Below are 119,247 nucleotides of genomic sequence, written 5' to 3' on the forward strand. Positions count from 1 at the left end.
ATATAAAGTACAGGGCTAGTTTTGTTTTGTTACTAAAATATTTCGCTTTAATGTAGTTGGCCTTGAAAGCGACAAGTCAGGATCGGCAGGTTCCTCAAACTCAGATAATTCAATACTTTGTTGAGGATAACCGCGACTAACTTTCTTTGTGTTATTACATTGATTGAATATTTGTATACAACAAGGAGGTTTAGGACAGATAAATTTCCTAGCTTTGTAAAGTAAATATAAGCAGAATATAGTGAAAAACATATAACTCAGTGACATATAATGAACTCCGTACTTTTGAAAGTGATTAGGATTTTCGATCTTATTTAATTCTTGTTCGAAGGAGTCCAGGTGCGTACTAGCTTGTAGCAAAGAATCTAAGTTATTAATGTTATTTAATTTTAAATATGGAAGATGCGAAAATGAACTGTTGACCCTATTCTTTTCACAGCAGTCGTCTTTAACAAGATTAAAGTTAGAGACAATTCGTGTGCTTACATTTAAGAAAACATTTGAAGACGGCACAAACTGTAACATCTTATAAAAAGCTTTGCAGGTTTTTGTCAAGGATAATATTCCCGTACCGAATATCGTTTCGTCAAAACTTCTACCATCGTTTTCACAAGATACATGACATTTACCTGGTTCAGATAGAACGTATATCCATCTATTATTATTGATCTTATGGAATAATTCGATAGACCCTTTTAACAGTTTAATTTCACAAGAACTAGGGATCTTATGAACTATTTCGGTGATCAGGATTGATTCGCATATTGGATTCGCGACACTCGAGTATACACTATCTAACTTACAAATATAAAACTTATCACTTATCACTTTGCACTTGTTTATGTCTTGCAGCGGCGAGTAAAACATATGATCAACAGTTATTGCAAGGTAAGGCCGACTAGGAGAGATAAGGGCAAAGGTATTAGGTTGCGTAATATCATAGGGAATAGGCATTGGTATGACATGGTATAAGTTATAGGTCTGAGGTAGTACGAGCGGGATTTTAATGATAACGATTATCTTGTAATTATGGATATAAGATGCCAGTTGCGAAACATCGATAAGGTCGTGAATATTTTGTAAAGATAAGGGAGACACAGGGAGTTCATAATACCTTGGCATATTATTCACATTCTGTTCAAGTTCGCTATAGAGCTGATAAGGACTAAGTACAGTGGGATGCAAAATATTCATTTTACTAAATAAAATCGCGTTATTAATATCCTCGATATCAAATGACAATGAGATGATGATACCTTCGACAGCATTAAGATAAACATTTATGTTAGATTTAATTTCTAGTTTGTCATTTGAGTTTGATAATATTTGGAAAGCATGGTCAATTAATTCGATGTTTTTATTGAGTCGACTTTCGTTTTCGTTTAACTTAGACATAGAGCTATTAAACGTCGTTATAGTCGATTTGATAACGTGGATATTATCTCTCATTAAATGAACTAATTGGTTTTCGTCCGATTGTACTTGGTCTATAGCTTCTGAGAATTTGATAGCGTCGTCCGAGTCTAAGATGCCGAAAAGGGTTTTCAAAATAGATCCGCCGGCATTGATTAAGCCTCGTTTAGACCGCTTATTATTTACCATCTGATTACTAAGGATATATGAAACCGACGAATATTTTTTTATGTTGTTTTCATGCTGGCTTCGCAGCGCTGATAGCGCGTTTAAACAATCTATTTGAACCTTAGATGAACTATTATTCTCACAATAAGAACTAATCCTAACGAATAGAGATTCGACTATATCTAAATGCGATTGTATTTTCTTAATGTCTAAGTACGTGACTATGTTCCAGTCATCGTTGGTAAATTTAACGTCGATCATTTTATCAAAGTATAAACCGGAACCACTTATTATTGGCGTGACGACTTGATGACATGTGCACGCCGCAACAAGGTGCCTGAAATAGGATTAAGTTATTGTATCGTCTAGAGCTAACTTTATTTCGTCGTAATGATGACGTACATGCTTACGATTTATGAGAAGAGTCACGGTATGATTCCCGTTGATTTTAATGATTTTATATGGACCCTTCCAAATTGGGGACAAGGCTTTATTTTGTTTGTGGTGACATTTGAGATACACTAAGTCCCCGACATTGTATGTGATAGGCTTAGCGTGCGAATCATAATGACGTTTAGACCTCTCTTTAGAGTCTTGTATATTTTGTAGCGCTTTTTGTCTACTGTAATACAACCTATGATTTAATACTCTAACATAATCTGTGTAGGTATTATTTTCTAAGGTGTCTATGGATTTAGGAATATACGGCTTAAAACCCAGAAGTAATTCAAACGGTGAGTAGTTAGTGGTAGAGTGGACATTCGAATTGTAAGAGAACATGGCCGTGTTTAAGTACAGGTCCCATGTATGTGCATTTTCGTTGACAAAAGGCCTCAGATATTCTTTAAGTGTCGAATGGCTCCGCTCTAGTGCACCATTTGATTGCGGGTGATAAGGCGCAATAAGAATGTGTTTGATACCGAATAATTTACTGAGCTGCTTTATTACCTCGGAACTAAAATTTGTACCTTGATCGGTGACGATCATTCTAGGGATTCCGAGGTGCGAAATGAAATGAACTAATTTCTTAGCAGTCTCGTCAGCTGAGCACGTTTGTAACGGATAGGCTTGCGAATATTTCGTCAAGTCATCCTGAATGGTGAGAATGAATTTATATTTGAATTCGTAAGTTTCCGGCAGAGGGCCGACAATGTCTAAAAATAATTTCTCGAGTGGCTTCGTTGCTGTAGAAGTTATAATCATTGGGGCACGATTAGTTTGGCGTAGCGGTTTATTTATCTGACAAGACTTGCAATTTTTGACGTAATCTTCAATGTCCTGGCGCATGTTTTTCCACCAATACATAGATTTAATTCTTTCTAACATTCGTGCGATGCCGGGATGACCGGCAGACGGTAAATCATGATTGTCGCGAAGTATTTGTTTAACCTCATCAGGTGTAGGAAACAAAATAGAATTTTTATAAATATTAACTTTAATGCCGCTATTGTGAAAAACGTAAGCTATAATATTATAGATCTTTGTATATGAAAGTTTTGTATATGGGTCGGAGAAATCTGATATAGCGAATTCCTTCTCCTCTCTATACCAAAATTGTATCATATCCCGATATTCAACTAATAATTTAAATATATCTTTGTATGACATTTCATCATAGTGATGCAACCGCACGAATAAATGTGTAAACAAATGACTATCGTTTGATGTGCTATACAGGGTATAGAGTTCGCGTTCTATGTCACGAATATTAGGTTGACTTGTAGATAAGTCTATGATTTCTTTGCAATACGGTACCGAATCGTCTAGGTCGATTGCCGTAGGATAAGTTATTAATTTACATTTGGCCTTGAGTAAAGACTCCTTGTGCTCTTGAATTACAGTATCAAAAGGAAACGTTGACTGTCTTATGGCTTTTAGATACTTCTCGTAAGTGTCCGATGTAGACGGCGAAGGACAATTGTAGGGCGACATATTGTCGTCGATAGCGCATACGGGGCGATTTATTATATTGTTATCGTTTATTAATGGGAAGCGTGACAAAGCATCAGCGTTACAATTTAATTTACCCTGTTTGTGAACTATCTCGTAGTCATATTCCTCTAATTTTAGACGCCAACGAATCAATCTAGATCCGGGGTCTTTGACGTTAAATAACCAAACCAAAGGTTTGTGATCGGTAACGATTTTAAATCGGTAACCGAATAGATAGGGCCTGAAGGTTTTTACACCGAAGAGAATAGCCAAAAGTTCCTTTTCGGTAGTGGAGTAATTACCTTCGGCTTTGTTAAGCGTTCGAGACGCGTATGCAATAGGCTTGTCTTTGCCTATCTCACCTTGTGATAATATGGCGCCTACCGCGTAATTAGACGCGTCAGTTGTCAAAATAAAAGGTTGACTAAAATTGGGATACTGTAGGAGTGGAGCTGTCGTTAGTTTTTGTTTCAAGATATTAAATGCGTTCTCCTGATCGCCCGACCAATTAAACACGGCGTCCTTTTTTAAAAGGGAGGTTAAAGGTTTAGTTATCTTTGAAAAGTTTTCAATGAAACGCCTATAATATCCTACTAAACCTAAGAACGATTTAATGTCCTTTGGACATTTAGGAGTCGGGAACTGAGTTACGGCCTTGGTTTTGTCTGGGTTAGGATAGACACCTTGATCCGTAATCATGTGACCGAGATATGCAACTTCCCGTCTTAAAAATTCGCATTTCGCAGGTTGCAATTTAAGATTAAACTGACGAAATCTGTCAAAGACTAAATTAAGCTTTTCTATATGGGATTGAAGGTTTTCGCTGTATATAATGCAGTCATCTAAATATATGTAACAGTGAAGACCTTGAAGACCCGATAAGACGGTGTTCATGAGTTTTTGAAATGTCGCAGGAGCATTTTTTAGACCGAATGGCATTCTGGTAAATTCATAGTGGCCGGAGATTTCGTTTCCTACCACTGTGAAACCAGTTTTGGATGCGTCTTTTGGGTCAAGCTTTATTTGATGAAAGCCACTTATAAGGTCGAGTGTGCTAAAGTATTTTGAGTGGCCTAATTGGTCAAGAATATCGGTAATTAAAGGTATGGGATATATTTCGGTGACAGTCACATCGTTCAGTTTCCTGTAATCGATGACTATCCTCCATTTCTGTTTTCCCGATGAGTCTATTTTTTTGGGCACTACCCAGATAGGGGCACTCCACGGTGATTTTGAAGGACGAATAATATTTTGGTCGAGCATTTTCTTTATTTGGCTCTCGACCTCCCCTTTGTGGCATTCGGGAAAACGGTATGATTTTGCATGTATAGGGGCAGCATCTCCAGTATTAATAGAATGTTCAATAGCGTTAGTGCAAGTTAGAGGCTCGCCCTCAAGATAAAAGATATCTGTATAGTTTGAACAACACTCTAAGAGCCGTTTTGTTTCCTCAGGGTTTAAATGTTCTGTTCGAATAAGATCGAGCACGCGTTGTGATCTATCTGAGGGCATATCATCTATATGATGAGTGATTTGGACATTGTCACCATTAACCGACTGGGAAGGTGTTGTCACGCTCTCGAAAGGAATTAAATGGATATGATAATTTTTAAATATTATTTGAGATTCAGTAGTATTGAGTATCGAAACGTTTACACGATTGTTTGGTTTTACCGACACAATACAATTTGCTACATAAACTCCTTCGGCATACATATGATCGAGAACTAGAGCTTCCTTCATTGTGTTTAACTCGATTAAAGAATTTGAGACAGGACATTCAACTATGGCCTCAGAACGAGGCGGGATTACATAGATAGGATTACTAAAATTTAATGGTATAAGATGACCTTGTATGAGCAATGAATTTTGGGAGTACTTAATATCGCATTCAAGTTTTTGTAAAAAATCATTACCTAAAATACCGTCGTAATTAAGCCTCACTTTATCACTAAGAGCGTGGAAAACATAGCTAAAGGAAAGCTTAGATTGCGACGAAAATATGTATTCAAGATCCATCGTAAATGACCCTAAGGTCTCACAGTGTGAGTCATCTTCACTGAGACCTTTAAGTTTGATTTTATCATTAGATAAGATAGGCATAGAAGTGAATTGTCGAAGTTTAACAATACTAACGCTAGCTCCCGTGTCAATAAGGAAACATAGAGGTTTCTGTGAATATTTAGTGTTAAGGAGTATATGAGGCAGAGAGATTTTAGACGTTTTTATTTCGTAAATTGGAGTAATGGACTCCCGGAGTACCGGATTTTGAAGCTTATTAGAATTTAATGGGACAGAGGTTTTAGTCGAAACATGTCCGGATTTATGTGAGATACAATAGCCTTCATTTCGGGACTGTTTGCCCTGTTGTATGGCTGACGAAAATTTGGAAAGGCTGTCAGTTCGGGGCTGCTTACCCTGTCGATTAGCCAAGTACGACTGACCTTCGGTTTGGGGCTGATTACCCTGTCGCATGGCCAGAGAGATATTAGATAGACCTTCAGTTTGGGGCTGGTTACCCGGTCGCATGATCAAATTATTTTGATGTTGACCTTCAGTTTGGGACTGGTTACCCTGTCGCATGGCCAAATAAATTTTAGGTTGACCTTCAGTTTGGGGCTGGTTACCCGGTCGCCTGGTCAAATGATTTTGAAGCCGACCTTCAGTTTGGGACTGGTTACCCTGTCGCATGGTCAAATAAATTTTAGATTGACCTTCAGTTTGGGGCTGGTTACCCGGTCGCATGGTCAAATGATTTTGAAGTTGACCTTCAGTTTGGGACTGGTTACCCTGTCGCATGGTCAAATAAATTTTAGATTGACCTTCAGTTTGGGGCTGGTTACCCGGTCGCATGGTCAAATTATTTTTGGATTCGTGTTTGAAGAAATTGGAATGACGTCGTGAGTTTGAAATGTGAGGAACGTGAGATTTTGTTGTGCCTGAAATATGGTCGGGCGCAATGTGGCACGCAAACGACACCCGACTCTTTAGTTTAAATCGTCATGTTGTTCAATTTCTTCCCACGAATCAACTTGATCAGGCGACGACGTTATGATATTGTGCTGAACCGGAGGATTGTTCTTCCTAGAATTGTTATATTGGCGCTTGTAACACTGGGAAATATGATGTCCGGTCTTATTACAATATGCGCAAACTACATCTTTCGCCTGACTTGGTTTACTTTGAGTTCGAGAATCTGAAAAGGTTTGGGTTTTGGCAGTAAACGAAGTTGAAGGCTGAGACAAAGAGCGTTTCTTTTTTATGCATTGACTTTCCAAGTGCCCTGTCCTATTACAGAATGTACAATTTTTTATAGTTTTTGGGGAGACCTTGAGAGTGAAGTTGTAAATTTTCTCTTCCTCAATAGCAATATTAATTGCATCATTTAATGTTTTAGGATTTCTGCTTCTCACCATATTGCGTAAACTAGAATGTAAACCAAAGGTGAAAGTATGTAGAGCTAGGTCTTCCGTCATTGCAATTCTACCTGATAAGTCTTTTTTAAGAGTCTCAGAGTTGTGTATCTCGGACTGCATGTCGGTGAGGCAGGTTTCTAGGCGCAGAGCAAATTGTGATACCGATTCGTTCTCTTGTTGCCTACATGATTGCAACTCGAAAAACAAATGGTTGTAATGTTTCCTTTCGCCGAAATTTTGGCGAAGAAACGACTGTAAAGATTCAAAGTCCTCGAAGACCTTGTTTGAGCAAGCTATCTGAGCCTTGCCTCTCAATTTGGAAAGGATATATTTGAGAATGAGCTTTTTCTGACTCTCGGACGCTAGACCTAATGCATTTTGGCAGTTCGTTAAAAATGCAGGCAAGGTTTCACGATCTCCCTTATATGTGTCAATAAAATCGCATAGAATTTTGATAGGATATTGTTCGCTAAGGGAAATTTCGGATTTACTCATTTTATAGCAAATTTGAATCCTCTAAAAATTTATAATAGGTTCTCAGTTAGACCTAGGACAGGAATATGGACAGGAACTTGCAATAAAGTGATAAAATATTCGACTCACAGCAGCACCGCGAGAAGGAGTGTGGACATCGCCGACTTCTGGCGGAGAGGAGGTAGGTCGCACTTGCAGGCAGCAGGCAGCAAGCAGCAACAGCAAGACGACCCACACCGGGAAGCTTGTACGGCAGCGATCCGGAACACCAGCAGGTAAGTTCTTCAGGTGAGTGTTTGAATAGGCAGGATGGCAGCAGCAAGGCGCGACTACACCGTCAGGTAAGTAATACGAGCTGGCTCCGCCACGTTGTGCAGACACGCGCAGAGAACACGTGGCACCACGTGTTTGGCAGCAGGCGGTGTCGGTAGACGACGATATTGGACGGACTATAACCTCGTCGTCGGTTTAACGTTGGATTTCAAAGTTATTAATGCACACACACACTGATAAGAGCTGGTATGAATTCGTAATAGTTCTTAAGAGTTTGTAAGAGCTTGTAAGAGTTTGTAAGAGTTTGTAAGAGTTTGTAAGAGTTTGTAAGAGTTTGTAAGGGTTTGTAATATTAACACGCACTCCGTAGTTTTAATAGGATACTAGCCAACGCTTGTTAGTATCCCACTTCTGACACCACTGTTACGGGGTGGGTTCAGGATGACTTTTTTAAAAAAAAGGAGATAGAAATTACTCTGAAATACTTTTAATTAATTAAAGAGTTTACAATTATAAAATATGTTCCGCGACGGCGTTCAAATCCACACTCCTTAATCTTTATGGAAAAATTACGAGCGGCGAGTAAATGCTGACATCGACTTATTGAAACTATACACGATGACACGTGTAAACCCGCGGTGTCATCGGTTTAATTTTATATTCTTGCGCGTGTAATTTAGGATATAACAGTACGATCGGTGATACCCGGTGTTTATTCAACTAGTTGTTTACTGCATTGGAATCGATTTAAATGTCTCCTTGTAAGCACAAGAAAACAAGTTGTTTAGATATCTAATATACAGGCTGTTACAGAAGCGCTCTTTACTGAAAAGGTGTAGAACCGAAAAAATTAAACATTGTTTTTGACTTGGAAATACTTCTTTGTCGCAATTTTTGCCAAAAAAATATACCACAGATTTGTCTTAAATTGTATTTTCATCAGCAAAAAAATAACTCTGTTTTTAATAACCCATAAATAACATTTCAGGGAAATCATTCCCCTCACCACATTGCTAACGTAATCATAGATTCTGAAAGTGAAGATTTTTGTCTCATTTATTAATTGCAATTGTATTGTACTAGCTCGAATAAATAAAGCATCTATATAATTATGAGGTAAGAGTAATTATTTCCTTAAATTACTTTTTCCCAAGAGGCAGTTTTCAAACTTACAAAAAAAAATATTTAGAACACCCTCTATATCCTCAGAATATTTAACTAGCCAAACTTATACACCAATAAATTCGAGGAAATAAAATAACAAAGAATAAAGTTTAAAAAATCATATTCGAACAATAAACGAGCGTTGGAAAATTGTAAATAAAACTCTTGAAATAACAAAGAAAACATCAGAAAAGCATTGTAATCGTCGCGTGAGTAGGTCAATAGGTCAAGCGAACAGATTCGGTCCAAAATCGAACATTGATTTAAATAAAGTTAATATTTCACGCGAAGCTTAACATACACGTATCGTAAGTATGTGTTAACAGTATGTCTACAACAAATAAAAGTGCAATTCGTGCCAAGTTGTAAGATATTTGTGATAAAACGAGGCCATCGCTGTCAGGAGACTGTTTTATTTATTACCTGTTTATGCCTTTCCTAAATACAATATAAGTTGTAGTAATACAATGTTGTATAGAAGTCTATAAACGTTCAGTCTATGCTTGGTCAATACTTTTTTAATTTTGGATATACGAACAATGATGTGAAAATTATGTTTCGTGCTGAATAGTTGGAAAACAGCAAAAAGTGTCTTTAAACTAGTCAGATATAAAAATAATAAAATGTCAAAACTTTTTTTAAAAACGTTTTTAAGTTGAAATCGCTCAATTCGTGAGGGAGCTATGATGCCACAGAAAAACGGACAGGCAAATCAAACTTACAACACTCCTCTTTTGACGTCTGGGATTAAAAATAATCAAGCAACAATTGCTCAGTGATCTATTGAAAATAGCACTAACTAACCGCGTCGGTACAGAGCATTACCTGCAGTCATTCGCGTATGCGTGGGTAGGCAGACGTCTGCACCCTGTCGCCTACCGCACAGACGAGTCAACAAACTGCTCTCGATTCTATACATCAATTATATGTTATTATATCTAGACAAGTATTTTGAAAATTGATACCAAGAATATTCGAACATAAACAGATTAAGCACTTAGTTACAAATGAGCGAAAGTAGTAAGTCCCTATGGTTCCGTCTCATGAAATATATTAATTTAATAATAATTACTTAATGAATTTAGGTTTTGCCAATGTTTTAATTAGTAAATATTCGATGAAAATATATTTTTCAGCATTTTAAAGGATCTTATGTAATCCCGTTTCTTGATTGTTAGTTTTTGTTTTCGAAACTATTCCTATTAAGCATATTTCTATACAAAATATTTGGAAATTCATTGTATTGGCCGTGAGTGTTCCGCCCCGTGCTGAATTTCAAATTATTGTATTGGAAAAATCCTTAGAATAATTCGAATAGTACCATTTAATCCAATTTCCATTCATTCATCGGCCATTGTAAATAGCAGAATTGGGGCCCAGTACTTACAGTGCTGTCGTCCAAACAGTTGGCCGAAATATAAAAAGAGGCATAATATATTTTGACGAAGTATCGAGGTATCGTTCCTGTACGCAACCCTGACAACAAGTAAGTACTTATTCACTCGAATTTCAACCACTCACAACACTCTTAAGAATAAAAAGACTCAATTTCAGGCACAAGTAGTTAAATCAAGAGAAGAGCGATTTCTTTGGAATCCTTCAATTAGGCTTGAAACACAATTGATTGTCTAAATAATTGGATTCTTAAGAAAAATTGTTTTTCTCAAGGCGATGTTGATTAGAGGTATATTTTATCATTTAAATTATCTTTTGTTTTTTGTTTCTTTACCTTTTAAAGTAACTCACGCATGGAAACAACATTGATATTAAATTACAATAATCATGTCTTTAATTTGGCTTTCTCTTTGATTTATCTTCCACGTTAATAATTAAGAAATTAATTAAATTAAAAATAAACTTCATTAGAGTTGTAATTGTTTTCAGGGCTATAAAGGATCATAAAGACTGGACCCTTATTTTTAGGAACTTTGGAAGACATTACTTTAATATGAAAATAGGTTTTGCATTTGTTTTGTTCAATGAGCATAATAATAATCTGAGTAAAATAGTAGATCACATGGTAGCTATGCGCAGGCGCACCTGCTAGCGTCACGCACCGCGACGATGGGACCGGCCATTTAAATTGTGCGCGCACGCACTCACTACTTGAGTAAACATGGTGTTTTGAAATTATAATAATACCAGACTTCAACTGTCATACTGTTTGCAAGTCTTATTGAGCATTGATCACCAAGCTTTGATCACTCAGGGTTGGCAGTTCCAAATTTTTATTTGGTTTCCACGTTTCCGTAAGATGTTAAAACTTATCGTTTGTCAGTATTGATAATAAATAGCTTTATTTAATTTATATTCGTTAAGGCATTAGGAATACAATTTAGATTCTTTTTTCATACAGAAGTAGTGCTTAAGAATAGATGACCTCTTTGTGACTTCCACACGCCTCTAACTATATCTTTTACTCAACATTTAATAATATAGCATACTGCCTTACCCGAATGGACTGAAAATATTTGATATGTATGAGAAATCATACAATTAAGTTTATATATAAAGCGAGCTTAGGAAGTAGATTTAAATTACAACTTAAAACAAAAGAAACCTTGAAAAATTTATATTAATTCTTGATTCCTAGAAAATAAACAAATAAAAACGTAATAAAATAATTATAAGAACACCAAATTTAAAACGATCGCCTCAGAAAATACTTAAGCTAACATCTACTAGTTCGAAATGCATTAAAAGGTTTCGTAAGATGAAAAAAAAACACGTTTGATTCTCAGTTGCGCCTGAGTGTGGCGAATCGATCGATGGCCCTTCCCGAGTTCAACGCTTATAGGACGTAGAGTACTCTACACTTTACTATGGTCATTCCCTACAATACGTACCTACTGTTTTTCTCTCATTTATGTTTTATCGAATTCAAAGTTTTGAAATCGATTTCTTGGGAGAGCAAAATGTAGAGTCATGTAGAGACAGTTTTTAGTTGTTATTTTTAGGATAGGGCTTCTAGGATATTAGCTTTGTATTAACTTATTTTTGATAATTATAATATTAATATTCGTATGATAGATAGAGTTAGATACTTTTCGTTACTTTACCCTTTTCGGATAATGTCAGAATAATTAAATTAAGCGCGAAGTTGGGAATTCCATTAGCAACTTATTTTTAAGTACGAGTACCTACATCTATGACCCAATAGCTTAGTATAAATGAAACCACTTCTTTGACAATAACCACGTCTAACTGGTCGTTAGGGCCCCTCCCATTATTGTAGGATAATTCTTTTTAAGGCTTATCTCGGTAACTGTTTCTCGAACACAATGGAAACAACCAGGATTATATCCAAGTGCGCCGCTACTGACAATTGTGTTTACAAGTAAAACTATTTCACCCTTTTTTGTAACAACTTCAAATTAACTCAAGTACATGTACTAATGTATTCAAACATTTTAGCTTTTTACAAGCATTGCTTTCATCATTGTGTAGTCGGCATGTTAAGGAATGCTTTTATACAAACTAACTTGTAATAAATGTGTAAGGTAGCATTCAAAACGAGTAGACACTAAGTGTGGAGATAAAAAGTAGAAAGGTCTCAAAGGTAGGTATCATGAGCTCGAGGCACGGCGTGACGTCAGCGACATAGAATTATAGAACCGGTTCCAGAACCTTTCCACTGGAGATGTGTGTGGGAAATACCTGTTGTAGAGAGTTGATGCAATTATACACTGCCCAGAAAATTGTTACCGATGAACACGGACACCTATTGATAGGCTGCCACGAGAGGAAACCACCGACGCCCTGATTGAGTGTTTTCAACCATACACCGCATCACCGCGGAAGTAAACTTTCATATTATGTTGAAACGGCGAGCACTCGTTCGACAACTCTACATAACAGCATCTCTCGGGCTGATTGATAACTTTAGAGGCGTTTAACAGTTGCATTGCATCATGACTTTACGTGGCGGAGCGCGACGGCCGGCGGCGGAGGCGCACGCCGGACCTGCGGCCCTGCCGGTGCCGACAACATTCGGTGGCAACGGCCAACGCTCACACAAGAATTCATTTCGCTCGAGAAGTGTTCGGTTTCAGTCTGGCACGACGAGCGCTCATATTGCATTTAGTATTTATTTATGTATCGGTGGAGCGCAGGTTCTATCGGTGGCGGCGCCGCGGGCGGTGCGGCCCGGCGCGGGGCCGGGGCCGGGCAGGGGGAGGGCATACTTACTACGTGATTAATCCGCACCCCCCGCGCCGCCGGGCGCTCCGTACTCGCGCCGGGTTTCCTCGTCCCCGCGCCTCACGGCCACTCACTACGCACGGGGCTCCGCGTAGTGCCGCCGCCAGTCGCAGCGCGACCCGCGCCGACGTCGCACTCTATTCCGTTGCTTCGTCGTCACATCGACCCATGATATCATTCATGCTAATCTCCGCCCGTTGATTTTCCTGCCGAGTGACCGCAGTGAAACCGGCGCGCTATACCGCGAGTGCCGAATGTTCGTGGACGTTACGCCCGTGTACTTTTCCATCGGAATCCGAGCGTACGAAACCAGTTCGGAGTGTCGGACGGCGGCGCCTTCCCTCGGATGAGATCTCCGACCGGCAAGCGTTGCTGTGACCCGCGGCCTGCGATGCTGCGCCCGTGACCGTCTTGCGACAGTGCCACGAAACGTAAGGATCTGTTAGTTGATTTGGCGACTCGCGTGCACGGGCCGCCTTCCTATTTGCATGGCGCATACGAGTGGATTTTATTTTCGTCTGGCGAGCAGTGTGTGCGTTAGGCGCGCGCGTGTGTGCGGCGGCGCGGGTGTGTGCGCCGCGCGTGTGTGCGTGTTCCGCGTCCGTCAGGCGCTGCTCCCTGCTGGCCGCTTTATTTAGGTTGTTTCCGAGCGTGTCGGCAGCCCACCTCTCGCCAGCTTGCTCTGGTGCCTGCTGCCTGCTGCTCACTGCCCTTACATGCGTTATGCTCAATATTTCGTGGCTGAAGCGTCCATTTCCCCCATATTTACATTCAGTTCAGTTCTACCTTTATTACCCTGCCAAGTTAACCTTGAAAACACTTGAATAGTTGAGTGTAACACGCAGCTCGTAGGTATATCGGTGGTAACAACGTTAGAACATTAGGCTCTCTACCTAAATGACACGCGTTAACTTTCAACATGATCATTATTTTATCATAAGACACCGGTAGCATTTTAGACGTAACGTGTCTTCGTATCTGGCACGTCGTGGCGTGAAAATAACTAAACCGGTCTTATATTATGTCAATATGTTGGAAACATTATAATTTTAAGCATTCGTTACATGTCAATGATCTTACGTTGCACGTACAAAGTGTGTGTATGTTGGTACCTACAGTTTTATTCTGACACGGCGATTTTACCTGCAGTTATGTGTGTGACGAGGCAGTGTTTCTTATTAATTTCCACGTGATAGTCCGTCGTTAAGTGTCAGCTAATTAGCATATGACTGAGTGTCAGTTTTATGTGTCTACATGCTCTACTATCTCCACATGACCTCAGAGTAGTGTCTCTCGCGTGATTTAGGTCATTCGGCGTTTAATGGCCCTACACACGTAGCTATAGGCCGCTAAGTTATTTACAAGTATCTTTGCAAAACATTCTAACATTTATCTTGTTTAAAGTTACATAAGTGTGAATTGAAAAATAAGAATACATATTTATATGCTATTTGGATACATATTTTAAGTACAATTCGCGTAATAAGTATAAAATGCGTTTTTCAGCTACTTGACAATGCCTATATGTTAATTGGTACCTCTAAAATCACTGTTTATTTATCGCAATACATACACTATGAAACTAGTTCACTTCTGGGTAAAATTAAAAAATAATTGCATAGCAAGATCTCAACCATTTACTTATCGTCATTTACCTGTAGAAGATAAAAAAATATCTTTAAGATTCAATAATAAACCTTCGCAGATGACATTTAAACGAAGAAAAATAATCTTGATTGAACAATCCCAAGAATCTCAGCGTATTAAATTCCAAGAAAAAGTATTTATTCTCTCATGTGACTCTACTATAACAACCTTATTTATCAGACATACTAGAGTGCGAACGAACAATAACAGTACAAATTACTAATTAAACATTACAATTATTGATACAAATAAATGCCTTGTAAATCCTGAGGTTTAATCGTTAAATAATTACAGTGACAATATGATAATTCGTTATCAATAATACAATACAGTTTCAATAATTGATGAGTTAAAATTAGATCGAGTAGGAAAATTACGTATAGTGGGAGTTAGGTCGAGAGATAAACTTTGAACTCACAAGTGAGTGTACACGCAATGCTACGTACTACCGCTTATTTAAATATCTTTGTTGATGATAAATGAAACAAATATAATGGAACCAAATGAGCACACGCCTAGCTTAATATTAAAAAGTGACAGACATATTTTTAGCAATAACCTTAAAGTACTTGCTTAAAAATGTAATTGGTTTAAATTTAAAGGCAAAAAAAATGTTTTTACAGATCTTAAAAAAAGTTTCATTTAAAATATATAGTTCTAGAAAATACAAAATGGAATTTTGAAGCCTAACAAATAGGTTAATTTTGTGTAACCTAAATAAGCAGTGGTAGAGTCAGTACTTAGAACTCTACTCAATATCTAAGTAGGTAATATTTTAAATCTACTCAATCTGTACTCATAGCAATGGTTTCTAACGAAACTATTTACTAAAAATAAAAGTAAATTAAATAAAAACGTTTGATTTGTAGATAAAATAAGTAACACTTCGCATACAGCGAGTTAGACCGACGGTTTAGAGTAAAAAAAAATGCTTTTCTCGTCCTTTTTTAATTGTTTAAGCAATCAGACAACTATTCTATTAAACTCCTTCAATTCCAATAAGTAACACGAATGAAATGTATAAAATAACAGCAATTGTAACACAATAATCGGTTTCATAGAACTCTACAATTATCATGCAAACATCGTTCGAAGAACAATCTTTATCATTACATCCATACGTCAAAACAGAACCAAACATATCTATTCGAGAGATAAAGGCTTACAATACATGTAACAAGCTCAGATACTTCCAAAGTGACGTAGAACATGCTTAAGAAGGATGTGAAGGAAAACCCAGAGATTAAAATGATCTTGTAATGGTTAGACATCGTGACTTGTGTCAACTACTGAATCGATATCAGTACCCTTCGTTTTTAAACCAGAAATTACGGATTATGTTGTGATACAAAAAACTGGTATTTTTTTTAATGTTTTATTAGAGAGTTTCAAAGGAATTCTCATAAAATTGAATAAATATTGGCTTCTTCAACCAAAAAAAGTTTTCTTTGGATGGGTACTTAGTTTTTCAATTACAGAATGAAAACTATTTGCTTACGAAACTGTCATAGCGAAACATTTTATCTAAAGACTGAATTACAATAATTTTTAATATAAGTTACAGTATCACATGTATTCATGATACTGTACTCAAAATAAGACTTGCAGTACTGAAAGAGAGCCGGTCTACATCTCTACAGTATAACTCTTATTTAAAAAGGTTTAAAAAGGAGGCCATAATGTAAACAAAGAGGTTAGAAGTTTCAAGTGGCTTTTATCCTTTTGCAGGTAACAAAATATCGTCAAGAGACAATATTGTATGTTATTTTTATTTATGCGAAACAAAGTTAAGTAGGTGTCTTTATATATACAATTTCCTTTAAGTTTTCTCGGAATTGATGACTTAGTCTGTATGTTTAAGTTACCTAAGACAATTTAATAAAATGCCTGAGTACAAGCTGGATGCATTATGATTCAATTAATATTTATTCTGATTCGTAAAACGATATAACCTCCAATGGCAATACCAATCAGGCAAAATGAATTAAAATTAAAAAAACAGGTAACATTAAAGTTTTCACAGCTCTTCTATTGAAAAAAATATTGCATGGTTTAAGAATAGCGCTCCAGTCAGTATTTACAGTTTTAATTGTAATAACATAACCGTGGGATTGCACTCAGGATGTTGATAAATAAAATACAAAAGAATTTACACACATCAGCAAATTTATCTTTTCCGAGCTAAAAACCATGTTCTAATGCGGAATTCACTCTTTTTACTTTGAAAAAATAATTATAATATTTTAAATGAATGATTTTAATATCAAGCTTACGCAGGTAATCAACTATCAGTGAAAATGACTTATCTACAACCTTATATAATTGCAGATATTAATCTCGAACAAGTTCACGATGAAATTTAATTGAATACATTTTGTATAAAATATAAATTCGCTTGTAACATGTTATTACCGTCAGCGTATTAACAAACTAACCGTAATTGTACTCCGCTAAGGGTGCATGATACCTATTAAATAAACGAGGACCATTTGTCGGATAACAAGCGGCGGTTGCAAAGAAAACAAAGAGGTATCATAGCTTGTGTCACAGATAATGTTACACACTCACACACGCGGCGGTTCGCATGTGTACGTAGGGGCTGTTCGTGCATGTGTGTGTGTTATCAGGCTGCAGCTACCGCGCCCGCCTACGTACCGATATCTGACGCTATCAGCTGTATTAGCCACGATAATACCTCGCATACCTGTATTCGTATGCATACACGTTTTATTTTAGTACATAGACGCATGTATGTATATAAATAGTTAACAGACTTGAATGAACGTTACGTTTCAATTGTACATAAAACATGTACGGCAAATAACGAGCGGGTCGAACAAACAGTGCTCTAATACTATCTGATTACTTTGCTAATCTGTTGCTGTTCTTGAAGTCGGAGCTGGAATGTTATCATTGTATCGAGGAGCGTAGTTGAAAGGTTATGCAATGGAAATTTAAATGTTTATTGCTATCAATTCTGTTGATAGATTTACATGAACCTTCACAGCAGTATACAGTTGGTTTGAAGAGTAAATCGCCGTTTACAACCCGACAGTCAGTTTAAAATCGTTCTTTTTTTAATGTTGTATTCAGATATTCAGGCAAAAAGTTTTGTAATATTCCCTGACAACTGACTGACGGTCTATTGGTACCTAAGTTGAATTATGATAATGGAAATTGATAAAATAAATTACTTAATTCGTACATTTTATAGATTAAAGCACGTACATCTACCCCACCTTCTGACGTTAATTAAAACATAATTTTGACAAAAATGAAACTTTTCGTGCAATATTTACAATGTTACAAACAATGTTACAACCTACAATATTATGTATCATACTTATGAATAAATTAAAATTAACACTATTTATTAAGTAATACAAGGAAGGATATAATAATATATTAACGAAAAAAAATAACACGAGTATTTATTGAATGTATTATTGAGTTGGAAATCCGAATGCCGTTTATAAATAATTAATGGTTTATGTATACCTAAACATGTTTGATGGAATATTTTAGACTTAACTGTATCTAGCATGGTAAAAATACTTGTAATTAAATACCACTGATGTAAAATGAAGTGTCAGTGACGAAGAAAGTCTTGTAGAAAGACAGGTAGAGTCGCGTAATCGTGGCAGTTTGATAAGCGTTCTTCTGGTTCCTAATACATATTCGAGAGTTATAGTGATCTATAACGCTCAGTTTCTTTTTCAAATTTTAAGTACTTATGTAATGGACAACCCGTGTAATATTCAACATAGCATTGCTATAATATAAAAAGCAAATTCTCTTGAATTAATCTAATAGCTACATTCATAAATGAATCCTAACATATTTTCTTAATAGAACAACATTTTTACAAGAAATATTCTCGTCTCTATGCAAGCCTGAGCACCGCTAAGTCTACATAAGCATGATATGTTATACAGCTCATAATTAGTGTGTAATACGCTGTTATACGGTGAACTCACAATACCGATCGTGTTAACGGAACGTTCTCACAAGTGTAAGAAGGCGGTATCTTATTGCGATATATAAACAATCAAAGTGCTTCAGTGTTTCATATTACGCGGTCCTGAGTCGCGACTCTTTGTTATCAAATCCACTCACGAGGCCACACAGACACACAGACAGCTTCAACTCGATACTTTTTCACACCTTTCTAGATGGACACACGTGTAAAGGATCACCAAGGATGTCCAAGGCGGTTCAATGTGCACAATGAGCTGAACAAAAAATATATAAAATATCCTCAAAATGAGCGTCAAAAAGTTAAATGCTTATAAAACTTTAAAGTATGCGACAAACACCAAAAGTGTTTGAATAAAAAAAAAATGACTCGTTTGAGTCATATATTGATCGTCTTAAGGCTAAAAAACTATTTTTAACAAGACCCAAATGGAACCTTCGTAATAACTGTCAAAATTAATTACCACATAAATAAGTTTTGGATTGTAATTACCGGGAATTGTTCCTACAATAATGTATACCAAATAATACCTACGTCTTTTGTAATAATTGATCAATGGACTCATTTATCAAGCAATGAATTGGAATAACGATCAGTTTTAATATGATAATACATTTCCTATATTTGTGTAAATTGTCGTTGGACACATGCACATATTTCATAGATGTCACGAGGCAAATCTGAATGGAGACGCTCGCGTATTTGTTTAACAAAAAGTTGACCGACGAGTTTTAATCACGAGTTATTTCTGGTTCGACTGAAACAATGAAAATCGTGAAACAATTTGCATTTAAATAATATTCATTACAAACACACATTGTTGCAAGGTAAACAATGATTATATTAAAGGGTGTTGTTTGTCAACACGGCCCTTGGTTGCTTGTTTGTACTGTTACCTTCGTCTCAGCGAATGTATACATCTGCTGCAAACAATGAAGGGTATTTTACTTTCTTTAATTGACGGACATTAAAGGTCTATCACCTTTTATTTAGCACGCGTCACTCTGTTTATTTACTGTTAATTGTCATGTATTTAACGTGACAATTATCTACACCATTGACGTAATTGTCCATATCTTTTTAGACAGTTCCGTAGCCATACAAAGCCATTTTAAAAACATTAATTACTAATTACTCTGTGATTATCGAACCGGTATTTGTAGAGATAAATGAAAATTTTAACTAACTGCGTAAATACTCGTGTATGTTGGTACATGACGTTTATTTTTAATTATTACGGCATTTCGTAACTGCCATCTTATCCTATGGCATTTGTTAGAACGGAACTATTTGTATATCTGTTAAATTATAACCAGATTAACTTCTTATATTACTCCCGTGGCACAAGTTTTACCAATAACCTTACCTTACACTATACCATTTTACTCGGATTCTTACCGTTTGCTTACTACTTACTAAACTTATAACCTTTGCAAGGCATTATCAATAACAATAAAACACAAACTCTACCTTTTTTATATTGTAAGACATATTTTATTACACGTGATTATTATTAGAGTATACCAAAGTTATAATACAGAGAATCTATAAATATATTCTTCATATAGTTGGTAAGGACGGTTTTCAGTCCGAAGCCAACGTAATTCAATATTCCTCTTCGAGATTGCAAATTCCATGAAAATATCTCGTATTTGTTTCGCTTTTTAACCGTTTCTTGATTTGATCAATACTTGACGGTTATAGGAAAGGACAAATAGATTCATTATATAATGGATACTCTTATTGCCTACATATTGACATCTTTCAACTTAGCATGCACTATCTAGGTATCGTACTCTCCCTCTCATTAAGTCTTAGTCTGTGTGTATGTGTGTGTAACAAACTATTTTGTCTAAGAATCGAATGTTTCCCTTCGAAATATAGTTTTTGCTTTATTGTTTTTTTTTTCTTTACATTAAATTAACAAGCAGTCTAGTATTACCTTCTAGGTATATGCAAAGTTAATTTAACTATATAGATGTTTTATGTATGGGGAATTCCCTTTGAAGAATAGCCGGAAACCAGAAAACAAAAGGATAAATGATATTTTTATAACCATGAGGTTAATTCTCTATTGTAAATAAATATATAGTATTAAAATTCCTGCGACTTCTGCCAGCTCCAAATCAAAGACTCTTATTTTTATATTCAGTAGCCTTCTTCCTCACCAATCCAATTAAAGTCTTAATTCTAAAACAACAAAACCTCTTTTCGCTTATTAAAAGTATCAAAGTTCTTTACATCCATAAGATTCCGCAGTAAGCTTGCAAATTTATTCAGAATTTAAATTGTCCATTAGTATTTCGTGTGCACTTTGCGTTACTCTCGTAATTTATTCAAAACGCACTTGATCAATGTTGTTGACCCGCCATCGAGATCTCCTGACAGTAGTCCGATCTAAAAATACGACTAACCTCCTTATTCTGAATATTTTAACATCCACCTCTCGTTTCGCTGTTATTTAGCGTGTTGCCAGCGGCGATATTTCTAAATACACGTTTCAAAAGGTCTGTTTTGGGGTATTTTATCGAATTTTGTAATATATTCGGCGCAAACTCGCTTCGAGCCCTGAAGTATTTTTGTAATAGAGATCTACAAGCTTAATATAAAGATGTAACTTTCAAAAAGACACACTTTTATAATACATAATACGTAACACTCGCTTGAGATTTGTGTACAAACAATACAGAACTACTGTGCCTCAGAAATGAATAAAAGCTCGTAATAATTGAATAAAATGATTAGGATTAAGTAACTGGTTACATTCACAGCTCCGTCAGTCTAATCAATGGGTTCGCAGCGCCGGCGCAGCGATTACGTCACAGCTTTCGACCACACTGTAGTAAGATGTTGCGAAATACGCCACTTATGCAAGAAGTACGCGATACGCAAATACGCCAAGTGAGCGAATGTTGCATGCCCGGTGTTAATATGTTGCTGTAATGCATTGCTGTCGTGTTGGCCTACTGGTGCAATGACCGGGTTTGCTTGATTCGGACCAAAGCTTGGAAAACAGCGATTACTGATAATTGTTCCTTCAGTTTTTTTTAAATAAGCCTATAACGATAATAGTTACGTGAGTCAGTGTAAGCATATGCTTTGGCTTATTGCAAAGATCTGATAAAAATGCTACAAAGACACAAATAAACATTTAAAAAGAAATCCGCAATGAGCGAGCATCGTAATAAGCACTCTTTTTCCTGTTGTAGTCGTGCATTCAGTTCTATCAACCGAGTACAGTGATAGTGATTTGTTTAATTACGGGTTCAATTGTTATTATAACACTGCTCTATATTCTTTCGGATCATTGAATCCTTCTTGAATTTGTAGACATTTGAATATCTAGCATGGAGGTTGTGTGTTTATAGTACTTTATAGAGACACACTGAATGCTCTACATTTTCCTTAGAAAACACATTTAAGAAGATATTCTGTCCTCTTCTATCAGCTATCAAGTCGCTTGACAGGAAAGAGACACAATGCCATATTGATGGCTCAAGGTCAGATTAAGGATCGTTTTGTTCAAATCGCGCCCACATTATTCATAATCTCCTTGATAGTAGATAAGAAATATTCAATGTAGGTATCTGTCACAAAATACTTAAAAAATATAAGTACATTTCATACGTAAACACTAATCTCTTTAAGTAATGATTAATGCGGATTATAAAAACATCAATTAAACGTTTTTTTAGTATCTATTTCGAACGTAATTCTATATCTTGTATTTGCTGACAACATTCAATTGTTTTGCTTTATTTAATAATATGAAAAATGTACAAAGTGCGCTTTCAATGGCTGATAAAAACATTCAATTACAATTTATCAATAGTTATCAGAATATTCGATATCAATACAATTATCTAGCACGAGTTGAGTGTGGTATTTTTGTGACTTACGTATTTTTCAGATATGATATAGGAATCTGCTATATCTTGACTTTTATTCAGGTTTTTATACCACGAAATTGTGCCTTCAATTGGACACGATCAATATATCAATGCTTCTACTTTACATCAGATGATAAAGGTATTTATCGAAACGTAGATATGATCTAACAAACATATTTTTTTCCTGAAATCTGTTTCATAGACATATTGTGCGTATTTTTTTTCCAATTCTACATTCAAAAGTTTTCAGTCACGTATTTATCTTTATCTTTATGCTTTTAATCTGTGGCTTACGCTTACAATACGACAAGGATTTAATATGGTATTGAAAAACGATGTCATATCAGAAACTAGATAATTTAGGAAATATAATTGATTTTCCTCAAATTGTATGGCTTCTTCTTCTAAAATTCCTATCAACGCTTATCGTACAATAACGTAAAAATAATAAGGAAAAAAAATTAGTTTTGTTGTTGGATTTAAAGTATGAACACAGAGCTGTTTGATTTGAATCTCGAAAAGGAAAATTGTTGGCACATTTGCACAATAATTGTTACCAAATAGCTACATCACTGCTTAGACTCTACTCTACTCTAATCCAGTGTCATCTATACAAATTCTATCAGAAAATATTAAGCAAAGTGATGTTAGATTTAAACGTACAGACAGCACGTGCCCAACCCTTCGGTTCGTATTAATGGAAAGCTAGTTACTGCAGCGAACAGTAAGGATAAGACATGACACATGCAATCATGTGTATTATGCAAGGTAAATGAGTTTCTAACGATATATTACGACACCTCAGTAATAGGTTCAACTGCGACCTTAGAAAGGCTTTTTATAACATTATGTTAACCTTGCTCATGTTTATTAAGAAAGTAGTCACATGAACTCAGCTTAATAATATAATGTTTAAAATTCAAAAATATAGACTCTTAGTGAATTTCTAAGAGAATCTAACTAAAATGAAAAATAACGATGACAACAATTTGGTATTTGACTAAACGTTGATAATAATAAATATGTAATAAATATGTTTAGTCCGGTAGACAGATTTCCTCACTCAAGAGTTAGGAAGATTTAAAGCACTAAAGATGATGAAATTTATATGTTTATGTTAAAATCATACTGTTAGGTAAGTGACGTCTCAAAGATTTTATTCCACTGCATCCCTTCATTTTTTGTTTACAAAATAAAGAGAAAAACTTATCCCTATATATTTTGGAAATCTGTCTGACGGACTAAAAAGTTTTTTTGTCAAATGTCACGTGACGTAGTCTTGTCTCCTCCTTTCTTTGACTTTTTATGCGATTTTTTTGCAGAAGTGTCACTTGTCACTAAGGTTGCATAGCCTAGTGTTACTATGAGAACTTCATTATATTTTGCAATCAATCATTTGTTATTGATCACTCTATTTCATGCAAGCAGATTATCTGTATTAATAATTACGTTAATTAAATTTTATCCAAGATATTTTGATAGCATGTTATCTTGTAAAAACAGTGTTTATGAGTATAAACAAAAGACTTACATTTTGTTTACAACTGACAGAGAGAGAGATAGAGCGATATGTAAGTAGCTATTTATAATCAAAGTAAGTGTTGTAAAGTTGTTCTTGAATATCAAGTCCGTTTAAAACAGTTTTCCACTGTTGAATATCGTTTTTCAACTTTATTTAGCATCGTTTAAAATGTGAAACACCGTTATCGGGTGTGACTAACAAACTTGATATAAATACATAGTCGAGAACATTAACTTGCATTTATTTATCGCTCGTATCAATGATGGATCCGATAACCTTAGTGTAAATTTTCTTTATCAATATTTTATCGATTTTCGGTGATATAGATACGGTTTTCGTACGTAACATGTGTCGATGGCTAAATTTACACCCTGTTATCTGAAAGACAGCCTACAGCCGGATGTAGAGCAATTTAAAATGGTAGAAATAATTTTGACAGAAAAAATACTGAAATAAGTTGCACATTTATTGTATTTAAACTATATATTTATTTACCTAAGTATATGACACAGTTTCTAATTATGTTTTGCTCTTTATTCACAGATAGGTAAAATGAATAAACAATTGACAAGTATTCAATTTAACATTAATTAAGGAAATAATTGATATTATTGTATAGATCTGTCATTACGAAATATAAATGCCATTTGCCTCATCCTAGTTTAATATTACTTAATGAGGAATCATTGTCATCAATTGTATGAAATCATTGTTAGTCAGGTAAAGTTCGTATTAATTATTATTTGGTGCTTATAAGTCGTTATAAGTACCTAAATGAAATGGATAAATAATGAAAAGTAAAACAATTATTTTCCTGGCGGTTAGTTATAGCCTGTTGCAATGAATCACTGTATTAAAAGTATATTCATTTAAGACTACCGTTACAGTTATAATGATGGCTCTACATTACAAAAGAGTGTAACGTTGTCGCCTTTAAAGTGTGGTTATTTTACTTTCTTGTTTGTCTAAAGACTTTATATTTGATATTGGAACGTTACAGAATCTGATAAAAGATTTCAAGCAAGACTTCTGACAGTTTGAAAGTAGGATGTATGTAGAGTGTATATCTGTGGTGTATATGTCGTTGTCTGTGCATGTGAGGCTGTGTTCACGGTTAGTTAGGCGCGCACGGCGGTGGCCGGCGCGATAGCCGGCAGCGGCCTTGCGGCGGCCGCGCCAGCCTCGCACGTGTAGTGTGAGCTGCCGTGACGTCAGCCGCACGCACCGCAACACACGTTCAAGTTCAATGTTGCCTATTAATTTTACCGTGCCTTACCACCAACTAGCACTAGCAATAATCGTCCACTGTAAGCCAGCCCGCGCAAGGTCGTCTGCGAACATATTATACTGTTGGAACCTTGCTCTACAATATAGCGTTTAGAAAGGTGAAAACTGAACTCGGCACGCATGCTTCGTGCGTCGTGAATCGTTTGTTTCCGGAGCTTGTTGTCGCTGTGTTGACACAACATATTTACGTTCTCTCGAATCGCAGTATTGCTGATTCTGGGTATCGTTTTGAAAACAGTTTGCGGCATCTTCCTCGCTCCATTGAAGAGGGCTCTTCCTCGAAGAACGCGTGCGCGTGTATCAACAAGCGCATAGCGGCGGCCGGCGCAGGCGCGCGGCGTGTGCCTCCATTGTGACGTCACCACACATCCGCGTGCGTCGCTCTCACTTCCAAATATTTATTATTTATGCTTCCAATTGACAACGCACCTTGTTTCTATGTCGACCTCGACCAATAGGCGTTTCTGTTGATAGTATCCATTTAAAATGTCTTGGTTAATTGTTTCTGTTTACAACGCCGGTAAAAAGTAGAATTTCTTGTTAACTAGGTGATTCTTCATCCGTGTAACTGTCAATGTTATCTTAAATTAAACGTTTAACAAGTACCTACCGTTGGTAGTGCGCTATTTCTTTTTATGAGCATTGTATTACAAGCAATTTATCAGAGAAAAACGAAGAAGGATGTAAAAGTTTTTAGGTCAATTACCTATTACATATCAATAACTACATTGGTCGTTCTACCAAACTTTTTTAAGCCTTACCTTTGGCCTTTGAAGGCCTTGCATTATAAAAGAAAATATAATTATGCCCGAGAACAAGTAAACTATGAAATCCGTCTTATATGTAATGTAAATCTTTCTTTTTTAGCAAAATGAGTTGCTTTAGGGTTTTGGAGAAAATTATTCCACAGATAATCAACATTAACAGACATACTAGTCTGCAAATTAGTGTATTAGTGTAGAGTAATAGTGATTTCAGTACTTGAATGAACTAAACGTATCATCAATCATTTAGGTGATTACAATAATGTAGAGCTTCGATACATAAATCACAACTTTGTTTTTGATAGATTATTTTCGTTCAGTCTGCATGTAGTTGTTTTTATTCGATACTTTAGTAGGTAAATAAGTTAGCGAGTGTGTACGTGACCAGCGATATCAAGCGGCAGAAGTTTATCGGTGAAATATTTAATTACAAAATATCTGTAAACCGCACTCAGTCAAGCGAAAATATGGAGCAACGAGTCTGTTTACAAATTAGTCTCTCAATTATATGTCAGTCAACAGAGTTTGTCGAGGAACTGAAATAAAAGAAAAAACTCATCCATCTTCATCCAGGCGGACTGGCAGGCGGTTCCGAAAAAACAAAACCGACACAGCTGGTCTGTGACGTATAAGTAATTCAAGCAATAACAAATAGGTTAATAATAAAAAGCTAGCCTCCACAAACCGAGCAGAGTTCAAAGTTCGCAACACTGCAATAGCTCAAACATCGATATAAGAACGAAGTCGAGAAAAACAAATGAATAAAAAAACAGTCGGCAAAGAACTGAAGTCACATGATCAGCTAACAAGGTCCAGTTGATAATATTCACTTGGCAACCAGCTGTTATAAGAGTTATCTTATCTGACCCGATGCTGGTTACGAAAACAACCAAGTGATATTAAGCGATGGCCGAATTCTGTCGAATTAACCCGGGAAGTGCACATACATACGTCCGATAACAAATATATATTGGATATCACGCATTGTTTGTTATTCAATTAGCTTTAGGTACCTATAAATTTAAAGACAGATACATCAAATCTGGAATTATTATCATCAGTTAGGATTTTTCGCGAATCGACTCTATCTGCTTAACGAAAAGGTGTAGAGTTATATATCACGTTTTGAAACTGTTTGTGTTTATGAATAGGTCTTCATCTTCTGAACACGTGTCCCGTTGAAATCTATTTTAATAAAAACCGAATTCATAAACATTGATAACACTATTTGTTTTCAGTATACAGATAAATTGGCATCGGGTAAATTTATGAAAACAGAATGGTCCCTTACATCACTATAAGATTGTGTGTAAGTTTTATTTAAAAATAAACTCATTTTCAAACGCGGAATCAATCTGTAACTTTCACTTGATCTTGAGCTGGCTTTGGACTGTGTAACATTGAGTTGTTTTTTATTACGTATGTGTTTTGGTTACTTCGTTGATTTTGCCTGTACTTGGAATGGTGTTATACTGCTGATCCCTTTAATAAGCTCACATAAAACTCACTTGAAACGTGTAATTAAACATGAACTTTCAGGTTTGCTTGAAAATATCTGCCTCTAATAATGCCTACTGACCTTTTGTAATGTGTATAACGTTAAAAAAATATGAACTTTTGTGGATATATAGTTTGTTGAAAAATCCCTGGGTTGAGCTAGCGAATTTTCAATATATTAAACCAATATAATATTACAATTAGAAAGGATCATCTTTTAACGAAATATAGTTGTGAATAATGCTCTCAACAAGTTTATAACCTACGTATAGATAATTTCAGGGGTGGGTGTTAACAAGACGAATGCGGTTGTTTAGAATAAAACTCTACATTTCAACAGTGGCTTGTCGCTAGGTATTGCGTTAATTTCAAAATGTAGGGTCGAAAGTCCATTTAAGACTGATTGAAAATAGAGCTTACTTTCCGTTAATGTCAACAATAATTACAGCGTCAACCTCATTCAACATTTCACTTACTTAACTTACTGACAATTTATATTAATCAATGTGCGAATTCAATCGAGCCACAATATTAAGCATAATGGCACACAAATACACTATTACGTAATGGTCCGATGACTATTCATCACATACAACAATGTCCGGTTCCTGTACATATACGAAATGTTGCTTTTGGTATTTTGTAGTGTTCAACTGTTGTCTCTACAAAAGCTAAATAAAGTTAAATTACAAGCCACAAGCCTACACTTCGCATTAGCAACTAAATACTCTTTAAATACGTTAACAGATCCATTCTCACAATTGGTATTCTGAGAATAAACACTCGGAACTAGACACTCACAAGTTCCGTTCGTTCGTCGCAATTGGCAACCATCTTATTGGTATACCAATACTTTTATGGCGACAAGGCCATTGTAATTGAATTTGGCATTTGCTAATCACGTCGGTCCCTGTCGCCGTTGTCGGGCGATCAATGGCTGCGGTGCGATGGCGTGGCTGCAGTCACCGCTGCTTAGCATACAATCGATGGTAATACCTTCTGGCAGGTTAGTCACGCGGCAACTAAGATCTGCTCTTTATATTCAAGGGAGGACAGCGCTAGCCTACGCGTGTAACAATCACGAATGGAATCTAAATAGAGAAGCAATAACTGTTTACACGAGGTCACCGCTGATATGTTTGCAAATACTTATAGGTGTTGCAAAATAGGACACTCGAACACTTGCAAAGTAGACACATTTATCAAATTACTTTCTACTGAGTTTAAACCGTGCATGATAGCGACTTGTTTGTTTCGTGGCTCGATTTTGATTAATCATATTGGACACATAATAAGATTTTAATTAGCAACAACAATCGTTGTTGTTCCAACGAGGTGTGACCTTTCGCGAATTAATAATAGTAGGTATTATAGCGACACGTCTGAATGCACGACTAATTTATCTATAGAATTTGTAGAGTGCAGATGTACGTTAATTGTTTATTTGTGTGTGAGGAATGAGCGAAGGTGTGTTTGTAAGTTTGTATGGTCCGCGCCGCGCCGCCGCGTGGTTGGCAAGCTCGCGAGCCAAGGGAAAGCACTTGGCACATTGGCAAAAACACCGTCTATTGAGCATTGACGCGACGGTTTGATTGATCGTCCACTATTCTTGGATAAGCGCGCTTATTATCCCTAACTCTTTGGCAACAGTCACGATACTTTTAACAAAATACATTGTTTGTGAAACATTGTGATTCCGAATTTTAGTTCACGATTTTACATTGAATATTTCTTGTTAATGAGTTATATAATCATTCATAATAGTAAATTGACTGGAAGACTTATTTCTAGATAAGTGATTTGAGTAGAAAATAGAGGGAATCACCTAACTCTTTAAAACACCAAGATAATCTTTCATACCTTTAAACAAAAACATGGACATGATAATACTAATAAAAACAGGAAAATATGTCATTTACGTAAATATATTATAACAAAGTCAACATATAAATATAGAACGTACGATCGAACATAGTTAATACTTAGATAAATTAATCGATTTTATAAAAAAGAGGTTTTAATGGATTAGATACGTAATAATAAAACTCTTTATCTCTTCAGGGAATTTATTTACGTAATTTAACAATAGCTTAACGAAAACAAGGATAATATCGGTTATTTATAAAATCGTGTAACGGGTAACTATCTTATTTTGACGATATATTAAATTATATTCAGTAAACCTTTACTCAATACTCATACATATTTTAACATTTTACCTGCTGATTAGAAACAAACATAAATACGCAATAATTCCAGAGAATATCGTATCATAAATGACGTACATTCTAAACGTTATCAATAATCTGATAAAACGAAATAAAGTTTAGTTTTATACATAATATGTAGGTATCTACATTTATCCAAATCGAATTCGGCCATTCAGTATGATAATAGCCCAAATAATTAATCGAAGAACAGATATATTAATCGCGAATGATAGCAGTATCTATTCTTGAATTAGGAATGCTAAAAACTGATTCGATAAATCATCAATTGACATTCATAAGTAGGATATTATACAGTCGTATTAAATGAAGAAATATGAATAATGATACATACGGCAACTGGAGTCAAATGAAAACAGAATGTTATAAGGTCACGGAAATTGAAAAAATAAAACTTGTAGCAGTGAAGCTCTTAATGTCATAGTTTCCAGGGGTACATCACCTTTACACGTGCCGTTATGTTTACTTATCATGTATGTAAGTGGTTCTGCGGCGCTACTGTGCCGTACGCTGTGCTGCAAACGTCACGCGCTCGAGGAGACGGGACCGCGCCGATTACGTCACTCACATCCCAATGATTGATCACCCCTGATTTTAACGCCGAATAACTCGTGAAATGAATCAACTTTATTTTAAACGAACCGCATTTCGTGGCCTTCACATTGTCCTCTAACAAGTCTTTTCCAAATTAATTTCGCAGACCACGGTTCAAAATATCGTACGAATATGGATGTCGGACGACCTTTACATTTTTATTGGTTGAAATCGTCGAATGCCAGATAAGATAGTGTTTGTACATTAAAAACGTGACAGTAGATGTTATATAATTAGATACACATTTCACTATTTACGAAATTTATCATCCATAACCAAGTTACGGCAATTTCTTAATTACTGTGTACCGTGAATTGGGTGGGGAAACATTTTCTCAATAAATCGATAACACGCTTTGTAAATAGCTCATTACTCAAATGTTTAACTAGACAGTAAGACTACTTGAATACTTGTCTCGGTTTCAGAAATATTATTCCATTTATCAAGATTGTTTTGCGGACAGTGTGAAAATAGCTTACCAGTGTTCGTGAGAAAACTCACGAAGCTTGACAGAAAACTGTTTCTTTTTTTTATTTAACACGTCAATGTCCGCGGCTAAAGTGCTTACAAGTATTTTTACTTGTGTCGTAACATGTTAATGTTATTTTAAGTACAAGGGCCAAGGGATACGGAGATTCATGCTTCATTATATTTTCAGCTTTAGGATCAATGAAAATTATGTGAGCACACCTTTTTATAGTGAATAGGTCCTCACAGTTAACGCACCGATTCTCTTCCAAAAATAATAATGACATAAGATTATACTAGATACCTGTACCTACTATACAGATGTTTGTAGAATGATAACTTGCTTACACTAAACAAACTAATATACCTATGAATCTCATAGTTCTTGCAAGTCATGTCAACTATAAGTCAAAAATATTCCATTTACTCAAATTATTTCACTTCTAAATAACCACAATGCAGAGGCAGGTCCGCTAAAGATTTTATATAAACGGCATAGGAAATAAGAATTAAAATAGACGTGACCTAGATTTGAAAAGGCTGTTCTGTTCGGCTTTCGTGTATCCATCCAATGCAGCCTAAAATAAAGTCCATTTAGCGAGGGCTCGTGTAGGCGGACGCTGACACGCCTGACACTCATCTACCATCCACACATTTTAAACTAATGTTTTGTTTACTCTGAAATTCCACGAATATACATTTTAGAGATACCTTTTTTTTTTCTAAACAGGAATGTTTTTATTATAACACTCGTACTTTTACTGCAATGCGATGAAATTCCAAGTATTCAAAGGTTGCTTTTGCTAGACATTGTTTTTTTCTAATTATGTATGTACTCGTAATGTAACGTTTCTGAACTTTAATAAAATATGAAATAGAATTTTCTACTTTATAATGATGTAACGGTAAAAGGTCAGAGAGTTTGATCTAGTAAAAGGCAAATTAAACATTTGCTTTACATTTAAACCTTGACATTCAAGTTTTGTTTGAGCCAAGTTAATTTGTACTCCTTTGAATCCCTGCGGGCTTTAGCATGACCTTATAATTAGCAGGATTTGGAATTTTTCAACAGTCGTTTATTCATTGCTCGTTCTGTGATATTATATTGAAATGTTTTTTTTATATTGTAACGTACAAGACAAATCTCGAAACATGTGAAAACAGTTTTGTATAAATCACATATTATAGTATACCGGTTGACGTAGAAGAGTGGGCGACCTAGCCAACCAATTATACGCCAAGCCATACTTTATGAGCCAGTATGATACCCACAATATAACTTACAAACTCATTTAATTATAGCCAGCAAACATTTATTCCCAACACGTTTAAAAAAACGTACAATGTCGAGTGAACTCACGCTCGTTCAATGGAACAAGTGTGTATTGACCACATCATTATTTAAATAAAGAATTTACACATCACATGATACATTCAAATATTGGCCCACATTTTTACGTTCACAAGTGGAATATTGATTACAGTGCTGTTCGAATCACATAATAATTAATTAAATCAATTAACGCCGCGTCAATGATAACACAATTAAGCTAGATTTGTAAGAAAATTCTAATATTCAAAAGTCGGTCGTTGAACTCACTAATTGTTGCTAATGCTGCACCAATTCGATATTTTTACGCCAAGTAGATATTTAAATTTTAAATCAGCCACGAAAAATCGTTTGCCCTAAAAAGTATTTCAAGAGCGACTGAAGTAACTGTTAACATCGAGAGCCCACACTCAGCCGGATTTATCCAGTCTTAGACATTCTAAGAATTCATTCTAGAAAAAAAAATATGATTGAGCTGGCAACAACATGACCTTACGTACTTAATACGTCTCGAGTAGGGATTGTACTAGATAATTGAAACCGCCTTAGGAAATACAAATTAATCAATGCTCAGTTTTTCATACAATTCGCTTGCCATATTGATGGCGCCTGTGCACACAGGTGGGGACACATTAACACAACATTGTCGGTGTGTCGCCGCGTGGGCGACGGTGGCCGCAACTTAACAATAATGGACACTTACAGGGTTGTCACAACTTAAATTACTTTCCTAAACTTTTGTCTCTAAGGTATTCGTTGAGGAAAATGGAAAAGAAAATCGCCGTTCAATATTGTTTTTCAAAGCGTATTCGAACGCGGCGGTTATGTAACTCTGGCATAAACTAAAACTGATTTAGTACTGAAATTATATTTTTACATTTTACGTTCACCGCATAATACACGTTATTTACGTTTTTACACACGATTTATCTGACAACCCTGACTTGTATGTAAATAGAAGTCGGTGTAACGTCGCGAGTCGCTGGTGTAGGCGGGGTTGTTTGCCTCGGCTCTGCTATTGCGTGATACACTCAATAAAACTGTTGTTGGACTCCAAATTGATCGTTTAAACGAATAAACCGCCTCCTTGTAACTTCGACGTGGCCATCAGAACAGCAATTACGCAGGATAATTTGGTTCGCCACCTTGTTAAACGTATCTTTAAACTAGTGATTGACTAGAGATCTCTCCCATAAAAGGCGATTTTATCATTTACTCTTAAAAACTCTTTCATATTTCGAGGTTAAGGTAAAAATACAGACCAGAATTCGAATAGAAGTCTATTCCAGTTGCTAAATTATTAAAAGGGCGTCCTGCGACAGCCTTTGCCTGAATCTGTTACACAGGTTACACTGTATAGGTACCTACGTGCGAAACAGCAAACGAAACTCGAAATAACTGTCCTTAACAGACCGGAGCCGGTTTCTCGATACGATACAAAATGCAAGTTAATATTATAATTAGCAATACTGCAATGCAATTAACACGTCAGTTGCCTTTTTACCGCAAACAAGTAATATTGTGGAAACTCGGGTTTACGTAACTGGCGTCGCGTGACTAGCCCACGGTTCATTCAGCGTCGCAACGGAGCCCAACATCACGTACACATTTATAAATTGTCCGTCTTTATTACAGGCACTACTTATTATTTAATATTAAACTCTTCAATTTGTACGAAAGTCCGTGAAATGTGAGTTTACCTTTTAAATTTAAACGAAAGGTCGTATTTTTGAAGACATGTGTTCTTTTATTTTGTATCACAGGAGTTAGCCAGTAATAAATAAATGTTATTGTTATCAAATTATTATTTTGTAACAAAACAGCAAACACTTAAGATTGGCGTACCTAAATAGCACCATTTAACAATTCAATTTTATTCGTACAATCAAATGCCATTGCAACTTAAAGACCATAGTGCCAAAAAAAAAAACTCTATAATACAGGCACTTTATTTAATGGATAACATAGACACGGTTTTATACTTTTATGCGTGAAATCGTTAGAAACATCATACGAAATAAGAATCAGACTCGACTAGCAACCGGTCTGACTTAATTTAGGTATGTTTCATTTACAATAGCTACATTGACGTCAATCACATATGTAGTGTGTTTAGCTAAACTAATGGATGCTAATACTGTACATAATTCTCAATGTATTACGTAAAGTGGCTGACGAATTGTGATAAAGATGATACACCACTTCAGTAAAAGTACATTCTAATCAAATGTTACATTCCTTTTGATTCTACTGAATAGATAATTAATTTGTCAAGGACCTGTCAAGGATTCATTAACGACGGGTATTTATGGAAGCTTAAATCTGAAGAAATGTTAATTAAGATAATCTGAGCCCGTATAAACGTCCTCAAAAACCATACTTAAAGATCAAAACTACAGGAGTCGCGCTACAAATTTGCAAGTTATCATAAAATCGTTCAATTGAAACTCTTTAGAACGGACTCGGTACAGTTACAGGCATAATAAATCAATGTCACAATACATAGTCTGTTGGGATGCGACTCTGGTCGGTGCACAAGGTAACAAGCAGGGACATTGACTAAAAATATCCTTACAGCCGTGACCGCAGGCGAGCTCAATCAGCCTTGCGGGGTACCAAGGCGATTGGGGCTCCGAGATTGGATCTGTTATGCATCGAGTCTACAGAACTACGTCTATTTAGGTACTGGATTGAATCTGGGCACTTAATCCCCTAATACTGTAACCATAAGACATTCTTAAATGGCCATTTCGCTTGTCAAGAGACAGGGAGGCTAAATGGAGATTGAAATCGGTTTGACGTTTTACTTACAGTCGTATGTCTCTCGATTTTATACGAGTTCTAAATCGATTTGATGAACACAATTCGATATTCGTTCGCAACAATACGTAGAGTCGATATAATTAACTGTTTATTCTTGAGTTCACACTACGCCAAGTTATGCTTATCGTACATATGTACGTAATTACCGATTACATGTAATGTTTGCATGTTGACTGCCTAGATTGGTTAGGGTTGGGTACTTTTCTATTCAAGGGTAATAGGGTTATCACTAAATTGAGGAGTAAACTGTTATATTTTTGTAGTTTTAAGAAGACTGTTATTTTATACTTTAGGGATTCTAGACATAACACTGAGAGAAAGACTTTTAATGTTTCACTGAAATTACTTACAATCTAAATATCGGATTATTAAGTCCAAGATCCAGCAAATAATTATCTGAAGCGCTTTGAATACCTTTAGTTCAATTCCTTAATTCTTCTTAGATTTGGCGTAGCATCAAAAATACATGACATTATGTTCGACCTACATCAAATATGTATCCAAAACCAATCTAATCTGTATCTAATCACATGAAAACCCAAAATGATCGCGCCTATCGGTTCCACGAAGGGTTATTTATGAATGTCTTCGATTATTTAGGGCATGCAACATTACGCAAACAAGATATACGTCTGGCAACCCTACACGTCTGCGACAGCTGGGCGGGACAGGTGGGATCATATTATAGCATTCCCGGTTGGACGCTCACGACAATTAATTTAATAAGTAATGAAAATAGAAATGTTTGCAATCGCGCACAAGATTTGATTGCTCAGTCAAGCTAATTATACAGATAGCTCTGTTTGTATTGTCTTCGTTATTATTTCTACAATTTGTGTAGGAACGTGAGATACTAATTATCTTTAAGTTTTTATTAATTTATTCATCGGTTTATTGTCTGAAACAACACTGACCAGCTTGCTGAAAATCAAAGCAAAACTGTTTATTTTTCCAAACAACGCTTCAGTATTTCCTAAACTTTTAATAAAACTAACTTGGTGTAAACAGATGTTTGATAAACATCCCAGTCAGTCGAATCAAGCGTAAAGTCAAAATAATCCGAGTACCCGAGCATTTGTAAGGTTGAGCGGCGCGGTGTGCGTGTGGGGGTGGGTGGTTGTAGGAGAAGTGGGGTAACCGGGGGAAGTGGGGTGGTTGTGATGGCGGCCGCTGTAAGACGCGGCGTGAATGGCGGCGGCAAGGTCAGGGGCGTCGGAAGTGGGTTACGGGCGGCGCCCTATCGACCGCCGCCGCCCGCCACCAGCGCCCGCCACGCCGCCTAATAACACCATACTGTTATTATCCTACTACTTTTTAAATACTCGTAACTTTTTCGCGTATTGCGTTGTTTGTAAATTTAACATACTTTTTCTCGCTTTGAGGAATTAACATTGAAACATATTAAAGCCGTTGGTTGTTTAAACTGCATATAAACTATCTACTTATGTCTAATGGTACAATATGCTTGAATAGAGATTTTTTAGAAATATTCTATCAATCATAATCGCAACAGACCAGTGACGTCATATTGAATACTTCTCGATGCTATAAGAGAATGCGGTCTAGTGGTCGTTATTGAAATAAAAAAGGAAAAAGGTTGACAAATGTTTTAACAAATAATAATTAGCTGAGCGTTACGGCGGCCATGTTGAAGGCGTGATGTAAGCGCTTCCGCCGAGAATCGTTCGCGAATTTGGCTCGCCATTCATACGCGGTTTTTTAGTTCGCGGCCGGCGAACTCGCGGCCTTGCTGCCTGCGCCTACGTCCATACGACCAAACCGACAGACAGCGTTCCACAAAATCTAAATTAGAACGCACTTAATTTATTTATACTTACATATTTTTATTATATCCCGATGATCAAACGGTATTTACGTATTCGGCCTCTGGAACTATTTAAAGGTCACACATACCGACAAGAAACAGTGTGATAAATATCCTCATTCAGTCGGCCGTTGAAATAAACGGCAAAAAACATGAATCAAGTTTTTTGCAACGTGATTATGATTTCTGTCATGTCTAGAACTTGATTTAAACTATATTTTTAGCATTGTAATAAAAAAAATATATTTGTCTATCATTGTTGTAAGAACTAGCTTTGATATTTATTGTTAAATACGTTTGAAAATAGTCGGCTGTCAGCAATATGGCGTTCGTTGCGCATCGTTCCGACGCCTAACCGTGGCTAAGAGCTAATTGACTTGAATTTTTAAAGCCTTAGTCACGTCTCTTCATCTCTCATTGTTTTCGTGAGTCACAGTGGCAATGCGATCTCGTTTCCTCGTTCACGAAATTTAACTTCACACCGCACACGTACGTTATTTATATGTGTAAAGTAAAAACTTCACGCTTTTAAGTATTACGTAACAAAATTAAGTATGTGTGTAATTTTGCACACATTACATGCGTTATGTGTTGACTGTGTTGAGAATGCGATACGAAGCGAAGGCGTAATGTATTCATACTCTATATTGTTTCTCGATTTTCCATGAAACCAGATAAGGAAAATAAGTTGCCTTTGTACACTAACTACTTTATCTGATGTTTTCTTAACTTGTCATTGTTATAAAATGAGCAAGAATTTTTCTAAAATGGAATGACTTAGGTCTTTTTCGGAGTGCCTAAAACCGTTTCACTCGGCAAGGCCGCGATAGATTCGTGACTAAGCTTAGAAAGCCTACTTGTGTAATATTTCGATTCCTATCGAGTTTCACATCTTTGGATGGCTTTTATCAGTAAATAATTGAGTAACTTTTCCAAGAATATCCAAACAGTAGCAAATTAACATTCACGGAATCTGTCAAGAATACTTAAATAATAAATTATTATTCTCGTATTCTATGTCAATTTAAGCTTCTGTGTTGTGGAATCGAATTTTCTTTTATTAAAATTACTGACAATGATGGTCCAACAGCTGTTTTTCCTTTTTGTTCTTTTACGGCGTGCGTGACAGTACGTAAGTGCGTAGTATACTCGCTAACAAGATTTTGTATATGTATAGAGCAGTCATCCCCTGCAGTGAGAGAGGTATGCTAACTCGAAAAGAGCTTATTGTTTGCGCAGGTGCGTCGGCGCATTCTTTGTTCTTTAAATTATCGCCTGCAGCACTAACGCAATGGAATGTTGACGACCCCTCAAGTTATACGCATTTCCTTCCGAGTAATTCGTCTTAATATTTATTTAACGATTTCTCGATTTTCAATACACATGGGCTTTTTAAAAAATATATGCGTACAAAATTAAAGATGGCTGACATGACATCGTTCTTTTTCGACAATACAATAACTACACCAATAATTCTTTTGTTACAATGTTAGTCCATTAAAAGATTAACGGTACTTGGACAGATAACACTTGAAACGTATATTTAACATTAAGAAACTAATAGGCATAGTGTACAAATTTCAAACAAAGTGGAAAAATATTTACTTTCGTGTGTACACGTGTTTCATGTAATCGTGATAAGTATCCAAACAATTGAGAAACAGTTGTATCGGTATTGAGATAACCTTGTGTTAAACTTACGTCTGCTTGAAATTAGAAGTTATTTATCTCCAATATTGTTGCTGCGCTTACTGCCTAACTGTTTCACTTTGCGTAGTAGTTTATTAGGTACATAGCAACGAAGAATTAAAAGCTTCGAGTGTTTTACTTAGGAGTTATAGTAATAAGCGTTCATTACTTTAAATGCTGTGGAATTAAACCAATCGAATCGCTCAAATCAATGGCTTTTTGATGAGCTGAATTCTGAATTGGTTTTATCTTGGTTCATTAAAGTACTTATAATTGAAGAGGAGAGACAAAACATGAATGTACTAAGCTGGGGAGCAACAACTTACATATTATCATTATTAACGTTTATTTTCCACCAGTCCAGTTGGTACTGCTCGGGTAGTGCGTACTGGCAACGATAAAGCAACAAAGATCGTTTTATGTGATGGTAGACCGTACCCTAAAAATAGAACTAAAGCGGTGTTTATACGACAGACTAGTACACGTCATGTGGCGTGCACACTGAATTACTAACTTTTATGTACGTGAATAAAATCTATTTATAATGTTGACGTCGGCCGCTCCACATTCTTATCTTGTCGCGATACTAAAGACTCGAGCAATCTAACGCAGATGCTGGACGTTTACTTACTCACAGCCCATGGACGCGAAGACTTCTGAACAATCTCAATATTAATCAGAGTGCTAATGTTTCCACGCTCAACGAGTTTAACGAGGCAATATATTATTATCTTATTACAATGCAGATGTTGACATGTGAACAACCTAAATTAAATGTAGATACAATGTTTGATATCTTAATATCATTTCTGGCTACGTTAGCGCAATGTGGGGTACGCGTGCCTGTTTCTTACGCGCCATCTTTTTTGAATGTCTGCCAATGTTTTCCTGCTTAATTCATTGATGAAAATATCGACAAGATAATTAACAAAGACGTTGTTTGATTCCAGCCCGTCCGATGATCTCAGCGAGTCTCCCCGGCGAGGCGCTGGCCCAGCTGGGGCAGCTCGGGCAGCTGAACCTGTACCCGCCGCCGCAGGCCGGCATGACGCCCGAGTTCCTCGCGCCGCCGCCGCGGCCGTACGCCCGGTACGCGCCGCGGCGGCCGCGGGACGCCATGCCCGCGCCGCCCGCGCCCTCCGCGCCCCCGTTCCCCTCCGTGCCCGGTGCATACGCACCGTTCCTGCCGCACCCGGCGTCGTACGCGTCCTACCTGTACCGCACGCGAGCGCCGCAGCAACCGCCGCCGGCCAACTACCCATTACGGCCGCGAGCCACCTCCGGCTTCGTGCCTCCTGCGCCTGCGCCGCACTCACCGCCTATGTCAGCACCAGCGCCTGCTCCGCCTCCAAGAGAGGTAACTATCCACATTTTTATGAAATTTACAATATTCTTTTGTTTAAAACGAAGAGGTAAAACGCATGAAATTAAATCTAAAAATCAATATGCCCTGAAACTTAACGATTTCTTTGCTGATTCCAGGAACCCCCAACGTCCCCCGAGCGAGGAGCGCCTGCGCCGTACTTCTGCCGCGGCGCGTTGATCCGGCTCGAGGACGGCTCGCTGCGGCGCGTGGAGGAGATGCGGACGGAGGACTTCGTGATGAGCGCTGACCGCAGCGGCGACCTCGCCCTCACGCAGTGCACGCTGCTGCGGCTCGACGAGCGCGGCGACCGCCTCGCGCTCACGCTCACCTATGATAGGAACCGCTCGCAGGTAATTAGCATCTTTTTTATCATCACGCTTAGTCCACTGAGCTTAAGAGAAATAATATATATCTGATTGCATTAGCTCAGAGTTGGCTCTGAGCTAATGCAATCAGATATATATTATACCCACTCTTTCTTACGTCCAATTCGACACCTCGCACACTTTAAGTTTTGTTACGCCTGTAGATCTGTAACTAATATCTAGCTTGTCAGATCCCCTTGAATTTGGAAAACCAAAATATGAGTTTTATTAATGCTTTTTTTATTTGAATTCCAGGTGGAGCTGGAATCAACGGTAGAGCACCCGTTCTTCGTGTACGGGCGCGGCTGGGCGTCGTGCAAGCCGGAGCGCACGCTGGCGCAGTACGGGCTGCGCGTGCAGCGGCTGCAGGTGGGCGACGTGTGCGTGTCGCTGGTGGCGCGGCGGCACGCGCCCGCGCCCCCGCCCGCGCCCCCCGCGCCCCCTCAGACGCACCCCGAGAACCTCAGCGTCAAGGAGGACGCGCGCAAGCGACGCTGGTCCGCCTCCGACGTCGGCGAGGACAACCCTCCGGCCCTCAAGAAACGCTGAGACGTAGCCACGTGCAAAACCTTCGTATTCGTATTTGGAGGAGAACTGTCTTGATCGTGTTGTGATCGTTGCAACTCGCTACTCGTTACTGACTCAGTTACGTTTTAGTGCCGAACCTGCTGAATTCTAAGTGGAATGGACAGTGGAAAGTGTTATGAAGGTTGACTTCCTCGTAGGAAGGGTGTGTAGATAGATAAACAAACGGCCCCAGTGAGTTCAGTTGCATGTCGCGGCATGCACTACTGTTTTATGTTTATTTGCGCGGTTTCTGCAGCGATCGACAGTCCATAATGGTACGCTTATGAAATTCTATTTGGAAACTCTAGGTGCTTTTTACTGTCGGGTGCTTCTGTACGCGTTCGTGTACGATGTTGTAAATAATGTATGTAACTTAGATTGAAGTTGAACGTTACGCTCCATGACTAACTCAATGTGTCACAAAAGGGAAGGGATAGCGGTGTCCCCCGACACCGCACGTTCACAAAGTTCTGATTCCTCTATGGTACACGAATGATATACTATGATATACGGCATACAAAGTAAAACGCTTTAGACATACTTACACGACAAACTTTAAACCATATTATATTTTATAATCCACCAACATGGAGTTAAAACATTTTCTAAATAATAAGCACAAAAATAACCATGTGTAAGTTTGTACCAGATCTTAAAGTAGGTTAGATATTGTGATAACCAATGAGATTTTATCGCCAGTCTGAACGGACACGTGGCAATGCATATATAAACAAAACAAAAGGTACAATGAATGTTAGATGTAGGTAGTAGTAATGGGCTGACGTGTGCTTAAATCTCGACTGATTCCTTTCTATACGAGTATTCTGAATTATGTTTGTTCAGGACGCAGTCAGGTCAGAGTTCCATTCTCCTCCGATGGTTGTGACTGCAGACATATCCATGACGATGTAATTGTCGAACGTGTCTCCGCGTGGCATCGCGTAGCTCAACTGTGCTGGCAAACTCTTCTGACAAATAATTTGATCTAATATAAATGTTGATAATTGATAGTTATATATTGTAAAATAAAAATTGAAATATGTATAATGATCATGGTTATATAGATGTCATCTCTATTGCTTTTGACGTCCATGTGTGATACACATAACTTTTCTATGAGAAGATGTATACATAATAAACACACAGTCTGTGATATTTTGTAGTTATTGGTCAGAGTAGGTATGGAGTATTGCTTGAATAAAAGAAATATATGTTTTAGACTAATAAGTGCGTTATTGGTAAGAAAATGTATAGATGTTGTATACTCAAAAATGAAACGCTGGAAAACTAAAAGTTCAACAAATACAAACATAACATGTAGCGTCTGTGATTGATATACATATATCGTTATGTAAATAACGACCAATGCATGGCCATATCAAAATCAAATTAATTTTATATAAATACTAAGTCAAAAACATAATTTTCATATTTGCTTGAAATTGAAATCGATGTATTGTTGGCATAAAAGTTTATTTCGAACAATTACGTTGTCAGATGTAAATGAGTCATGGATGTTCTACAAATCTATCGCACTCGGTGATAAGACAGATAAGAAGAGTGTACTGTGTGTGCGACTGTACGACTGCACGCAGAGTACGCGTACACTCGGTCACACTCGAATGCGGAAGTAAAGGGTACGGACAGTTAGGTTCGCGAAGGGTAGTTTCATTGTACCGCAAATGCTACGTGCTATTAATCATTATTGTGTTAAACGATAACCGACGACCATAGAATACGGACACCTCATCGACGGCGGAAGGTGTTGTACAAAAGTTAATAATTTGTTGTATAATGTATGTAATTCTAGTTTTATCGTCTTTATATTAATATTTGTAATTGTAATGAAAGATCTCATTTTATTAATCGGTATTTTCTAACAAGGCGCTTTCATTAGATCATGACTAAGCCTACCTCACAAACTATATGACTAGTGTCTCGCGGCGCGGCGACGTCACGCGCGAGCCGGTCGCTATCAAGTCTAAACAAGATCTCAATTTGATGAAAATAAACTTTTGAAAAGACTGGGACGCTTTACTGAATGTTGTGGGATTGTAGTTTCTTTGAAGATATTACTTAAATTATGAGATAGGAGCATTTATTTGTGGGCGCGAGTCGTTCCCTCGTCACTGAAGCTCCGCATCAACGCTGGACAATCATTTAGTACAAAATTCGTTACAAAAAGTATTATTTCCCAAAATCCAAATTCAGAAAGTATTAATTTAATTTCAAAAAGGTGCTATATTATTTTTATGGACGTAAATCAGGCACAATCATGATTGATATTATAGAGAAAATTTTGTTAAGGAGTACTATGTTGTAATAAGCCAATCCATTGTATAATATTGGCACAATCGATGTTCTTCCGCGCCTCCTAGTAGATTTAGTGAGTCAATTATACGTTAAAGTATCGTTATGTGTAGGTACATATTCAGTCAGCACTTGTTACTTGATTATATGCTACACTATTAAGGTGTATAATATTTACCATCAAATTTATTATGTGAGTCGATGTTTGTTGTAAATTGTATTAATTAGACAATATGCAAATGTTGTTTGCAATACGTTTGATTCCGTCATATAGATTCGTTATACGTAAACTAGAGGCTGACATTAATAACAGTGACGATTGTTTGCAAGAAATTAACAGCGAATATATCTATTCCATTAAAATCCTTCCAGTGAGAGTTTATTATAAAAGTCGTATTATGACTTAAAACAATGGCGGTCGTTTTATAGATTTTTATGAATGTAATCCGAGATTACTATAGCCGACGATCCACCAACAGATTTAATCCTAAGACTGACATCAGCTACAAGTTACTTGCGTTGCAAACAATCCTAACTCTTATGATGGCAATTTCTTCCGTTTACAGACTTTTATAAATATCTACATTTCACATTCTGTTTCTTCCAAGACTATTTACTATGAGTGTTGTTTGTGGGAGACACGTCTCTAATTGTGATTGAACGATATTTAGGTGTTACAGATATAGTGACAATAGTTTATAATGTATGAAGAGAGATTCATAATGTTATAGTTGTTGCCAAGTTCAGGCATGGCCAGTAATGGTCCGTAGACCGCGAGGCGGGGGTGTGACCCTCGCCGAGCAACAGTGACACAAAGTGATTGTGCCATCCTTAACAGATTTTCAATATTTTAGTAATCCACTGCTATTGTGTTGGAGTTGTTGTAAAACATTTCAATGATAGCCATAAACTTAGAGGACATTTTACCGTGGAAAGTCTTACAATCAGGGACATAGCTATATCCGTGGAAATTCCAGAACCAAAATTGTACCAGGTTTGTACACTTTCCAATGTAATAGCGTACAGTAGAGAACAGGAAATGTTGTGTCATTTAAATTAATAGATAAATAACTATAAAAATTGTTATTATATGACAGATATCGCAAAAAAATATATATGTATATTTTATTGTATAGCGGAATGACTACTATTCAGATTTATTGTAAATGGAAAAATGTTATAGATCGAAATATGTTAAATAAGTTAACTGTTTGTAAAAAGAAGAGAAAATATGTATAATTGAATATTTGCTATTTTATTGTTTTATTTTACATCCTAATCCGATAACTGGTATTTCAAAACCTTTGACTTAGAGGCACAAAATTGAGTTGCAATAACTCTTGAAATCTTCAGTCTATCCTTGCTAAACTGATAACAGGAAATCGTAGGCAAAATACGACAGCCTTTCTACGTTAAGGTCTAACCAGCTATAAGGACAGAATCTAAAATAAGTTTACGATACGGAAATTAGTTGACCACAACCTAGTTTCTGAACAATAACAATATATATATCGGTATATATGGGTCACTACAAATAAACTTCCTGCCTATACCGCCGTACAAATGTAGAGGCTACGAACAATACCATTTCAACGAGAGCTAACGCTCAGGACTCAATATAAGTTGAGCTACCAACGGTGCAGTATTATCCATAAGGCACTTTAGGCCAGTGCCTAGGGCCCACCACTAAAGTAGGCATCTAAAAAAAAGCTCGATATTTTTTCACTGATGAAAATAACTTGAACCAAGGGGGCCACCACTCCTTTGTTGCCTCGAGGCCCCTGGACCCCTAGATCCGGCCCTGGTTACCAATGTGTCACACGTCGAAAACACGACGGACGTCATCAAGGTACTCTAATTTATTTAAACCTTTTTTACCCAGGGAAATCCTCATTAACTTTCTCCACCCCGGAGGGAGATTATGCCTCTTATCGGTTAAAGACACCAAAGTACATTCTCTTGTATCTGAGATTACAGATTACCTAACATAAATAGTTGATAATTTTACATAACACCTAGGTTCTGGTGTCTCACGTTTGGGCATAGAGCCTCGAGCGAAATGCTACCATACCTCCTATCTTAATTTAATAATAATAATCTCGATACGTAGATGTAAGGTAACTTCTATTTTTTTTTATCTAAATTGTTTATATTTGTTTGCAATTCTTTTTAAATTTTATTCAGTTTCGCATTTGGCGCAAATGTTTTAATTTAGTGTGGAAACTGTTCTGGATTGAGTACTGTTTATTTTGTATGTATTTTATTAACTATATTACATCTGTTTGTTTCCCAAATAAAATAAAAATAAAAATAAAAATAACTACATTATTATTGTTAACACTTGGAAAAGGAGTATGTTAATACAATGTAAGTTGCGCAGAAAATATCAAAGTTAGTGCATTAAATAGTATCTACTAACAAACTTTTGGAAACTAACAATTTGGAAAGAAAAATGAACACTAGCCTGGTAGGTAATACATATTGACATATGTATATACAATAAAAAAAACTAGCATCACTACACTATTTGAATAATTACCAAACTACTTTTCAGCGTATGATTACAAACTAAATTTAATCTATTAATGTCTACGTATTTTAGTGTATTCAACGTCAACCAAGGGCAGTTGATTAAAACTTTAGGAAACCATATTTGTCCTCTTAGTAATATAGACAACCATTTCTGCAAAAAAGAGGTTGAATAGAAAATCTGGTCATCAAACCAGTGAGAAGCATCAAAAAGTGATGTTCACTATAAAAAACAACTGGCGGTTGTTAGTTAACTTGACAGCAAATTAAGTTGCCAGTCAAAACAGGGGCCGGGTGCCAAATAAAAATAATTTTACAAATAGCACTTATTAATTTATTGAAAGCATAGAATCAAAACTGTTATACATACTAATACTTAGTACTGGGTCTAAAGTGAGATTGTTCATGTAGTTTATATATCGGAGTTGAGATCGAGCTTCACCTTTTCACCCGGCTTGAAGGCGGGCATGCCCAGGTAAGGGCACGTCGCGCAGCGGAATGCGTCACCAAGGTAACACTGGAAAGAGTACAATTTATTATTAAAATATAACCGTATAGATAATAAATTCACAATAACATAAAAGAAATAGGTGTTGTACAAATTGTTTTGTTAACGATTTTCTTGCTCTACTGTAATGTGAAATTTTATAAGTACTTTATGGGAATATAGATTGCATAACTAGGTTTAATCGATCCAGATAAGCAGAAAACCATGTACCTTTATTTATTTATATGTTACAACATAATATATAAGAAAATAAAGACCACTGTCTAAGCTTAATTTTGTTAGTAGTTGGGCAGGTACATAAAGGAAAGTCATTTAAATATAAACATTATCGTCAGCACTATGAATGAATTAACGCCGGCATTATACTGGTCTGGCATTTGGCAATCAACAACATCAATAAACACGTATAGTGATAGATCAATCTCAATAACAGATTCCGTAAAGTTGCCAAAAGATGATTGCATTTTTTTTTAATATATAACGTTGTTGGACAATATTCACACAACGCCATCTAGTCTTAAATTAAGCAGAGCTTGTGTTATGAGTACTAGACAACTGATAAACATACTTATATAGTTCTAAATTCATACATATTATAGATAAATTACACCCAGACACAGAACAAATGATCGTGCTCATCACACAAACATTTGTCCTGGGTGGGAATCGAACCCACGACCTCCGGTATAGCAGTCAGGGTCACTAACCACTAGACCAACAGGCCAGTCAATGCAATCATTTTTACCATCATCATCCTAGCCTTTTTCCAACTATGTTGGGATCAGCTTAAGGTCTAACCGGATGCAGCTACACTTCTCCTCAACCCTAGTACCTGAGCAGCACGGTACCTTAGAAAACTTCAAAATTCATTGTCATGCCCAAATGGCAAAACTACTGAATCTATTTCGATGAACGATAGTTTAGCGTCAGTCATGCCTATGATCAATATGAACACAGTTCCCTTTTCCGCGACATCTAACTTTAAAGCCTACATAGTCGCGGTCAAAATCTATCAATACCAACGTCTACCTGGTAAATGGTAGATTTGTGTTTTACGGAAACAGTGATTCATCATTTAAGGTGATCTTGTCTATTATGTATAAAGCACGCAAGCGTATTTAGATTAACCTTGTGTGCGTGATCATGAACTACTTTATTTCTTGTTTCGTTCAGTAGACTTTTTTGTAATTCATTTATTAGCAGGTATTTTAGATTGGCCCCGGGCAGACTAATGGTATTGTTTGCGTCCATTCAATATTGTAAATCCTTTACTATTTAGAATAATTATTGGCGATAAATTTATTTACGAACAGTGCGCAATATAATGAGTTGCATTATAACTTTAAGTATAATTTCTTAAGTGTTTTTAAAAGGTCTTATGGGATTGTTACTGGACAAAGCTAATGTGTATTGCGCTGTCTCGCTTTAATATTACTTTAAGAGATGACTTTAGGCCCGCTGAACTGATTAGCTTTTGCTATATTCGTAATTCATTATAGTCATTTGTCGTGAATCAAATTGTTTCTTTTTTACTAATGTTCACGAGTGCGCCACCTGACTCTAAGCTGCTACAAGTATTTTGTAGATACTCACACTTCCACAAGAGGATTTCGGAGTCTCCTTGACCTCACCCCGCAGTTCCTCAGCCAGGCCACAGGAACAATCCGCACACGCTTTTCTCTTGCCAGTAGTCGCACACACTGAAAATGAACATCACACTAATATTATGGAGGCAAAAGTTTTAGTATTCATGTTAGTGTGTTTGTTATCCATTCACGCTCAAACGGCTAAACCACTTTACAACACAAATGGTACTTTTTAATTGTTGGTAACCTCGCGGGGCGCAGTATATGCAGTTGATAAAATGGAACAATATGACAATAACGACAAGCGGATATTAAAGATAAGATTGATGCATCTTCAAAAGGCAGATGCATTAAGACTATCTAACTTGCAAGAACATCGTGACAGCGAACATATTTTGATACCAGAGATAAAATATGATTCGCACGTATACGTTGCGCTCTTGCATAGTCATGACGTATTATATATTTTCATTCGTGAATTTAAGCTATAACCGCATAATGAATCGATCACAGGTTAAGCCACGAAGTTCAACGAGTTCCTCCGTGTTTCGGAAGGCACGTTAAATTGTGGGCCCCGGCTGTTATTCCTACATCTTTGACAGTCGTTAAAGGTAGTCAGAAGCTGAAAAGTCTGACAACCAGTCTAACCAAGGGGTATTTTGTTGCCCAGGTAACTAGGTTGAGGAGATCAAATATGCAGCCGCTCCTTGTAAAACATTGGTACTTAGCTGAGTCCGGTTAGACTGGAAGCCGACCCCAACATAGTTGGAAGAAGGCTGACACTACAGGGCAGACATCTTTATTTACATACGGACTGTTGGCGTATTAACTTATAATGCAGGAAACCGATACCAACATTGCTATGGGAAATGACACAGAAGTAGTCTATATTATTGAAAACAAGTCGTGAGACGTGAGATATTCTATCATTTTCAGTACAGAATACAGTTTTAACAATAATTGTATGTTACATGTATAATGAGCATAGTTCACAGCATACTCTATGAGATGCTTATGTGTTGATCTAGTATAAAGAATGGACACATTTAATATGACGTATGGTGTATACTATTCAGTCATGAAAACATAGTCGACTTATGAGACGACCATTCATAAACATACTGAGCATTTAAAGTCACAACTTCACAAATCAAAAGTACTAATGATTATCATTCAGACTTATTTGTAAAAATGACATTTCAAATGACAGGTAACATGAGTTTCCTTTTATAAAAACAAACTCGTTTGTCAAGTTCTAACTACAGTGCCATTGACCTTACATGAATGGGCTGCGTCATTAGAACTCGGAACACAAAACCTCAACCTAATCATTGTGAGCCAACACGGCTCGGAACACAACACCTCCACCTGTGTGATGTTGTTTTGTTATCAAGATAAGACGTGCGCGGACAACAACTGATAAGCAATTATCAAGTATTTATATTATGTGCTACAGAGTAATTTATATTTTAAGTTTTATAGTTAAACAAAATAATATTAAGATGGGCTTTTCAACTAATACAGTGTTAATTGATTTTTTTAACATATATAACTCTACATTTCGAAAAACACCTGACCTTTGTTAGCAATTAGAAATATGATGTTGTCTTGCTCAAAAATATGTTACAAATATTTTTCTGGGTGCATAACACTTTTACAATAATCTACTTTTTCTCTGTAGTAAGAAGTCAAATACTAACAGTGTTGTAATATTCTGACCCAGTTTCATAAACAATGTTCATTACATTGCATAATGAGTTTGTTATCATTTGGTATTAACAAAGGTCGTTCAGTATACTAGCTTTGTGCAGGCTTCGAATTGAAGTGTTTTTAAGTGCAAAGGGGATAAATAATACTGCTGGGCTTGAACATGTTGTAACTTTTTTTTATGTTTATCGGAGCAAGACAGAGAATAAAACATAATCTAGCGCTATGGACTACCACATTTTAAGCACTAAAGTGCTTTTGCAATCAGTACTCAGCACTCTTTCTTAATGTTAATGTTCAAATTGTGATGTATTTAGTAACCAAAACTGCATTTTGGTTACTAAATATACGGGGGAGGCCTATGTTCAGCAGTGGACGGCGATAGGCTGAGATGATGATGATGAAAACTGCATACCTCTCAGTGAGCTTTGGTCTGGTTTCTTCAGATCATTTTCATCCAGGAGTTGGTTATCATCAATGATGTCATCATCATTAGCACCAGTCCATGCTTCTTCGACCGTATCCTCAATTTTCCATACTGCAGGCTGGCCATTTAGTTTTAATGATGCTTTGGAACCAATCTAGAAAAATAAATAAATGTTAAATACAATTTCAATGATAGTATTAAACCTATTTAACAAGTGTTTCATTGCAACCAATGTCACTCTACTAACCAATCATAACTTTATGTATGGCATATGTCTATAAACTATGATTATAAAGACTGGGTACGATCAAAAACAAGAACTAAATAATTGTAATACAAATTAACATAACTATTCATTTTTTCTTAATAAAATATTTTATATGAAAGTAAGCACCGGTTTTAATTGTAACCCTACTATGGACAGGTTGATTAGTATGTGTACTGAGAGTTACAGAGCTAAGATTTTTTAAAGGATTCTCTTTCAATTAATAAACTTTTGACAACAGAAGTAATATAAACCTACAATTGCTCTGAGGATTTATTGAACTAAACAAATAACAAAATTTAGTTCTATTTTTATTCAAATGTAATGTTTTAATACTTGCTGAACAATCCTAAAATAATATTTGAACAAATAATGAAACTTAAAATCATGGGCATTCAAATATTTGGACATCTGTGTGTATTAAACAACAGTCTTGTTATGGATGGTATTATTTATTTTCACTGTATAATTAATCAATGTCAAAGAAATAGTTCAAAAGGTCAATGCATTAAATCTACAAAATATGAGGTTTGTGAAAAAAATATAGTTTGATCTGTACATAAATTAATTCATGAAAATTCATACCCAATTTCAAAGACTGTCTGTCATATACAAAAATTGGTAATTATTTCTTTAAATTCATGATATTGCTGCAACTGATCTCCTTACATTTACAGACTCATTTACTATTCTATACTATCATGGACTTCAGAAATCAGGCGATACGAAATTAAACTAAATTTGTGGATATTGTATGACTCACCTCAAATTTAGGTTTTTCAGCTAAATATAAATTGTCCGAAGACTTTGTGACATTAACAAATCCATTTAACTTGAGTGATGTGGTTAAATCTGTTTCATCTTTGAGAATGAGTTTGCCGCTGGGTTTCAGGAGTTTGACAATAATTGCCAGAATGTTGTCAGTGTGTTTCACTGTGTGGGGTGGCAGCCAGTTTGATAATACAGCTTCAAATGATGAATGAGGTCGGGATGCTGGAATAATCACAAATTATATCATTTAGTAAAACAAGATTGAATGAAAAATGGAAAACATTTGGCACAACTGATAATAAAAGTTGATAGTTACTCTTTGTTCTTACTCAAATTCAACAACAATAATATGATTATCAAAAAAATATTAAGGTTTAATGCGCACCTAGTATAAAAACACTTACATTCCGTTATCATTTCAGAGTTTTCCAGAACGACTGACCCATTTTTTATGACGGCTTTTATTTCTTCCACTAAATTGCTAATGCTGCTTTGGTTATCACTGTTCCAAATTACTAAAACGTTGTCCCCGGCCTTTACGTTATCCATTTTTGTCTATTATTCAATAAAACGTGTATAAATTACAGCAGCGATAAAGATCTTAACGATAAAATTAAGCTCAATACGGTCAACTATATCAGATTCGGCAAGGTAAAGACAATTAAAAACACACAACCAACAACACTTGTAGAAAAGTTAACGATCTATGATCAATATTAAAAATAAAATTCACTGTTATTCCGTGTATTCAACAATAAAACTTGTGCTGCAATGAGCAATATTGAGCGTTGAGCAGTATGAGTACAATGACATGAATGAATCCAATTTTTTGAATTGGCAGACTGACGTGATTTTAATGGGTATCCACAGATTGTGAAAACAGACTCAGTTCCAATCTACGCAGTTATGACTTGCTTCTGAAAACCGCCATTCAAAAAATAGTTTATGGATTAAGATTTTGTCATAACTTTAATTTGAAAAAGTATATAGACAAGAAACAAATTACGAATTAAAAAAGACGAAAAGCTTACCTATAATAAAATATTTATCCCCGCAACTTTTCAGTGCAACGAAACGTAGTCAACACTGTCAACACAAAAAATAAAATTATAACCTAGAATGATACACTCGTCTGTTTATATGTAAATAATAATGTTTTACGAAGCATTTCTGGCCGGTATATGGGCATCCGTTGGAAGTACCCTTGGAAAATTATCTGGTACCCCAAGCGTCGTAGTAAGTTATTTTGCATTTACCTAAATAACTAGCATCCTATTATCTTTTGTTTTAAAACCACAGACTTACAAGACTTATATTAAAATTTATTAAATCATTATTTTGGTTTTGTAAGTTTATTTGCGCAATGCATATTTATACTATAAACAATACTGGTACTGTCGAATGATTCATAATTGACGACCTAAATGTCGCACTAGATGAGATGTTAGCTTTGTAATACGAGTTCGATTCCCGCACTAATGAAAACTTAATACATTAAACAATCCCAGAGCTTTAGCAAACAGATCGATATTTTCACTTTTCAGGCATATTTTACCTAGTATTTATTCTATCTTTAGTAGTAATAACTTTGATTTGATCTTCGACGGCTGCCTATCATAATATAATAATCTATTTACGACGCCAGACTAGAGAATTCATTAATTCTGGTTTGCACTTAAGTAAACAAAAGATTATACATAATATACATTATTTTTTTCATAAATCATCAAACCTATAATCGTTATTACGTAAGGCACTTGAAAGCAGTGATAGTAAGTAGTATTTACTTACTACTGGTATGAACAAGCCACTATTGGGTGATTAGCGGGATTGTCCAAAAGGGTTACTGTGGCCACAGCACATAATAAACAAAGGAAGGATCACGGGTTTAAGTCAGTTAAAGTCTGACACTCTTCCGCACAAACCAAAGCCAAAAAAATGGCAAATATTTAATGTTTGTAAACTCTCCTTGGTTGCAACCAAGAGAACCAACGACCGAATGCCGAACACCACGCTGCGTTCCAAAACTGGGATTATAGACGTCGGCAAAAAGGCTGCCAGGCTAAAATGGGTTTGGGCAGGTCACGTCAGCCGCATGGACAGCGATCGTTGGGCCAAAGTCACCACTCTATGGGAGGCAGCGGATAGATGGTGTCGCCTTGGGCTACTGAAAGCGGTGGCGAGACGACCTTAACACTTACCGCGCGGGCTGGCCCAGAATAGTGAATCTTGGAAGGATTTTAGGGAGGCCTTTGCCCAGCAGCACACAGTGGGCTAGAGAAAAAACATCTCCATAACCCAAAAATTAAAATCCTTAGTACAGGCACGGTAATATGTAGTTTCGAATGTTATGATAACATTACCGTGGTACAGTGGTCGTTAAAAAATATACGTATCTAAAACGTGGGATTAAATCGTCACTTCTAATATTAGTATATCGACAGACGACAGTATCCACGATTTAGGAGGTGATAGACTAGTTTTGTCATCAAACAAACCGGACCCTTTGATCTTTTCATGACGAAATAGCTACTGACGCGTAATGAGCTCACAATTAAGGAATTCGTTTGATCCCAAACTGGTCGGGTACCTCCAAATGCCTCCTATATTTTATCTTGAATAAAGTTGGGTAGGTATTCAGCTTGCCATAACAATTAAAATGATTTTCATTCAATTTCAACTAAATATTTGTGTTAACAGGGCGACAGTTACCTCATATGGATATGTTTGCTCGCGTCAATGGTGTTAGTGAATACGTGGGGCGTCAGACACTACTTGCGATCTCTTGACGCGGCCTCCAACTCTGCAGCACCCACTGTCATTTCGGCAGCCTCCAGTTATGTCATTTCTGTAAGTAATTGTAAGGACGCCTAAGAGCCAGATGTTTCGTCATATACTCTGTCTGCGCAGTGTATCTCTTTGACGTCATATGACGTTACAAATACGTGAAGTGTGATTTTCGTGAATTTCTTCCATGCGTTATCAATGGAAACTAAACAACAATAATATAGCAGAAAACTATATTAGATCCTATGAAATTGATTATCGTCACCAAAGATTTTGATAAAATAAAATCTTATAAGATGGCCAGATCCTCCATAGTAACGTAATTAAACACTTACAAATTATAGACTATAAACTATAGTTGATGCGCCGTATGATGATATGCATCACAGTTCCCATATTGCTACGCAAATTTCTTTCAAACCTGTCAATCCGATTCCATTTCCTTTACGGACTTATTCGATATTTTTAATCAATCGATAATTTTTGTTAATCAACTTCACTACGATTGTCAATTATTATTATCTATACACGCATAACATCATACGGCGCGTCAACTATAGTATTGCAATTTTATTATGGAATAATATACTTCAAGTGACCCACAGTACAAGTACCTACAAGACTTGGAATGGATTCTATTGCATTTAGCAGTTCGGTTTTTCGCAGATGTAAATTTTTACGTTTAAGCTTGAGTAGACCTTAAAATTTATGTAATGTAAATATATTTTCTTAACTTTTGAACCCATGAAGTGGCCAGTAACCGCAATAAAAACATAGATAAAAATAGAACCACTTCAAAATGACGTTTCGTTGCATTGAAAGTAAATTTTAGGATTATGTCGAACGTTGCATTTTACAAATCAGGTATTGCAATGGTCATTATTTCTTCGACTGACGTAACTTTCCCAACAATGGCGATGATGTCAACTGGATTTAGTTGAAGGCGATCGAACAGGCAGCGATGAAATTCGCGCAGCGAGGATTTAACGAATTAACGTACCTTAATAATTATATGCATGTAGATGCGTTTTCTGTTCTGTGCGAGTATACCGATCCAATATTTTTTCCCAGCTAAAATATAAAGTAGATACAACGGGGCACACCTTCGGCGCACCTTCCATATTTGTATGATATATGAGTCAAACCAAATCGTGCCTTCTGTGCCAGCCAAGTTGCTCCAATTTTCACGTATATGATACACACGTTGTATCACTACAAAACCGTTGCGATAGGTATTTTGTCTGAATATTTTATAGACGGTGAAATAGAAATAAGATTCCGGAAGAAATATTTTCCTGCTATCGAGACCCCATATCCCATAGCGTTTTTCAAACGCGAAGTTTATTCTCGCACCCATCAATCTCGTTTTATTGATACAAAAAAGTCTTAAAAAGGAAGCCCAAGCTAAGTGCTTTTTCTGTGAATGACGCGCGTTCTGAAAACGCTATGCACTCGGTTTCCACGTGTGATCTATCCCATAATGAGTCTACGTATTAGAATATTCACTCCAAATAAAATGCCATAAAAGACTTAATACAAAATCAGATACAATGCGGATTTTAGATGCACCGTCAAAAGAATTGTGAATTTAATATAATTTTCGTCAAATTAATAATCCTCGTCTAAATAATAACATTTCTGTTGAGAGAAGCATCTGGCACAAATTATTATTAATAGTAGGTATCACAATAAATTAAAAGATTTTACAAAATAAATTAACAGTTTACTTTAAACACCAAATCTGTCAAAACAAATTTAGCGAGATTATTTATTGAGGACGACGAAGATAAATTTAAAAAGATTTTGCAAGTGTTGAGTTTGTTTCTTAATTAAGGACTAGGTTTATCAATCTTTGTAATTCACGAGAAAAATGGTGCGGATAACCGATAAAGCCTACATGTATACTGAGACGAACAATTTATTAAAATTAAATAAGTTAAGCTCGTTAAAAGCTAGGCACACCATTTTAAATAGTATTTGCCTAGAGTAAATGTGCAAGCTACTTTTCCCCGGCGTATTTCAAATAGAAGAAAAGCTTAAATCTTGTAAAGATCAAGTGGGGAAACGTGTGCAACTGACGATTCCAATTCCAAGAAAACGATTTAGACTCTAAAAGTAGTTCTCGTCTGATTTATAATGTACCTACGTGACTTTCGACTTTAAAATCTTGGAAGTTCATTTAATGTTCTTGTCTGAAACATGTCTAATCATAAAGTGATTTAAATTTAGTTTTTGCCATGAATTGACATTGCCAGTCCACTTTTGCAGAGCTGGGAAAAAAATAAACAAATAAGTTTTTTTTTAATTGCACCATGCTTTGTCGACTAATTTTTCTCCCCTGAGAAAAAATCCTAGGTCCACAACGTAGGCGTCTTAACCATTATACTAACCCTTAATTAATCTTAATTAACTGCAAAACTAAAATTATCCCTGTGGATCTCAAACTACCCAATTTATCGATATATGATATGTTATCGCGTGATATCCATAACATTCCTCACAAAATACGTTATTACTTTATTAGAGTTATTATCTGCCAGCGGCGACGTGAACCCATTATCCGATTCCCAATTACAAACCTCTAAATAATACGCTGAATAATCCAACTGTAAGTTTTTGCCGTAAATGGAATTCCAGAAACTTACACTGCCATTCGAAGTCATTAAACAACTAATTAATGTTATCGCTTAGCTTTCGGGCTATTCGACAAATATTCTTGGAATCCGAGCGGTTTTTGTTCTACTTTTTGTAGTTTCGAAATTTTAGGTCATTGAAAACTCTAACAATACGCTGACGAGGCTTTCTGAGGTGTGTGTGGTAGCTGCTACAAATCTTTCGGAAAACTATTCTATCAAAATGTGAGAGAATGCATTCCGAATGGTTTTATTTTATAAAATAAAAATCACTTTGTATATACTATTTTATATGAGAAATTCTTTGCTTCGTCGTCGCATGTCAATGTCTAAACTCTTCTTTCTTTAACTTTACCCGCAAATATTATGGCCTGAATATCTGTATTAAAAGTAGAAAAAAAACAATACAATTATTCATACTAATATCTTTTTTCCAGGGTGTTATAGGTATTGTGCTGTTCAAGGAAAGCTCGACAGTGCGGTGGTGGGCAGGTGCCATGCTGATTATTTTAGGACTAGCCTTAGTAGCACAACCGAGAACCAAGCTAAAAGCGACCTAAGTAGTAAAATGTAAAGTAGATATTTATGAATTTCCTGACATTATTTAATATAGCGAACTGATAAAGTTGAAGATGCTAAAAAAAAATGATTTTGAAAAGTAAGGACGGTAGGTACTGAACTTGACTTTTTCAGTGCCTCCCTTTCTCGTAAAAACAATAAAGATTCCAATAAAAACGATAAATAAATAGTAATAAATTAAGTCCAGAGTATTAACAAGATTTTGATGTAACATCAAAGAACTAAGTTTATTTTAAGGTTTTTGTTAAAAAGTATTTATTCTACAGAATTTCCTTTTGTGAAGTTTTTAAGAATTTCCTTAATCTTCGTAAATGTATTGAAAATCATTTTGTGATGAAACATTATGATGTTTTTTTTACTAACATATTGTGCTGTGTGTGTTGGTTTCCAAGAATCCATTTTGTGAATAGGTTTATTATGTTAAGAACATGTAAGGAAATGTGATAATATAATTCTGTTATTTATTTTGAGTGATTAAAAAGAATTTTAATCAATTGAGAAAAATATAAGATAATTGTACAAAATATACATATTTAACATAAAACACCTAAGTATTTGTTTTATTGCTTATAACTTACCAGACTACTGATAAAATTACATACTAGGTACTTTAGAGGAAAATATAATATGAGAAAATGTTTTACTTTGACATTAAGATATAATCCGCCTTCACCGAAATAAGATTTCTCCTCCAGTTTTTTGTAGAAATGTTAAAATTATGTTCTAGCTGCCTATAGTTAGCTGTCTATTAATCTAGTGGAATCCTTATGTAAAGTGTGGTACAAGTAATGTAATAGTTTATATATCATAAGGTCGTCATTTCGTTAAACAAAATATTCCTTGGCAATACGCAATATTAAAAAAAAAAACAAAATGTGGGTACAACCGACTTTGAGTAAAAACTAATGTGCCGAACTTGACGAAATTTTTATGATACCAAAAAACGGCTATTCCACGTTAAATGAAAATCATTCATCCAGTCGGTAGTTCTGAGGTAAGAAACTTAAAAAAGCAGACGAATTGAGAAACTCCTCCTAGGCTTAAAGTCGGTTGAAAACATTAAAATGGAATAGAATCGCCTTCGATGAAGCGTATCCTGTAGAGGTTTCTAAAGCACCATATGAATAGTGTTAACTTAAAAAAAACCAACCTACCGCCTTGTAAATATAAATTCCTTTGCAATCTCGCTTAATTCTTAGTTCGATTAAAGCAGTTAACGGATCGTCAAGACATTCGCTTGTCTCTGCGTATTTCTCCGTCCATCTGCACCGACCGCTATGGGTTGTGCTGCGATAATATCGATAATGTCTACCTTATATATTTTAATAGGTACCTATTTTCATGGAACTTGGAGAAGTACAAATTGTTTGAAACGGAGGTTTTTTGTTTGCCTTAATTCAATTTTTTTTTGTCTTTCACTCGACAATTAATATAGATGGAGAAATAGACTGCCATGACTTTAGTCCACTATTACAAAAGTAGTTCAGAGTTATAGGTTTCCTACAATAATCAAGGATGAATCGCACATAACAAGGCATCGACATTGAATAGATCGACAAGGTGCCTTCCCTCCAGGCTTTAACAGACGCAGTGTCGCCGGGCCGCGGCAGTGGCGCGCCGCGAGCCGAGCACGCCGCACGCGTCCTCCCGCGCCCTACAAACCACGTCGCGAACGCACTCGCTTCAAACAAAACACGATCGATAACACAAAGCACAGCTCAAAACTCAAACCCATCATCACAGTTGAAGCCCAACCAACCAGTGCTCAAGAACCCAACGAACATGTTACATTTTTTTATGTAACCGATTTTAGATGGCAACATCGATAACGCGTGGCGCACCGGCGTCAACAATGTAGTCATAGTGACGCGATCGTGTTAGCGTTTTGACAGTTAAACATGACTCTAAAATACCGTTGATTTTTAAATAAACATGTTTATAAAACGTTGTGTGTTGATTGTTGAATATTGTTAAGATGACGACAATAATATTGTTGGTTTGAATAGTTTGTAAAATAAACGAAAATGGGAAATGGAATGAACAAGGTAATGTTTCATTATTATTTATTTAGTTGCAAAATTACTAGATAATGCGTGATAGAAAATAAGCTTTTTACGATATGGAAGCAATGTGCAAGCGGTAATAGTTACGTAACGATATCGTAGCGGCTCGTAGCTCGTAGCGTCCGTATAGCGATCGTAGCGGGATGCAAGTTATGTCTACGATTGAGAGAGAGCTTATAAAACGATAGAATTTATGAACTTGACTTTTGATCAGCCTAAGGGGGTTGAATGAAGCTTTATTCTGTACAACTACCTGCATATTTTGCATTTTGTTTGTTAATCATTATCGTTTTAAAATAAGGCATTGCGCGTTATCATCAGGTTGCTCGTAGTTCTGCTTATCCATATTCAGGACATGTTGCACACCATTATTATGTCGCAGGCCATATAATAATATAATGCGCGCTTCATTAACGGTCGAGTTTTGGCTAAGAACTATTTTGTTAGTAAGTTATTGCCTAGAACTTGTACGAAGCCCTAGTTGTCTTTGTAAAGCTCAAAAGCTCTGACATTTAATTCATTTCTTTTAAACTATCAACTTTATTTCTATTGCTGTGAATTTAAAACTTAACTTAATAAACTTATGTTTTATTCTTCGCAACCAATATACGAAACTTTGAAATAATAATAATAAGGCCAGAACGATAATGATATTACTGAGCCTGAGTTGTCTGTCCATCTGCGGTCTTTCATGACCCGTGATGACTATTGTTGGTAGATAGATACTTTAATAGATGATGTATTCTGCTGGCGCTATAAAAATAAATACTATAGATAAAGATCTCGGTTAAAGGTTGTTATGTTCATAAATTAGTAGGCAGATGCCAAAAATATTTAGGAGGGCAAGGAGAAAATTCGTTCGTAAGAAACTTGTAGTAATAAGAAACGACCAGATCAGAACAGACAAATACTGAAATATCTTTTAAGTCATCCAAAATCAAATTAACCACCTAAAGGTATATGTTTTCCTTTTTCTCAAATTTCCCAGACTTACTTTTATTAAGAATATTTTCGAGAATTATATTAGACATCAAATTACCCACAGTCAGAATTTACTAGATAACTGACCCAGTAGAATGGTTCTGGCGCGGCTAATATACAGGGTAGTGAACCAGGGCACATACATATTCATTAGCATAAATTATAACTAGCTGTCGCCCGCGACTTCGCCTGCGTGATTAGAAGGGTAGGTTACAGAAAAAAAAATGCGACTATAAATTGAGATGTGAGCTATCCTATCTTTAAAATTGGATGAAGCTGCATGCAATTTGGTTGAAATCTGAAGAGTGGTTTATAAGTCTATGGCGGACAAACAACGTGACACGTAATTTATATATGCTAAGATAAGATAAACATGGCTGGAATTGCTAAGGATGGAGCGGTTTGGAAGAGAAAGCGGGAGGCCTTTGCCCAGCAGCATAAACTTGTATTAATATCACTGTTCTTCAACGAGAAAATGCCTTTTCTGACTCAAAGGAGGATGTAACAATATTTAATTATGTAATAGAGGTATAATATTCCCTTGTATCTAGACATTGTATGATTCTTAGGTAGGTACTTGTATATATAAATGTATTTACATGTAGAAAGAACGAGCATACGATCGTAAATGGATTAAAAAATCCGAGGTGTTAAGGTATATTTTGGGGTTCAGTAGCCAAAAGTTTAACACGGAAACCTATTTATTACTGAGACATCGCCTTTTGCCCGTCTGTCAGCGGCTTTGTCTGATGAACCGTAATAGCAAATATTCACAAATGACACATTTTTACTTTTTATGGGTGAAAAAATAGCAGTCGGTGGCCACCCTTAAATTTACTTATCCCCCAACCGATTCGTTTTTCTTTAGCCCTATTTGTAAGGAACCATCAGTTTGCCTATCTGTCTCGCACTTGACGTTATTAGTTTAACAGGCATATCAAATGACGTGGAGCGAGGCAAAGGGGAAAAGATTGTGAGCCTACCACCGCCTTCAGTAATAAAACTATTGCAGTTGAAGAAGAGAGATATCGCCCTATTCTGAATATAACGCTATCTCACTTTAACAGCTTTACCTTAAAGGTGCTGGTCGGCTACCTGGACGCGAATCGTCAACTTTAAACTCAACTTTATTAGAAACTTTTTTACACAGTTTCTACTTATATGCATTGAGATTGATAGGGCCAATTCACCGTCCAACTCGTTTAGCTCCGCATCAGTGGAAACGCAATCTAAAACTAGGTCAGGCAAGCCGGCCAGCACCAAAATTTGCCAATAGAAATTCAGGTCTACGTTAATTAGGTACTATAGCTAAAATTACTGCCATTTATAAATCATTTCGTTGACCGACTGCTGTAACATTTGTCACGTCATACCCTTTATTAATGTATAATATTTCGTCAAATGATACCCACGTCACATTATATCACGCTGTGTCCGGATCGGGTTCCAAGTATCCAAATACATTCCAATCCAGATTAAGTTAAGTTCACTATTTTGCATGTAGCGAATGATCTGAATTCCGAAATCTTTCAATGAATATTGATTTTAAGCCGTGGGTGTATACCTTTGCAGAAAATAGAGATAAAATCATAACTATGTGAAGCGTGGGATGCATTAGATACAGACAGCAACAGAAACCCCAGTCCCAGTTCTCAGTGACGTGTAAGAGAGTTTAGTTAATTTCAACTACATATATAGTCCGGGAGCAAGATGGGTCAATGATATAGTAAAGGTCGACTCTGGATGAGGGTGTCATAGGACCGTAGAAATTGGCACGAGAAAGGGGAAGCCTATGCCTAGCAGTGCGAGGACACAGTCTGTGGATGATGATGATGTTGAGGATATTTAAACTGTCAAGTACTGTGTGCAGTTTTTGTTTTTAATATAATTGTATTATCCGGATTTTTATTCTGACTGTACTTATACACCAACGCTTTTAAATTCCATCTTCGCTTAGTTGTCCGAACTCTCTATTACTTAGTAAATATCACCAGATTATTAACGGCTTTCCAGAATGATTAATTATACTTGTTGTTCTTTTATTAAAAATATTTTTAAAAATATTATAGAAGATTAATTTTAGTTTAATGACTTATCTTTTTGCGCAGTCTTTCTTTATAAGCCTCTTGATTTTCTACTTTTTATTTCTGCAAATAGTTTTACAGTTCATCTAGATTCTAGGGCTTCCAAAAGTGTTTCAGTAAAATTCTTGTGCTTGAAAAAAACATAGGTATTCGTTTACTTGCTAATTAAGAACCTTTTTAATAAAATGTTTCAATTACAATATTCTTAAGTGTAATTGTGTAATTTATGTTACGTCACATGTACATTTCATTCTCATTGCACAGGTTTTGTAAGTTTATTTTTATCACTTTTTCCACTACATTTCTCCTCAAATACAATTAAGATTTATGTATCTATCATGAACATTCTTTCTTCATGAACCTCGATATGTCTGCGAAGTTTCTTTTTAATTACATGTGAGACAAAATTGAGGGGAAAAAGGAAAGTGGACAGGTGCGAGACAGATTTGCTTGAAATCTGTTGTACTTGCGTGTATCGTTTCTGAGAAAAGCCCATATCGTAAAAACTGGAGAAAAGATATATTTTCTAGAAGCTTTCAGAACGCATTGTTACGTAATAGGGAATTTCTAGGACATTTTCAGGGTAGATTGAAACATAAGTCTTACAGGTTTCACGAATTAACAAACAATTTGAGGATTTCTAATTATAATGATTGACTGGCCTGTTGGTCTAGTGGTGAGTGACCCTGACTGCTATACCGGAGGTGTCGTGGGTTCGATTCCCACCCAGAACAAATGTTTGTGTGATGAGCACGATCATTTGTTTTGTGTCTGGGTGTAATTTATCTATAATATGTATGTATTTAGAAATATACATATAAGTAAGTTTATCAGTTGTCTGGTTACCATAACACAAGCTCTGCTTAGCTTGGGATCAGATAACCGTGTGTGAGTTGTCCCCGGATATTATTTATATAAATATATTATATATTATATTAAGGTATAAGGAAGCCATTTTCGTGCTGTCGTTAACAAACGCATGCGAAACCCCGAAAGGACCTTTTCTCTTTTTTGAATATCTCTTTTCAACCCCTTTTTTCCCGGTAGCTATCATTATATTTTTCCTACGTTGTTTGCTGTTATTTTCGCTACACCTGCTGTGCAAAATATATAAAAGAGGTAACGAGGAACTCGCTACAAATTGACACCGTGAAGGCAGAAGAGCCTTTTTACTACAAAAAAAAGCATAAGTGAACGAAATAACTGTCATAAATAAGTTCTTAACAAGGAATAAACTTGGTATCTTGTAGACGTCATAAAGAAAGGTCATTGAACGGATCAGATCTCAAGTTGGCGCCAAACTTCCAACTTCTGTATTTTGTCAACGCCAGATATTTTTGTAGATAGCTACTGTTTCCCGAAAAGTTCTAAACCTGCCAAGTATAAGCTGTTAGATATCGCAATATGAGTTTAAGTGCAATAGTTTTAAGAATTGTATTTCAAAATTGGTTTCAATAATTTCACGATATAATAAAAACATCAGCCTATAGATATCCTACTGCTTATTAAAATATGAATGCCTTAGATACATAATGAGTTGTATTTAAGATTTTCGCGACTGAATACTGTATTGTCCAATTATACGGCTTTTCCCTCTTAGTTGCTACGCATAGCGAATATTTTCAACCTATAGAATCATTTCATCAACAGCAGTGTGTATATGTCTATGTAAGACTTGTTCAAAAAATACATCACACGGTTATGACTTTGGTATTGGCTTTGGACTTGTGGTACATTGGACACATGCCTTTGGTGAAAAAGCAGTCTAAATCGAGCTAAGTTCTGTAGAAACAGTTCATATTTCTTTGACATACTTTTTCATAAGCAACTCGTAAAGTTGGCAATCCGCCTAAAAGCTATCCCACCAAAAACATTAAATGTAAAAAAATGCCAAGTCTCTCGATGCAGTCTTTCCATCGTAAAAAGTTTTGAGATCTCATAGAAGCCAAGTCCTATTCAAAATATTTTGTAGTTATAAATCAACATTTAGTAATTGTATCAATAGTTTTCTTTATATTATAATTATAGTGACTTGGCAATGAGCACAAGAAGAAACAAATAAAACGGCATATTTGTAGGAGTTGAAAGTTACACACACCGCATGCGTAAACATTAATATCACAAAATTAATTTTCTTTTGGTTTATCCGTGTCGTCCCAACCGAATTTCAGCAACGGCAGTCAGTCTTAGTGTACTCTCGATTCATTTACTTTCATAAAGCGATGGCCCGTAAGGTATTCTTAATTATTGTATTGGAGCATGTAGTCGGTAGTGACCATCATGATTCACACATAACAAATAATCTGATCACTGGTCTCGTCAGTAACATTTGCACATAATTCCAGGCATCAAGCAGCTTTTAATTTGTGCTCATTGCCAAGTCACTATAATTATAATATAAAGAAAACTATTGATACAATTACTAAATGTTGATTTATAACTACAAAATATTTTGAATAGGACTTGGCTTCTATGAGATCTCAAAACTTTTTACGATGGAAAGACTGCATCGAGAGACTTGGCATTTTTTTACATTTAATGTTTTTGGTGGGATCTCATTTATTTTTTGTAAGTGTATTTCTTTCTTTTTTTTTAGGTGTCATAATTTCTAGGACTTCACTACTGCTTTGCTTAGAACCCATTCTCTATCTCTATCTCTTTTGTTTCTTCTCTGAGACTTCGTTACTTCTAATGTAAACAAGCTTAAACTTATATATATATGCATATATATATCTACTAACTTACAAACTATAGCTAAACTAAACTAAATAACACGTAAAGTTCTCCGAATATCAATTATCACTACAATATTTTTTAGTTTCGAAATGGTTTTTCATAGACAGGTGGCGCTATCAAATGAAAATTATCGAATTATTCTGAAGTACTACTTAGACTGCGCTTTGTAACGAAACCATAGCGCGATTCAGACACGTACAACGCCATCTATCGAGCGCGCATACAATATTTATCGCAATACAATGGAGTTTTAGCTTTATTAATTTAATGAATTATGAATTTTATGTATTAATTTGTATTAATGATAGTCTGTGTATTACATTTATATTATTCTTTTCTATTCTATGTATGTATTCATCCAATTGAATAGGTACTTAAACAACGAACAAAGTTAACAATGCAGTCAAAATCCATACATAATGTTCTTGCCAAACCGCAAATATAAAATTGTTTTCTATGGCATATTATTTTTTAATGTTTTTATAATTTTTCCTTTATATGTGGCTAAGGACCTATCTTGGTGCAAAATTTGAAGTTTCTAAGTCTGCTAGAAGTACCTTAGATTTTTGATGATCTGTCAGTGAGTCAGTGAGTCAGTGAGTCAGTGAGTGACAAAATGGTGTAACTTTGATCGACCGTAACTCCTAAACCATTAATTCAATTGGCGTGTAATTTCGAACTTAAGCTTGTTCTAATGCCTACTATTATTCCCCGAAAAGCTAAACTCCTAGTTTTGTCCACGTCGAAGATACAGGGGGGGCGAAACAGCCGCGAATCGCTTCGAGAAAAGATGGTACGGCCGTGCCCGTTTTGCTCGAGACTTGGCAGGGGCACTGCCGTGCCCTCAGATAACTGCGATCGTAAATCGTAGTTACGAGACAATAATACCGCTTTACGTTAAAACAGTTTCTGATTACGTCAACTGCAGTTACCTGGGGCCTTCGTGTAGGTAATTAAATAAGGTTGTCTAAGGAAAGTACGTAGACGACAGTCTAAGGTTCTTTGGAGACATCAGACAGACATGTTAATGACTATAATAAGTATAAAGTATGCTTATTATTTTAGCCTTTATTACATAATAACTGAAACTGTCTTCTGAGAACCAGGAATAACCGTAGGTAATAAAGAAATTACGTCTTCGAAATTGACACTAGCTTTTGTCAACCATTTCGCTCGTCTTAGTATCTCACTAATAGATATTGCCCACTTACCTAAATAATTTTATAAGAATTCATCCCGCTGCGGCGCCGTTATTGAGGAGAAGAAACTAAAGTACACAAACTTTCATCTTAATTTGAAGGGATAACCTTCAAAGTCATGTTCAGCAAAACAATTCAAAGGTGTATTTAACATATTAAAAAACTTTTTAAATACTTTGACGTAAAAGATTACGAAACACAAACAACATTTTGCCAATCTCGACTTTTCCATCTAATAAGTCAACAAAACGGGGAACTTGGAACAGAATTTAAAAGTTTTGAAAGCGATTTTTCGATACCAAAAAGATTGAAACATTCATCTATTAGGTGTTACATGGTTTTCTACACAGGGAATCGATTTACTTTCTTTATTTTGTTGCTTTCCTTTTCCCGTGGCTCCTTCTGCAGATGTCAATTATGGCGGCAAAAATCAGACCGATTTTGTAGTTCAAGCTTTCTTCTAGCAACAAGGCACTTTCACTCTCGCTGAAGCCAGTTTTGTGGCGAAAATAACCTGTCTATTTTTATTTTAGATTTTAAGTATATCTCATATAACATTATGGTAGAAACTTCTTTAGAATTAAGCTTCACCCTTGTACGTTACATTTTGTAATGTTGTAATTTATACTTTCTCATCGGTGGATTTGCATTACAGACGGACAGACAGTCAGAGAAACAATCACACTTAATATAACATGAGTATGGGTTAACAATTCTCACTAAGCGTCATAATATAAATCTCTGGCATAAAACACACAATTTACAACAATGAACCCCACGGCATCATGCCTAGAACATTGACTTTTTTATGAAGGCTTCATTCTGAAGACTAAAGATAACCCGAGCTTTTGACGACGCGCCTCGGGCGGCCCCAGGGATGGAACACATTTTGTATTTGAAACTCTACTGGTCCAACCTTTTCAAATTTGTTCATGGGCGGAACTTTTTATTTATTCTGGTATCAGTTTAAACTTAGGCTTTAAATTAATTTCTATTTTTCATTTTGCGGATTTTATACCCTTCTCCGCGATTTAAAATTTTATATTTGATTAAAGCTTTGTATGAAAAATTGCCAAACTAACCCTTTATTTATCTAAAGCATTCATATTTTAACAGTGTTTTGACACATATATGTATACCGACATATAATTATCAACGTATGAATTCTGTTTTAAACCACAAAGCGTTTACAATATAACTTCGTATGAACATCATTCATTATTCAGAACACAGAAAGGGAATTTCCCTTTCCTGTTTAATTTTAACTTACCGTTGCTTGTTTATCCATACCAAAATTAACAAGTTATAAACCACAGCATGATTGAAATTAAACTAATATAGTTGTTAGTCAAACTTACAATAATTAACTCTATGTTTGGGAATGTAGAGCTCAATATTATCTGGCGTAATTAATAACATTGCGTGTTCTTGAGATACCCTCGTATATAGGATGCGTGAGAACTGATACTTGCTTTCCCTACATCTGTTATTTAATAGCTGCACTACTGGAGTGGAAACATGGGAAAACTTCAACGTGTTCGTTACTTGCATGGGAAAAAATTCAGTCTGTTGTGTGGTGTGCTAGTACGCGGCTTTGTCAGCCTGGATATCAGCTATAAGTGCTAATATTACTCTCCTTCAAAGGAAACTATGTCTAAGCCTAGGTGTTAATCCACGGTCTATTTAAATTTCTACCCGATTCGGCGTGGAGAGGTAATAAATATACACACTTAAACTCACACACGCATACTAACACTCACATACTTTCGAGTATTACTGTAGTATACTTATAAACCCACTAAAAAGAAATTAAGTTGAGCGAAATGAGATATAAAGATTTAATATAATTCAGTAATAACTAAATAACTTGCATAAATTGAACCCGTATATTTAACGTCTGCGGTAACTGCGACTATCGTTAGTCGTTCTGTCACAAGTTCACAACCCTAAGCGATTAGCGGCAAGTTTAATTGCGCCTATCAGACCTACTCGGCCAATATCGTCTTCTAGACTTATTAGACCAAGACCACATCTTAAATTAATATTATATGTAGTTGTGAAAGCATGACAGCGCAATATGCCGTGTAGAGTGGCACATCTCTTTAAAACCTGCAATTATTCATTTATTTATTTACTGACTTATTACAAATATACATATTAAAAATATTGCATGTAGGTAGAAAATATCCAGCAAAACTATCTACAAAGTTTGTCAGTTTGGTCTCATTAAACGTTGGTAAAATATAGATATATATTGTATATAAGAAGGTAAAAGTACAATACAGTATACTTTAAAACCTGAGAGTAGGCCCCAGAATGTTAAATGTATTCTCGTGATATTTAATATTCCTTTATAATTATACACATTCTATTTAAAGAATATAAATACCTTGATACTATAAATTCGACTCCAAATAAAACTCAAAGAAGAATACCTATATTTAACTTTTAATAATACCTCGAAATACAAAACCTTCTCAAAGTAAAGTAACGCGACCTAATTGACCTTTCCACAATGAGTTTTAATTTTCAATAATGAACCTGAGTATACAATCAATACGTAATTAGATCAAAGTGTCAACAATGGCGCAATTTCGATTCCCTTTCGTAAACAAAAGAGAGTTGTTTACCTGACGGTGACCGACATAGAAAGTATTGGAAGACTATCTATATTCCCACCTGTGCGTTTACTATGAACTTGATACACTCTTGACGTTGTTCAAGCGAGAGGATGATATCGGTGCTATGCGCTGTCCCCCTTCCACAATACGCGTGTTGTGTTCGGAGATCATAGTACGCGCCATGTTTACCAAAACGATGCCAAATTAAATTCGGAACGATTCCTATCCGTCTAAAGGCCGCATGGGATATGACACAGATGTTTCATACGTCTTTCTCTGACAAATATTGTCCGTACGTAAACGAAACTAATTTTAGTGGATTTTAATATTGTCATGCTTCTCAATTTAACTGGGAATTCCGCTAGTGTTTCTTGTAGCAGTTTTTTATTATTTACAATTATTTTTTTTGTACCGGTCATACCTGTCCTGAACATCCCTGGAAGCTTTATTTATGCAGTTGAGAAAGCATGAAAGCGCACTACACATTTAAAGCGTCTCTTTTACTCTACTGCAATAATATTACTAGAGGTAGGCCCTCTGACAATTGAAATTAAATAAGAACATATTTGAGGATGAAAATAATGATTCTCTAATTCATTTCTTCAGCTTATTTTGTAATACATTAAATTTTTATGGCAGAGTACAAAAAAAGTTGAGGATAAATTAACTGTTCACAATGTTCACGACATCGCGACCTCTTTACTATTCCGCTATCCGTGCAATAAATTAACATGAGAATAAAAAGTTTAATATTGATCAAGGTTACTGAAGTAGTAACAGTTTCCAAGGCGAAATGCATTTCCTATTATTGCAATTATTAATAGCATTTAGCATATTTTTATAGTAACTATCGTGAGAATGAGTCATTATTAAATGATGCAATGGTTTACTCATGCATATTTATCGGGATTGCCCGACTAGTTTCGGACCCAACCGGAATCCTTAATCATGAGCTGAAGCGGTCGGGCTTCGACATAACTTTTGCCAAAAGTGCTGATAATGGAATCTGTTTCTTGAATTAATAAATATAATGTATTATAAGGTCCTTTCACATTATTTTGCAGATGCATAAATTGACTATAAGTTTAATCTGAACTATATAGGTATATAATAAGTACATAACCATGCATAGAACAAGCGGTTTTACAGCGGTACAAGCTACCTACGAAAATCTCATTGGTTTGTCTTTGTCATCTAACTATGTGAGAAAATTTAAAATATTAGAAGGGAAAATAAATCTTTAGTATTTTTTTATGCAAGTCCGACTCGCACTTGACTATTTAATTTATTACTTACTGATTTCATAACTTATTCTCATCAACATCATTTCACCTTAATTTGTAGATACTCAATGAATGTACACTCTAGATACAAGCACGTATTGCAAGTTAATTAACACTCGTTGATACATCGAACAACAAAGAGGTCCAATTAAAATACTACCTCCTTTTGTAGTTACTACCTACATGCTGATACTGACACGTTTCAAAGAGTCCTGAGAGCCTTTCACTATTAATGCAAGGCATCTGCAGCTGTGTGAGAGAGGGAGATGCCGCTCTACAGCGTGTATCACTTTGTCTCGCTTCCACAACTGCAACAGTTTCAAATTAAGAGATGATGGTACGTCTTTTTATCGATTCCCGGGAACTAATAGATACTCAGTACATACGAACTCTGTATATCGTATTAAATACTATCACGAAACAATTATTGTGTCGAAAGATTTCGTTATCATTATTAACATAAAAAGGTTGTTGAAAGTAGGAATCCGATACTAATCATGCCAAGAATGATAAAAGAATACGGGGATGAACGCGAATTTTACTTTTAATCTTTAAATCCCCGTATCATTTTATGTTAATGTAATTATGCAACGCGAAAGATAAGTATGCCAAGAATGATCAAATAATAAGCTTTCGATCACAAAATAACGTTAATATTTGCGTAACGTGGTAGCACTTTGATGTTATTTTTTCTCCTCTCTCCCCAGTATTTGTTTCTGCTCCTGGCGTTTAGCCAATAAATGATTGATTTCCTTCATATTTCATATCGAAACATGCTAATACGGCCTTTTTGTTGATACTGTATCGTTAAAAACAGGATTGGTTTATATGTACGCGTTTTTCTTTACATTTTACATGCTTTGAAGCTGCCAATATCTACTGCGTCCTTCCTAATACGGCATACGTATAAACTTCCCTTCAGCATTATTGGCTTGTTAAAAATATCTTTTTCAGAACCGTTTCACCGGTTAATAACTATTTTTTTTTGTCTGTCCTTGATTTAAATGAATAATTATGGATATCAATATTTCCTTTTGTCCCGGAAAATTAAACTGTTTAGGAAAATCTTGCGGTGGAGGTAATTAGTACTTTCGTTTTAATTAGTGGTTACGTCACAAGCATCTCCTAAACTTTTAAGCAGTTTATCTGTGTCTTTTTTATTTTTTCAGTTAAAGATCAAAGTATCGTGTCTGATATTTTTACGGATTAAACAAAACTTAAGTTTTTATATCCAGTTGCCCTATTCTATTCTATTCCGCAAATCAGCGATGTCGCTTTTAAAAATTACTTTAGCACAAAAAGAAATGTAATTTTTGACAGTGTTGTCGTAATTGCGTGTCTTTTGCTATTTAGCTATAAAGAACTATTTATCTGCTGACCTTTACTGTTATTAAAATTACCTTATTTGTGGTGTCGACAGTTTAAAGTACCCAACACTGTCTGTAGACGAGTTTAAATAACAGGTGACTGCTATAAACGCCAAAACCAAGTCACGCGAAATCTAGAATTTTTATGAAGTCTGCATTCGTTGGAACGATAAAAACCTGTCGTTTTGTTGCCTTTTTATTACCTAAAGCTAGCCTTCGAAACACTAAATCGATGTAAAGTGTATCGTATCTAAGTAATTTGTTATTATACACTTAAAGAATATCACTTTCCTCCAATTAAACTCATTTTTAAGTCCCTCGTCAAGGTATCTACTGTCCCTTCCTTCTGTAGTGGTAAAATGGAGACAATAAGTCAGTAAATTATTTTTTTATATTTTTTTTTTATTTGTGATTTACATGTCAGTGCTACCTCCCATAGTAAATGGATTATATTCCCAAGGGGGTGTCTCTTTGAAGTCAAACTCTTTCGTGGTTTACTTTGAAATCAAAAATGTTAATTCTGTCAAATAGAACTCTACCTACTTCTTCACGTTTTCCCCTGTGATTTCAAAATACTCTAGATTGAAAGGATTTAAATATTCCAGCCAATACCTTTATCGAGGTCCAAGTGCTCCTCAGGGATCCTAAAGTATAGGGTTTTATGCATAAAATGAGAAAGGTCAAAGCATTTGGTTTTCTGAGCTTGCTCCCAGAACCCAATAAGACCCTTATATTTAAAAGGGATAGAATTGGCACGTGCTTGGCAGGACACGTGTCAGACATACATTTTGTAGGATACTTAATTAAAATGTGTAATAGCCGAGTACTGATGGAATTGGCGGTGAAATTGGTACGTATTGATACGTTAGACCACCTTATGCTGTATTGACACTTTCGAAAGTTAAGGAGCAACAGATAAACAAATAGAATTCCTTCAAACTGAATTAAGTTTTGATAATTATTATTACGCAGTAAACTTATCAAATCGTTATGGCAACTAAATCATTGTGCGAAATAAAACCTATCTTTCTGTACAGCCAAAATTTAATAAGTTATAAATTTCTCATATTGTGCAAACAGAGCAATACAGGTCAGTAATTAATTAGATCATGACAATTCAATAGCTGCATGTATCACTTTACTCCCTAAGTGATTAACTCTGTCGATTACTAAGATTTTGTGGTTCATTAAAGTCTATTTGAAACGTCGGTATAACGAGCATGTTCCGCAGTTAATAACTTTTATAATTATCCCTATTTAATATAATGGCTCCCAAAACGAATCAAAGGCTGCCAAAAATGGATTACGACGAAAGTTTGGAAGTGGTTTCGTAGTCGTACAAAAAATTGAAAAGCGGTAGTTTTGAATAAACCAGGTCTTTTTTAGGAAAATGTTCTCCATGTTTTACCGAAAAACTGGGGTTTAGTTAAATGAGGCCAGGCGTTTCAACGGAAACTTAAACGTGTATTAACAAAGTGTGTCTTGGTCAATGAGTCAAAGTGGTCAAAGTGATTTTACAATATTCCACTCTCTCAAAAGTTGCCTGTCCTGCCGTTCATAAAATAATAATCTATCTTATATGTATGCAAATGCAGTTACTAGGTATATTGGTAATGCTTTTACAAAGGACTAGCTATCGACTTTAGATTAACCGTTAGCTGTATTAACATAGTGATCAGGCTTATAGGCTTAAATGCAACGATAATCTCATCAACCTTAATCAACAATACATTGTTTATACAGTGTGTTTGCTTATTACTGCTAGCTGTTGCGAGCTACTGTTAACCGCCTGCTACAAATGATCCCAAATTAACATCGGTAATAGAAACTAGCCTGTGTACTAAGTGATTAACTCCGTTACAAAGTTTCGTCTAAATCCATTTAGTGGTTATTGCGTGGAAGAGGAACAAACATCCATACATCCATAATACAAACTTCCGCGTTTATTGAATGATGTAACGGTTTACTCACGCTTATTTACCGGGAGTAAGTACCCGACTATTGTCGTTTGACTGTTGCATCATTTAATAATGAATCAGTGTCACGATATTTTCAAGTTAATAATATTAATAGGATAAGTATGAACCAAAGTATAGGTTGGGAAGCTCAATTAGAAACTCAAATTAATACTACTGATAGCCGAGTGGTAGAGGCCAAACGGCAATAACGATTTAACACCATGTGTTGCAAGTTCGATCCTCTGTAATATGAATCTATATTTTTGCGTTCCACTTCAAATATTATATAGTTAATTGAATGGATATCCATTCAGTAAACCTAATAAGGATAGGTACAGAAAATATGAAGATAAAGATAAAGATAAAAGATAAAGATAATTTTATTTGTCAAACATGTGTTTACATACAAATTAAGCATGCAAGATGTTGATACAAAAATTAAGCACGTACATGTTTTGCCTATTAAGGCATACAAATTTTTGAAAAGTTTAACACAAGATTATGAAATTAAGATTATTAAGATAGATACAATTTTTATTTTTTATAATAAATCAAATAATAATAATAATAACAATATTTAAATAAGTCAATGAAATAATAAAGTCTAAGTAGTACAAATGTCATATAATGTCAGTCAAGAAGTCGTTTATATCATAGTAACACTTGTCTGTTAATAAATTTCGCATCTTTTTTTTTAACAAATTTGTATTTAAATCTCTGTAAGCCTGTGGTATTTTATTATAAATAATGGGGGCCATACAGAAGATGCTTTTCCTCATAAGACTCGTTTTTGCCCTGTGCAAGCGAAGTTTGCTATTGTCACGTCTGTTGCGGTTTACAGTATCGGCTAGTCGTGGAAAAAGTTCAGGATTTGTTTTAACATATGCAACAGTTTCTAGAATATAGAGTGAGGGTAAAGTCAGTATTTTATATTTTTTGAAAAATGGCATACAACTATCGGTAGATTTTAAATTAAACATAGCCCGAATACATCTTTTTTGAGCCTTGAAAGCTATATCTTTGTCTGTGGAATTCCCCCAAAATATTATGCCATAGCGCAGCACTGATGCTACTATTCCATGATATGCAGTTAACAAAGCATCTGGGTTTAGTTCAGGAGCAAGTTTATATAAAGCATATGCCGAAGAGCTCAACCTTTTACTCAAGTATTCAATGTGTGCCTTCCAATTCAATTTTGTGTCTATCATAATACCAAGAAATTTTGTGGAGTTGACTTCATCAAGTAATGTGTTATTATATAAAACTTTAATGACTGATCCAGTCTGGGGTCGTTGGCTAAAATGCATTACAATGGTCTTGTCTAAGTTTATTTTTAAATTATTTTCATTGAGCCATGATATTATTGATGTCAAAGATTGATTAATGTCATATTCATATATATCTTTATTCTTACATGTTATAGTCACTGTACTGTCGTCTGCAAAGAGAGTCATGGGCTGATTAGTAGCTCTAGGCAAGTCATTAATATATAAAATAAATAACAGAGGTCCAAGTACACTACCCTGAGGTACACCGTATAGAGGGGAGCGTTCGTTAGACGAGTAAACTTCCTCACAACAACATATTTCCATTGAACAACATATTTCCAAATCCTACCAGGGATTTTGTCCACATCTTGGGATGAGATGGCTTTATACGACGGATTATCCTACAGAGAGCCTGCGAAATAACAGCAGCAGGTATATGAGATACATCGTAAGCCCGAATATTCATAAATGAGGATTGCGAGATTGTCACAAATATTTCGCCTTCACCGCCGCACGGCGCAAGATGACTGAAATCCTTGTTTAAAGGGTTGTTCTTTTTATTTGAAACTATACTTTTCCGATAAAAGATATACGATACATACATACATATCATATAATATCATTGATGATGATGATGATACATTCCTATCTGAAATGCGTTTGGCGCCGTATAGCCGCCATGTTTCTTTACAAAGTCACCAATCTAAAAACACTCAGGCTACTAAACTGAATCTAACGATACCTCAATTATGTAAATCCGTTTCTGGGTTCAAGAGATATGAGAAGAACATTACGTACGTACAAGTTACACACAAAAAACCCTTCCTTGTCGGATAACAACATATAACCTAACAGCTCTGAACTGCAGTACAAGTGTATGGCTTTATGGCGTTAATACATAGATATTAAATATCATTAAAAATAATGAAAACGTACACACCTCAATGAACGAAACTACGAACCTAGTTACTTAACTTTAAAGGAAGAAATAAATAAACCAAAACATGGAATGTAGCAATTATTCATTTTATCGGACCCAACCGGAGTCCTTAATCATGAGCAGACGCGGCGGGACTCCGGTTGGTCCGAAACTAGTCGGGCTACCCCGATAAATACGCGTGAGTAAACCATTACATCATTTAATAACGAATCATTCTCACGACAGTTACTAGTATCAAAGCTTAAGAGAATACTAAAAGTGTCATTTTAAGCCGATTTTCATTCATTCGTCGGCCATTATAAATAACAGAATTGGGGCCCAGTACTCTACGTCATAACGCACACGTCACCAAGCCACCATGAATCAAGTACACTAAGATATATTGCCTACATTCAGTCCACCCTGTTGGCTTTCACCCACGTAAATATGAATGCGACTCGGCAAACATTTTTCTTTAGAATTCTTCTTAGATAGCTTTTGTGTGCTCTCATGGGGAAATAGTCTCGAATCGACATACCATTTGGTGAAATATTCAGACCTAGACCAGACTAGGTCATGTAGACTGCTTGGATAGTTTATTTGAAAATCTTTTATATGATAGAGGTAACATAGGTAGGTAGGATTTTAGTTTGCTTTTTACTGATTTAGCAACAATTTCAAAAACTGTTTTTTCTTTGGGCTATTTATACGAAATCCTTAGGGTTGCAGGACGAAAGAGAACTGAGTAGTTCTTGTTTTTCTAAATTTTGAAGGTCACATTAGCTTTTAAAAACTTAATTAACCCTTCTTTTTTGCTTTTAAGGAATAATGATCTAAAATCGTAAAGTGTATGAATGTACTCATACGTATCTATGAATAGTATCTTTCCTATTTTACCAATTCCATATACTACAAAGCTCCTGCATTCAAATACTTATATCCACATAAACACACCCGTGATTGATACGGAAAATAAATATTATCCAAGAACAGTAATAAAACTTAGCCAAATAGACCACATAAAATGATACGTTCGGAATCTCTTTGCTCTCCAGAGTATAGTCCAATAACATTTTATTGCAATTCAGGAAAATAATCACAGCATTGAACGTTACCCACAATTAAATGTCCCGTTTATCTCCGGGCGCCTTGTGCCGCCATTTTGGCACAAATTCTAGTTTACGAGCCAGTTAATTTGTCGCTCCAATACTTTACAACGTACGAAATGGCGCCAAATAGATTTTTTACGGTATGATTTAACTTTCCCCATGACAGACTGTCAAAAATTTATGACAGTCCTCGCCTTTTTTTTTTGAGAAATTATCAGGTATTTTCTTTCCCGTGGTTTATTTTAGAAGTTTTCCTTTAACGTTTTGAACAATGGTGATAATTACTTTACGACCTTAAAAATAGATTGGTGCCGGTCTGGATTTGAACCTTTGACTTGGCAGTCCAATGATCATCCCACTCGGCTTTACAACTATATCTACGTAATTTGGTTTAGCCATATTTTTTCTATTGGCATCAAATAACAAGTAAAAAAATCCCAAATCACCTCCAATTCGTAGAGATAAAACCATTTTACTGCTTTATTTTTAATAAAAGAACATTAGAAAAAAATCTACTTGTTTGCAATACATAGGAAAATGATTGGTTTGGTTACTTTTTAAAAATATGTTTGATATCTATAATAACTATTTAAAAATGCGTCCCGTATAAATACTGCATCTATATCACCCCCGCACTCGTCCAAATGCACAAGGTCACTGGCGAGAATACAAGCCTTAAAGAGATAAAGTTTGAGAGTTTGACATAGGGATAATCAACGGCAATAATAAAACCATTTTATAAATTCAATCATCAATAGAGAACACCATTTTTGTGAGTGTCGTAGGATATTTTTTAGTCTAAAAATACCACCCACGAAAGTCGGCATGTGTCAGCTAGTTATTAATAAAAGAAAAGTGCAACGTTTTTGAATCCATACAAATACGGTGAAAATGCAAAACTTTTAGCGGGCTTCGTAGATAATCCTATTTATGCGCATATCCGATTTAATATTCATTGTTATAATCTTCAACGGCTTCATATTTCTTTATAAACGGGGATTACGTGTAACCCTAAGCGATGGAAGAAATCGTTCGCGATAAAAAGAGTTGTAACGTAACTGGAATAAGTAATATCTTTCTTTGTTTTTTTTTTTGTTTCCTTTTAAGCGATTAGTTAAAGAATCTCTGAAAAAATAGGTTTTATCTCGGGATTTTGGTATCTAAGCAACATTTCCCCTGAAAGTTAGATACTAAACGGTCCGGTTTAAATATTTACCTCAAAATATACCGAAATAAACTAGACACACAATCTGCAAAAAAGTACTTGTTCTGGCGACAGAAAAGCGCCACAAAAACATTAAAATATGTACCTAGGTTAAATAAAAGTTGTTGGCATTGTTGGTCTGCAGCTGTCGACCCTTAAATATTCTAAGCACGCAACGAGGTTCTGACGAACAAAAAAATAAGATTTATTTACATCAAACAGAAACTTTCGCAATTTCTGCAAAGTAATTTCTCGCGAAAGTTGCCAATGATGCTTAAGCTTGCTCATTGTAATACAAAGCTATGAAACTCCTTACTGTGTTGTTTTAATAAGAAGTTCTATCGGTTGTTAGCTTTTATTAACAGGCACTAAAAGTACAAGCATTGCCTTTAATTAAGGCTGTTATTTTACAGTGTGACAGCTTGGGATTATCCTGGTCAATTAATACGGACCAATTGTATAGCGCGCGGGTTTTATCACTAACAATATTGACACGTGATTGGGGACGCATTGCGACCGACACACGGTATAATGAATGGATGAATAATTCATCTGCAGTGCAGGATGTCGGTACTATATGTATGATATTTCGTGTTCTTTTTATAGCAAAAATATGAACTTCAGTTTTACATTATTAGCTGTAGGGCAAGACATTTACCAATCGAAAAAGATCCCACGAGAATATAAAATCGGGAATATATTATCCTATGTGTGAATCGTGGTTATAAACTATTTGTGTACAAAGTTTCATCTAAACCCGTCCAGTGGTTTTTGCGTGAAAGAGGAACAAACATACATCCATACATAAAAACATTCGCATTTTGTAACATTCGAAGGATTTTATTTTACTTACCTCTTTCTTAACCTAGCAAGTTAATGCGTTTTTAAGTATCATATAATATGTTACCTATAATACCTATTACTGTAACAATAGTCGATAGCTATATATTTGATTTATTGCTAAATAATTATAGGTTTCGAACCATTAACAATAGCAGAATTGGCAGAGTAAAAATGCTTATCATTCAACTCTAATAACTGTGTTTGTATCGCTATTCTAATAAGGCAACATATTCTTTTTTGATATGAATATAAAAACATTTAAATAAGTAGACATAACAAACTGAATTCATCAAATAGTTGGTCAAAGCGATCAATATATTGGCCATGTTGGCATTCGTAAATAATATTCGGGATATGAGCTGAAAATGTTGGAGCAAATATTTGTCGTGCCTCGTCACATTTAATCACGCAATTTTATATTGTTTTTGAAGTGAAAACTTCTTCACTTTTTTGTATGGGTAAAAACATCTAAACTCGCGTCAGGGTCACGTAATGCTGATCGAAAAAGCGTAAGATGAAACTTATTCAGAGCAATACGCATTGATAGCGATATAAATAAATTCTAAATTCTACCTCATAAATGATAGAACTTTTATAATGATAATAAAGCAATTCGTACGAAATAATTCCATAATAATTCCAAAATATAAAAATACACAACGTTAATATTGAAGTTTAGTGGTTTTTTATGGTCTGTTGTTTTATATGAGTTTTCTGTTGACAGGTGCTTCCCGGTCTCTACGTGGGTAATTACCGGGACTCTAAGGATACGGTGCAGCTTGACAAGTACAAGATAACACATATACTGTCCATACACGACGCGGCCAGAAGATTGCATTCCGTAAGTTACTATACTATAAAGCTATGAGCTCTAGACCTAGGAGTTTGGGAGCGAGATGTCGCCATACAATTCACGTAACGGCATCTCACTTCCACAACCGAAATGATCGTGTTTTCAGTATTACAGCCGCGCGGTATTATAAAAATTTTAAATATGGTAATCCCTTAGTAAGAAATGGCCTTCAAATAAAAGGTATTAACGTTTTACGACTCCCTATTTCTTTTTTCCAATAGTACTTCTCTATAATTAAAATTGGCTGAACTAGATATCATAGTTAACTGATAAAGAAGAAACAACAATATTATTTTGAGTATTTTTTGTTTAAAACTAAAGTATCATTGTTTTCTTTGTACTATCTTAACATTAATTAATAGAATTGGTTTTGTAATTACATTCATTAAAGTTAAAGTAGTTTCCTTGTGGCTTTTAGAAGCTAATTTCCATTTAAATTGACTGATGAATTGAATCTGATTAATCTAGCAATTATTTAAATGATTAGGTACATTTAAAGTTAATTCGTTCCTCAAATAAGTACCGTCGGTTCTTTTGATCTCACTTTGAAGCTTTGAATTACGAGCAATCAAGATACATTCAATCTTCTCAAAAGAAATTTATTTCTCTCTTTCATTGCGAGTAATTCCTATTAGGATTCGATTCAAGCAATATATATTCAACTTTGTATTTCCATGTTGTCACCTTCCCCGTAATTCTCATGAATGTGAATTTATTATTCATTAGTAACTGTAGAGTCACTTGTGCGCTTACTATGTGCTCTTAAACCAGGTCTGTTGCCGTTTTAGACTGAGATGCCACTATGTAGTGCTAGCTGTCTCGCTTCTTTGATTGCAACAGTCTCAATTTAAGATTCTATAGTACAAGCACCGTGACACTAACAACATTAGCACACATAAGCTTCAAATTGACGTATCTGCAGATTGGTTTAGTCATTTTTAAATTTAAATCGCTCGCATTGTACTTACACAAGCTACAAGAAAATTAAGCAAATCAACTTAACTAATTTTTAATATGCAACGATAAAGCAATATACCGACTGTAGTTCAAAGAATTTAACTGAGACTGTTACATGTTGAAACCATTGTGCGCGACGCGGACGTGTCGCGGGGTCGATCCCCGGGCAGGACAAACGTTTGTGTGATCCACAAAGGCTTACACTTAGTCGTTATATAGACCCGAAGGACTCATAACATATGCCTAATGTCCCGGAAATTCATTGGAAGCACGTTTGCCTTTTTTAACGTCTTCCAAATTTTTGCCCCTTTCAATAATTAACTTCTTACAGTTAACTTATGCGTGAATTAAGATTTGTCAAAGGAAACATTGCCGAGGTGCCAGACAGTGCCTAGACTACTCATAAAATATTCATTGTAATTTATCAACGGCATTGCTTTGAGCCCCATTATATAACGAGAGGAGTACCGAGGTAATTCGCTTTACACCACAAGCTAATATTGTTGAAGCCACCTCAAAGATATTATGACGTTAAGATATTCGTGTTGAGATTAAAATTTATAAGATAATAATATAAGTTGATTGGTACAATGATGAGACCTAGGTGCCGATGGTTGTTTTTTTTTTTGTTGAGAAAAAACGAATCTCGCATTAATATTAAGTAGGTATACTTATTCTACGCCGGGATCGAACTCGCGACACGACGCACAGAGTGGTTATGGCGTGGTGACCTCAACTACTCAGCTCTCCAAGCAGAAAAACTAAAACTAACCAGTCGATACCAATAAATATAAATATGTAAATAAACCATTGAAAAGGCAGTCTGATATTCTGCAACATATTCAGAAACTACTCTTCCTGGTTCCAATCACCTATAACCTAAATTATGTAAAACAATACACCCGAAATGACCGGAATGTATAACAAATTAAATAATCCGCTTAAAACTCCCTTAGGTACACTAAAACTGACCCAGAATACATTACATAATCGTTCGCAAAGCAAAGTCAGCAGAAACCTTCGGATCAAACTATACGTAGATGAAAAGCCCTCGCTCTAAAATAAACATATCAGCTGGCGTTACTGTTCAACCCTCTGAGGTTTTACAAAGGGTTGACGTTGAGAAATCTATTTAACCGACAACGACGGTCTTGTTACGTATCGAGCTTAAACGAAACGATAGCAAGTGACAGCAATTTGCAATTTGAACGTCTGTCACTTTTAAATTGTGTATTTTTGTTACGTTAATCGATATTTGCGGTCGGATGCTTTTGTAAAATACTTGATACGTTTCTGACATCTATTTTATTTTTAATCAAAAATAAAGCCACTCGTTAAATGGTTTTTAATTAAATAGCATTTAAATTATATATCTGTAAAATCAGCAGCCCACTGCAATTGTGAGCGACATGTCCCGAGTTCGACCCCCGCATAATACCTACAAGCGTTCATGTGATCCATGAGTGTTTATTCTGAGTCTGGCTGTATTGTGTCTAACCCCCGCGATAGAAGGACTTAATTCCTACATAATTTAAAATTAAAACTTAAAACGAAAAATAATTACCACTTTTAGAAACTTATCAATAATAACAAGGCACCCAGTGTCCTATATTATACAATGGTGAATAACGAAAAGGTATCAAACATGTGTTTATTTTGATATGTCCGTCAATAAAATTATAGGTTAATTTTAATGTAAATTTTCTTTTAACCTCGGACAGTAAATTATAGGGGAATTGTCGCATGCTTTTAATTCAAAATCTAAATTGCAAATTCGACACGTCATTTAATCCTTGAATATAGCCTTCAAACTGACACAATTACTCTTGAAACATAAAAATATTAAAGGTAATTGAGAGCTATATATAATTATTTGTATGCTTTGAATTGAAACTTGTCTAAATTAAAAGCAGGTCAAGAAAACTAAATAAACGGGAGTACTTGGTAGATTGATGACGAAATCATATTTTAATTCAATGTTATTTTCATAGTACTATACCATTTTAAAGTCAGCCAGATTCGCAATTCAGTCAATTATTTATCTTCAAGAAACATTAGAAAGCTGACTTGTACAAAAGTCTAATAAAACGCTAATAAAAAAAGTCTAATAAAAATCATTTTAATTAAATTGAAAGATTCCCGCACACTTAAGATATTAAAATATCTTAAGTAAAAAAAAAGTGGTACAGAAAATGCAACCTTAGTGCCTTGTTTTAAAGGTTTTATTGACAATGTTACTGGTGTACAGTTGAACATACTCTTATATTTTAACACAATACGAGGATAATAATAATAAATTATACAGATTCTGAATTCTGGCTGAATTAAATGCTATTTTGTCCATAAAAACGAAAAAAAAACGCACGAATATTGTTGCTCTATCCAAAGCGATTCAATCCAATGAGTTTCGTACTGGCATAATGAAACTTGCTTTAATTTGACTGCCCGGACAACTGAACAGCAAAGATCGGTAATAAATTAGTGCTGAGTGCCATTTCCCGTTCAGAATAAATGCATTTATGCGAGGGTTTGTACCGAATCTAGGTGCTTTTTGTAAATTAAATGTTCATAAAATCCTCACAATACAACGAATTTATTCATAAAAAAAATAGACTACATCCAATCAAATATGCAAATACAAGTACTGTAAACCTTTATTCATTCAATACAGATTGAATTTTCTGCTGGTATCTGTTCAGAATATTTGTTGAATGTTAAATAAACGGTTCGATATATAAAAGGTGATAGGGGTTCACAAACAGAACTTGCCTGCTAACATCTCTAGGTGACAGCGTAGCAATTGTGGGAGCGAGATGTCGCTCTATCCCGTGTAGAGCACTGTCTCTTTTTCATGCAACAGTCAGTTAGCGTTTCATGTTGGTAGTAGCGCCTGGAATTGATAGAAAAATGTCGAGAAAAACGAATATTTGTTCAACTCCCAGCAAACACTGAGGGTGAGGGGTTGTAAGGTAGATGTACGTTTTATGGGATTCCTTCCTGCGATCTCTCATACTTATGCTAATGTATTTCTTACTTATTGAGGGGAAATCAGGGTAATTTATTTCCCCTTTGCAAATTTTATGGTAATCATATGAATGAGGTATTGGTTTGTCGATTGTGTAATCAACTTTGGAAAAGAAAAAGTTTTTTATTTGATTCAAATATTAAGTTATGTTATTCACACAAATGTTGTCTTGGATCTTTGCATTAGTCCGATTATTTTTTTTCTATTCGAAGAACTCGCATTTGAAATATAAATTGCGCCTGCGCTGTTAAAATAATGACTTCGTTAATAACTTGTTCGGCCATTTTCCATTAACATAAAAAATACAAATAATGTTGCACATACCTAGACTTAATAATACAGAGCACACGTGTTGTGCATTCCCATATCCCTTAAACTACCCATTTCGTTTTCAGACAACACTTTTGTTTTACCCCAAATGTTCACAAAAAGGTAATTCGTAGTAAAATGCTACGTCTACGAAGTTCTACGAGTTTAACACCGCTACGAAATTATGTAGTTTGCTATTTGCAGAAAGTGTAATAGGTAATTGGATTTACTCATTAAGGTTCCACTTAGGGAAACTTGTTGGGCTACAGATAAGGTACAGGATGTAGTTAAGTATTACCAAATTGCTTTTTATGACGCAGGTAGATTAAAAAGCTTTTTAAGGCAAATCATTTTTCTTAGCTCTTTGTGGAACCAAAAATCTAAGTGTACCTACTAACTTAGTATTTGTAAAAGGATTTTTATGATATAATATTGATGAAATACATTTTACCATAGTCAATAATAAATTGTCGAATTATATTTATTTCAAAAATTGATACTTTTTTTTATATTCTCACAAAAGACAAAATATTTTAATAAAATACTGTCCGAAAAATAGATTTATGTGTAATATTGTACGAATGCTTTCTTTGCTTGACTTATTCCATTGTTATGCGCTGAATATATCCGCGGGGCTGAAATTCAGTCCCGATTTTACTTATAATATCCGAGTGGAAAACACTGCTTTAAGAGTCACTGAAGTATTTTATATTTCAATCTGAAAGATATTTATTATAACGGAATTTTATGAGAAAATCATAAAAAACGGTATTCTTAAATGAATACAGTGAAAGAATCTTTATGCGTATAAAATGTTTTGTTACATTATTCAATAATGATAGAAAACTACAGCGCACAAAATGCTTGTGTAGGTATCGTAGCGGTAGAAATTAAAATATTATTTTATATAAGGTTTCGTAGTCAGTCCAGTTGTTATTTCGAAATATAATAAAGAATACATAATAAATTATTTTCTGCACTTATCTAATAAGCTAAATTAAAAATTAAGCAAACCAGAAAAAACTCTTAAAGTCCTTAAAATAAGAGCACAATTTTAATTAACAGAAAGCATATAAACGTGGAGATTTTATTTCGGCCACATTTTTAAAAGTTTATGCGGTTTTGGGGCTACTGGACCGGCCTGTACCATGAAGTCTTAAAAATCTGTTATTGTTGTATAAGCGAGATGGCGTATAACACTGCGTAGAGCGCCGTCACGCTTGCTCTACCGTTACAGGCTGGCTATAAAAACTTATCTATATTATAATGCTGGGTCGAAACTTTTCCTAAAAGCAAAACTGTGTTGCAAGGAGGTTACTTGACGGCCACAATTAATTATTCTGCCGAGACCTACTTCTGTAATTTAGTTACCTGTGATAGCGTTAATCCGAGACGTTTCGTTAAGCTTCAGTTTGTGGGCTTAAGTTAGTTGTACTCGTTTCGCTCGACTAGGGGTTTGTTGACACCTGATAAATATTTGCTGTTGTTGCTAATTTGCAAGGAATGTTCAGGTTTTCTTTGGTTACGGAAAGCTGTTTTTCGAGAAACTGTTGCAGATATATGTAACATATCCTACAAATGCCAGCAGTGTAGTTTTATGTTATAATTTAAAAATAATGGTCTTGAATGAACTTCTATAAAATGTACATATAAAAAACAAAAATTGCATGGACTGATTATTTATTGGCAGCTTATTAATCTTATATGAAAATATTGTAAACTAAGTGTGGGAGTTTTATTATACGTGGCTTAAATATTTATGAAACCCCGACAACACAAGGGTTAAATTCTTTAGTGCGAAAGTCTTTTTTGGTTGAAAATATTTTTTTAACCGTTTATTGTACTTCAAAAGCACTCACAACAATTTCCTCTTGACACGTTACATAAGAGTCGTTATTCATCCGCTATCATTCGCACAACCGTTCGAACTGTCGCATCCGACAGATTTAATATCGCAATACAAACTATCGTATTGCAGAGCTCTGCCAAGGCTGCCAGTAACTATTTCCGTAGCTTCGCGTGAATACCCGGAAAGTATGGTTTAACATGCTATCCCTTTCTTTGTCAACCTCCCCCTACAAATTGGGTTAATGCATTTCAAATTAAGAACATTTCAATGTAAATCGTCATTAATCATGCTGAGTTTTGATTTGATTTATTTCTTCTATTTTTGGGGATAACGCTTTCGATTTTGTAGGTTACGTTCAATTTCCTTATGGAAATTACAGCCTTGTAGAGTGAAATTGGGTTATAGGTCCATACCTACTAGGACTGTATAATCCTCCTATTTACTACTTCTGATTAATTTCGATGCGGGTTCTAAGACAGTAAATTGTTGCCCAGGGACACACCGAGCTTAAGTGCTTGGTGGTTTTCGTTGGTTATCATTCTTGATCCTGTGTTACAGGGATGGCAAGGCTTGCGTGTTTGTTGCATTAAAAAAATATCTACTTATTATTGAATAAACTTAACAGTTAACTTAACTAAACTAAACATAAACAGAAATACCGCTAAACTGCTAAGTCGTAACATGCAACAATATTACTTCAATTGCAAGGTCTAAATATTATAAAACTCATTAAAACTCAAAAATGCACATTATAATGAAAACCTTTGAGCTTATATACTGAGTAAATAAAAAGGTTGAGAGCCTCTGTTATGAAACCTAAACCAAGGATGTTGTCGATGTGGAAGGGAGAGAGCGCTCTATTACCCGTAGTGGCATCTCGCTTCCACCATGCCGAGCGTTATAAGCTCGTAGTAATCGCACTTCTTTAGTTCAAGGGCGCTGCAGTGCGTCCTGCCGAGAATAAAATATCTGCATACGTACCGTCCTTGCCCTCAATAATGTAAAATGACCTAAAATAGTGTGACAAACAAGTGAAACAATTTTTTTTTGACAGTCGTCGTTCGTCAGTATTTTAGGACAGCTAAGTTTGATAATTTTAATATAGGTAAGTCCATAAAATAATACATCTGCGGACTTTCTTCCGAAGGTGACTTGTTTCTATTTTTATTTTGATTCGAATTTTGTTCGGTCTCAAAGTGGTACTATCGAACCAAAGCAAGAAAGAGTCATCTACTATTATCAGTATCATTAGTTGCCGATTGAGCATTGTCCTACTGGTGCCTCTTTACGATTTGCCGCCAATGTCTGCTTACAGAATTCATTGAAACAGAACTCTTATTGTGTCGATAGTAGGTATAGAGTTCATGTGCAGTATTATCGAAAAAAAATTATTCATAAGACAGATTATTAATTTATATTGATTTTCCTCTCCTTCACTGAAAACTAATATGGGCCAATATGTGGGCCACAAATAGCAAAATAATCTTGGCTGACCTTATATGTTCTCAAGTAAAAATTCCGAGAATAATCGAGTCCTTCCCTTAGCTAATCAGCCCTTTTTCCACCTCAACATGGGTAAATAGGTCAATATGTCAGTGGTCATTTAATGGGATATTTTCCTTAGCCATCGACAGAAATAGAGGGACCTAATATTAGTTTAATCGTCAGGCTTAGCTTATTATTTTTCCTTCAGTTTTAAAGCGTTTTTTACCTTTCTTTATGAGTCGTTTGAATTGTACCTACCTATTTCTTTAAAAAGGTCCTATTTTCCTTGGTCACGCCATAGCTCTAGAGTGACTTAACCGAGTCCATTCAAGGTTTATTTTTAGACTTATAATACTTAATGAAAGTTAAAATCGAAAGAAAAATTGCGGTAAAATCAATGGTCTCTTACAAAGTGAGTACGTACCTAATACCGAAGGTGGAAAAATAGGGCAAACCTAGTTCCTTAGAACTGCAATTATTTCCTCGAACGATCGTAAAACTTTCAGTTGTTAACTACAGTCAATTCGATGCCCTGGTTCGTTGATACCGTAATTATTTAACGATTTACTGCTCAATTTAAATAATTACTTGTTGATCATTGAATAAATTAAGCGTTAAAGGTAATTTCTTTAAAATAATGTTTATTACACGGTAAATACCGCGCCACGCTTATAGCACGCCATTATTGTAACAACAAATTTTAATTAATAATAGGTACGTAGGTAATTTGTTATAATTAATTACCTACCAACCTATTAATTAATTATAAATTACACAATTGCACAAATTGCTACAATTTTTGCTTGCTACGGTTTTTTTAAACAAAACTTATGTAATGATAAAATTAAATTTTAAAAACATTTATTGCCTACAGGTCATAAACGGTATTGTTGAAAACAGGTCGTATAATTTCCTCAAAGGACAAGCCTCTGCGATGTCGTTTACGTTTTATTGGACGAATGGTTTACGGTTCACGCTGACGTACATAACGAAATTCTACACGAAACCTGGAAGCTCTATTAGCATAAACAATCTCGGATATGAAAGTGACAAGTGTGAGACGGGTACAAGGATTTTTTTTGGCATTAGCATTAGATTACCTCTAAATATCTGTTCTGAGTTTATACATGTCATATTGTATAGTTTCATAGGCCAATGTGGACTAGACATTGAATGGAATTGGTTTCTTTATTTTTGCATCAGATACTGGGAATTTTAATAACATTGTAGGTACTTACTTAAAAAAAGAAGCAATAGGAAACCTAAAATAAAAATACATAAACAATTTATTACTGTTGTGTGTATAAATCTTTAATATATTTTCTTAACACTAAGAATTATAGGAAAAATATTAACTCTCTATATGTTAAAATACGAGTGGAATAACTTCTTATAATGTCGACTGTACTGCACATATTTCGTAGAAAGCCGTATATTATGCGACCTGATTTTATAAAACCCTGATAATTATAATTGGTTAGATGATAAATTCCAATACTTTTGTAATCCAAAGAGAAATATAATTTTCTCAACTCATCAAGCGTGGTTATTTGCAAGTCTCGCTTCCATGACCTTTAGGGTTAAACTGTCGAAATATTAAAGCCCTCGCCGCCCTCATGTAACGAGTTATTTTAAGTGGTTACATAAAATAATCATCGGGTTCCCTACACGAACATTTGGCGGACGGACGAAGCGAACTCTTTGAATATTCAATGGGCAGTCCGACACAGCTTTAGTATGCAAATTAATGCCTCTTGCTTAGTACGGTAGATGGTCAGTATGTCTGTATGAGATCCGAAATGGAATATTCCATTGTTAATTAAAAGGTTTTTCTTTTGTTTTTCATATCAGTTATGCAAATCTTTAAACGTACCATCAGTCTCTGTGTTGCTGAGCCAAAAATCAGATGGTAATTTCAGTTTATATATATATAAACCCAATCACCATGGCATCAATAAACAAGCAAATGAATACGAAAAATACTCTTTCTGAGGAAAATTTGAGTATGGTTTCGCTTTTCTTAGAAGACAATTCAACCACTTGAAGTCGCTAGTATACTATAACATCGATAATAAACACAGATTAACGGCTAATAATACGTATCTGTAATAATTCTTCAAAAAAATAAACTATGTTATCTGCGGTGTGGCCCTGTCTATCTGGTACGAGTGTCATCACTTATTCAGCTCCTCTGTACTACGAACTATTGAACAAGAACTGATGCTGTCGTGATAGCGAGACACCGCTACGCAGAGATAGATAGATATAGAACGCTCTCTCTCTCCCACCAGCTTGCTTGCGGAGGTCACAGTAGGTGTGCTGGAATTGTCCGTGGTAACTTATTCCTCAACTCTGCTTTTACATCTCTTCAATATTGAATTACAAATCAACGGCTTTTGTAGTACTTTGTGAAGTTTAATTTTGTGGATTATATATTGATGTGTTTTTGTTTTAATCGTGCTTATAGTATTGACATATTTGTAAATTATAGCCCGTATAGAATAGTTGGCCGATTTCCCGCCTTTTAATTTATAAGACTTTATTTATATTATTAATCATAGTCATGTTCTGATGTATAGTTAGTAGTTTTTCTAATGACAATATCTGTCAAAAGTTAAATTGAGTAGCTATCATGGTTCGTGAGGGCCAGCCTGGTGTCAGATGGACAGACTACGCTTTAACAAACACTGAAACATACGAAATCAAGGCAATTTTTGTACTGGCCGACTTGGGTCGTAATCTATTCATAGAAAACCTAAAACCATTTGCGAATTCAATTTCATTTTGCTGACGTCATACCTTTGCATGACTGATTTCAATCTATTCAAGACTCCGCTATAAATATTGAAAACATCATATTTGTCGTCTTGGCGACTGCCGGTTTCGTCAAATTTACGACAACTTTATAGTTTGATAAACGACTTCGATTCCAGTACACCTGTGAAGGTATCTAAGGGAACAAATAGCATCAATTTTTCCCTCCAATTCGTAGAAAAATTTCCATTTCTATTCCTTCAAATTTACGGAAAATATATTTCTTAAGAAAAATAACGACCCCCGCACTAAGGAATTTAATCCTAGTGTTGCTTGGGTTTTACTAGTTTTACAACATGCAAGTCACAATACACCCAGACTCAGAACAAGCGTTCGTAGATCACAGAAATGCTTGGTCTAATTGGGCGTCAAACCCGCCACACGGTCGCGTAGAGTAAGTTTGGCGTGGTGCCTATTACACTTGGTTATCTTTGCAGTTTTAAATCAGATTTTGAAGTGTAATTACTTTGACTGGTCATATTTCATATGTCAAAACATTTGGCACTATTTTCACACTTGCAGCGCTTGTTGTTGATGCTTGCAATCAAGTTAACGGTTATAATCTATTCCAAAAAATGGATGCCTAGAGCTTAGTTAAGAATGTTAAGTATACAATAAAAACGAGTCGTATTGTAACTCTCTAACTTAACATTCTTAACTTTTGTAATGCAAAAGAAACTTTCCTTCGCTTTCACGTCAAAGCGAAACGGATTTAATGAAACTTGCTGCTGAGTAAACTTAAATAGCAAGACTGGACATAGACTGGAAGACTTTGCTCCGAGTTTATATAGGGTTATAGATTTGTGGACAGTCATTATATAAAAGTCGTATTTAACAGTGAGTTCTTGTCCACTTATTACGTTGGTTAGGTACGTACTTTAACAATAGGTCGTTAGTAGTATTTTTTAAATCGGTTAATCGTCTGTCAGCCTCGTGACATCGTCACCCACCAACAAGTTTATGACTGCAACATATTTAGCGGAATTACGTCATCTGTGAATATTTCAACTATCTATTGTTCATGAGATACAACCTGGTGACGAACATGGAAGTAAAAATCATGTATATAATCAAGCTGTAACAATAAGTGCCTTTCTTGTAGTCTGGACGAAAAAAGCATCCTTAGAGAAAAAAGATAATAGAAGAAGGAAGCAAGTGACGACCATGTTTTGAAATTTTGAAGGCTGTGTAAAATTGAAGAACACTTAATACCGACTTAGAAAAAGTTAATGACGCAAAAAGTGTTTTTGATGAAGAAATAATGTAAAAGATTGTACATTATATCTACGTATGTCTTTAACAAACCCTTGACCTACAGCAGCAGTATTTTTTTCTTGGCAATACTGATTTTTAGTAACCCTTTTTTTATTTGGAATAACAAACAATTACACATAAGATCCAATAGACTAATATATAGTACATAGCAAATGCAAAAACAAACGTGTAAAATCTGTGTTGTACGCGGAATACAAAAAAAAATGTTTCATGTAAAAATAACCCAATACTGATGACATTCAAATTTAGTGAACCAAGTTTAAATATATTTGAATAATGTAGCCATAACAAAAATGGAGGCAACTTTTATCGTGATTCGATAACATTTTTGTATAAAAAATATCCCTTTATGAAAAACAGGTCAATGAAGTACCTTCATAGTAATTTTCTTTAAAAGTATTTCATATTTTGGAAAAGATAAAAAAGCTCTTTATGGCCAACTCCATTAACTATAAATGTCTATAACGCACAATTTAGGGAATAATGATAAGTACATAAAGTAGCAATATCTGTGATATTTCTATATTTGATAACGTCAATAGAAAACTCGAATGTATGCAGATGACAAGTCAAAGTCAATTTATCCAAACAAAATGTTATTCCCATACATTTTAGTGCTATAATGATCATGGAAATATCCCTCGGCAAAACTGCAGTCTTTGCTACCCTCGGCTAGAGGGGCAAAAGGGGTAAGGTGAGGTATTGTAATTACAATTGGCTTTAATGGATATCTAAATTTAGTTCAGTGCCAAATCAATGGTCCGCATTCCTACGGCAAAGCGTCAGAGATAAACACACAACTCAAAAACTCTTTGCCTGTCTCCAGAAATCTTGACCAATAGGAGAAAAAGCAAAATAAAGCATCACTACGAATAAAAGTCTTAACTTTGACACCCGTTATTCCGACCACTGTAACGAGATTAAATCTTTCCGCCAATACCTGCGGGGCTCGCCTTGATAAATTGACACAGCTCGCGTCACGGCTCAAAGGTTGCGGTTGAAGAGGGTTACAAATAAATGCTCGCGTAGACGCGTATTTACTCAAAGCAATCTAGTACTGTGTGGCTAAAAATATGACCCTCCTTTTGGAGTTTACCGAAATCGGGTAAAATAGGATGAAAGTATTTGTTTCCAGGTAACCCTCTAAGAGCAAAGGATTGAATACCTTCTGCTAAAGGTATATTATTGCAGTTCTGAAAGAGAATCGCCACCCTACGTCATGGCAAAATATTACTTGAAAAGATCACAATAGGCTCTTTTTAATTGTAAGCTTACGAATATATAATCATCACTGTCATCCTAGCCTTTTTCCTATCTATATTGGGGTCGGCTTTCAGCCTATCCGGATTTTACCCGGGTTTTACAACTAGCGACTGCCTATCGGACCTCCATAACCCAGTTACCTCTTAGACTAGTTGCCAGACTTTCTAGCATCTGACTACCCGTCAAAGTTGGTTAATAACAGTACAGTATTTTCACAAATACAGAATCTGAATAGTCATGGACAGAATACAACAAATGATCAATCAATCTGATCTCGAACAATATCTCGAATCTGTCAAAACTTACTAAGTACGTAAGTATATATCGTTCGCATTCAGCTTCGAATGCTTGTAAATTACGTCGGCGATAAATCAAAGTGAACCCGTCATTGAACAGATAACACGAGCGTGATTGATTTGTAACTGAGTTCTATATAATATTGTGTAGGTAGGAGGTTGTTCAATTCGCCAATTGTGGATCTACTATGAGTAATTCCAGTTCCGCGTGAGTAAACCGTTACATCATTTAATAATGAATCAGTCTCACGATAGTTATTATAAAAATTCCAGTAGGACTATTGCAATAGGATATTTGTCAAAAAAATCTGTTCAGTCCGTCAGACATTTTATAAGTATATTGGACACGTATTTTTTTTTTATAATATCGTAAACAAAAAAAATAAGAGGATACAGTGATTTAAAATCTCGGTATTTTTGCCGATACAACTTAGACATCATGCTGCAAATGAGAGAGAGATGAATAACACATGAAACCTAATTTGCAAACGGATCCAACGTATTAGGGTCTAACTAAAACTAGGTTACGAGACGGAGCGCTCATTTCAGACAAGACAGTTAAGATAGACTGGTCTATTAGTCTATTGGTTAGGCGCCCTGACTGCCAAACCTATACCCGAGGTCCAATGTTTGATTCCTACCAAAGACAAATGTTTTTGTTATGAGCACGATCATTTGTTCTATGTCTGCGTATAATTTATCTATAACATGTATGTATTTAGAAGAATATATATTTATCAGTTGTTAAGTACTCATAGTACAAGCACTGTAGCGCTGTGACGCATGCCACCTAGCCTTAAAAAACAATTTTAAAGGCTAGGTGACGTGGTGCGAAATTTGTGGAATATTATTATTACATTGTTGCTAAACAATATAAATACTAAAGGTCTGACGCACAAAACTATCCACAATAAAAAATACTGCGTCAAAAAGTCAAGTTAAACAGACTTTTCTTTAAAAAACAAGTTTATGTCGAAACCGTCTTGATTCGAATGACTTCTTGCCCATTATCGCCACATACGTAGTTAAGTTTTCAAACTATCACTGTGCCCATAGCCGCAGCAGACAACTTATCTAACGACAATATATTACAAGATCTTCCAGCACAGATTAGTAACTCGACTGTCGCGGACTCAACCGTCGTCCGATCGTAAAGTGCCATCAATTTTGGCCTTAACCTAAAGATATTGCGGGTATTCCATGTCAGAGAGTCACAAGACACGTTCCAATGGACGGAACAGACATAGGTAACGAGTTTACAAAGGTCTTCGTACCCTCTGAAACTTGGTAAATCGAGTTAAGTTTAGTACGGTTCTCCTCACAATAACACCAACAAGGAGTTTCAAAAATCGACCTTATGTCTAACAGCATAAAGTCGTATCGCTTTGTCATAGTTTGACTTGTCTAAGCGTTTGATTGTACATTAAATTCGGACAGACATGTGCTAAAGTATAAATTGTTATTATCTGTCCCGTTCGAAGGGTAACTTGTTACTCTTTGTATAAGATCAGAGGAGTAATATCACTTAGATCCTAGGTATGCTGTAAAGACTAGATGTATATGATGTGAAAGTAGTAAAAATGTCAGAAAGATGAAAAACATTGCGCGCTGCGATCATGAACGATACATCATCGATGATAAATGGATACGTAGTATGTAGTTGCAGTTTCCTCATCGTGTATTTCAAACTTTATGATGTACCTATGAACTAGTTTTTTCATGCGGTCTCGCCCTTGTGAAAGGCAATTAATTATCTCGGATTTTCCATATTTAACCTTAGTATCAGAGTTTAAACTGCCCGCAGGCCCTTGCCTTGTGTGATTACCTCACATTTTTTTATCATAATCCGTTCAGTAGTTTAGACGTTAAACTGTATCAAACACACTCTCGCATTCATCACGTTATTTACTATGGTCAATTGATACAGCAGAGCATTAGGTTGTACCAACCATAAAAAATGCTCGTTATAAATAATACGACGCGTTTGGGACACAACGGTTTGTCTGAATCGCTTGGAACGGAAAAATACATTTTGTTTTGTATCCTTCGTGCCAGTTTGTAGCGTTTGTTAGTGCAATACGTTTTTATTGTTCGGATCTAGAAGCTTCTGCTTTATGGCCACGTTTAATGGCATGTGGACACGATTGTGTGAGTTTTAAATGCATTCAATATTATGGTTTTTATCGGTGGAAGTTTTGAATATGATTAAACGAGTAGTTTAAGTCACCCCGCAAAACTCATTCGCGTGATGTGTCGCGGATTCGTAAGTCAAGAATTTGTGTAATCGACAAGTCTAGGTGTTTTTGTGAATGTGACTTTAATGTTTGCGTAACTTCTCACGCTATGTTTTTTATTGTATTCAGTAGAACAAAGAAACTCGTTATCTTAAGAAGCCTTAAGACATCATAATTATAGATTCGGTACATAGACGTACCTTTTGTGGTAAAAATATAGATATAGCAATCAGGTATAACTGATTCATCACGTTAACATTGATACGTAAAGAGGTTTTATACTAAAAGATGCAACGGTTTACTCCCGCGTATTTGTCGGGATCCGGATTGTCAGAATAGTGCGCAAACCAACCGGAGACCTTTACAATGAGCGAACGTACAGATCAGATTGTGTTATCATCCACAGTGAACCACAAATTATATTGTAATGTAAATAAATGAAAATTCTATTAAAATATACAATATTTCCCTCAGATTCTCGTATACACGATGTAAGAATGTACTTGATGACTTCAATTACATAACGATATCTGAATTTATCGCACGAAACAGAACGCGCCTTCTTAGCCGACGTACTATCGTAAAAATGTTCAAACCATGGAATATAAAAGAGTTAACAGAAGTGCCTTAAAGCCGGCTGGTTCTTTATAATCACCCAAAAACGAAAAAAATTTTGAAATTTATTAATTAACAAGAAAACCTATTAAACGAAATGTAAACTGAAAAACTAATCTCGAAAACTCTGATGGTTTGACTTACCTAATTCATTTCAAATCGGACATCATACTAGCTGTAAAATTTAGGTTTGAAGATTATCATCGCCTCCGTAGCAGTACGTATCGTGAGATCCACTTCCATCCACTTTCCTATCTTCCAAGGTTCAGACATTCAGTGTAAGTATAATTCATTTCTCTGAAATTCCGTTAGCGACGCTACGAGTAAGGACTTTTTGAGGTTATCGCCTGAATATTTCATTTAAAACCTTTTCAGAGGCCCGGTAATGCGTACATTTGGGCATTAAGAGCTGGCAATATAATCGTCGTAATATATGTATAGACGTTATACGTACTTTTGTTTACTGGTATATTTGACATTTATTTTTGTTTATTTTTGATGTGTGTGGTGTTAAAATTGATGCTTATAAACGTGCAATTTGTGCTTTTTAATTGCGTTATAAGTGACAATCCGTTGTCCGTTGTCCGTCGGGACAGCACTTAATGTTTGTTTGTAAATTCAAGCGATTTTTATTCACTTTGAATGGAGTTAGTATTTATACGGTTTCTGTAAATTAATCTCGGTGATTTTTTTTTACTTAGAAACTTCCTTTCTTTAAAAGACTTTTCCGTTTTCCGTCTTGTTCTTTAGACTTCGGTTAGAATTATAAGGTTTTCCAGATAAATATCTATTACGTGTTTGTATTACCAGGATATATCATTTCAAAAATATGTAAAATTTTCTACTTACCTAAATGTTAACTTATACAAGATCTTCCAATAGGTAATATAATGAGAAAAAAATCCTTTGCAAAGACTCGAACTGGCAACTTTTAGTTCAACACACCAGTCGTTTTAGCTACTAAGCTACCGAGGTCTCTGACCGAGAGTTGACGTTTTTCCTCAAAATAAATCAAAATAAACATCTCCTACATATATAACATACAATTCAATCCATTAAAGAATCACATACTCAATACAACATTTATTGGCATCACGGTTCACTGAATGTGGTTTAGGCTCATCGAGTACAGTTACCCACACAACTTTCGTGTTCATATTGAATTTTCATCCTTATTGCATAGAATTAAGGATGGTTTTTGTTGTTTGGTGATGCCATTAATTTGTGGTTTATTGTATGGTCAGCATCGCATCGTATTGTATAGACTGAGATGCATTTGTGCTAACATTTACCATGTAACATGGCCTGTAGACAAGTAACAATCCAAATAATAACACGGAAGATTCACAAAAAAATCCTAACTTTTAAAGTCGAAATCATATCCGAAATGAAAAAAAAGAATGTCATTCCCGTTCATTTGAAATTTTGTATTCGTTTTATTCATTTATTTACAGTTCCTACCAACAATGAACCATGACTGACTAGATATTCGAGGCATTCTCTATCAGCCAACCGTAATATGACTTTCAGGTTATGTTAACCGACTTTTGTTGCTTACTGTACAAACTTCAACAAACAAACCGACCACTCCAATAAATTATCTAATATGTATCCGTAGTGAGGGTTTGGTATTCATCGCGCGTCCGCCGCGGTTGGTGTCGAATGGCGATATCGCTTTTGAATTGCTTCGTTTACGTCATAATTCTGTATCTGATATTATTTCAATCAAATCATGACTGTAGTGTTATTAATAGGTATCAGAAATAGGTTACGATGCTGATATGTTTAAAAAAAACAATTAAAAAAAAAAATAGTTTAGTTTTTAAATTTGCGATGTCTGCATTTCATGTCATTACTGGAACGTCAATTAGTTTAAAGTGGCCGTTAAGGCTCATGCTGCGTGGCAGTTAAAGCGAAAAGTAGCAACAAAAGACAATAAAAATATCTGGGGTTAAGTGGCATTGCATCGAATGTTATACTCACAAGAGGAAATTCACAAATTATAGTAACAATCTCTTAGTTTGAATTCCAGTCACGGACCGCTACAGCCATTAATATAATAATATGACCAAACAACATACTCTATTACCCCTAAACATTAATAAAACTTGTCCAAACAAGGTTATACATCACAAATGGCTGGTACAATCACATCAACGCTTCCATTTTACCCTGGAGAGCTTTAACGGAGTAAAGTTTCGTAGAACAGCCCCAGGGATTGAGACCAGCTAGATTGAACCCGCACTGATGGCATTGTAATAAATATCAGAGCAGAGCATAACTCTCTATGAATAACAAATATGTTGTTTAACTTGAGAAGTGTTGGCTATTTGTTATTTATAACACTTTATTTGATTGACCGGTTTTGGAATTGCTTTTCTTAGAGCTTGATACCAGATCACAATGTAATTTCATTGTTGCTGAGGAATAGAGATGGCGCTACATGCGGTGTAGTGCGTTGTCTCCTTCTACAATTGTAACTGTTTTCATGAGCTGGTGTTTCGCGAAACTTTAAACAATACATATTTTTTTTAGACTTCTATGTTTAACTTCTCATCGTGTGCTCTATACGTTTTATTGCTATTTAATACCAAGTTTTCTTATTTAATTTGGAAGTACATAGCTGCGATTAGTCGGCGAAGTCACATAATACTATGTAATAAATATAAAATAATTAATTATCAATCCGAGCGTCCAATTTTAGGCTCGTTGTTTTTTTATAAAACATTGCTATTGAAGGTATCTATGTATTTTATAAGTACACATTTACATCGAAAGCAAAACTTACGCAAATAAATAAGAAACACAATATCCATCTTTCCGAGTCCAGAACAACAAAAACATATCTTAGCTATACAAATGACTTGGCATTGTAATTGTTGCGGGAAAGTCTCGAAAATGCTTCGTCCTCAACTTGGTACTTCGTTGACACTATTGTGCCGTCGAAAGTTTTTGTCGGACAAACCGCTGCAGACTACAATAGCTGGGGAGTTAGAAGCGCTGAATTAAGTGAAACTTCAAATTCCTTTAGGTACCCCGTATCCGATTTAAGTTTTATTGAGTTAGTTGTTACTTCGTTTATTACTTTGAGGTGTACAAATTCGTATTCTGTGGCTTATTGTTACCGTGTTATTACTGAACATTGATTTAGGATTTAGAATTAGGTTCGAGTATTTGTTTAAGTATGATTAGAATATTATTCAGTTCTCTATCGCATTAGGTTAAGATCCTGTAAAGATAGATGTAAGTGTGAAATAAATAAGAAAATAAAAAAGTTGAGTACTGTGGTACCTACACACTGCGCACTGGCGCACAGTGTGCACCTACAGTTTTCTGCAGTTACGTGCGTTATAACTATATGTAATAAAGAGCGCTGTTGTTGTGAGGTGTTTAAAATTTCAAGCCATTACTTACTTTAAATATGAAAAAAAAACTTATTTTTGCACAAAAAATATTTTTCATACAAATGTTTTTACGCCATTTGAACCGAGAAATACTTACATCATCTATTCAATTTACTAGTAAATAAAAAAAGCAGGCCGTTCTGAAAACCATACCAATCAAGTCTAGTCAACATATTCCTACCTAATACACTATCCATAATTCTTTAAAACTAAATCTACTATTATTTGTCGACAGGACAAGCACTACCTCTGTATAATGGCATCAGACTCTCCGGAACAGAACCTCACGCAGTACTTCAGTCTGTGCAACGACTTCATACACGCGGCTCGACTCAGAGACGGAAACGTTCTTATACATTGGTAAGTAATTATTATGATGAAGGAATCTAGCGCAATGACACTATTTTGTGCTCATGTAAAATCGATGAAAACATTTTTCGTTATTAAAAAATTTGCTGGGAAAGGTAGAAATCAAATCCTCGCGTCACGGTGTACGAAATTGAATTCCTCCGAAACGGGTCGACCAATTCTTATGAATTTATATGTGCTTAATATACGGTAGGTCAGAGTCGCACCTATTTGTCACATTCATACATGATTTTTGCTGCACTATGGTTTCCTCATGATGCTTTCCTTCACCGTTCGTCATTGATTTGAAAAATACATATTTATAATATACATACCTGCGTGGGGTTCGAACCTACACCTCCACAAATCCATTCGTAGAACCGCGAGACCATCACAATACATATATGACTGTAAGTAAATATACGACATCAAAAGTCATAACGAAGAGTACTTTGACTCTCAATAAAAAGTTATATGATTATATTAGACTTTATTGGTGCCATAACTTGTACGTAATGGCATATTATGAACATAGCATTTCGTTCGTGAGAATTAAAACAAAACAAATAGCGTTAGCAGAAACAGCGCGTGAAACCATTATTAGGTAATGAAAGGAAGTTACTTGTTACACTTTAATTAAGTTAGAGAGGTAATAAAATGGTTTAACTTCGTTTATTTACACAAATAAGGTTCCATCTCGGTTTAAGTACTGCTTAAAAGCAGTATTTTAATCACTCATTGTACGCCACGTTCCCGAAACACGAACGGGACGGAAGTTTGATTCGCTTTAATGTCGGTTCCTAATTTCATTACAAGTGTTTTGGTGTTAAATTGACTAAATAGTTAAATTAAGTAAAGTGATTGAATTGTATCAAGTGTTTCATTTGTTAAAAAATATTGGTTATGACCAAATCTTCGGATAGCCGAATGGTTGATTTAACCACATCGAAGCCCTGTACCCGACGTGTTGCTAGATCGATTCCTGCATAGGACAAGCGTTTGTGTAATCCACGAATGCTTGTTCTGAATCTAGGTCCCAGTGCCGCGGTGGGATTTACATGTTTCCTTAGTGCGGGAGTCGTTTATGAAAAACAATGGGTAATAGAGTAAAAGACCTTTTTAAAGAAATAATAAAAAAAAGAACTACGACTACCAACTTCATATAAAAACTTCAGAGCCAAACTTGATGAAATTATGAGGGCAACTGATAGCTAATTCACGTTAAGAGAAAATCATCAAAATCCGCATTTACAAAAAGTCCGGAAGCAAGAAACAAAAAAAAGACGATTTGAGAACCACCTCCTTTTTGACCTCACGGGGCAGTCCGCTGTTGCATAAGAGTGCTAAAAACATCCAATATTACTCATTACAAACATTGGCTAGTAAATCCCGCTACAAAAGCCTCTCTCTCATGAGGTAAGGGCATCATTACTCATCACACTTACACGCAACGTGTTCGTACTTATATCTCAACGTTAGACAAAGATTTATGAGTGTGTTTTGCTGGGCCACTGGTTTTTACGCCCCTTGGTCAAACTAATATAGGTAGCTAATATCGCTGGTATGTTGATCCACAGGCCGTCATTTTGATTTAAAAATAAGTTTATTTACCCATTGTTCAACATGAGGGCGGTTAGTTAAAAAAACGTAGTCAGTGTAAACATTCTACGATTCCCGCTTTTGTAAGTCAAACGGTGTAGAAATGGCTGAAATTCAGCGCTGTGACGGACCGTGTTAGTTAGACAAATTTCAGGCATTCGCCAATCTGATGCCCTTAGCTTTTGCTACAATTTGTCAATAACTTCGTGATAGTGTTGCCGAAAATCGCAAAAAATATACTAAAATGTATAGAATATTTTTTGCGATTTTCTTCATGAATAAAAATATAGAGAGTACTTGCCATATAAACTACCAAGTTTTATACCCGCCGTTGAGCGACGATAAACCCCTCTCGTAATCTTTTTGCAAAACAGACGCATTTTATTACAGTATTTTTTATCTTAATCTGAAGAATTTATTTCGTTGAGAAGGCGCGTCGCTCGAATACTCCAGTCTAATTTTAGCGAGGTTGAGTGACGACTGTCCATTGTTTTAGCTGGAGTCACCCTCAACGACTTCATTAGTAACACAGATTTAGTATAATAGTCTCTCAGACAGTTACAGAAGTTTTCAAATATAAAAAAATACTTTATTTGCAAAAGTCTTCATTTTGCGTGTGAAAATTCGATTTCAATTTAATGACTGTATGGATTCTGCAAAAGAAAGATAAAACAACCGTTTATTTAAAAAATGGGCCAAAATAAAAATGTCTTTTAAAAATGTACATAAGAAAACTTTTATTTTTTTATTTCATTTATATTTACCTTATCATAATGTTAAACATGGTTTAAAAATAACAATCATTTATTTAATATTGACAAAAGTGAATTTTATATTATAATTTTTGCTTGATAAAATTTATCTTGCCAAAGTGTTAAAAACAGTTACTAAGAACCTACATACGATATAATGTATACAACATATTATAAGGCATATATCAAAATGTCGTTCAATAAAAACCAATTAAATACAACCTTTTTCAATGTAATCTATTGAATATTAGATTGATGGGTGTGATTTAATGTCGTCAAACATATAGCCTAGTCCTAACGTCAATCAAACGCAGCACGTAATCGTCGATCGCTTCATTGAAAACCGATATCAATCAGTAGTAACACAAACAACATAATGTAGGTTAAAATATAAAGCTTTTTAAATCGAACATTATATATAAGATATTCTTATAAAGCTTCGTATAAAGTAACTTCTTACATATTTTGATAAAATAACAACTCTTAAAATGATCACTAATATTATTAGTATACCGGTTTTGCCCAAATCATTTTATGGAAAATCGATATTGTCAAATACAAGAGCTCATCGATAGAGTAACAATTATAGCAAAATTAAAACTTTCAAACACTTAATGAAACAAATGCCTTATTCGCTAAACGGGATGTGCCCAACAGTGGGTCATTTATAGGCTGGCATTGTTTAATAATATTGTCTTGAGATTTTTACAACGAGACGCATTTTTAGTATCCTTAGCACCAAAAAGATAACCACAAGACCTAAATAAATAGCAATCGTACGTTGTATAATACTTAAATTCGTTAGGCACAGACAAAAATGTCTGTCTATTCATACAAAAACTAACACAGTTTATTTCCACAAAGCGTTTGTGTCGGTTTAGGCGTGGCGAAATATAATAAATCAACGACACAAAGTCTATTACGAGCCTGAGTATATAACTATACATATTATGTACATTTCTTTGTAGGCAATAGGCAATCACATTATATTTCGTAGAGTGAGCGCCGACACGAATACTTGTGATATTAAATTCGCATTTTTATTTACTTGTCATGTGAGTACTTGGATTGTTTGAGTGTTCTTACTATAATACCGAAATTCTTTTAAAAGCTTTACGTAATAAAGCATTTCCATATATCTAATATATAAAATTCCCGTGTCACGATGTTAGTTACCGTACTCCTCCGAAACGGTACGACCGATTCTTATGAAATTTTGTATACATATTGGGTAGGTCTGAGAATAGAACAACATCTATTTTTCATACCCCTAAGTGACAAGGGTTGCCCACACGAAAAAAATATATTTTATTTTTTAGACGATATTGTTTGTTTTTATCTTTTTTATAATGTGGCACTAAAAATACATACAACTAGAAAAAAAAAATCGGCAAAACGACGTTTGCTGGGTCAGCTAGTATATTATAAATGTGAAACTATTTTTTATGTACATACCACTTCACCATCATCAGTAGCTTCAAGCATCATCATCATCATCGGCCTAGCCTTTTCCCAACTATGTTGGGGTCGGCTACCAGTCCAACCGGTTTCAGCTAAGTACCAGTGTTTTACAAGGAGCGACGGCCTATCTGACCTCCTCAACCCAGTTACCTGGGCAACACGATACCCCTTGGTTAGACTGGCTGACTTTTTCAGCTTCTGACTACCTGTAACGACTGTCAAAGATGTAGGAATAACAGCCGGGACCCACAATTTAACGTGCCTTCCGAAACACGGAGGAACTCGTTATGACAAAGATGGTCACCCATCCACGGACCAACCGCGTCAAGCATAGCTTAACCTGTGATCGAATCACTTATGCGGTTATAGCTTAGCTTCAAGCATAATTATTATTATATGATGTGTGATTGAAACAGCAGCCATGTCAGTTTTACATAATTACTACCTGTCTGTAACGATTTTACGGTTAAACCGCTTAGTTGATTGTAATGGAATTTTGCGAAGATAAAGAATCGTAAAGGATAACTTGTATTCCAGGAAAGGTCACAGGCTTGACGTCACGGTCATTACGGGTGTGATACGGGCGGTAACAGTTGCCACACAGTTTTCCTAAGCAATCTGATTGTAAACGCAAATTAATGTTAATACTTACTAGGTTTAGTTCTAGTTGCACTGACTCGCGACCCGAGGTGGGAAAATCCTATAAATATGAGGGATTGAACCGTTGCATCATTTAATCACGTTTTTTTTCTTCTCAACGCTTTATTCGACTCTTGCGTGGACTCATAGATCGTTCAAATGTAACAGTGTCTAATACACTCTACAATCATCAAAACCTTTATTTTATTGTTAAGAAGACTTAATAATATACTAGAGAAAGTATTCTTGTGTCACGAATCGCTAACCTTCAGAACTGTCTGAGTATCGATCACAGATTCGCAGCTAGATTTCGGTATGAGAATGTGCCTTGTACACAACCCGGCTGATGCACATTTCAGATTTATATGTCAAGGCAACTTGTACGATTACGCTAGCTGATACGTACAATATCACTTGCAGAGCGAAAAAATGGAATAAAAAGATATATGTTTGATTTATTTACATTTATATTGTTTGTTAAAGATTTATAATAATAATAATAATAATAAATTTATTTATTCGGACAACAGAGATCCATACTAAACAGGTACATGAGTAAATATAAAATAAAAATAAAAAACAACAAATTTGATGTACATCTCTATTTGCATGTACGTTCGCAAGTCAAGGAAATAGGTACAACAGACCTATATTAAAATTTATGCTAAGATTAATATCTGTAACAGTTTCTATTATATATGTATATTGGATTTAATAACACAAAACATATTGATGCTTCCCAAATACGATGCAAATATGATGCTTCCCTTTTATTTTGATATCCAAGAAGTCAATTATAATTACGCAAGATAAAACATCAAAAACATACAGTCAAAATAATATCAAGTTTTCAATTAAGAAACCTGTTTTTTTTTTGGAGAAAAGCTGCAAAAACATTGTTACGTTGATAGCACGTTATGAGGGCGTTGGGTGGAACATCATTATCGATTAATTGGTTATTTTAACGCGGTCATATCACTTGATTACACAATTATCGCTCGGAGCCCGCTCCCTTACACTAGACGATCGTGTTTTTTTTCAAAGAAAACAATGTTCGGAAACTGTTGAAGAGATCTTAAGCCTTATTTTTCTTTTAATGAGTAAAAACGCCTACCTACCGCATTAAGGGAATTAATCCTTGTGTCGCGGGGGCTTAACAAACATTCAATTCACATGCAAAAAGATACCTAGTCTGAGAACAAGCATTCGTAGATCACACACATACTTATCCTATGCTTGTCGAACCCGTGACTCGTCGTGCTCTGTGGTTTTTGGCGTGGTGACCTCAACCACTCATACCATAAAATCTAAAACATTTTTTGATTTCCATGTTCAGAATCTGCAAATGCTGAATTAATAAAAGCCACTCTAATTTCTCAAGGTCACACAAAAAACATACTAAAGAACCGTATTCTTTTTTACTTCTGGAAATGCGTACATTTTTTCCCTGAAACCCCTGTATAAGTAACGAGAGCCGTGGTCGAAAAAGAGCTCTAATCATTTACATCCATTTAAGTTACACGCAAGGAACGCATTTCCACAGTATTCATGGTAATGTCACGCCTTTTACCACGCCTACAATATTTATAATGCAAATGCCGCAAAAGGCACTTTGTGATAATTCTATAACGTTCAAGTAGAGGTGAATAACCTCTAACTAATGGTCAGTTATCAAAATCGTATTACGTAGTAAACTTGCTACCGATATTGTCAAGATAGCAAAAAGCTAGTCAAGTGCGAGTATGAATTGTGGAACTGAATCAACTGCAAAAAACTGAACTTACTTTTATGACCATAATCTGTAAAGTTTCAATGTCTATCACGATTCATGAGACTCAACCTGCTGATAGACGGACAGCCAGTGGAGACTTAGGCTTTCCAAATTCCATTGTTCCCTTTGGATACGGGTAAAATCCAGAATATCATTTAATCTTAGTGCTAAGCAAAAATATCAGAATTTTATCCTCCTTCACCGCTTTTATGTAAATAAAATTTGTTATTTTTGCTCACCGCTTGGGAAAACGACGTCATTAAAAAGTAACATCATAAAACAGCAGACAACACTGTATAAAATATTCGCTCAGCTTGAAAAATGTTCTGTGAAAACACTGAAATTATAACAAAAGCGGGCTGTGCAAGAATTTAATGACGCATCATTTGCCGCGTGTCTGGTTTCCAACTAAAACGACCAGCAGAGAGATAATGATGACTTAGAAACACAACTAAGTATACACCTAGGCACGTATTGTATGTAGGAAAGTTGTGAGTGCAAACAACGGCTTACAAAGTTCTGTAATATAGCGTGTAATTATGCTCTTATCTCCGACCCACTTGCTACTTAAACTAATTCAAAGTTCTTTTCTTGTCTCTTGACTCTCTCGTGTGTATTTTTCGTAACAAAGTTATAAAATGGCTAAAATTGCTGCTAACCCAGTGCGGAAGATTAAAATATTCGAATTAGCATTCACCCTTGACTCTTAGGACTTGAATCTTAGGCCCCAATTTAACACTTTCAGGTCAATTAAATAGGTATTGAGTTTGGAACTATTTGGATGTTAGGTTTATTTCCTCTAAAAAGCAAAGGTCATCGAAATAATCCAAAAAATCTAGTTCATTTGCACAAGATGTAAGAGGAATCCATAAAAAATTGGTTCAAAGAATAGACTTGAAAACGTTGTAATAAATTATGTCTATCGAGCTCTTCAAAATGAAGTCACGAGGTTCTTATGGATAGTACTTGTTCGTCAATATCTGGGGGCCTACCACTGTATCAGATATAAATGCTGTTGCATTTGTGGAAGAGGGACACTGCTCTACACCTTGTAGCGCGCCGTCTCACTTCTACGACTGCAACAGTGTTACTTTTTAAAGTAGAGGACAGTGATAGGCCCCCTGGGTAGTGGATAGTGCTCACCTTTCTCGGTCAAGTGGCTTTGCCATCGGGACCAGCTGAAATCGATTGAGAGCCTGTTGCTGACACCCGCGATCTTATACCAGCGACGAGATAAGGTCCACACACGACTAATTGAAACGTGCTAGGGATGTGTTTTCGAAACTTAATTTTATACTCGACTTGCCTCAGATTTCTAAGAGGTTTATCAACGTCGGAGTGATGTAAGCAGCCATTTATTTTGTGTCAGGAGCGTTGCGGTTACTTGTTTGTTACGAAATAATTAAGAAGGAAACTTGTTTGAATAAAAACAAAAAGATTAACTTCCTTGATATCCTAAAAATACAAAGTAATGATATAATCCGATTGGTTTATCTATTGACTGCTTGTAGTAAATCTCAGTGCGCTCTTTAAAATAAATCATAGTTGGCAAGGGGTGTAAAACTTATAAACTATACATATCTATATACGTAAATTATGCTATGATATATAATAAGCTATGTTACCCCTTTTTTAATATTTTGAGGAGTCTCAAAATTGCGTCCTAAAGGAAAAAGGCGAAATTTTTATTATTATAAGAGTATTTATCTCTGTCCTCGCGTTTCTTCATTGCTTACGTTAAAACTTTTCACAACGTCAACTTATGATAAGAAAAAAATCAAGCTATGATGCCAAATAGAAAGCCTATTTCATGAAAAATGAAAGTTAATCTTAAAAAAAAAATACTGTAGGCACAGATTTTTTAATTGTCTTTTTTTCCCAGTTTGGCAGGGATGTCACGAAGCGTGACGGTAGCAGTGGCGTACATAATGTCGGTTACGCCGCTGACGTGGCGCGAGGCTCTGAAGGTGGTCCGCGCCGGGCGGGCAGTCGCCAACCCTAACCTCGGCTTCCAACGCCAGCTGCAAGACTTCGAAACTTATAAACTTGTTGAGGTAAGAAACTGTCTGAAATTCTGAGTATGCTTCTTGAAAAGTTTTCTTGAAAGGATGTGGCTCTTAGGGTGTATGCAAGTATAGAGCTAGTTTTCCATAAAATAGGGTCAGTATTTGAAAGTCCGTAAGAAAACTATGTGGAATTAAAAAGAGCTGAAAAAAATAATCTACTTTAGTTCAGAAGGCTTTCAAGATAAGTAAGGCAATCCAAGAGATTAAAAGAAGATCCATTTAAATTCACATTCAACAGCGTCATTATAAATTTACAAAACCTTGAATCTAATACATACCTTGTTATCGATAAATGAAATATATGTTCGGCTAAAATATTTTAACTTGAATAGAATCTCAAGCACTTATAAATAATAAAATATTCCGTAAAAGCTTTCCATAGGCCCATCAGATTCTATAAGTGTCTGTTACGAGGAAAATTTTCTCTCATCGCAATTTCTAACGATTGACATAGTTTTTGTGTCGCCAGTGACATGACACTGTTATACGCCCATCCGTTAGGGATAAATCTTTGTTCGGTTTTTGCTCATCTTCCATTAAAAAACTAGATCAATACTTGAAGTTTTAAAACGTGGGCTCGTTGAGCCCAGACAAGTTACATTAAACAAGCAATAATATATTGAAACCTTAATTCGGGAATGAAATCCTTATCGACTTGTAACGTGACTTTGACTTCTCAATTCAATAGATTAAATTGAATGCATGTGTGTTAGCGCTCGAAGAAATATATGTACATATATTATATATTTGTGTAAAGGTTGGACCAAAAAATGGGCTAGCCACGCTTCTGTCTTTCAAGGCATAGAACATAAAAAACAATCTAAGTATGTCAGTAATACTGAAACAAGAATTGAATACATTGTCCCAAAGTGGCAGGTGTTCGTATAAATCTACGTAAATTTATTCGTTGGCAACCGACAGCGGGATTGCGATCACCTTGCGTGACACTTTCGCGTGTCAATACACCCCAAACAGTTACCAAATGACATGCAGAAAAATGTTCCTTTCATACTTACAATTAGTATTATCCTCGCTAAGTAATATTACATTATAATAACGATGAAGGATGGCTGTTTAGTGAGGTGGGAAAATGTTCATGTAGACCGACCTCCATGTACCAGTACTTTTACTGACTAACCTAAACCCGCCGTGCAATGTCTTCCCAATTTGGTTGACGTTTAGCAATATATACATCACGTATAAAAGAAAGGGTTAAGACAGGGCCGGCCACCGTTCCTTAGGTCTTGAGACTTTTCTATTCGCAGTGTTACGCCGGCGCCGTCTCGCCTCACAAAAGAAAAGTCTGTAAGAAAGCGTTATTTGTCCCGTCATTATAGTACTCTAGAGTCATGGAAATTTGAATACTATAGTAACGAAATAATGAGTCATTGAGGCATTTCTAGGGAAACCTGACTAGTGAGGCAATAATGCATCATTCGCGTGACTCAATGATCGATTGACAGGCTATTTATCGAGATAAGGATTAAATAAATTTTTGCGAAAATTATAATAACCTTTTTAAATAGAACTTTTTTTTTATTTTATTAAAGCAGTAATTTATATTTCAATGAAGTCGAATATATGTACATAGTTTAATCAAAATTTGCCCTACAATTTTAAAAGGTGTGAATTATTTGAAAAACAAAAACTGGAAGGTTATCTAGGTATATATATGGAAATAACTTCAGAATCCAGCTCTATCTCGATATTAAAGATCAAGAACACCGTAGCAAAATGCTAATACGATCGAAAAAAAAATGATATTATTAATTTGTCTATTTTCTTTTCAAGGAAAGAAGAAGACTTAAGGAGCGGTACCCGTCATTGGCGCTAGCTGACCGAGACCTATCCGAGTGCCGCGTCATGCTGGACTCGTACCAAACGATGCTGAACCAACGGACAATCTGCGAAGGAAAATGCTCCATGGGCCGACAATGTCCCACTGGTAATTTTACTTTATTCCCTTAGTTATTTGTGACAAATGAGGTCAGTATCTCGCGTCAGTATCACAAAATCCAGTGACGCGTCCTTGGCAAACTTTCGAAATATCTTAAAGGCTTACGTTGATGAATCGATGTCGCTGAAACCGTTAATCTTAGCAGAAAAACTTTCTTAGCAACGACCGAAGCTTCGAAAATACTCTAAAATAAAACTATATGTATTCCCCTCACGTATACCTAGTCCCATTTGACGTAGTAAGGTCGAACGTAGTTTTAATTCAATCGCCAGACGCCCTACTTTTAGCGTATCACACCCAAACATAATTTGGTTATACTCTAGCAATCTCATAACGATTTTTTCGTATCTACCCATAGGCGTTGAAATCGATATTGATATCCTAATGGAAGTTTTTTTGATGTTTGGCGTGGCACTTAGTCCATCCATAGATGTTGTTATTGTTTCTACGATAAATAATATCTAAGTATATTATTATAATATTTATGCTTAAGTGCACTTGACAAACTTTGGAGAAGTTCGAAGTAGCATTGTATATCAACGTCTAGCTTTCCCTCGGCATGTATAAACTACTTCGCCATTTATCAGCAAACACTTTCCTCTAAAACGAAAGCAAACAAACCCGTGTAAAAAGTATTGATCTCCATCGAGCACTGACGCTAGCATAGCATCGCTTTAACACTACAAACGGCAACCGTTGATACCACTTAAGCACTTAGTTTATGTTCGCACGTGTTCACCACTACATAGAGGTATTTGTTGCGTTCTCTCACATCAGGGGTATGCAGAACAGGGTCGAAGAGACAACCGCGACAAAGGAAGCCCTCAATGGCACCAGGAGCTGGAGAAGGCCCAGGGCTAAAGCGGTCGCCGTCCACACTGTCCACGATGTCGACTGCCTCAGGGTACCGCCCTCGGTCCTCGCCAGCTGGACTTTATAGTTATACCGGAGGTTTGTGGACGATATTACCTACTTTATAAGAAACTTAATAAGTTTTCTCAATTCTGAAGTTTCAACAGGTTTCGGAGATGATTGTTAAGCGTCAGACTTTTCAGTATCTTCTGTTTTTTTTATGTTGATCATATTCTTTTATATCTTATAAATGGATTATTGTTCGGAAACGATCCCAATGAGGAGGGAGGAGAAATTAAATTTAATTCAAAGTTTCTATTTCAGTCCAAACCCCGATTCCTTCCGGAAATGTTAGCGTAAGAAGTGAGCTCTTTGAGAACAATGTAAAAACCCAAACATCTAATCCGACTAAAATTTCAGCTCCGTCTCGACCGTCACGGTCAGCATCAGGGCTTAGCATGACTCGGGTAACAGACCCGGTGGGCGGCGGCACGGCTATGGCGGTGGGCGGCACGGAGTACTCCCGAAGACGGGCGGCCTCCGCGCCAGCCACGCCAGCGCTGTCACCCGCGTCATCGCCACCCGGATCGCCGCACAGGGCACCACAGCATAGGTGACCATCAAGAATTGTTCCTCAGATCCTTCCTCATCTTTAGAATCTCTAGTGCGTACTAAGTCCTCTGCTACTTGGATCTCAGCTGATATAGATGAACATTTTCCATGCCATGACATATTTTCTGATAGTCCCATCTTGAATTCCAAAAAATAAGGATCTCTGCTAGCACGACCCATTGCACAGCCACATAGCCTACACAGGACATCGCACAGGTGATCATTAAAAATTATAATTTTCTTGTTTATACCTTGTCAAGCGCACGGCGTTCTTACGAGCCTTGTCAACACGCAGACCAGTTTCTATAACATTCGGTAAGTTGTTAAGACTCTTTAATGTGTTGACACTACAGGGTGTGGTTTTGTCTGTGCTCTAGAACAAAGGAGGAATTTGAGCAAAGATGAAATGCCCCTTTATGTTTATATTCCATGTATCAAGTGCCTGTGCTGCTATATCAGAGCTGATGCCTGTTTCGACCCCTCCAGGTTCCCCACACAGGGTTCCACATAGGTGAATATTCAATCTCTCCTATTCTAAATCACTGCTGAGGCACACCTAGTGCACCTACATTTTATAACAACTTAGTGACGGACGTAGTCGTCAGCAATTCGTATGTTAAGTTACTAGTAACCGCGTGAATTAGCATTTAAGCAAAATTCATAAAAACCGCTCATCGAGCTACAATTACAGTCCATTCAACATTAAAACAAAAGCGATTTAGTTTTCCCATTTCCAAGCACATTTTCGTTGTTTGACATAATTATTCGAACCATTATTTTGTGGCACTTTTTAATTTTGTTCATTTCATGTTATCAATAGGAAGAGCTGTGCTTGGGTGATACCCTCGGTGGAGTGGGACCCCGATTCGATGTGACGTCACGGCGTCACGTCTCAAGAGGTTTTAATCACTCTCGTCGCACCCTCGCTTGCCGGAAGGTTATGCATTGTTTCTTTTGTTTTGCACGCTTATTTAACAATCATCGTTACACTTATAAATCAAGAACACTTTTTTTCTCTTTTTTAAGTACTTATAGTGTTGGTGTTTAACTTACGAAAATTGCTTCAGTAGGTGGGTAGGTAGTAGCACTTGCATTTTTCTTTTATAGAATATATCTTTATAGCTAGAGGTATGCCACATACATCCAAAAGGTGTTAATTAAAGTTAGTCCTAGCCCATGGTAATTCAAGTGTGAGAGGGTAAAAACGTGGTAAAAAAAGGTACTGAAAAGGTATAGAAGGTATATTAAGACAGTAGATTGTAACTTAGCAACCTAGGCTTTGGTAGTGGCAGTTCGCTAGGTTTTCTGCTAGTAGCCTTCACTGGTACCTTTAACCCTAGCTTGATAATATACCTTAAAACATAGACGGAGTATAAATGTTAAATAGTTTGATATGTTTAGCACACGAATTTTGTATATCCAACAGTGTTAAGAATTAACTTATGCACACTTAATTAACAAAGGAAGCGGCTGCTGTCTGTGAATCGAAATATCTATATTTTGAAACCGGGGATGAAGTTATGAAGCGTTTTAAAAAATAACTGACGGAACACGTAGAATGAATAGAGCCTCTTAAGGCTATTGTTCTTCATTCTGTCGAGCATTATCTTTATCTTTAGGCGCCACGTCGCCGTTTTCATACAATTGTTTAAGATAAGTAGGAAACACTTCCGCGCTTTCGAAGACTGGAGACTTACCAGCACCTCTTAAAGACTGTTGCAGTTGTAGAAGCGAGATGGCACTACTCAACGTAGAGTCGGTGTCTCTTTTTCACAATGACCCCGTTTTAAGGCGTTGGTAGGCCCCTGGCTCAAGCTTATGTACACGGAGAGTCGAGACAAATATTAAACGGGATAAGCTCGACAATGTATGGATTCAACACGTACGAATTCGAAATATAAGCCGATGTCTGAATCTATGTATTTTGAATTGAATATTTACTTCGTTTAATCTGAATTTTGCTGTTGTATCTTACAGTAAAATGTGGTAGACAAATACAGCGTCAATTTGACAGATTAAAAAAAATGATGGAAAGTTTTACAGAATGAAAGAATAAATTCGACACTCCCGAATCATTAATAAAATGCCACAAAACATCCATATTATTATTACAAATTGGTTTCAAACTACCAGCCCATTGTTGTTTCTCCTCTTGTACTAGGTACCACGGAAAAGCGAAGCAAATTACACGTCGCTGTATTAGACTAATTTCTCGCTTTAAAACTCTCGTAATTGTTAAAAAATCTAAAGTCGACGGCCTAAACCTCATTTAAATTACTTAGTTCAGACTTATGTAATTTGTAAGCTGGTGATACACATTTTACCTCATATGATGAGGGCCGTAAGCTCCCAGGGATCGAACATATGCTCTGCAAAACTAGCCCGGATACTCGCCTAAAAGATTTTATTAAGTCCGCGCAATGACTTTAACAAATTCTCCCAGGGAAATCTTTCCTTGCTTGGATGCCTTTTTACCCTGGTATAAGCCTTTATACAATTACCAGGTACTGGTAAATTTTACCTGAAAGCTGGTGTTTACATTTTGCTTTATCCTTTTTTTATTATCTTATCCTTAAATGTGTTACGGGCTAAGGTGTATTAATTAAATTCCGTTTCCGGTGCATTTCGTTCCGATTAGTTGAAACCGCGTTTTTTCTTTCTTAGATATTTTTCGTTTAGATTTTCTTATTTTTTTTTTCGTCCACCCCTTCAATTCAATTTATACAGCCTGATAAACTGGCTCGAGTATGATGCGGGCGAGTATCGCAATGTCGTTAAATTTAATGTACTAACGATCGGACGTTCAAACCAATTTGTGGCAACACCATCGTGTGGCATGGAGATGTGTGATAAATTCTGACGCCTACACTAATTGAATATGGCTACGGACGGTGTTTCATGTTGCGATCGCTACAAATAATTGATTAATATAATTTGCTGGGATGTTTTTAGAGTATTAAAATGCGAAACCTCCCACTTTTGCTTTCCACATTTAAATTATGACTAGTTTATTAGATGTCAATATATTGCAATTTAATAGCTCTTAAAAAGTGTATTTTACATATTTGCGCATATAAATATTATATATAACTAAAACTGACTTAGCTTAGCTTAGATTAAGTACAGATGTTTAGGCATTTTGTTAGAAACTTAGGTAAAATTTAAGTAGATACGTATCAAACCGAACAAAATTTTCGAATAGTTGCACTACGGTTATAATACTGAGTACGTTTCTACGAAGCAACATAAACAGACCTCAAAATATTGATTGTATTTAAAATAATAACAATAGACGTCTTTTCAGATCCCGCCCCCTGCAGCGGTGTTCGTAGCAAGCATCCTCGCGACATCTAGCATCCGCCCAGTGTGCACCGCACAGACGGCAGACACGCGCGCCCGCGTCGGCCACGTCCTTTATAGCACACAACGTGCACATATACTGGCCATCAGTTTCACCACACGCTGGCAACACTAACGGACAGCCAAATCTGACAGATGAAATGTCAAAAATGAATTTAAATAGCAACTGTCAAAATAAAACTCGAAACAGTTGAACAGCGATTGGTAAAATTGTGGTTAATGCTTCAAAGGCTTGTTATAAAGGCCATTATAATGAAGCTATTTATTATTAAGCATTTTGTGAGAGCAAGTTTCGGACGGCGAACTATTGATGTTTGGGTTTTTGAGAAATGAGGTTTGTAAACGTTAGAGGATTGCGACTGTTGCGTAAATCTCAAGTTGTTGTTTGCCTTTGCGGTGTCAATGTCGTGATATACCTTTATACTGTAACGTAATTATGCCTCATCAACGAAACTATGCTAGATTGATCGCGGTGATATACATAGTTAGGCTGGACACTAAGAGTGATATATGATTGAAAGAAGAATTTCGAAGGATGCAGGTGTAAAACATAGGTACCAAGTGAAAGGCAGTGAAATATTGTCGTTATTTAGTAAATATATACTTTAACGAAATGTCATTTCTGTCTCTACATATATCTTATAGTTGAACACTTATGAATCAGTGACAAGAACAATGCTAATATTACTAATTCCAGTGTTACGCAGGTACGTCGAACGTCAAAAATGTTTCCATGGAACTGAAACGTATTGGGAAGTACTGAATGTAACTATATGTTGCTGATAATTTAAGTCAACTATTTCGGCACAAGCTCGCATTAAGAGCCTCCCAAACTACATTCTCACCTTTTTATCAGCCGTTATTTTGATCAGGATTGGCATTAAGTTCGTTAAGTAAATAGAAAGAGATTTATGAGCAAGGGACCATTTGTTTGACTGATGCGAGCACCCAAAACTAATCGGGCAGTTTTGTTCGGCAGTGTGCGCGTTTAAAACCAAACCGGAACAAATTTTTGGTTGATGAAAAGTCTCTAGTATGCGGAAGCTCTTATTCTTGTCAAAATGCTTGCTCCGTATTTTTACGCAGTTCTTATCATGGCAAAATATGGATGCGAAGCTGACCCTTTAGCTTTGCGTCGCTTGGATGTAAATTCTTCGTAGGTAACTGGCTATTCCGCGGAGCTTACAATGGAGTGGAAAATTGAAAAGCAATTCAAAATCATATTCCAGAATAGAAAAATAAATCGAGTATTATTTAAGAAATCATTCTAAATGCTACCGAGAAATGTCTTATTAGTTCAATTATTAATAATTTGTTAAGTACGAAAGAAAGAGTACAACGTGCTAATGTAATGGAAATATAAGATATTTTAGTATTCGAGGAACGTCGTAGATATATAGATGGACTAAGGATGCTCTGACTAGATCAGATTTCTACTTCTAAGATTTCTACGTCTACTAAATACCTACTATGAAGTTAGCTCATATTTTTCATCTATTGTAGCTAGTCTAAAAGTAGCAATATTAATTTAAAGCAGCCTTTCAAAGTCTATTTACCAAATCTACTTAAGAGTCGTTAAGTATAATTTTATCTACCATCGGTACTTTAATAAATGGTACTCTCGCGATTACTAAGAATTTGAACATTCTAGAATATATTTTTCTCTTAACACTGTAATTGCGAGAGATACCTTGAATAGCACATTTTCTAGATATCTAAAAGTACCTACAAATTAGTTTATGATATAATTTAGCCCTAAGACTTCACTGTAAAATATACCATTTCCTTTTACTATAAAGTCCAGTGGCGAAGAAAGTCTTACCTTGTAGACTTTTTGGAAACTTTCCTAAATTGTTGAGGCCCTTGATCACGTGCAATAAAACATCCAAATTGGCTTATATCCCACCTATTTCACTAACTAACCCCGTCGTTTTAAGGGGAATGTTTGGCTTTGAGTAACAGGCGTTAAAAGATTATTGTAGGATTAAACGCCTGCTGACTTATAATTACGATGATCATCGGGATTTCGAACTTTTATTCCTCAGCACCATTTAACTGTCGCGTGAATAAAATTGTTTTCTCACACACATCACGGGTGCGAGTTTCGATTCAAGTCCTAACGTATCCGCGCGACCCGTTACTGTTCTGACAGCACGTTTAATTTGTTCCAGCAGGATGAAGTGACATGTGAAACGTTTGACTTTTGGATAAATTGCTCAAAATGAAAAACTGAATCCGTTCCTAGCACAGCACAATTTTTGATTTAGAAGCTTAGCACGTGTACATTTTCATTGCTCGCAAATAAAGCTCATTACAATTTCTATGTTAGAACACAATTCTAGGGTCGAACTAAGTTGTGAATTTTTGCATATCTCTTTTCTCATACTTACAAGGCTTAGCCTGGTTTAGAAAATTGTGATTTAGATGCCTTTAGCACGGTGGCATACGTAGTGTGATTATATTAATACATTTCTTTATTATTACTTATAAAATGCTGCCACTGTAGCTTTGTTATAACTCGTTTTAAGTCTGTAAATATTATATTCTAAGGCAATACTTCCTTCGATTCGTATCACGTTTGGTTCATTCGCGTGGATAAGATCTTTCCTAGAAGGAAATTACTTTCTGGATTCCGTATCTAAAAGGATGCAACAAAAAATACGTTTTTATTACTTTGAATTTCAATCTCTCTTTATATTATATTGTTATCCCGATTTCAGTACATTATAATATTGTATATTGAACAAGTTCTTTTGGAAGCGCAGAAGGTGCGGGATATATTATTGGAATAACCTATAGAGGCTATGTTTTTGTATATTTGAGGGAATATATATATTATATATATTTGAGTTACATACGCGCCAAAATATATGAAATTGTTCCTTAATTTTATTTGTTATTGTTTTAATGCAATGAGATATTCTTATTTATATTGTTTACTTTTCAAAGGTGTTGATAATCAGAAAGAAACATTAATTAAAACCACTTCTACGATCCATCACAAATGACAATATTTTAAGAAAATTTTAACGAGCACTATTTTTCTTACTAAATGATGTTATTTTTGTGTGACTAAAGAGATCTTGAAAAAAATATGTTTAATACGAATAGGTATAGGTTTTATTGCCGTTTACTCAAACGAAACGACTACATATATACCTACCTTTATACCGTCCAGGATAGACCCAAATAAATGCTTGGATTGAAACTGTTTCAATGAATGGAAAACATTTTTCATTTCCATACATTTCAGTGATTTCTCTTAACATCAACTTAGAAATTACTGGCCATTATTCTGCCAGAAATGCTAGAGACTTAACGGTGTCTCGAAATTAAGTGACGTTTGAGTATTCGGTCTTTATTTTCTCTTGGTACTCGTTTATTAATTGGTGAGAGGTTTAACAAGATAAGATCCAAACAATATTTACGCAACGGAATAAGAAAGGTGGAAAGCAGTTATTATACCATTTACATGTTTAAAAAAAACTTATTCCTTAAGGACTACCCACATTCATCTAATTAAGTTCTTTTGGACTTGTTGTCCATAGACAACATCAATTTTTTATAGAGGTGATCGCATAGCAACCTGAATGAGTGTGAAAAGTCCCTAATTCGGGTGCGTAATAATGTTTGAGATGTGTAAGTAATAATAAAAACGCAATATTGAGGCTTAATGCATTTATACTTACTATTCAGTAAAACCTATATAAAAAAGAAATTTCCTTTCTAACGTTCCTCGATCCAAATAACAGACGAGTACGGATTTTCTTTAGTAAATATAAATATAGATATTGCATTGTTAAAACATTTTAGATCATATTTACGTTATGCACTTTAAGGGTAGACAGTTATCAACGATTGTATGGAAGCAATAACACTAAGTACCGTCAACAGCGTAAGGAAGATATGGTTAATGTAACTGTATATTTTTAATATAAAAATTTAATATTATTATTTGTTTTATTTCGTCAATAATATTGTAGTCGATTTTTCTTCAAATGTGTACTTTGCTAAGTTAAGTCCTTAGACCGTCTAAAGAGTGTTATTAGCAAAATCCATATACAAAATTTTGGACTGCATGGACAGCCGAATGTTTGTTACATTAAATACACTGAGCGCGACGTGTTGCGGGTTTGATCCCCGCTTAGGACAAGCACGGGTGAATTCGGTGATCCACGAATGCTCATCTTGAGTATGGGTGTTTTTTTTCTGTTCTTCTTTTCTAATCTTTTCATTTATTTTTTATTGTAATAGAATCCATTGACGAATAAATTTTAAAATAAAATCCACGTTTAGAAAATTATGAGGTACGAAAACATTCTGATTCAAAAGCTAAATAAAAACTCCGAAATTGTTATATCAATATTATTATTTATTTATACATATACTTAAAAACCTGGAGCTAAAACATTTTTAATTAATAAAATATCTAACGTTAATTCATGTTTATATATTATTTTTCAACAATCATTCCGACGAAACACTTTTTACTGGCACTACTATTTCTGTTACAAAAATATTTTCAATTCAGAAAAGAAAGCCTCTCATTATACATTATTTGCCTATAGTTATAAATTTACTGTTAGATCATACAAAGACGAAATGCAAAGATAACAAAACCATGAGATCCGCGAGCTTAGGTACTACGAGATATTGGAGGAGAGCTGTTGGTGTGCAAGCGAAACGCCGCTGCGTATAGTACATAGCGCAGTCTCACTCCAACAATGGCTAGTGCCTGCTTTATGAGCCCACAAGAGGCCGCAAGTGTAACTTTCGTTAAAATGCATTTTGTACCGACTACCAGAAAGAAAACTGACCATTTATTAAGCAATAATA

The 119,247-nt window shown here is 35.6% G+C and overlaps 4 protein-coding genes across 8 annotated transcripts; 3 read left to right on the forward strand and 1 right to left on the reverse strand.

Moving 5' to 3' along the window:
* Positions 1–13,012: 13,012 nt before the first annotated feature.
* Positions 13,013–44,441, forward strand: LOC113501544 (ataxin-1-like). Its single transcript, XM_026882731.1, has 4 exons — positions 13,013–13,471; positions 39,531–39,937; positions 40,063–40,296; positions 40,567–44,441. Exons 2-4 carry the CDS (start codon positions 39,539–39,541, stop codon positions 40,858–40,860), a joined length of 927 nt encoding a protein of 308 aa, XP_026738532.1. The 5' UTR covers positions 13,013–13,471; positions 39,531–39,538; the 3' UTR covers positions 40,861–44,441.
* A 1,587-nt stretch (positions 44,442–46,028) lies between these two features.
* LOC113501202 (anamorsin homolog) lies at positions 46,029–51,812 on the reverse strand. Of its 2 annotated transcripts, none has more exons than XM_026882271.1 (5): positions 51,386–51,811; positions 50,974–51,203; positions 49,934–50,099; positions 47,819–47,925; positions 46,029–46,234 (listed from the first exon to the last, which is right to left on the reverse strand). In XM_026882271.1, the coding sequence occupies exons 1-5, from the start codon at positions 51,528–51,530 to the stop codon at positions 46,130–46,132; spliced, it is 753 nt and encodes a 250-aa protein (XP_026738072.1). In that variant the 5' UTR covers positions 51,531–51,811; the 3' UTR covers positions 46,029–46,129. The 2 variants fall into 2 exon arrangements, with proteins under 2 accessions (XP_026738072.1, XP_026738073.1); XM_026882272.1 differs by lacking the exon at positions 46,029–46,234 and adding an exon at positions 47,343–47,760 and having other exon boundaries at positions 47,797–47,925; positions 51,386–51,812.
* A 243-nt stretch (positions 51,813–52,055) lies between these two features.
* LOC113501203 lies at positions 52,056–57,484 on the forward strand. The gene is made up of 3 exons (XM_026882273.1): positions 52,056–52,217; positions 53,682–53,831; positions 56,839–57,484. Exons 1-3 carry the CDS (start codon positions 52,134–52,136, stop codon positions 56,959–56,961), a joined length of 357 nt encoding a protein of 118 aa, XP_026738074.1. The 5' UTR covers positions 52,056–52,133; the 3' UTR covers positions 56,962–57,484.
* Positions 57,485–57,782: 298 nt separating this feature from the next.
* LOC113501169 (dual specificity protein phosphatase 22-like) lies at positions 57,783–117,255 on the forward strand. 4 transcript variants are annotated; one of them, XM_026882222.1, is made up of 9 exons: positions 57,783–59,025; positions 79,340–79,456; positions 99,230–99,354; positions 107,447–107,618; positions 109,422–109,575; positions 110,365–110,538; positions 110,860–111,052; positions 111,491–111,562; positions 111,872–111,967. In XM_026882222.1, the coding sequence occupies exons 1-9, from the start codon at positions 59,005–59,007 to the stop codon at positions 111,924–111,926; spliced, it is 1,083 nt and encodes a 360-aa protein (XP_026738023.1). In that variant the 5' UTR covers positions 57,783–59,004; the 3' UTR covers positions 111,927–111,967. The 4 variants fall into 4 exon arrangements, with proteins under 4 accessions (XP_026738023.1, XP_026738025.1, XP_026738026.1 ...); XM_026882224.1 differs by lacking the exons at positions 111,491–111,562; positions 111,872–111,967 and adding an exon at positions 111,312–111,480 and having other exon boundaries at positions 57,784–59,025; XM_026882225.1 differs by lacking the exons at positions 111,491–111,562; positions 111,872–111,967 and adding an exon at positions 114,356–117,255 and having other exon boundaries at positions 57,785–59,025.
* The last annotated feature ends 1,992 nt before the right edge of the window (positions 117,256–119,247 follow it).

Source organism: Trichoplusia ni, chromosome 15 (genome assembly GCF_003590095.1).
Source record: "Trichoplusia ni isolate ovarian cell line Hi5 chromosome 15, tn1, whole genome shotgun sequence".
NCBI classification, from domain to species: Eukaryota; Metazoa; Arthropoda; class Insecta; order Lepidoptera; family Noctuidae; genus Trichoplusia; species Trichoplusia ni.

Bases quoted from the DNA above. Each gene is read 5' to 3' on its own strand.
- LOC113501544 (XM_026882731.1), top strand. From the start codon at position 39,539: ATGATCTCAGCGAGTCTCCCCGGCGAGGCGCTGGCCCAGCTGGGGCAG. The intron at 39,938-40,062 runs GTAACTATCCAC...TGCTGATTCCAG, and splicing joins CTGCTCCGCCTCCAAGAGAG to GAACCCCCAACGTCCCCCGA. The intron at 40,297-40,566 runs GTAATTAGCATC...TTTGAATTCCAG, and splicing joins ATGATAGGAACCGCTCGCAG to GTGGAGCTGGAATCAACGGT.
- LOC113501202 (XM_026882271.1), bottom strand. From the start codon at position 51,530: ATGGATAACGTAAAGGCCGGGGACAACGTTTTAGTAATTTGGAACAGT. The intron at 50,100-50,973 runs GTGAGTCATACA...TTATTTTTCTAG, and splicing joins CTGAAAAACCTAAATTTGAG to ATTGGTTCCAAAGCATCATT. The intron at 46,235-47,818 runs GTGAGTATCTAC...TACTCTTTCCAG, and splicing joins CGAAATCCTCTTGTGGAAGT to TGTTACCTTGGTGACGCATT.
- LOC113501203 (XM_026882273.1), top strand. From the start codon at position 52,134: ATGTTTTACGAAGCATTTCTGGCCGGTATATGGGCATCCGTTGGAAGT. The intron at 52,218-53,681 runs GTAAGTTATTTT...TTGTGTTAACAG, and splicing joins CTGGTACCCCAAGCGTCGTA to GGCGACAGTTACCTCATATG. The intron at 53,832-56,838 runs GTAAGTAATTGT...TCTTTTTTCCAG, and splicing joins CCTCCAGTTATGTCATTTCT to GGTGTTATAGGTATTGTGCT.
- LOC113501169 (XM_026882222.1), top strand. From the start codon at position 59,005: ATGGGAAATGGAATGAACAAG. The intron at 59,026-79,339 runs GTAATGTTTCAT...TTCTGTTGACAG, and splicing joins TGGGAAATGGAATGAACAAG to GTGCTTCCCGGTCTCTACGT. The intron at 110,539-110,859 runs GTTTGTGGACGA...CTAAAATTTCAG, and splicing joins ACTTTATAGTTATACCGGAG to CTCCGTCTCGACCGTCACGG.